The sequence below is a fragment of the Antechinus flavipes genome, chromosome 1, assembly GCF_016432865.1.
Source record: "Antechinus flavipes isolate AdamAnt ecotype Samford, QLD, Australia chromosome 1, AdamAnt_v2, whole genome shotgun sequence".
NCBI classification, from domain to species: domain Eukaryota; kingdom Metazoa; phylum Chordata; class Mammalia; order Dasyuromorphia; family Dasyuridae; genus Antechinus; species Antechinus flavipes.
The window spans coordinates 458,447,079-458,591,257 of record NC_067398.1 but is presented as its reverse complement, the minus strand read 5'-3'; positions in this window follow the sequence as shown (position 1 = coordinate 458,591,257).

Here is a 144,179-nt window from a genome sequence, read left to right as displayed (position 1 = left end):
GATAAATATCTCCAGCTTCTTCCAGCAGTGTCAAATAGCACTTTCCTTTTTTTTTTTTTTTTTTTTTTTTTTTTTTTAAGTTATAGCCTTTTATTTACAAGTTATATGCATGGGTAATTTTACAGCATTGACAATTGCCAAACCTTTTGTTCCAACTTTTCCCCTCCTTCCATCCACCTCCTTCCCCAGATGGCAGGTTGACCAATACATGTTATATATGTTAAAGTATAAATTAAATACAATATAAGTATACATGTCCAAACAGTTATTTTAAATAGCACTTTCTTATATCTCCTCAATATCACTGTTACTTTCAGCTGGACACACTGTCTCTCTGTTTTCTAATATATGTACCTAGAATTGAATGCTCAAAAAATATGGTCTGACTAGGTAAAAGTCCAATGACACAATAATTTCTTCATTTTCTGAAATCTAAGTTTGATTGAGATTTTCTTAGATGTCACATCATACCTCATTATCATATTGAGCATGAAAATCCTTAAAGCCACTTTCATGCAAATTTTTAAATTGTCATGTTTCCCTAAGTATGCACTTTAGGGGTTGAGTTATTTGAACTGTAGGGCAGAACTGCACATTTAGATCTTTTTTAGATCTATTCTTAGTGTCTATTCTTCCAACTTTCTCGATGATTTGTGTTTTTTCTGACTTTTTTTTTAGCATCTCAGATCTTTCATTCAATATATAAGGAATTGCTTCTGTCCATAAATTGAATGAACAGTCAGTTATGTCCTCATCCAATGACAAAATTGCAGAATTGACCAGGGCCAGAATTATTGGAAAATATGATAAAGTATTTAATTAAGAATAATGAAGTGAAGTTAAAAAATAAATGTGTAAAAGAAAGTCACTTTTAGGATTTTAATTGTTTAAGAGTTCTAGGGAAAACCTATTTTAGGCTAGAAAAAAAATTTGAAAAGTTTTCCATTGGAAATAATTGAAATTCAATCACTTGGAATACTTAAAAGTGGACTGGACAAAGTAATTAAAAGTTTCTACAACAATCTGTCCTACATTCTCTTGGGGGACTGACTAGATAACAATAGGTCTTTCCATCCTAATTTATTCTCTTCAATGACATATTTACTTTCTGGAAGCTAGCAAGATTTTCTTCCGTTCTTAAGAGTGGGGAACAAAGTATAAATATCAAACTGGGTCATCATACTGAAGTCTATTATTTAAATTATTTCACCTATCAATGGTGCTGTGCAAATTTTGATTAACTGTGAAATGAAACAATGCATCTGCCATTGCATTCTCAAATAACTTATTTATATGTCAAAAACTTAATACATTGTTGCACAGGTCATTTTCCTTAGCAAAGAAGCACTTGAATATACTTTTTTTTTCTAAAATAAGTTATTATTCATTAATATGATATATGACAATCAAAAATAGTTAATATGATCCAAGCCTGAAATAATAGATATGTAATGATCAGGATGAAATAGGAGATAATCCCACTCTTCCTTATAATGATATTGAGGATATTGTACCCAGTTATGTTATAAAGGATGTTGCCATCCTTTGGAGTATTTTCAGAAAAAAAGATAATGGTAGGGAGCATTTTCAGAAAAAAAAATTAATAAGTAGTTCTGGTAAGTAATAAATTAGGTAAGTGAAGAGTCTCAAAACAATTCTTCAAAAAGAATCTATAGAAGAATTTAGAGATTTTTATCTAAACAAGGGAAGAAATTAGGTGGCCATCATAACTGGTTTCAATGTATTTGAAAGAATGTTAAGTGGAAATGAGATTAAACTTCTTATATTTAGCCCCAGAGGCAGAACTAGGAGGAAGATCTTTTAGCAGTAGGTAAATGTCTAATTATTAGGAATGTTGTAAAGGTGGTGTTTGCCTGAGTATGCATTGGACTAATTGCCCTCTTAAGTGCTTCTCCAACTCTGATACTCAAGGATTAGTATACTGAACTAAATGGGTTACACATCCTGTTTTAATAGTTTTCAATCACAATATTGTCATTCCTCATATTAAGCATTTCTTTCAATTTCATTTCTGTTGTAAAAGTAACAAGTGTAGGTGGTGAGTTCACCATCCTTTTTTGTATGGTTGCTTGTTAAAGTTATACATAGCTGAAGTTGTACATAGCTTTTGCAAAGTGGGTTATTAAATGTTTATCTCTATGATTCTGTTACAATAATTAAAAAGATTGTTGTTGTTTAGTCATGTCTTACTTTTTATGAACCTATGTCCTTAGGGGTTTCTTGGAAAAGATATTGGAGAGGTTTGCCATTTCCTTCTCTACTTACATGGCTTGCCAAGGGTCATATGGCTATTAAGTGTCTGAGATTATATTTGAATTAAAATCCTAAGGCATACTGCTAAACACTAAACAGGAACTCATAGGGTTTTAAGATATAATTCCTGCCTTTAATGAGTTTACAAAATAAATACAAATGTGACATATATATATATATATATATACACACACACATACAGAGAGAGAGAGAGAGCGTTGTAAAATAAGATACCAGTTAATAAGTATAATGAGGTGTGACAATCACATAAAATTATATGGGAATATAGAGGAAGGAGTGACTACATGAGGTTTAATAGAAGAAGAAGTATTTAAAACTGAATGTTGACTTTTTTTTAAATAACTTTTTATTGATAGAACACATGCCAGAGTAATTTTTTACAGCATTATCCCTTGCATTCACTTCTGTTCCGATTTTTCCCCTCCCTCCTTCCACCCCCTCCCCCAGATGGCAAGAGTCCTTTACATGTTGAATAGGTTACAGTATATCTTAGATACAATATATGTTTGCAGAACCGAACAGTTTTCTTGTTGCACAGGGAGAATTGAATTCAGAAGGTAGAAATAACCCGGGAAGAAAAACAAAAATGCAAGCAGCTTATATTCATTTCCCAACATTCTTTCTTTGGGTGTAGCTGCTTCTGTCCATCTTTGATCAATTAAAGCTCTCTTTATCGAAGAGGTCCACTTCCATCAGAATACATCCTCAAACAGTATCGTTGTTGAGGTATGTAATGATCCTGGTTCTGCTCACTTCACTTAGCATCAGTTCATGTAAGTCTCGCCAGTCTTCTCTGTATTCATCCTGCTGGTCATTCCTTACAGAACAATAATATTCCATAACTGAATCTTGACTTTTGAAGGCCATTGATAAAAGAAATAAAAAGCATATTCCAGGAAAATGATCAGTGAAAGAAAGGAAAGAAAATATAAGATCAAGAACTATATCTGGAAGGGACCTCAATAATCATATAGTCTGCCTTCACCACATTTTACATGAGGAAACTGAGGGTCAATAAAGTTAAGTGACTTGTCCAAAGTAGTACATAGTAAAGATTAGGTTGTCTAACTTCCCTACTTCTATAGAGGACACCAGCATTTTAACAGTTATCCAGATGTACTGACTAGATGTAACATCAATTCTTTGTTCTCATTTACCACTACCTCTTTCCAATGTGTTACTAAGTCTCGTTGATCCTATTTCTGCAACATCTCATGAATCTGTCTCCTTTCTTCTATTTACAACACAACCACTTTAGTTCAGAATTTGACTAATTTTACTTGAATTGCTGACATGTCCTTTTATTTGGTCTTCCTATCTTTAATCTCTCACATCATCATGATATTCATCCTCTACACAGCTACCAAACTTATATTTTTAAAGTGTCATATTTTCCATACCATTTTCTCATTCCATCACTTGCAGAAAAAAACACATGCTCCTTTAATTGAAATGTAAAACCTTTTACAATCTTACTCCATGACTTATTCTTTCCATCTGATTATATATTATTCCAAGTATATTATGAGGTTCAAATAAGATGATGAAGGTAAAACTTTGAAAACCTCTGATAATTATATAAATAGCAGTTGTCATTTTTATTATCTTTTAGTCACCAGTCCTCCTAATAATGACCTCATTCCCAATGTCTTCTACTATAATTCCATTGAATTAAAACAATGCTTACTTGATTAATATAGAGATATGTTGGTAAATGGTTAACAACTAGGTTTGGGAAGTGGAATGAACATGAGAATGTGCACACATACTTTTAGTTTAATTTAAATTATTAACCCTTTCTTAAGTCCATACAATCAACAAATCAATAATCAAGATCTAATTTATAGTATAGTGACTTCCTCACACTGACAATTTAACAATTGGCTCTCATAAACTGGTTCAAACTGGCCCCAGCACATTCCAGCATTACTCTTACTCTATTCACCATATGCTCCAATCAAACAGGAATACTTTTTAGGAATTCCCTTTCTAGATTATTTCTAGAATTCTTTGAACAGACTCTTTCCAGTGCCTAAAATGTTCTCCATCCTTCCTGCTTTCTCTTGGAATTTCAAAGTCCTTTTAGGATTTAGACCAAGTATCAGTTCTTTCAAGAGGCCTTTCCTTTTCTTCCTTATTTTTTAGTGTTCCTCTACCAAAAAAAAAAAAATAAGTATTTGTTTCTCTATTTGCTTATTTATCAACATAATGCATATGTTCCCTTAGAATAATTTAATATACTTAAGAACAGGTACCTTGTTACTTTGGTAAATATTTGCTGAAACACTGATTGCTTGCTCTCAGAGAACTGATGTTTTGGTGTTCAGTAAAGATCCTTTAGGATAGGATGATATTGCAGTCATCCCAGTGAGAAATAAAGCAAGGAAAAAAAAAACTAATGAAAAGTTATGGATGAACTGGAGAAATAATGTAAAGAGAAAATTGATAGAATTTGATAACAGATGTGGAAAGAGAGAAAGTATTCAAAGATGGTTCAAAATTTTGCAATTTGCTTAGAGAATGGTAGCAACATTTAACAAAAACAGAAGGCTAATATCTTGTTTTTGTTGTTTGTGCAAGTGAGGACTAGGTTAGAAATGATGATAAGCTTAATATGTCTGTGAAGTAAAAGTGGGATATTAAATGTTTATAAGACAGTGAATATATAGAAGCTTAAGAAAAATGAATAGCTAGAGTGTGAAACTGGGAGTCATACAGAGAAAATAATTGAAATAATTGAATTAGAATGACAAATGAGAGACTCAAAGCAGAGTAAAAGTTCAAAGAACAGAACATTATGGAATACTAGTATTTAACATTCTGGGTAAGAAGAACCAGCTTCCTTCTTGGTTATATGATTGTTAATTTTCTACTCCCACCATAATATCTACTAATATTCTACTTTGATGTGTTATTTTGAAATTGTGATGATATTGGGTTGTCAAGGGATATCTAAACAAATTATTGTGAATTTTAGCAACAAGATAGAGGTAAATAAGATTCAAGGATGGACTGGAAGTCTGTTTTTGGAAATCCATTTTAATAGAGTTCAAAAAGAGTCATCTGCAGGGAATCACCATGCAGTTAATTGTTTTGCATATTTACTTAGATATGGGATAATAAACCTTGAAATACTGGAGTACCTTAAGCAGAAAGAACAATTCTTAAAGTTTATCTTCATGAATTTCATGGGACCTGACATTTATACATTATTTTTGTTAATATTTAATGATTGAGTTTTAATATATTTGATTATTTTTAAAATCTTGAGTATTACATTTTATATATTTAAGACCATCAGCAGTGAGAAGAGGTCAAATTTCAACACATTGCCCATGTGATCTATGATACAAAAAATAATAAGAACCTCTGTGTTACATGATTGCATATAATTTCTATTAAAGGAGACAAAATTACTGAATATTTTTTCTCCACTGGAATTTTCCATTAATTGTCTAAAAATTTCCCTTCAGAAATAAACATCCATTATTCATATGAGAAAAAGTATATAAGCTTCCTGAGGTCAAATTTATATCCTACATAATGATGGGAATTCTCCACTGCAAGAATATTATTGCATAAGATGAGAACCTCATCCCTTTTCTCCATTTGCCGTTTTTCTCCCACTTGGTTTATAGTAATTAAAATATATTTTGCATACAATTATAACTAGTAACAGACATGATGAGGGTTTTATGCCTTACCCACCATGTCATCTGCCTCCCTGGGAGCATAGTAATGCAGAGGAAACAAAAATAACAAACAAAGAGAAAGTATGTAAAGGAATTTTTTTCTAGTTATTATTCGAGTTGCCCTCTGAAACTTTTAAAACAAGTTCTTAAATAACTGCATCTTATGAAGTCCAATTTAACACTGCTCTTAATTCATAGTTTTAGTCAACTATCAAAAAGCAGTTAATCAGCAAACTTTAGCTTATTTAGGTTGATAATTTTTTCAGTTACGATTACAGTCATTTTGTTTTATTGCTTGTATTTGACTGAAAAATAAAAAAAAAAGTTTTACAAAGATTTGTTTACTTGCATTCAAATGAAAACTCTAAGCTTTAGTTTCTTCCTCTTCCTCTTCATCATCCTCAACATCATCATCATCTATATAGTCTCTTCAATGAGATCAATATTTGTCTGAAATACTAGATTCTTATACAGTCCTGTCATTAAATAGCCAGGTGACCTTAGTCAAATCATTTACCATTTGTAGCTTTGATTTTTCATTTACAAATCAAAGGATAAAACTAAAAGGCCACTAATATCCCTTGTGCTTCCAAGAAGATATAATTCCATAAAAACACAAACTACTACTCCTAAAGGAAAAGTTCGTGCATCTAAAGGAGATTAATTTTCTTTACAATTCTAACCATGCCAATGTGTTTAAAAATACCCATGGGAGGGAAATAATACTACAGCACTTTTCATCTGATACTTGAAAAATTTAGTCTAGAGACTGCTTCAGTGTTCATGGGGGAAAAAAGTTAAAGCTTGATAAGATTCCCTAGAAACTTTGACAATCCAAATCTTTATCAGCCCCATAGTGTTCAGTTCTTGAAGATTACTGTACTTAAAAGTATAATTATCTGTTTGCAATAAACTAATTTCCCTTATCTCCACACTACACCTTCATTTATCATGAAACTACCTTATTATTCACAGTGGTTTTTAAATCAATCATGCTGATGTAGGAACAATCAATCAGTAATTAAAAGGGCAAACCAAACTGATTTGTAAACCACACATAACAGAAGGCAAACACTGTATTGTAATTTGAATCACATATTTTGATGGTAGAATTAATGTGATAGTATTTTGTGTGCCTGATCAAGGATTAAGAATATGTATTATATAATTCACTTTTTGAAGATTTAAGAATTGTATTATCTCCACTTAGAGGCTTTTGAGTTTTCACGAGCTGAATATTTGTGCTGCTTCATTAAATTTGGACGTAATGTGAGATTTTCAAACTCTTTCCCGTGTCCAATATACAAGCATATACATATATTCCCTACTTCCTATGATGAAGTTAGTATACTTCTTAAAACTTCAATGCCAGTCAATAATCAGGCTTTAAAACTGTCCACATGAAGTGCCTGATTTAGCACATTCCCCTTTCTAAATGACCAATAAAAAACTTCAATTGTATGGGAAAGAACAGTTTTTCTGGCTGTATTCAATATTTCCTCAACTACTTGAGATGTTTTCTTGAATATTCAAGGATATGGTAAATGCCAAACTAAATTTGTGTATTAAGGACTTCTGTTAACAGTAGGAAAAATTGTGCAACAGAGAACAGTGCAGAGAATTTCTTGTGTCCATGTCCAACTTTGTCACAGCCTTATAAATCTTATAAGGGAGTTGGAGATTCTAACTCATGTTTTCATAGATATAGGAAACTCCCAGATGAAGAAATTCCTTCTGCCAATTCAATTTGACTATGTTCTCTATAATTTGGAATTTTAGAGTTAAACAGAAAGGTAGAGGGAGAGAGAGAGAGAGAGAGAGAGAGAGAGAGAGAGAGAGAGGAGAGAGAGAGAGGGAAGAAGGGTAGGAGGAAGAGGGGGAGAGAGACAGAGAGAGACAGAAAGAGGGAGAGAGACAGAGAAAGACAGAGAAAGAGACAGAGAGAGACAGAAAGACATAGAGACAGAGAAAGTTGTTTTTTAGGATCCCACAGCAAATATAACTCAAAGACAAGCTTGAACCCAAGTCTGCATGACTCCAAAGGCAATTCTCTATTCCCCCCACCATTCTGCCTGTCATAGTCAAACAAAAACAAAAGCTGACATTTATGTGGTGTTCTACTGTATATTAGTTCATCTGAAACTCACCGATAGAAATTTAGTGACTTACCCATGATCACAAAACTGGCAAAGATCTGAACTGGGATGCAAACCTAGATCATCCTGATCTTAGTTAGGTCCAATCTTCTGTTCACTATGCCATATAACTTCTCTTTTGAGGTATTATTTTAAGAAGAACCTGGAAACAAATAAAAAAATTGGAGTTGTTGTTGCTGTTTTGTCCTTAATTGTTCTGGAAGAGGAACATGACATCATGGAGACTTTCCTCTCCAGAGCCATCTGGGTCCAGTGGCAAGATATAGATCAGGATGAGTGAACATTGTTCAAGATACAATGGGAGAGCTCAGTCTTTTAAAGTTAAGATTTTCAATAGATCTCAATTTGACTGAGGCTGCACCCATTCAGTGATTAAGATTGGATAGCAGTCGAGACAAAGAATCTCCTCTTTCACTTCAAAAAAAAAAAAAAAAAAACTAAATGAATGAATGAATGAATGAATCTGAGAGAGGAAGACCCTCAGGTTTCTGGCCCAAGCAGAAATGACTCCTATTTACATTCAGTCTGAGTCAATCATAACCAAACTATGACCAAATGGGGTTTGGCCTAGGATTTATTGGTGACCAATCAATGAGAATTAGAATCCAATTTCTATTTTATTGTTGAGGACATATAGGCATTTAGAAATTAAGTTATATGCCTGAGGTCACACAAATCATAGTGGACTATATTAAGAAAGGAAAGGATCTTCCTTCCCCCTTTCCTTCCTTCCTTCCTATCTTCTTACCTATTTTCCTTCCTTCCTCCTTTCCTTCCTACTTATCTGCCTTTCTACTTACCTACCTTTTTACTTATCTTCTTTCCTTCCTCCCTCCCTTCCTTCCTTTCTTCCTTCCCTCTCTTCTTCCCTAAAAGTCAAAGGAAAATTTCCAAGTAGCTAAAAACTTTTGATTTCCTTGAGAAGACCAAAGTTGAATGCTGAATTCTTAACATGTCAATTCTTTCCTTTTTTGTCCATTAAATTACTCTTTTGTCTATATTACACTGGGAATCATCTTGTCTATTTGCCATCCCAGAGGAAAAGCAGGTATTATTTTAAATTTAAATTTACCAGAGAGGCAGGAAATTTCCAGGATTGATAACCTCCAGAATTGCAGTTTTTTCACTCTATTTACAACAGAGGTACAATCTTCAACTTCAACAATGGAAATGTGCTTAGATAGATGACTATAAGAGGACTCCAGAGAGCAAGTCTAAGGGATGAGAGATACTAGACTAAAGAACAAACAAATGAGAATCAGTTTATGAATTCTATCATAGATTTAACAATGCCTCAATGTGAGGTTCTTGGATAAACCACAAGTTGGGTTGCTTCAGTTTATTTTTATATGATGCTGTGTAATTGATCAGTTCAATAAAATTATTAATGCATATGGAGGATTCCTTTTTAAGAGGAATTTTCCCCCTTCAAGTTCTAACTAAATTGTACAATTAGCTTTTCCCAAATCATCTTGTTTTCTCCTAATTCTTCTCCTGTCACTGTCCACCACATCAGAAACAATTCTTTTTATACTTCATCTATTGAAATTCTTCTTTTATCTGAAGGTCATAACTACTTCACTTTATCCTTACCTTTATCCCCCTAATAAAAGCTGACTTCATCACACTTCATCAAACATTATAGTGGATAAAATTCTGGAAAGGTAAAAGAAAGCATGGATTGTAATCCCATTTCCAATGAATACTATGACCTTAGACAAATTAATTTAATATTTTTGAGCTTACATTTTCTCGTGTCCAAGATAAAGGGCTGTGCAAACAAGAAACATTTTAAGAAAAAGACTACATGAAATTGTACTAAAGGATAGGTAGCAACTCAATACACAAAGAGATGAGAGGAGAGGATTTCAGGAATAAGGAAATATCTGAGCAAAAAGCACAGAAACAGGAAATTATAACTGGAAGTCAAAATACTCTATATTGGTAATATGAGACAAGCTGAAAAGATTAAGTTGCATCAGGGTGGGAAAGTCTGTGAAGTGAAGTGATTTAAAAGTCAACCAACAGTACCACTGAAGTTTTTAAAATAGGAAAATGGAAAGATCAAATGTAATTAGTTTGCCATCCATAAGAAGGATGAATTAGAAGAAAAGGGGGAAATTACTATAAGGCTATCAAAATGATCAAAGTAGAGGCATAAAAGAGAAAGACTATGTTATGCTATATTGCTATTATGCTTAATTTTCAAAAATGCTAACAATTACTATTAACTGTTCAATTCAATGGTCTTTCTTTTCATTCTCTACAAATTTGGTCACTGTTGAACATGGTATCTTCCTGGACATTCTTTGTTCCTTTTTCTTCTATAACAGATTTTTCTTTGTTCTCATCCTCTCTATCCAATCATTCCTCCTCAGTCTCCTTTGCTCAATGGATGAATAAAAGTAATGAATATTGAAAAGCTTAAATGTTTTTGTTTTTGTTCTTGTTGTTTTTGAGCATAGGGCTTTCTATGTTTCCAGATACTATGCTAAGGCCGAGAAATACATTTTAAAAATGAGATAGTTCCTACCCTCAATAAGTTTACATTCTAATAATTTAAAAAATAGCATAACAATTATATAGGTTTGCAAAGTTTTTTCTTTAAATTGTTTATTTTGACCATCATAATAACCCTGTGATTTAGGTACTATTATTATTGCCATTTAAAGTTGAAAGATACAATGACTGATCCAGGTTCACTATTAAAGATACAGAAGCAGGTTTCAAACTCACTTCTTCCTAATTTCAAGTCCAATACTCTATCTACTACTTGATTTGTGTAGAAGAAAGGGAAAGAAGAAAATCTAGAGAAGCAGTGTCAAATAAGAAGAGATTTGTGTGATCTTTCTCTTACTCTCTTAAGATGGATATCTCCCAAATAGTAATCCTTCTTCTCTTACTCTATCTTCACTACAGCTAATGCACATCTGTCTTTTTTTCTTCACAGCTTTTCCTTCACATCTCACCATCTAGCACATGGATTACATATATTTCACTGCTTTCTGTTTGTCAATCCATTCTCCACATAGATATTCAATTCATATTCATGGAACAAAATCTGACCAAATAAACATCAATTCAAAATTATCAATTGCTTTGAGGTTAAAATTAAAAATCCTCAATCTGGCTCTTATGACCCTAAGTAATATAAGTTCTATATAGAGTTTTTGTGTTGTTTTATATTACTTCCTCTCTGCACTTTCTAATCAGCATCCTATGAAGTATGTTCATACCTATCAAGTCATCTCCAGCCTCTGGGCCTTTGCATGAGTTTCCACACATTTAAAACATACTACATATTTGCCTGTACCTGCTGAAGTCCCTAGCTTTATTGCAAGCAAGAGTCAAGCATGACTTCCACCTAGAGATAAGGACTGTTTGTTTTCGGTCTTTCTTTTGGGTCTCCAGTATCAAACATAGTGCTTCACACATAGTATGCATTGCTATTATTTGTTCAATTGAATTAATGTTGAACTATTTTAATCAATGCTTGTGGGCCTGACTGAAAAAATAAAAGAGAGACAAGAAAAGCAGTTTGTTCTATATTATGCAAATGCAGTTTTTGTCCAATGATTAGTATGGGTAACACGATCTGGATAGCCTATTGGCATTTGTGACTTTGCCTTGTAGACTCACATTCAAGCCTAAAGCATTTGCTCAAAATGAGTAAGTCCGTTCTTTATAGATGCACACCAGCCTGCTGAGCAGATTGCTGTTGTTCCCTAGACATCCATGGTTATTTATGCCATGGGACTTGGAGCTCTGATCTGCCAGTCCTAAGAACATTTCTTTTGCCCTTCCTATTCACAATCATTCCCCTTTAGCTCCCAACACAACAGGTGCTTAAATATCCTGCTGTTACCTTCTCCTTAAATATGTCAGGTCCAGCGGAGTTTCCTTCTGACGAACATGACACTGAAGGTAGCAGATTGCTTATTGTTGCACTGCTTTATCATTGGTAACCTTGTCCTGCCACTTTATGTTCAGTCGGGCTCACAGGTGGCATGATTGAAGCTATTCCAGAGAATGGATGCTATAGGCTCTCTATTTATGGTGGTACACAGAGATAGAGAATATTATTTTATTTTTAAAGTCTTTCCGATTTGTTTGGAACTTGAAATACACTCTGCCTGCCAACTTACCAAAGGGCATGTTATAGTATTTTGATTGCGTTTATTACTTTGTCAACCAGCACATGATTGATTGATTACTCTTTTAAAGGTGCTCTTCACCTCATGAGTTTCCTAAATGTCTGAAGAGATATTTTGACTAGATCCCGTCTTCTTTTCAAGTATAACTATATAAAATAAAGTCATGGGATCTTAACAATTTTTAGCTGGAAAGAATCTCAGAGATGTTTTAGTCCTACCTCCAAACGGTAAAGTAATCGACATAATATTGTTATTGAGTTAATTTAATCATTACCAACTCTTTGTGGCCCCATTTAGGGTTTTCTTGGCAAAGACAGTGGAGTGATTTGACATTTCCTTCTCTATCTCATTTTACAGATAAGGAAACTGAGAAAAATAGGGTTGACTTGCCCAGGGTAACAAAGCTAGTAAGCCTCTTTGAACTCAAGAAGCCCAACACTAAGCACTAGAGTGTCCCTTAGTTGTAGAGAGCTGAAACTCTGTATTCTGATTTAAACAAGGTGTTAATTCAGTGGAATTGATAAAACAATGGTTATCTAGTTTAGCATGGTGATTAATAATTCTCTAGAAGTGTTGGGCTTCTTGAGTTCAAAGAGGCTTACTAGCTTTGTTACCCTGGGCAAGTCAACCCTATTTTTCTCAGTTTCCTTATCTGTAAAATGAGATAGAGAAGGAAATGTCAAATCACTCCACTGTCTTTGCCAAGAAAACCCTAACTGGGGCCACAAAGAGTTGGTAATGATCAATTTTATAAGATTGATTTAATCTTATAACAAATAATGTTCCCTAGTGATATAATGATTGGTTTATACTCAGCATACTCTAAATGATGTAATTATAATAAAGCATATAAACTGGGACAAACTCAGCCAGGGTCAGACTCCGAGAAGACAGAGGACTGGAGGTAGGAGCTCAAGTTCTCGGAGTCAAGGAAAGACATTTATCCCATCTCCCACCTTTGTGGTGGCTGGAGGCTAGAGCACAAGCTCTTGGACTAAGACAGATTTCAAGACTGAGACCATCATGATGGTCCATCTATCTCCCCCACAGAACCCATGACACATTCTAGAGGACCTCCAGAAAGGTAGCTGAGCCCCAGGCAAGGAGACAAGACTTTGAAGAGATAATAAAGAATTTGGATCTTAATACCTGGCTATTTTCATGATGATTACTCTGCTGAAATGAAGGCTGGTCCAGAGACCTCCAGAAAACCAACCATAACATTACACTTAGTTACCCCAATGTTTCCAACAGGAATACTTAAATGCTCAGGGCTTAAATAGAAGGAGGAAGTGTCATGTTAGATTTTCAGTCCTAATATCTTGGTTCAATTTCCAGCAGTTTGCCATGTACTTCTTTTGACTATGGTGACACAAAGAAGAAAATAAAAGAATTCCCACCCACAAGAAGCTTCCATTCTATCATGCAAAACAAAATCTATAAGCATGAACAAAATAAATGCAATTTATTTATTTTGGGGGAGCAGGAAGTGGGGACAGCACTAGCTACGAGGATGATCAAGAAAGACCTCAATCTATAAATATGTTATAGAATACATTAAGAATGCTTATGAATTTCTTTGAATAACTACATTTTTAAAGTAGTTGGGACATCTCAACTCTACTAATGAAATATAATATCTTTCATGAAGTCTATGAATTCAATATAGAGCTCCTATTGTCATTCTCTCTTTGTTTCCATTATTGCATGACTTTTCTAGTCTTATTTTAAGTGTAATATAGGGAAAAGAAAACTAGCTTTAGAGTGAGGAGACTTTGGATCAAATCGTATATTCTCCTAATACTTAGCCAAGTGTCTTCATACTAGAGGATTCAGTTTCATCATATTTAAAATGAGGAAGTTGAAGTACTTTATTTCTAAGATCTCTTCTAGTATTATTATTCAGTGATAATCCCCTAGAAAGATATCTCTTTTTCAGCACTACTGCCCTAATCATTGTCCCTCAAATACGATTAGCACTTTTCTTTCCCTGTGCCTTTATTCACACTCTCAACTAGCAATGGTGTACATCTAACAAGGTCTATTCCCAAAATCTCAAGGCCAGCTAATCAATTCCTGATGAGTTTATAATGAAAATGAAAGTGGATGGAGAACATTGCCCTCATATATCTGCCAAATGATCAGTTATGATATAGGATAGCAGTAAAATTTAGCACTGTATAAAATAGGAAGAATAAAGAAGACAATGAGAAATAAAAATCAAGAAATTAACTAGCAATAAAGGCCACGATTTAGGTTTCTAGAGATAAAAGAAAGCTGTGACAGAAATAGGAACATGGCTAGAAGTTGCAGAAAAATAGATCTGATATTAATATAAAAAGAAAAAAAGTCACAATAATTAGAGCCATCCAAAAGTGGAATAGAATGCTACATAAGTAATGTGCCCTTCTAGTGAACATTAGAGATCTTCAAAAAGAGACTGAATGACCACTTGTAATATATTATATCTCAGAGTTCTATTCAAGTATGTACTTTATCATTTTCGAGGAAACTTCTGACTATAAGATTCTCTGAGTATTTGGCACATGCTTCTGAAGATGTGTTTCCTATCCCAATTCTGTGATTCAGAACTGGAATGGAAGGAATAGGAAAATGTGTATGTTGTTAGGAAATGTGCTTCTAGCCCTCTTTGTAGTGGCCAGAAACTGGAAACTGAGTGGATGCCCATCAATTGGAGAATGGCTGAATAAATTGTGGTATATGAATATTATGGAATATTATTGTTTGGTAAGAAATGACCAACAGGATGATTTCAGAAAGGTCTGGAGAGACTTACATGAACTGATGCTGAGTGAAGTGCAGGGCCAGGAGATCATTATATACTTCAACAACAATACTATATGATGACCAATTCTGATGGACCTGGCCATCCTCAGCAATGACATGAACCAACAGTTCCGATGGAACAGTAATGAACTGAACCAGTTATGCCTAGTGAAAGAACTCTGGGAGGTGACTAAGAACCATTACATTGAATTCCCAATCCCTATATTTTTGCATACCTGCATTTTTGAGTTCCTTCACAGGCTAATCGTACAACATTTCAAAGTCTGATTCTTTATGTACAGCAAAATAACGGTTTGGTCATGCATACTTATTGTGTATCTAATTTATATTTTAATATATTTAACATCTACTCGTCATCCTGCCATCTGGGTGAGAGGGTGGGGGGAAGAAGGGGAAAAATTGGATCAAGAGGTTTGGCAATTGTCAATGCTGTAAAGTTACCCATACATATAACCTGTAAATAAAAGGCTATTAAAATAAAAATAAAATAAAATAAAAGGAAATGTGCTCCTTAATAATGCATTTTTTCAAGTTTGCCCATCCCAATTCTGAACTCTGGACTGGGAATATTAAGGTACCTTACTAAGAAAATAGACTTAATAAATATCCAATTATATAGTTTGCACAAAGACACACATTGCTGAAGGTTTACCCTAAATATTATCTTAACAACTTTTTGTTTATTATAATCTACCAAATCAACAGTGTTACTGCTGAAAAAATTATCTATGTCCATTATGAATAAAATTAACTTTAACAAAACAAGAAATGCATAGGGAGTTAGAATAGGGATTGGTTTTCCTCCAAAGAATGCTTCTACTCCAGATGCCATCCCAAGTGATACATCACTTAGAAATAACAGCTGCTCAGGGTATAGAATATTTGACATCTGTTTGTAATATATTAGATATTATTAATACTTTTAAAATAATTTTAAAATAATAAGTTAGCATAATTATTTGTGCCATTCTTATGGTATGCATGTATGTATATTTGCATTTATATGTGTGTGCAACATGTTTCACAATATATTTTTAAAAAATTCTCCCCATGTGAAATTTTATCTATCTTATTTCTTGTTTAAATTATAAATCTTTCTGAATGCAAATATTTCACTTAAGACAAATATGTTTTGAAATTTAAACTGAACAAATGAAAATTATTTCACAATATAGAAAATAAAAAAGAAACACCAAACATTAGGATATAAATTATAAGTATTAGATTCTTGCTATTGATAAGATAATTAGAAATCTCAGGGAAGGAGCAAGTGCCTTGCACTCTAAGCTTTGTGGGTATGTCTCCATAAGTGTTTCAGAGGAAGAAGAGAGGAATAGTGATGGTTGGTAAATACATGATGAGGAGTACTGAGGTAGATATATATTGGTTTGACATTAACAATATGGAAGGCTACTGTTCCAAAGCATATGTCTAAGTTGTGACAGAGACTTTTAAGAACATCAAACCTAATGGTTACAATTTACTTCAGTTAATTGAAATAGGAACAAATGATACTGGCAAAAGAAAATCCAAAGTCTTGCTAAGGATTACTAAAATCTAGACTAAAAACTAAAGATCTTAAGGGAACAAGATGACTCATAAAAAGAGCAAATATAGGAGCAATAAGAAACAGCAGGTAAAAAGATGAGATATATTTGGGATTTTAATACAGAATATAAGATCTGATAATATGGATAATAAAATCTGATAAGAGATAAGTGTCTCTGAAATCTATGGCAAAAAAAAGTAGTAATATTTGACCATGCATCAAAGAAATAATAAAAAGACCCCTTATTGCATAAATACTGATGGCAGCTTTTTTTGTAGTGGTCAAATATAGTTAAGTAAGGGATTGGCTATCAAATGAGGAGTAGCTGAAAAATTATGGAAAATGAATATAATTAAACACTTTTAGTGCATAAGAAATGATGGGAAGATTTTGGGGAAATCTAGAAACATTTATTGAAATTGATGTTGAATGAAGTAAGCAGAAACAGGAGAATATTATAACAACATTGTGAATACAAATAACTTTAAAAGACTTGAGGATTCTGGTCAATATAATGAACAATCATGATTCCAGATGATCAGAGATGAAACATGCTACACATTATGGAGAAGTGATGGATTCATGATACAAAATGAGACATATATTTTTGGATGTGATGAGGGAATTTGTCTTGCTCAATTACATACATTTGCTAAAAGTTATTCTTTTTGGAGAGTAGGAGAAAAAATAATGTATTATTGAAAAAGTAATATCACAAAATTAACAAACAGATCTACACAAAATACTTAATTGGAAAAAGAAAGGAAAAAGAAACCCAACTTCACATATCTACATTCCAAAGAGAAAGTTACAACATAGATGAAAAAAGAGCAATAGAGCCACAGCAATTTTATGGGAGAGAAATTTTAAAAACTAAAATAAAACCTATGTTCTCAGACATTTAAATAAATGAAAAAGGATGGAAAACAACTGAAGAAAATTGGAAATTTTAATGAAAAAAATACAAAATTTAGCTCATTGGGATCTTTTATGGATGAGACAGAGCAATATTCTACAGTTAAAAGATTTATTCACTCTGTGTGGGTGTATCTACCAGAAGGATTCATTTCTCATGAGGTTCCAGGCTTTAAAGGGGGACTGACTAAAGTTCCTGAGATTTCAATTCACATGAGACCATGTGCACTCAAGGCAGGATATTTGTACCAAGAAAATAATAGATACTTCAAACCAACAAAGAAGCTGTCTACAGAAATACTTATGATTATACTTGTTAGGAAAAGAAAGGGAAGGGGAAAAAGAAGAGGAGAGGGGCAGAAGGGAGAGGAAGAGGAAGAAGGAGAGTAAGAGGAGAAAGAGGATCTCCCACTGCAACAAAGTCTGAAACAAATGCTAGACACAGTGAGAAAAGGCAACTAAGATGCTGTGATTGAATCTCCCTCTTACCTTCGTAGAAAAACGTGTATTTTTCCCATAACAGAACATGAGTTTTGTAGTAGACTATTTCTTAAGCCATACATTTAGGGATAACATTTTAATTACGTGTGTGTGCGTGTGTGTGTGTGTGTCTGTGTGTGTGTGTGTGTGTGTGTGTGTGTGTGTGTATGTGAGCGAGGGATACTTTTCCCTAATCATTTTCTAATTGATATAGTCCAAATTAAACATTTTATTTTTTTAAAGTTCTTATTTAATATGCAGACTTGATACATGCTGAGTTTAAATAATCTTAAATTTTTTAAAATATGGATCTGAGATAGATATAAGTATTAAACTATTCAATATCACATTGACAATCAATCAATAAAACACACACTGAATCCAGCAGTGTCCATGAGTCCAGAGTTGAATAGAATACTGATAATATGAAGAAAATTAGGGACCAAATTTGAGATACATATTTGAGTGCATTACGTAATAGTAGTAATAGTAGAGATATTAGCAATAGTGATGGTAATAGTAGTAGTAGTACTGAGTAGTAGTAGTAATAGTAGTAGTAGTAGTAGTAGTAATCATAATAGTAGTAGTAGTCGTTGTCACCAACAAGAGTAATAGGACAAGACTTTCCAGAGAAAATACAAGAATGATCTCATGCATGATATAGTAGGATCTATTGTTATTGAGTCATATCCAGCTATTTGTGATCTTGTGTGGCTTTTTTTTTACAAATATATTCGAATAGTTTGCCATTTTTGGTTAAATGATTTGTTCCACATTTCAACTCAGGTCTTCCTGGTGCAGGCCCAATATTTCATTCACTGAATCATCTATCTACGTCTACCTGGCTCCTGAAATGGGAAGGATAGCAATCTTGTGAGAGAGTAAATTTCTTTTCCTAGAATTTATGAAAGAGAAGGAAAAGAAACCTGGCCAGAGTCCTAGGATACATGTCCTAGTTTTGGTTAAAGTACATTTCAGAGCATTCAAAGGATGGCTAGAATATCATAGCCTAAAATTCTAGAGAGGTATCAGCTCTGTAGATGTAAGAAACTCACAAGAACAAATTCAAAAGAAATGAAGGAAATTAGTTCTAATGGAGGAGGGAATTGTCTAAATAGACCTATGTGGATAGCTAGGTGACTAACTGCCATAACTTTTAATAAGACAGGTTTAAAAATAAATAAATAAATCACAGAGAGAGATGATAAAGGATTGTTTTAAAGTACTGCATAGTTCTATAAGAACGTCAGGATAGTCATAATGAAAAATGCTTTCAAATCCAGAGAAAGAACTGATGATCAGTGAGTACAAATTGAAGTTTAATTTTATCACTTTATTTTTGTTTATTTGTGATATTGTTAATATGAAAATATGTTTTGCATTATTTCCCATATATAATTTATATTATATTGCTTATCTTCTGACTGGAGGGAGTAGGAGGAAGGGAGAGAGAATTTGAAACTCAAAATTTTTAATAAAAGAATGTTAAAAATACATATTTAAAAAATACTGTCAGAAGCACTAAAGGTCAAGCTAGTAAGGGCAACAATTATTTTTGCCTTATGATGTTTAAAGCAATATTGATCAAAGGAAAAGTGAAAAAGTTAAAAATACTACTTTCAATGGATCACTGACAATATGCAATGGAGAAAAGACCTCCCAAAAAACCCAACTCTTAACTATTATTTATCGCTCTACCTTTTCTATATCCAAGACAATAATTACATATCAATAGAGATTTGAAATTCAAGGTATATAGGAAGGAAAGGAAGAGGTAAACTAGCTAATCTCTAGGAGCTCAAGTCACTAAGTTCAAACATATATATCCAACTTTTTGAAAGGCCAGATGAAAGCATTTTGACAAAGAGAATAGCTGTATCTAAGGCCAATTCCCATTCATGATATCTCAAAATAAAATTTTAAAAAAGAAAAAAAAAAAGGAAACAATTTTCTGCAAAGTAATTTGTACCCAATAAAACAACATAAAGCTTATTACTTCTAATGAAACTACATGATATTCTTACCATTTTAAGTCCCTTACCCCAGTATTCTTCAAAAAATCAGTCAGAATTTCCTCCCTGTGTACCTTTGCACTGATGGGCAAAGGGCCAGATACTAATAAGGGAACCAGGATTCGGTCCAGCTCTGACAGACTACAACAGTAGTTGTCCTTGGTTGAGGGAGGAGACTGACATCAAGATTATATGGAACAGGAAGAAAAGGACTTCAAGCAAGAAAGAAAAATGAGATTTTGATCATAAGACTAGTTGCTCCTCAGCACTCTGAATAAACTAGAAAGATTTCAAACAAAGTAAGTACAATTGAAGGGGAACAAATAAAGACATCGGGCAATACGACAATATGACAAGTCTTGGGTAAGTCCAACTTTTCCCAATCTTGTCAAAGAAATTTACCAAATAAAGCAAAAGACTGTATATCACAGGAAAGACTGAAAAGAGTTAAAATATTCTTTAGAAGAAAGAAACTGCAACAAAAGCAGTCTTTTTTGTTCAAAAACAAAAGAAAAATCATCAATAACAAAAAGGTGCCAATATAATGAATAAATATATTACTAAAAGAACTCCTGAATGAAAGGGGAAGCTTATAGTTATAACTATAAAAACCCTGAAACATCACTGAACATATGTTAAAATCTCTAGAATAATGCAAAAGAGCAATAAAATAGCTAAAGAAATTTTAAATAAATGAGGTAAAAATTAAAATGAAAATTACAATTCTCAAAGAAGATTATCAGAATACAAGTGAATTTTAAACGAATTATTGAGAATATTTCCAAATAATAAATTTACTGAAAAAAATATAGATCTTGAACTCAGAATTGCAGTTGAAAAAGAAAAATCACATGCAGAAGATAACAATAGTGGAAGAAATCATAATGTATTTATAAGCTGAAGTTATCTTGAAAATAGACTGACCACACAGAGTTTTCTGAATGAAGCAGAGGAGGAAGAATGATAAAATCTACCCAAAAGTAGCAAAGATAAAATGTAAAGTATAGATCAGAAGAATACAGAAAAAGCCAGGATCAAGTTTCAAATTTAGAATAGGAAATAGGAAATATTGAAGAACTTTTACTTTCTAAGGAAAATGATTTTAAATCACTTAAGACCACTCAGTTACAAAAAATTTAAAGAAGAGATAAAATGTTAGGAAAGATAAGAGTAAAACTTAATATTGTCCAATGAGATATACAGGGGGAAAAACATTGTTTAAAGCAAAACTTCTTAAACTGTGGATCACAAACCCACATGGGCTTATATAAGTGAAATTATGATTTAGTATCAGTAAATATTTGATTTGTACATCTATTCTATATACCTCTACCTGGTTTTCTATAAAAATTTATTTTTGTTATTGTTGTTATTGCTATTGTTTTCTTAAAGCCTTTTATTTTCAAAATACATGGATAGATAATTTTTCAACATTGACCCTTGCATAGCCTTGTGATTCAATTTTTCCGCTTCTTTCCCCCACCTCCTCCCCTAGATGGCAAGCAATCCAGTATATGTTATACTGTAGAGGGCTGAAACTCTGAAAAGGTGTACTTGAATCAGACAGTAGAGCACTGAGGGCTAATTATCTATTTGATATGAGATAATGGTTCTATATACATATATTTAGATGAGATGGTGATATCATGGCTCTTCTCACCATTGGTGCTTGCTGATGTGTGGTGGTGAGGTGATCATAGACAAGGATTGAAGGGCCGAGGGAGAGAATCAGAGTTGCTCTGCCAAAGGATGAGGAGGAGAGATTTCAGGCTCCAGGTTCCAGAGTCCAGGATTCAACTTTGGCAAGACACATGGGAGCTTGCCTGCCTCCTTCACATATCCCCCTGAAGACCAAAGACTTTGATTGATCCTGACTCTGACTGATCCTGAGGCCCTCCAGAGAGCTAGTCCAAATATTATATTATACTCTACATGTAAACATATTTATACAATTATCTTGCTGGATAAGAAAAACTAGATCAAAAAGGAAAGAAAATGAGCAAGAAAACAAAATGCAAGCAAACCAGTAAGAGTGAGAATGTTATGTTGTGATATAAAAATTTCTTATGCAAAAATGAGTCATGAGTAGAAAATAAGCCTTGGTTTAAAGATACCATAGATACTGTGAAAAAATACTGGCAAAAATGGGTTAAGAATATCTCTATTTACAGATGGAAAAAAAAAGATTACTTAGAAAACTACAGAAAATTAATAAATAAAATAATTGAAATGACTAATAGAAACAGTAAAGTAGAAGTGTTTAATAATAAATCCAGGAGAAAAATCAATATTTTTATATTGTACTAACAAAAGCTAGTAGAAAAATATAAAAAGAGAAATTCTATTTAAAAAAACTAGGAAAAAGGCATAAATTTTCTGGGAGTTAACCTATGAATAAATGCACAGGACTTATTTAAATATAATTAAAAGATTCTCCAGAAATATAGGGAGAAAAATAACTGCATGCATAGTCAATATTCATTTCTGACTTTCCCAAAGTGATAAAAATTATATTACTGAAATTAATTGATGGATGTAGTTATATGTATCAGAATATAAAGGAGTTATTTCATAGAACTAGACAAAACAATAACAAAATGTCAAGAACTTCAAGAAAAATAATGAAAAAGTAGAAATGGAGAAAGGCTACATAGCATTATCTTATCTTAAATTATATAAAGCATCATCTGTCAGAATTATTGTTATAAATTTTAAAAATTGTTCAGTAAAAGTAACTAGAATAAACATATTTAGAAAAAATGAATATGATAAACATATAGTAATATGATAGATTTATTTAAGTCTAAGGACATAAACTACTGTAGCAAGAAATATTTGGCAAGAACTGTTGAGAAAACTGAATGGCAGATTGTCACAAAATAACTTTAAACCAATATCTGACAGTATATGCCATAATAGCCTAAAAATCCATATGTGATCCAAACATAAAAGAGTATATAGGTTATTTTTCACTAAAAACAAAAGAAAATGGCAAATTGCTTGCTGTAGTCATGTTTTTAGAAATAGCAAAGGGAGAAGAAAACTGAATGTCACATCTCACCCACACATATATTGTGAAAGGATCAAAATAAATAGTCTTATACAGGCAACTTTCTTATACTTCTCTTTCCTGGATGAACAAACCCTTTTTTTTTTTTATATTAAGATTTAGGAGCTTTCTTGAAAGACTGAAACCTACTTAAAACAAACTTAGGATACTAAAATCTCCATTATAATGAAAGGATTTTATTGTATCTACACAATCTTTCCTCATATAATGAATGTTTTCTATATTAAATCTCAATTCATAATGTTATATTAAAAGAGTTTACTTTTTAATATCCTTTTGTTTAAAAATATGTATAAAAGTAATAGAAGTCTTAGAAAAAAAAGGAAAAGAATCCATCAAAATAATTTTCAGATGTAAATTTTAAAATATATGGACAATTTCCAAATAATATTTTATGTCCAGTTTCCTGTTAGCACATATTTACATCAATACTTACTCTGGATTCTAGTAGGCCATGAGATGTTTTGGGTTTATTTAGTTTTATTTTTTTAAGTTGTTGATAACCTATGCATTTTTTTCTCTGAGTAAAAATAGTATGTATCCTACTTTTAGGAAACAATAGTCTCTTCTTTCCAACCCTCAAACTTGTTCTTTCCTCACCCCATTCCTGGCCTGGAGTCAGTAAAAATTCTAGATGAGTATCTGACAGAGAAAGAAGGGAAGGATATCAATTTATATGTGTTGACTTATCCATAAGTCCACTTGATTTCATGTTGGAACATAAATATACCATCTATATTTACCAGGAAGCTATCATATTTTGAAGCAGCTTTGATTTGGCAAGATGGCATCAGTGTAATCTGTAACCTCCAATTCTATTTCATTCTAATCCATGCCCCTTCTCCACTTAATACAGTCTCACATATCTCTCCCCAGACAGGTCTTGTTTCTGCTTCCTATACATGAGTTATTCATAATCTGGGATCTATGAATAGTGAATAGTTTCAGGGAGTCCACCAATTTGGTAACTATATATATGTATGTATGTATTTCACTAACTTCCTTCACTAATCTCCAAGGAGATTTGATATCTCCTTCAATTATAATTTGGAAAACAGCAGCTTTATTCTGAGATGTCTATATATTTCAACTAACTGCCAAAGTGGTTCATAACACAAAAATAGTTTAAGAATCTCTACAGTAAATACAGTCTCATATAGATGAACATTTAGGTCACTGACCAGATCCCATAAGTGAGTGAGCTACTTCTTATTCTCTTTATAAATTTGCTGATGCTCTTTTTTTTATACTTTATTACTAAATATTATTCCTCCAACATTTATCCACACACTGTAAATTCTCCCTTGTAGTAAAAAAAAATAGGAATTGCTATAGTTCTGCATATATCACATTCTACACTAAAATTTTCCCTATTACCCCTTTCTTTCACAGGGGAGGAGTGTATGTTTCTTTTTCCTTTCTTCAGTACCTAGAGGATCAGTCATTACAATTTTTCTAAGTTTGCTTGTTTTTTGGTGTTGTTTTCTATTACATTTTTGAAGTTACTATGCATACTTTTCTCTTCTGAAGCAAGCCCCTTCTTAAAGACAATTAATAATTTAGATTATCAGTTCTTATGTCTAACATTAAAAGTTAGTGGAGCATGATGCTAATGAAACCTAGTTTAGTAATTAAGGAAAAATAATCTTGATCTCTTGAAAGTTAATACAACTTCACAGAGAGAGAGAGTTTATATTTTTTTAATATAACTGTAGGTTTTGGACTCCTAACTACAATCCTTTATTTTGCATTTCATATTTCAAAAGGCACTTCACTTTTTGTCCATTCCTCAGATATTGGAAAATTCAATTGAGACCATAGATTTGACACTGAAGCAGCATTAAGTTAGAAATATCTCTAATTGCTATCTTTTATGCTTCTTACTGAAGTCAATTCCACTTAACTATATTGAACTCTTTTAAAGACACCAGATTCTACAGAGGTAACATGTTCCAAAGCTGGGAGAAATAGAGGTATATTTTACCATAAAGGGGAAAATCTATTTCATTGGAAAACTTTATAAAATATTCCAATCCTTTACGAATATTAGTCTCATTGGGCAGCTAGATGGTGCAGTGGATTGAATGGGCCCTGTAAGTCAGGAATGTGAGAAAAAAACTTCTTGGACTTAGAAAGGAGTGTAGTTATAAGTCTATTTTATTCACATTCTTGCAAGAAGTGGATGTGTATCCGTGTGAAGTACAAGGCAGACACACACAACAAAAACTAAGAGAGCCTTTTTTATCCTATTTCCAAATGCAAGGCCCTCCCTTGGTTCCCCATTAACTAGGTGTAAGGTTTCCATGCTTCTCAATTCATCCTCTTCATGCTACAACTTATCATGTTCCCCCTTTCACCATACACACTGCATGACCATTAAAATGAGCCTTAGCTCCTCCTGGAAAAAAGTTAATATTTATGAGTTAATTATGCATGATCACTTCAAGCAAAGTTTAAATTTTACCCTACTTAATTATCTGCCAATTTTGAAAAGGGCATTACCAGTTACATTCTGTTTTATCCAGTTCTTCTGTGAATTGCTATTCTGAATACTCTCTTAAATCTCTCAGGAGGACCTGAGTTCAAATCCACTCCAGACACAACTATTTGTGAGACCCTGAGCAAGTCACTTAACCCCAATTGCTTCAACTAAGCAAAATAAATCTCATCAACTTTCCACTGTGGTAATTGATTGTCAAAGAGGGAAAAATCTTAAAAAAGCAAAAATAACAGTTTACATTCCTAACAATATGATGGCTAAGTTGTAGGGAGGTGCTTTGGGGAGCTTTAGCCAAATTCAGTAAATTTTCAGTATTATGCTCAACTACTTGCAGTTTGTTAAATTCTGTTGGCTGAACCACAGGGAAGGAGAAATGCTTATGTGCAGCTTTGAAATATTTATGTCCTCACTGAAGGCCTCAGGATTATCTGATATAAAGAAAATATTGGAATTTAAAACTACTAAGATAACAGTAGACACACAATTTTATTTATACACTGGAATTGTCATCCAGCCCCAACTACCTAGCTAGGTCATGGGCTCTTGTCTACGGTGACAAGAATCCTAAATCTCTAGTCGGTGAGATTCCGCATGGGAATCCCAGCTCTGAAAATTGACTCTACATAAGATTGGTTAAAGTCATTTGAGGTCTCTGTGTTTTAGTTGCCTTGTTTATAAAATGAGAGGATTAGACTAGATAATCTCTAAAGTCTCTTCAGGAGCTTATACAGACAGTGATTAAGGAGTATTGTTTATTTATTTTTATAGCTTTTCGACTCCAAAGCACTTACCATCATTTTAATGACTAGATGGGAAATATTTAGTGCATATTTGTTGACTGATTAATGTCATATTTGATTGTCAACTTTTGTAAACTCATATAAAATGCCATCTAATCATATATTCATAACAATAACATTAGAAGGAATTTTTCATATATACAGGATATTCCAAAAGTCTTATTTCAATTTCAATATCTAATAGCTTGAAACCACACTAAGACTTTTTAGGATTGTAAATACAGATAGATATACACATACATATACATATACGTGCATATGTTTATGTAATTTGGCATGATGTAAACACAAAAATATATCTATCTGTACGTATATCTATATAGCTACCCATAGATCTGTTTACAAATAATTATCAATACAGGCTCTGGAAAAGTATATTTAATAGAATGGCAAAGTGTAAAGAAAGTAAGCATCAGAGTAAAGAAGATCTAAATTCAAGGTCTAATCTATCATATATATTGACTACAAATCCAGGCAATTGTATTAAGGCCTTGGTAGAGGCCCCCAAGCAACATGAAAGATTTAAAAATTTCAAAGAATGCAGCAACTTTGATGGTAAAGAGACTTGCTCAGTGCGAGTTCTCTATATGAATAAAATAAGAAATTTCATCTTCTCTTTAATGACCTTATTTATATATGTTCACACATTTATATATCTTTACACACACACACACACATATATAATGTATATACATATGCCTATACACACCCATGTGTGTGTATATACATGTATATGTATATAGAGAGACAAATGATTCTAGATTGAATTTTACATATATAGTTATACTAGGACTCAGGATGATATAATAACAAGAAAATTTTCTTTTAAAGTCATTGGAGGACTTAGCTTTACATTCCTTAAAAGTCCTTGATTGCTTGATTGATTTTAGAGTTTGGAGACACCTTAGCAACAATCTAATCCAACACATACCAAAAAGGAACCCCCTTACAACAAACCAATGAAGACCACCAATAACAAGAAATCTTCTACCCTCCCAGGGAACCCATTCTATTTTTTAAATAATTCCAATTGTTAAAAGGTATCTAGGTGGCACAGTAGATAGAATACCAGACTTGGAATCAGGGAGACAATTTCATGAGTTCAAATACAATCTTAGACACTTCATACTGTGTTACTCTGCACAAGTCATTTAATCCTATTTGCCTTGATTTCTTCATTTATAAAATGAGCTAGAGAATGAAATATAAAATGATTACAGAATCTTTGCCAAATGGGGTCACAGAGAGTTGGACATGACTAAAAATTAACTCAGCGATAAATTGTTAGGAAGTTGCTTCTCTCCATTCACTGCTCATGGTTTTTCTGTTGTCAATTAGGGCAAATAGTTTGACTTCCTTGTATCTAAATTCCCCCACTATAAAACAAGAGAGTCAGCTTCTATGATCCCCAAGGTTCTTTGCAAGTTAAAAATTCTTAATTCTGGAAATATTAGTCTTGGATGTTTTCAAATGATGAAAGTGAAGATAGAGTCTGAAAATAAATTTCATTGACTGACATGCTACTTTCTTACCATTACATTACTCTTAAAAGCAATTATTTGTTTGTAATAGCTAGAATAAATCAGATGTTGATAGCAGGAAGTGAGCGATGATTGTGTGATATAGCAGTTAAGTTATCACCATGTTTTGCAAAATGTCCAAGAGAGCTTTAATTAAAGTACTGAACCTCAGAATAGCAAATAGAAAACACCAATTAAGGCATTTTAGAGATATAGCTTAAAAGTTCTTTATTCATGTTGGCCAATCTTTGAATAACTTCAGCACACTATCATCCTATTCCTAAACCTCATCCTAACCATCCAAACTTTGTATCTTGACTTCAAGGCACTTCTCTAAGAGATTTTAAAGAACTAAGACCTCTGCAGATTCGGTAGCATTAATGTCAATAGTCTCTTTAAGTTATAGGTACAATAAAACAGGCAGGGGGAAAAAAAATCTATCTGCTGAGTTTCTGCCCCTGCTCATTAATGGAAATATGTTTGCTGGTTAATTTGTCAATATTGTACTCAAATGAAAAGTATAGTGGCAGGTATAGTCAAAGCTCAAAAAAGCTACATGAAAAAGACTCAATAAAAAAAGAGAGAGATGACCTTGCTAAAAAAAAAAATAGTTCTTTCAAATTTTCTGTAATAGACTTCACTTTCCCATGAAATTAAATTTATACTATATCTGCTAGACACTGAGACTCCAGCCAAGCTTTGCTATTCTCTGACAAGTATTTTCATGGGAAGACCATTTCAAGACAAATAACTGGTTATATGAACTGTTTATAGAAAGCCTTTATTTAAAAAGAAAATAGATAGGTTCTGCAGTTTGCAGAAATTATTAGTATACAGGCATACATTCAAATTTTGTTTTCCTTTGAGAATATCCCCTAAAAAGACAGATGTAACATTAGACAATGGGAAGCTTTTGGGTCTGAGACAACAACTCCATGTTCATTATTCTGAATCATAATCTGGCATTTATCAGGTGGTGGATTGCAAATGGAAATGCAAAATCCAATTTCAATAGTAGATGATCCCCTCATAATAAAAAATCCACCCTCTATCATTTCAGTCCTGGAATCTTATCAGATGGTTGGCATTGCTGAAGGGGATCCAAGTAGTGATCTACAATGAGAAAGTGTTCCAATCTCATGCCAATAGTAATGACATCATATTATTATATAAAAGCACCTGTTTTGGTTTTGTGTGTGTGTGTGTGTGTGTGTGTGTGTGTGTGTGTATGCAAATGAATTGGAATGTTGAAAGATTGTCCCTGAGGAAGCATGCACTATCTTTCCCAAACCATGTAAGTATCTCCCATGCCAGTTTGTTGAAGGGCAATTTTTGCAGTTGAAAGGGACACTGAGACAACATTTTATGGGGGAAAGAATTTTCATAAGACCTGGACTTCCAACCAAGTTTTAAAGCTGACTACATATGTAGCCTTGAGCAAATTATTAAACCCCATCAGCCTCAGTTTCTACATCTCTAAAATAGCAGAGTTGTACTAGATAACTAAGTCCCCTCACATCATTATATACAATCCTTCATAAAAATGTGAAATGATGGTATTTTAGAGTTGGAAGAAACTTCAGACGTCATCTGCCTCAACTTCTTTCACAACTTATAAATTTTTGTTCACTATAATCTCAAAATGATCATCTAAAGACTTCTTGAAGACTCCCAGGGACATTTGCTATCCCAGAAATATCCTGTTTCATCTTTGGATATTTCTGATTATTAGAAATTACTTCCTTATATTAAACTTACATTGGTTCACTGTACAACATAACCTTCAATCTTAGTTTTCCCTCAAAGACCAAGAAGAGAATATAAAACATCTTTATATAATAATGATAGTTAACATTTCTATGGCATTTTAAGATTTGCACAGAAATTTATAAATTATTTCTTTTTATCCTCACAACAACTTTGAGAGGCAGTGCTATGATTATCCCCAATTTATAAAGAAGGAAACTAAGGCTGATAGAGGTTAACTTACTCAGAGTTACATTACTAAGAAGTGTTTGAATCTGTATTTGAACTCAGCTTTTCCTGATTCCTGAAGTACCTAGATGTAAGCATATTTTTTTTAAAATTTGATTTTATTCATGCATTCTTCACTCAATTACATCTTTCTCTTTATATATCTTTCATTTGTTTTACTCATTGATATTGATGATGATTATGTCAATGGAGCTATATTCTTGTGAGTTTCCTATACATTTTGAACTGATGAATCTCAGACCAAGGGATCTTACCTTCATTTCTAAACCCTCATTCCTAAAATTCAGGATACTGGTCAGATTATAACTACCTTTCAAAAATCGACTTTACTAAGCAAAAATGGTAAATTGTAAATGAATCTGAAATAAATAATACTCAACAACCAGGCAATAAATGTGTAATAACATTTTAAAGAAAGAAAAATGAATAGTAATTGCCAGGTTAAGATGGTAACTTGCAAAATCCTTGAGGAAACCCATTTTCTACAAATATCAATAAAAAGAAGGCATCAAAAAGAACAATGATCAAGAATATCAAAGAGAAATGTAAGGTCCTTCATTTCATCCAGGACTATACAAAAAGAGAATCAGATGCTTGTTGGGGCTTCAACAAGAACGAAGCCATGGAATAAAGACATCAGTTCAAACCACAACAGAAACCACCTGAATATCAAAGCTTGGGAAACTGGCATACTATAAAGTAGTAATTCTTATATTTACTGAGCAATGGAAGGTTGGACTACAAATTTAAAGTAAAGATATCAGATCTGAGCTTCAATTCTCACTCTGAGACTTACTACCTTTGTGACCTTGAATCAGCCATTTAAGACTTCTAATTCTTAGTTTCCTTATCTGCAGAATAAATGGTTTGGGATTAAGTAACCTCAAAGACCCTTTTGCCCTCTATCTTTATGATTACATGAACTCTAAAGTCCTATTCCACTCTAAATTTTTGGATTTTTATCAAATTCTGAGAATAGGTGCATGTATATCATACTTTTGCTTAATAGAAATATGTTTTTTTTTAAACTAGATACTCTTACACTCAGCATAGCCCTCATACAATGATACATTCTGAAGTTCATAAACCCGTAGAATATAAAACAAAACTTACTTCTCGATTCTTTTAATAGAAAAAAATAGATGTATGCCCAAGTAGAAGAAATATATAATTGCTACATAATAAATTATTGCTATAAAATCAGTTGCCCTCTATACAAAATCTCATTGGTTGAACATAGAAACACTTGAATATTCTTTTTTATGAACAAAACTGAACAGATATGAATATAACATTAGCAAGTTTTACTCCCTTAGGATATATCCTACAAAGGTAATTTTTATCCATCATTCCTCACATTCCTACTATTTTAGAAGTGTTCAAGCATCTTGGAAATCAGATACAGTGTAGTATAGTAAGAAGTAGACTTGAACTATATGTTTCTTATTCTAGTAAGAGTTTTGTCCAAAAAAGTTTTCTCCAGACAGGCAAAATCAAATCTAACAAGGTAGAAAAAGAGATACATCATTGGAGAGATACAAACAAAATGTAATACTAGAATACAAGAGTTAGAGATTACTTTTGAGTGAAAGTTCAAGGAAGGCTTTAGAGAAGATACATTTTGAGATCTTCCATTTCTAGAATTGCATTATTTTAAACTGGATCTATTATTTTCACAGATATAGGGAACTCCTAACAAGGAATTCTCTCTACCAATATAGATCAACATCTTTTATGAAACTTAAGAGTTAATCTTAAGTACTGAGGTTTGACAAGGGTACCAAAAGACACAGAAGAATTCTATTCCACACAGACACGAAGATGCAGAGAAGCAAAAGGCTGTTAGGTTTGGGGGGGTGACCATAAAAATCAGGAAGAAGTAGATTGAAAAAATAAAGTGAAGGCTCTAGGATAAAAAAAAAATGTCATTATAAAACAAGATAAATGCGTAGAGGGAAAATAGTAAATCTCAAGGAGTATTAAAAAGGTAGTCAGAGCTATCTCTGTATGCAAAAAGGGGGGCATTAGAAGTAAGCAAAATCACAGTTCAGCTTTGTAGACCAAGATCATGCATTAAGTTAAATAAGGTAGGCCTAGTAGAAAAGTTCAAAGTCCTGAGTTTAAGAGGGTAAGGACAAAAAGTTTTGAGTATCTCGAAACACTGGAATATGATTACACAATATAATTTTGACCTCTTGCAGTGCCATTTTTCTGAGGAGATTTTACTGTGCACTAGACATTTTGCTAGTGTCTCTTTCCATCTAGTTTCAAAGGATAAAAATGAGTCATTCATCCAAGGGAAAAGAAAAATCACCCTGACAAATCATTTTCTAAAATCGTACAGCAAAAGTTCTTTTTTGTCCACATAAATTTGTTCATTTATTAATATGACCTATTTCTCCTATTATCCATCACTGTTATCTAAGACTCCTTTATCACGATTCTAAAAATCCTTTTCAAAAATGCATTCAAAGGACCCTCCCCAGCCTTCTTTCCTCTAAATAAAGGGGAATATATTAATTTGTCTCTGTCTCTAGGTTCATCCCAATCCCAAGCAAGCAAATGGGGTTCTGGAAGGAAGTATACGGATATCAGGAAATGCATCATACTTCCTTTTAACTCCCATTAATATTTTGTACCTTTGTTCCTCCTTTAATTTCACACAAGTTTCTTGAAGAGTTTCAGCAGTAGTAAAGTTCAATCATGTTGAAAGTCTATGGACTCATACTTCCCCTGCTTATAGGCATCGAACATAATATCCATTCCAATGAATAGGATAGAATCTTGCTAAAACTTTACCTTTAAATAGCAAATAGAAATAGTTCCCATCCTGGATCTTGAACAGATCCTTTATTTAAAATAACTATAGAGGAGTAATGAAGTGTTACTATTCATCCTATTTCACTTAAGAGTAAGACATTTAATGAATGGAGTATTCATTTAAGTCTGTTACAAAACCGGAGAGTTTGAAGGGACTCTAGAGATCTAGTTCAATCTATACATAATAGAGTCCCTTTTATGATGCACCCAACAATTAGTCATTGAACCTTTCCTTGATACCTCCAAGCAGAGCTGGAATCTTCTCTTCTACAGGCTAACCATGCCCAGTCCTTGAACAGATTCTCATATGACAGGAATTTAAGAAGCTTCACCATTCTGATTACCCTCTTCTGGTGCTCTCCAGCTTATCATTATCTTTATAATTATTCATCTTGCCCAACATTGAATACAATGTTCCAGCTGTATTCTGAACAGACAAGGGAGAAGATAGGGACAGCACACCATCCCTTCAAAAAGGTAATGTGCTGACTCAGGCAAAGGTGCTTCTTGAATTCTGGTTCGTTCTGCTTTGCCTATTCCTGGAACTGACTTCTGTCTGAGCCAGGCAGCTGCCTCTTGTGGGATCTTTTGTTTACTCCATTCTCATCTACTATACTTGCATTCTAAATAACTTTGCTTTAGCACTAAGAGCAGTTTCTGCTTTTTTCCCCTCAGGCAGAATGTCTAGGTCTACCTGATTATCCCCTGAAGAACTATACTTTTAATATCCAACACATTGTTTTTACTTACATATTAGTCTGAACTGCCTTGGGCAATAATTGCCTGCAAGAATCTGGCCTTGCCTAGAAATAACACAGCTGCAGTGGACTTGATTGAAGGTGGGGGTATGGCCCTACACCTGCCTCCCCACACAATGTAGAACAAGATACCCACGATGACATCCTTGCCTGTGAGACTGCATCACTTCATGCCATATAAATTAAATAAGTGTTATCTTATTTGGATCATGGGGAACAAAGAGATGTTCAGTTCAGAAAGCTAACAAAAGCAAGAAATCCACACACTATAATATTTACCTATCAGTTCAGACATATCATAACTTAGGCTATGGAAGATTATACTACACCTATGTCCTTATCGCAATTTCAAGGATGGGATGTGTAGATATTCTTAAGAGGTCAATCTTAAGAGATACCAAATCAATAATAAGTTCAAAAACTGTCCTAATAATTATTATCTTCTAGCATTAAAAACCTAAGAATGGGGGGGAGGGGGTCAATGTAAGATGCTTTCTACTAGCGTAGTATTTTCAACACAACTCTTGGGATCATAGAATCAGAAGCTTTTGAAAAAGACAGGAGTATAGAAATTTAGTCCAATCTTTCATTAGATGGTTGAGGACACTAAGGCCTTCATCAAAGTGATTTGCCCAAGGCCATAAAGAAAAAGCAAGTAGGAAAGCCAGGATTCAGACTAGTGGCTTCTGACTTTAAATTCAGTACTCTTTCTGGCATACCAAACAACCTCTTCTTAAGCAATGAAGAAATGTGAGGTTGATGCTAACTAGATATGTACCAAGAATTTTAAAATCTTATTCAAATAATTAGAAAAGCTATCAGACAAAAACAACAAAAAATTTGAATGATGTACATAAGAATTATTTAAAAATATGTAAGTTCATATTAAAAAAGGATTTTGGACAATGCCAGACATAGATTTACAAGGGTCTCTGCTAGCCTCAGGGGCAGGACTGTTGCTTTGGCTTTATTTGTATCCCAGTGCTGGTTCTTAATTCTAAGGAGAGAAGGGAGCACTAAGCAAAGTAGAGTTTAAGAGTGGGAGAAAGGAATCAGGGAATCCTGAATCGTGAAAATGATTTGAGGTGGAGTTTGAAGGATGGATAACATTCTCAATTCAGTTACATATGCCCAGTAGACAATATCAAATGTATAAGGAGAAACTTTGTGGAGATTATCAAGGTGCTGTCATATATTTATGCTATATCCAAATACAGGGCTTGTAGTCTTATACATTCTAGGCTATTTTTTGGGGAGAAAAGTCTTCATAAAACTTTTCCTTAGTCAAGTTTATCAATAGCTTATGATTGAGATAACACCATAGAAGATATTAAAATCTTTTTAACATCCTGAGGCTCATTCAAAACTAAGTATATTCAGTCTGAAATTGTAAACTTATTCTATACATATTTCTATTGATCGATTCTTTCTCGGGATACAGATAAAATTTTCCTTCATATGTTCTTTATAGTTAATTTAAGTGTTTATAATAGTCAAAATGACTTATTTACTTACAGTCATTCTTAAAACAATATTGCTATTATTGTATACAATGTACTCTTGGTTCTTTAGTTCTTCATTATTTCGAGCAAATCTCTCGATTTTTATTCTAAATTTACTGAGCTCATCTTTTCTTGTAGTACAGTAGTACCTATCACAATTTTATACCATTCAACCCTTCTTCAAGTGATAAGCATCCCCTGTCAGTTAATTAAAATTATATTAATTTAATTAATAATGTGACTCTATCCTCAAGTTATATATATATATATTTTTTTATTTTGTTGGCATCAATCCATTATGTCCAGTGATTTAGATAAAAAGATAAAAACAAATATGTTAGAGCAAAATCCAAAACATCAAGGAGACCTTAAAATACACAATTCCCTCTGTTCTTTAGTTCTATGACTGAGTATAACTACCTCAGATAGAACGTAGTTCTACTTTCTATACCTTTCTCTCCTTTTTAAATGGTTAAGCAGAATTGAAATCTGATGTTTGTCATAAAATAATAGAGTTAAGGCAGGGGACAAAAGGGGGGTATAATGGTTACAATAGAAGCAGGAAATTTTTGTGTGAATCCATAAATATAAACCAGTAGCTTTTGTGTACCCTAATAGAATATAGAGGTTATCAGGTAGAACATGCCTGAACATTTTTGTTAGGAGTGAACATTCTCCAATGTTAATCCAAAGGGCTCTTATCTTGTCTTGAGAAGATAACTATAATTTCTCTAACTATAGCATCTTTTCTTTTCTTTTCTTTTCTTTTTTTTGGTGGAGGGAGAGAAGCAGAAAGGTAGAGAGATTAGAGAAAATTTGTTGGCCATGTGGAGAATATTTGAGCTAAAGGAAACATAGAGCTTAATTGTTTTATATCTTAATTTCAAGCATAAGGAAACTGAGACCTAGATAGCTAAAAAGTTTGTCCAAGATCATCCTTAGAAAATAGTAAATACTATTCCTCCATGTTACTGAATGAATATTGGTAGAATGACTATAAGATATGTTATATAAAATGTAGCTTATTTTAAAAAACACTTTTTGGGCTAGGTTATATGAGTTATATATATAGAAAGGTTAATTATTTTGTGGATTTATTTTATATTCTTTTACTTTCCTGAGGGTAGTCATTGTTTCAACAAACTGCCATATCATCTGCAAATAGGAAAAATTCCATTCTTCCTTTACCTTATGTGTACTCCAATGCTAATATAAATCTACTCCTTTATTTATATTTACTTTAAAGACTTTAATGTTTTTAATTTTCTTTATTACAAGGGCTAGCATTTATAAAACTATATAAAATCTTGTAGTTGAAAATGGACAACTTTCATTTTTGTCTTATCTTATTGGAAAGGTCACCAGTAGTTTGCTTTTTCTATTTATAGATACTGCTAAACACATCATTAAATCATCTTCAAAAAGTGATAATTTTGTTTCTTACTTGTCTGTAGCTATTCACTCAAATTCTTTTTCTTATCTTGTTGTTATACTCATTTCTAATACTATGTTAAAAGGAAGAAATGACAATATACATCTTTATTTTACCTCAAACTTATAGGAAAGAATTCTAGTTTATCTCCATTAATCTCTCTATTCATCCATAAGAATTACCTTTAGGACTTCCGGTTAAGATGGTGGAGAGGAGGCTCACTGCTGCATAAGCTCCACGCTTTCTCTCACTATCCACTTCATTACAAGCCTCTGAATTAATGCTTGACTGAAAAAAACCCACATATAGTTACCAAGAGAAGCCATCCTTGAGATCCGCCAAAAAAGGTCTGTCTTTACTGGAGGTCTGGGACGGTTTTAGATCGGGTGCAGGCTGAGGGCAGCGGCAGTGAGAGCACGGGAGCAGACTGGAGAGGGGGTGGGGAGTGATCGCAGCCGTCTCTGCAGGGAGAGCTTCGCTACAGGTTTGGATACTTTGCTCCGGCAGCAAGTCAGCAGCCCAGAAGAGAAGCTAAAAACACCGGGGTTGAAGAATACAACCCCAAACACCTGGAGTCTCTCGGGACCTGGCCGCCCCCCCTTTTCCCCCCCACAGTGACTCAGCACGCTCTGGGATCTCAGAGCGCACGCGCAACACAGTCCTGCTAGTGCCTCACTGCTGCCTCCTGCAGTCTGTAGAGGAAGCTCGATAACATACCCAGCCCCTCCCCCAAAGAAAGACTCCAGTTTATTCTGTTTTTCTTTGGTAGTTTGTCTCTGATTATTAGACAGAATGAGCAAGAAGCTGAAGAGGACTTTAACCCTTGACAGCTTCTATACAGATAGAGAGCAGACTCTAAATCCTGAGGAGACTAAAAACAGACAGTCCCCAGGTGAATCCCCAAAGGAGGAGATCATCTGTTCCTCAGCACAGATGAACCTCATAGAAGTAATTAAAAAGGCTCTCACAAGGGAGCTAGAAGAAAAATGGGGAAAGCAGAGTGAGGCTTGGCAAAAGGAAAGGGAAGCTTGGCAAAAGAGCCTGGAGAAAGTTAAAGAGAGAGTGGATAAAGAAGTAAAATACTTGAAAAATAGGATTAGTGAACTGGAAACAGAAAACAGCTCTCTAAAAAACAAAATTGGTGAAATGGAAAAAAATTCCACAGAACAAAAGAACTCAATTGGACAATTAGAAAAAGATTTTTAAAAAGTGAGTGAAGAAAACACTTCACTGAAAATCAGAATTGAACAAGTGGAATTGAATGACTCGAGGAGACAAGAAGAATCAGTCAAGCAAATCCAAAAAAATCAAACAATGGAGAAAAATGTGAAATACCTTCTGGGGAAGACAACAGACCTGGAAAACAGATCCAAGAGAGACAATCTGAGAATCATTGGACTTCCAGAAAAACATGATGAAAAAAGAGCCTGGACACTATTTTCCAGGAAATTATCAAAGAGAACTGCCCAGAAGTCATAGGAACAGAGGAAAAAATAAACATTGAAAGGATTCATCGATCACCCACTGAAAGGGATCCTAAAATCAAAACAACAAGGAATATAGTGGCCAAATGCCAGAACCCTCAGATGAAGGAAAAAATATTGCAAGCGGCTAGAAAAACCCAATTCAAGTATCAAGGAGCCACAATAAGGATCACCCAGGATCTGGCAGCATCCACATTAAAAGATCGAAGGGCCTGGAATATGATATTCCGAAAGGCTAAGGAACTTGGTATGCAACCAAAAATAACTTACCCAGCGAGAATGAGCATCTTTTTCCAGGGAAGAAGATGGACATTCAACGAAGTAAGCGAATTTCATCTATTTCTGATGAAAAAACCAGAACTTAACAAAAAGTTTGATCTACAAATATAGAACTCAAGAGAAATCTAAAAAGATGAAGATTAATCTTGGGAACTATATTTTGACTATATAGATGTATAAAGAATACATGTATACCTTGTTCTAGAAATTGATGTGGAAAGGACATTGTATCAGAAAAAGGGTAAAGTGGGGGTAGTACATCTCATGAAGAGGCATAGGAAACCTATTATATCTGAGAGAAAGAATGGAGGGGGCTGAATATAGTGGGTATCTTACTGCCTTCAGAATTGGCTTTAAGTGAAAAATCTTAAGACATACTCAATCTATGGTGAAACTTCTCCCACCTCATTGAAAAGTGAGAAGGGAAAAGTGAAAAGGGAAGGAATAAGCTAAGCGGAAGGGAATACGGGAACTGGGAGGGAAAGGGGTAAGATAGGGGGAGGAACTCTAAGGCGGGGGGAGGGATACTAAAAAGGGAGGGCTGTGAGAAGCAAGTGGTGCTCACAAGTTTAATACTGGGAAGGGGGTGGGAAAGGGGAAAGAAGGGAGAAAAGCACAAACCGGGGTTAACAAGATGGCAAGTAATACAGAATTGGTCATTCTAACCATAAACGTGAACGGGGTAAACTCCCCCATAAAGAGGAAGTGGTTAGCAGAATGGATTAAAAGCCAGAATCCTACAATATGTTGTTTACAGGAAACACACCTGAAGTGGGGAGATACATGCAGGTTAAAGGTAAAAGGTTGGAGCAAAATCTACTATGCTTCAGGTGAAGTCAAAAAAGCAGGGGTAGCCATCCTGATCTCAGATCAAGCTAAAGCAAAAATTGAACTAATTAAAAGAGATAAGGAAGGGCACTATATCTTGCTAAAGGGTAGCATGGATAATGAAGCACTATCTATATTAAACATATATGCATCAAGTGGGGTAGCATCTAAATTCTTAAAAGAGAAACTAAGAGAGCTGCAAGAAGAAATAGACAGTAAAACTATAATAGTGGGAGATCTTAACCTTGCACTCTCAGAATTAGATAAATCAAACCACAAAATAAATAAGAAAGAAGTCAAAGAGGTAAATAGAATACTAGAAAAGTTAGATATGATAGATCTCTGGAGAAAATGTAATGGAGACAGAAAGGAATACACTTTCTTTTCAGCAGTTCATGGAACCTATACAAAAAATGACCATATATTAGGACATAAAAACCTCAAACTCAAATGCAGTAAGGCAGAAATAGTAAATGCATCCTTTTCAGACCACGATGCAATGAAAATTACATTCAACAAAAAAGCAGGGGGAAGTAGACCAAAAAATAATTGGAAACTAAATAATCTCATACTAAAGAATGATTGGGTGAAACAGCAAATCATAGACATAATTAATAACTTCACCCAAGAAAACGATAATAATGAGACATCATACCAAAATGTATGGGATGCAGCCAAAGCGGTAATAAGGGGAAATTTCATATCTCTAGAGGCCTATTTGTATAAAATAGAGAAAGAGAAGGTCAATGAATTGGGTTTGCAACTAAAAATGCTAGAAAAGGAACAAATTAAAAACCCCCAGTCAAACACTAAACTTGAAATTCTAAAAATAAAAGGAGAGATCAATAAAATTGAAAGTAAAAATACTATTGAATTAATTAATAAAACTAAGAGTTGGTTCTATGAAAAAACCAACAAAATAGACAAACCCTTAGTAAATCTGATTAAAAAAAGGAAAGAGGAAAATCAAATTGTTAGTCTTAAAAATGAAAAGGGAGAGCTCGCCACTAACGAAGAGGAAATTAGAGCAATAATTAGGAGTTACTTTGCCCAACTTTATGCCAATAAATTCGACAACTTAAATGAAATAGAAAAATACCTCCAAAAATATAGCTTGCCCAAACTAACAGAGGAAGAAGTAAATATCCTAAACAGTCCCATCTCAGAAAAAGAAATAGAACAAACTATCAATCAACTCCCTAAGAAAAAATCCCCAGGACCAGATGGATTTACATGTGAATTCTACCAAACATTTAAAGAACAATTAATTCCAATGTTATATAAACTATTTGAAAAAATAGGGATTGAAGGAGTCCTACCAAACTCCTTTTATGACACAGACATGGTACTGATACCTAAATCAGGTAGGCTGAAAACAGAGAAAGAAAATTATAGACCAATCTCCCTAATGAATATTGATGCTAAAATCTTAAATAAAATATTAGCAAAAAGATTACAGAAAATCGTCACCAGGATAATACACTATGACCAAGTAGGATTTATACCAGGAATGCAGGGCTGGTTTAATATTAGGAAAACTATTAGCATAATTGACTATATCAATAACCAAACAAACAAAAACCATATGATCATCTCAATAGATGCAGAAAAAGCATTTGATAAAATCCAACATCCATTCCTAATAAAAACACTTGAGAGCATAGGAATAAATGGACTTTTCCTTAAAATAGTCAGGAGCATATATTTAAAACCATCAGTAAGCATCATATGCAATGGGGAAAAACTGGAACCTTTCCCAGTAAGATCTGGAGTGAAGCAAGGTTGTCCACTATCACCATTATTATTTAATATCGTATTAGAAACACTAGCCTCGGCAATAAGAGTCGAGAAAGATATTAAAGGAATTAGAGTAGGCAATGAGGAAACCAAACTATCACTCTTTGCAGATGATATGATGGTATACCTAGAGAACCCCAGAGATTCTACTAAAAAGCTATTGGAAATAATTCATAATTTTAGCAAAGTAGCTGGCTACAAAATAAATCCCCATAAATCCTCAGCATTTTTATACATCACCAACAAAACCCAACAGCAAGAGATACAAAGAGAAATTCCATTCAGAATAACTGTTGATACCATAAAATATTTGGGAATCTATCTACCAAAGGAAAGTCAGGAATTATATGAGCAAAATTATAAAAAAGTCTCCACACAAATAAAGTCAGACTTAAATAATTGGAAAAATATTAAGTGCTCTTGGATCGGCCGAGCGAACATAATAAAGATGACAATACTCCCTAAACTAATCTATTTATTTAGTGCTATACTAATCAGACTTCCAAGAAAATATTTTATTGATCTAGAAAAATAACAACAAAATTCATATGGAACAATAAAAAGTCGAGAATCTCAAGGGAATTAATGGAAAAAAAAATCAAATGAAGGTGGCCTAGCTGCACCTGATCTAAAATTACATTATAAAGCAGCAGTCACCAAAACCATTTGGTATTGGCTAAGAAATAGATTAGTGGATCAGTGGAAAAGGCTAGGTTCACAAGACAGAATAGTCAACTATAGCAATCTAGTGTTTGACAAACCCAAAGCCCCTAACTTCTGGGAAAAGAATTCATTATTTGATAAAAACTGCTGGGATAATTGGAAATTAGTATGGCAGAAATTAGGCATGGACCCACACTTAACACCATATACCAAGATAAGATCAAAATGGGTCTATGATCTAGGCATAAAGAACGAGATTATAAATAAATTAGAGGAACATAGAATAGTTTATCTCTCAGACTTGTGGAGGAGAAAGAAATTTGTGACCAAAGATGAACTAGAGACCATTACCGATCACAAAATAGAAAATTTTGATTACATCAAATTAAAAAGCCTTTGTACAAATAAAACTAATGCAAACAAGATTAGAAGGGAAGCAACAAACTGGGAAAACATCTTCACAGTTAAAGGTTCTGATAAAGACCTCATTTCCAAAATATATAGAGAACTGACTCAAATTTATAAGAAATCAAGCCATTCTCCAATTGATAAATGGTCAAAGGATATGAACAGACAATTTTCAGAGGATGAAATTGAAACTATTACCACTCATATGAAAGAGTGTTCCAAATCATTATTGATCAGAGAAATGCAAATTAAGACAACTCTGAGATACCACTACACACCTGTCAGATTGGCTAAGATGACAGGAAAAAATAATGATGAATGTTGGAGGGGATGCGGGAAAACTGGGACACTAATGCATTGTTGGTGGAGTTGTGAACGAATCCAACCATTCTGGAGAGCAATCTGGAATTATGCCCAAAAAATTATCAAATTGTGCATACCCTTTGATCCAGCAGTGTTTCTATTGGGCTTATATCCCAAAGAAATACTAAAGAAGGGAAAGGGACCTCTATGTGCCAAAATGTTTGTAGCAGCCCTGTTTGTAGTGGCTAGAAACTGGAAAATGAATGGATGCCCATCAATTGGAGAATGGCTGGGTAAATTGTGGTATATGAATGTTATGGAATATTATTGTTCTGTAAGAAATGACCAGCAGGATGAATACAGAGAGGCTGGCGAGACTTACATGAACTGATGCTAAGTGAAATGAGCAGAACCAGGAGATCATTATACACTTCCACAACGATATTGTATGAGGACATATTTTGATGGAAGTGGATTTCTTTGACAAAGAGACCTGAGTTTCAATTGATAAATGACGGACAAAAGCAGCTACACCCAAAGAAAGAACACTGGGAAAAGAATGTAAACTATCTGCATTTTTGTTTTTCTTCCCGGGTTATTTATACCTTCTGAATCCAATTCTCCCTATGCAACAAGAGAACTGTTCGGTTCTGCAAACATATATTGTATCTAGGATATACTGCAACATATCCAACATATAAAGGACTGCTTGCCATCTAGGGGAGGGGGCGGAGGGAGGGAGGGAGGGAAAAAAAATCGGAACAGAAACGAGTGTCAATATAAAGTAATTATTAAATAAAAATTAAATTAAAAAAAGAATTACCTTTAGTTTTAGATAAATACTATTTATCTTTTTTTTTCACAAAAGGTCAATTGATTTCCATATTTTGTAGTGTTTAAACAGAAATGGAGATTGTGTTTTGTCAAAAAAAACTTTTCTATATTTTTGATATAATCATACTTATTTTATTTTGTTCTTTGATATAATTAAAAGTTTTAGTTTTTATAGAAAAGGATAATTGAAAGAAAAAGAATGCTAACATTTATCTAATTCTTTTTTACTATATGAACAGAAACCCAGACTGTTCAGACAACAATATTATATATAGCCTAATTATAGTATACATAACATGTATAAATGCATGGCCTACCACTATCTTCCTAGTGGCAATTTTAAGAAGGAAATAATTATTACTACCAAAAAGCATGGGCCATGAATAATATTTGTATCTCTCCCTGTGCTACTGTACATAATGGGCACTTAAAATATGATTGTTAAATGTGTAAATGATTGTTAAATGTGTAGTAAACTCCTTGAGGGGAGGTACTAAATTCTTTTTGTCTATTTATCCCCACCACTTAGCACATTGTCTGAAACTAAGGATATAATACATACTTATTTGTTGAGAGATTAATTATGAGATGTTTCTATGATTTACCTAATAGGATATATTACAAAGACAACCTCACACAATGTTACCTTGTATACTTTAATAATCATGCACTATTCTTCAGTTGAAACTGGGAAAGAAGTACTAACAGAGATATTAAAATAGAAGGAATTCATATTTTCAGTCCTCAGATAGAGAACAATCAAGTTAAACATCAAGAGAAAACACCCTGAATATTCCATGTTGATAAAATTATGCTTCTGTAGATGCATGAGGTTGAGAAACAACAGAGGAATCCTGTGATCTTATCCATACAAAACTTGCAAAGGTAAATGAGAGGAAATAGAAAAATACTTCAGTTTTTGAGGATGTAAGGTGCTACAGCAAAATCTCTTTTTGTTATTATTGTTTTCAGTTGTTTCAATTATTATTAACTCTTCATAACCCCATTGATGTTTTCTTGATAAAGATATTAGACATGGTTTGCCATGTCCTTCACCAGATCATTTTACAAATAAGGAAATTAAGGCAAAACTTCATCATTTCAGATCAATCACAGAATCTGAAGTAGAAGAAATCTCAGAAGTCCTTAATTCAACTTGCATATGAACAAAAATCATAAATTCATCATGTTGGAATTCATCCATACTTTGCCTACAGGTATACAGTGAGAGTGTTTCCAAGAACCTTGCTCTGCACATTTACAAATACTGAATAATATTTCTATAGTATGAAATTACATTTCCACAATCAAGACTGTAAATTAATATTTTTCTATTCACTTCTACAAATATTCTATTTCAAATTAATATTTTTCTCTTCAGTTCAAGTATTTTATATAGATCACTAATGATTGATGATATAAGTGAAAGTAGATAATTTTAAAGCTGATTTTTGTTGTTGTTTTTGGAACTAAGGAAACACATGATGTTTATAGTATTTTGACATATTCGTTCCATAATATATAAGAAGATGCATATGAAAATTCACATTGTCATACTAAGATAATCAGAAGAAATTTGGAGATGTCTATTTATTAGAAATCTGGATAATAAATATTAGACCTTATACTGAATAATAAAACATCAAAAAAAGAGATTTTTTACTTCTATTTCTTATTTTAATACTATGTGATAATTTATATTTTTAGTATATTTCTTATAAACAATATATATTTGGATTTTGTTTACTAATCTATTTTGGTAATCTCTTCTGTTTTATGAGTAAGTTCATTTCATTCACATTCTAGTTGTTTCCCCTTCTTATATTTTTGCTCCTCTATACTCCATTCTCCCTTGTCTATTTCAAGTTATCACTTTTTCTTTTTTTTCTTTTTTAACCATCACTTCACAAACTCCTATCCAAGCTTTAGTTTTGTTTAGCCTATTACTAATCCCTTTCTGAATCTAATGTCTCTTATATTTCGCTTTCCCCAATTCTCATTTCTATCTTTATCTTTATTGAATTGAATGCGCTTCTATATCAAACTCTTTTTATGACTTTTTTGTTCTGCTCTCTTTTGATTAATTTAGATGAAAATGAGTTCAGGTGATATTAATTTCTCCCAGAATTCTAAAGTATCAATTAAAAATTGAATGAAACAATAACTTCAACAAGCTTGATGTATATAAAGTAAATCCACACAAATCATCAGACTTGCTATAGGTAGAAAGAAAATAAGATAGAAATTACATTTAATTGAATTACTAAATGAACAAAATGCTTGGGATTCTGATTTTAAAATAAACACAAGAATTATATAAATACAATTACAAATGTCTACAGAAATGAAAGCAAAGCTAAATAATTGAGGAAATATTAATTGCTTATGGGTGAGATTAGCCAATATAATAAATTGTAATGCTACCTAAGTTAATTTGCATATTCAGTTCCATACCAATCATATTACCAAAGGAAAACTTTTTAGAACTAGAAAAAAATAATAATAAAATTCACATGGAAGAAAAAAAGTAAAGAATTTAAGAGAAATAATGACAATAAATAACAATGCCAGATCTCAAACTGAACTATAAAATATGAATCATCAAGACAATTCTGTTCTAGTTTAAGAGACTATACAACACAGTGAAGTAATTATATCTCATACCCTAGTATACAATAGACACAAATACCCCAACAACAGGATTAGGACTCATTCTTTAACAAAAACTTCCTGGAAAATTGGACAGCAGCATAAAAGAAATTAGATTTAGACCAACATAGCATACTTTATGCAAAGGCTTTAAATGAGTAGAAGATCTAAATATAAAAGCCCACATCAAAAACAGATCAAAAATATGGAAAAATTAACTATCATATATATGAATAGGAAGAAAATTTATGACCAAATAAGGAGTATAGAAGATGAAAAGACAAAATGAATATTTTTATCATATAAAATTTAAAAAGATTTTACACAAACAAATCAAATATAATTAAGACTAAAAGGAAAATAATAAAGGAAAAATCTTTGTGCTACCAAGTTTTTCTAAAGTTCTCATTTTCAAAATATAATGAATCATTTTAAGTTTATATTAATAAGACCAATTTGCTAATGGATAAATAAATTAAATATAGGACTACAAAGTGTTAAGAGAAGATATCCACATTCATGTGAAAAAAAAAAGTTCTAAGACACTAATAATTTAAAAATGCAAACTAAAACAACTGTAAGGTTCCACATACCTCACCAAACCCATTGACCACATAACACCATTGACCAAAAAGAAAAAAGATAAATGTTGAAGGGCCTATGTGAAAACAAGAATATTAATGTGGATTGATAAAAGAATACACTCATTTTATGAAAACACCCATTCTGGAAAGCAATTTGCTATTTTATTTTTTTTATTAAAGCTTTTTATTTTCAAAACATATGCAAGGATAATTTTTCAAAATTGACAGTTATAAAACTTTCTGTTCCAAATTTTCCCCTCCTTCTCTCCACCCTCTCCCTTAGATGGCAAATAATCCAATCTATGTTAAACATGTTAAAATATATTTTAAATCCAATATATGGATACATAGTTATACAATAATCTAGCTGAATAAGAAAAATCCAATCAAAAAGGAAAAGAAAATGATGAAGAAAATGAAATGCAAGCAAACAAAAACAAAATGAATGAAAATGTTATGTTGTGAATCACATTCAGTTCCCACAGTCCTCTCTCTGGGTGTAGATGGCTCTCTTCATCACAAAATCATTGGAACAGCCCTCAATCATCTCATTGCTGGAAAGGTCACATCCATCAGAATTAATCATTGTATAGTCTTCTTGAGGTCATGTATAATGATCTCCTGGTTCTGCTCATTTCACTCAGCATCAGTTCATATAAGTCTCTTCAGGCCTTTCTGAAATCATCCTGTTGGTCGTTTCTTACAGAACAATAATATTCCATAACATTCATATACCACAACTTATTCAGCCATTCTCCAATTGATGGGCAAACACTCAGTTTCCAGTTCTTTGCCACTACAAAAAGGATTGCCACAAACATTTTTGCAAATGCGGAACCCTTTCCCTCCTTTAAGATCTCTTTGGGATATGAGCCCAGTAGAAACACTGTTAGATCAAAGGATATGGACAGTTTGATAAATTTTCAAGCATAGTTCCAAGCAATTTGCTATTTTATACAAAACAGTGTATCAGTGTATGCCTTTGGCCTTCCTATACCACTGAAAAGTCTGTACTCAAAGGTGATTAAAGAAATATGAAAAATTATATATGTACAAATTAAAACAAACAAAACAAAACAAAACAAAAAGTGAGTAGTATAACAGAAAGTCAGATTTTTCAGCTTTCAAATATAACTTGACTTAGGTTTCCTTACATTTTCATGGATCTGTGCATATTTTTTATGCCTGGATTATTTTACATCTCCCCCTCTTCAGTTCTTAAGTGCCTACAAGCAGAAAGAAGTATTAAACTTGTATAGGCCACTACTCAAAAAAAAATTCTCAATTGAAACCCAAATCTTATTAAAATATAGTTGGGAAATGTTTAATAAAAATATAACACAATATAAATAATATTAATGTCATTTTCTATATATTTGAAATATTAATAGTTCAATTATCAATATTAAATAAATAAAATAAGTCAATATGAGGCCCATGGACCTGTTTCTATTTGAGTTTGCTTTAAAGCACAATCAAACAATATTTTCTTCATGAAGTTTTCCCTGATTCTTGCCATCAGTAACATCATTCTCTCTTGGACTTCACATAGAATTTCATTTTTCATTCAACAATATATTAATTTAATGTTGGATATTATAATTTGCCTGAATTTGTGTTTTATTCATTTTCTTTAGTAAAAGTAAAATCTAGGAGAATAGGAATGTATACAAACTTTTTTTTTCTTCCTCTACAGCACTGTGCTCTATGGTCAGCAGGTATTTAATGAATGCCTATTGAGGGGAATTAGCTGGGATTCAGAAACAGGCCTTCCAAATCCCAAATAAGTGTATTTTCATTACAATATGCTGATTTAATAGTAGGAAATGTATTAGAAGCATTTCCTCATGACTCATTTGTTCTTTTAACATTTTCCTAACCTGGCATCTTTTCATCCTACAATATTCTCCCAACAATGAAGATTCTTCTGGGATACCTATTTTTGATATGTTCAGGACAGTCATATGTCATTCCTCCATGCTCTCCACGTCTTCCAACATTTTCACTTTCTAATGGTTTTACCCTCATGATTCAGCAGCCTTTTCATACTGTAATTTCCCTCAATATTTGAGGCCTTTTCATCCTGCAATAATCCATCACTCATGCCACTCCTACCAATACATTTCAGCTCCCTTTTTTTGTATTTTCCCCTATTAGAATGTAAGTTCCTCGAAAGTAGGAACTATATTTTTGCTTATATTTGTATGCCCAGTGTTTAACACAGTAGCTAGAATATAATAAACTTTTAAAAATAATATTTCATTTCCCCCTAATTATACATAAAAAGTTTAACATTAATTTTTAATTTCTGTTAATTTTCAGTATTAAAATCTACCCTATCCCTCCCTACCTCCTATTCCCTTTGATTTTAAATAATTTGATAAAAGATTATACATATGCAGTCATGTAAAACTTTTCCATGTTAGGCATTTTTGTAGAAGAAAAGAAACAAAGAAGGAAGGAAGGAAAGAAGGAAGGAGGGAAGGAAGGAAGGAAGGAAGAAAAGAAGGAAGGAAGGGAAGGAAGGAAGGAAGGAAGGAAGGAAGGAAGGAAGAAAGGAAGGAAGGAAGGAAGGAAGGAAGAAAGGAAAGAAGGAAGGAAGGGAAGAAAGGAAGAAAAGAAGGAAGGAAGGAAGGAAGGAAGGAAGGAAGAAGAAGGAAGGAAGAAAGGAAGAAAAGAAGGAAGGAAGGAAGGAAGGAAGGAAGGAAGAAAAGAAGGAAGGAAGGAAGGAAGGAAGGAAGGAAGAAAAGAACGAAGGGAAGGAAGGAAGGAAGGAAGGAAGAAAAGAAGGAAGGAAGGAAGGAAGGAAGGAAGGAAGAAAAGAAGGAAGGAAGGAAGGAAGGAAGGAAGGAAGAAAAAAAGGAAGGAGGGAAGGAAGGAAGGAAGGAAGAAAAGAAGGAAGGAGGGAAAGAAGAAAAGAAGGAAGGAGGAAGGAAGAAAAGAAGGAGGGAAGGAAGAAAAGAAGAAAGGAAGAAGAAAAGAAGGAAGGAAGGAAGAAAGAAGGAAGGAAGGAAGGAAAGAAGGAAGGAAGAAAGGAAGGAAGGAAGAAAGAAGGAAGGAAGAAAAAGGAAGGAAGGAAGGAAGGAAGGAAGGAAGGAAGGAAGGAAGGAAGGAAGGAAGGAAGGAAGGAAGGAAGGAAGGAAAAGAAGGAAGGAGAGAAGGAGGGAAGGAGGGAAGAAAGAAATATCCAGCCACCATCAATTCTTTTATTGGAGGCAGATAACATTTTTTATCATGAGTCTTTTGAGACTGAGTCTTGGATTAAATAGTATTGCTAAGAATAGCTAAATTATTCACAGTAGTTCATTGTACAACATTGTCACAGTATACACTGTTCTCTTGATTCTATTCACTTCACTCTGTTAGTTTTTGTCTTTTTAGATTTTTTCTGAAATCATCCTGCTACTCATTTCTTGTAACACTATAATATTGAATGACAGGTTCATGATAATGCAATTGCCACTTGCAGGGAAATGCCATACCACCATTATGAGAGCCTATGCTCCCACCATGACAAACCCTGATAAGATTAAAAAAAAAAATTCATTACAATCATATACAATCTGGTTCTTATTCAGTCATCTCTTAACTGATGGACAATACCTTCAATTTTAAATTCTTAGTTACCACAAATAAAGAGATGCTGTAAATATTTTTTATACATATAAGTTCTCATAATAAACTTTTAACAAATGCTGGCTAACTGCTTGTCCTCTAAAACAATCTTGTTCATTTCACTATAACATCTAAAGAACCCAACAGAGTTGCAATGTGATATTAACAAGGATGCCTAAAATATCCATCAAAAATGTTAACAGATTGTTCATATATAGATACATGTATTTATTTCAAGGTTCTTATAAATTCAGAGTCTTTGTTTCTTTGTCAAAGAATACTTTGACAGAATATTTTAGAAGGCTATTTTTAATACTTGCAAAATATTTCTAGGTTTCTCTTTGAAAACAGGGATGAACATTTACTAAGCATGAAGGATTAAAACATCAGAATTCTTAGAACCAAATAGTTTAAAGATAAATATATGAATAATAAGAAAGCAAAATAAGATTTTTTTAGCTTTGGTAATCTATGATTTTATGGACTGTTGTTCAAGAGAAAATTAGTTCAGATAAATCCAAATCACACTACATTTAGTAAAAGCACATAAACTGAAAGTAGTCAATTGTATAATATCAAGAAACTAACTTAATTTCTCTGGATCTCAGTCTCTTTATCTAAAAACTAAGGGATTATATTAGGTAACTACTAAAGATACTTCAAAGTCAAAACTGTGAGTCTTTCCTATTTATATGTATACTGAAATGCTTTTCAATTATTCTTTGAAAGGTGTAAATGAATGAAGAAAAAAGGTTCAGGAAAAGAAGAAAATAATTCTCTCTTTCCTCAAGTCATCTTCCTGGTTGGCTGGCATATATTTGAAGGTATGTGACCTTGACATTGGCACTCATTCATTCTCTCATTCAATTTTTGCTACTTTTTGCTAACCTGAATTAGATTTTAAAAAGCTCTGATCAGCCACAAATAAAAAAAGTTAGTGGACTTGTAGAGAACTTCCACAAATTTTGAGTTTATTTAGTCATTTATAACATACCTGCTACCGTGTTTCCCCGATAATAAGACACTGTCTTATTATTTTTTTTGGACAGAAAAACACCAGAGGGCTTGTTTTCAGGGGAGGACTTATTTTAATGAACATTGACAGCAATTTTAATAAACAGGTAAATGTGAACAAAAAAAAGTACCTTTATTCAGTAATGATCATGTCATCTTCTTCAACAGCATCGTCATAAGTGTCCATACCCTGAATTCTGTCCTGGATGTCTTGCGCCTCTATTTCCTTCAGAAGAAGTGGACCCAATATGTCATGTCCAGCAATATAGCTCTCTTTAAATGAACATATCTTGTCCAGGTAACCTGCTCGTAGTGCCTTGGCGACATAGCTGTCAGTCATTTTATCCCATGACTTCTTCACCCAAGTCACGACTTCTTGCAGACAGGGCTTCACAAAGTTTCCACGCTGATTTCTTTCCATTCTATTTTCAGTGTAGTCATTGACTTCCATGCACAAATGATCCTTGAATGGCTTGTTTATTGCAATATCAAGGGTGTGGAGATAGGCTGTCATTCCTGCAGGAATCATTACTTGATCTATTCTTCTCTCTGCAAGGAAGTTCTTCATTTCTTTAGCGTGGTGAGTGCTGGCTGAGTTCTTCTTCTTTCCTCCATCATGCCCTCTGAATTCTTCTTTTATCCTCCATCATGCCCCCTCACTCCTGCTTACATATCGGGTTTTTATGTTGTCCTGCCTCAGCTCTCCTCCACGGCACTGCTTTCAATGGCACCAGCAAGCAAATTACTGAGGAAGAACAGGATGCTTTGATCCAGCAGTGTTTCTACTGGGCTTATACCCCAAAGAGATACTAAAGAAGGGAAAGGGACCTGTATGTGACAAAATGTTTGTGACAGCCCTGTTTGTAGTGGCTAGAAGCTGGAAAATGAATGGATGTCCATCAATTGGAGAATGGTTGAGTAAATTGTGGTATATGAATGTTATGAAATATTATTGTTCTGTAAGGAATGACCAGTGGGATGAATACAGAGAGGACTGGTGAGACTTACATGAACTGATGCTAAGTGAAATGAGCAGAACCAGGAGATCATTATATACCTCAACAATGATACTGTTTGAGGATGTATTCTGATGGAAGTGGATCTCTTCGATAAAGAGATCTAATTCAGTTTCAATTGATCAAGGATGGACAGAAGCAGCTACACCCAAAGAAAGAACACTGGGAAATGAATATAAACTGCTCGCATTTTTGTTTTTCTTCCCGGGTTATTTATACCTTCTGAATCCAATTCTCCCTGTGCAACAAGAGAACTGTTTGGTTCTGCACATATATATTGTATCTAGGATATACTGTAACCTATTCAACATGTAAAGGACTGCTTGCCATCTGGGGGAGGGGGTGGAGGGAGGGAGGGGGAAAAATCGGAACAGAAGTGAGTGCAAGGGATATGGGATAATGCTGTAAAAAAAAAATTATCCTGGTATGGGTTCTATCAATAAAAAGTTATTAAAAAAAAAAAAAAAAAAAAAAAAAGGAAGAACAGGATGACGCGCTTACTGCTGCAGCTCTGATTGGATGCAGCTCGGAGTGTGTGTTTCTTGGGGCGGGAGGGGGGGAGGGGAGAGAGAGAGGGGAAGGTGGGGCGGTGCTTACAGAGGGTACCATAATGTAGCGTGTAGCGCAGGGGATCACCTTCACTACAGTAGCAATCTCAATAGGGCTTATTTTCGGGGGAGAGCTTATTTTAGAGGAATCTTACACAGTAAGGGGAGGGCTTATTTTCAGGATGGGTCTTATTATCGGGGAAACACGGTATGTGTGAGACATTGTGCTAAGCACTAGGTATAGAAAAAAGGCAAAATACTGAACTTGCTCATAGTTTAGCTCACAGAAGCTCACAGTTTAATAAGAGAGACAAGATTCAAACACATCATATAAACAAGGTATATACATATAAGATATATTAAAAATAAGCACAGAAATAAATTGGAGATAATTATTAAAGGGAATTTGGAAAGGCTTCCTATAGAAGGTGGCATTTTAAGCCAGACTTGGCCAGATAAAAACCAAAGAAGTCAGAAAGCAGAAAGGACGAAAATAATTCCAGACATCCAATTTGAAAAGTCATGGAGTGGAGATGAACAGCATAAAGTGATAAGGAATCAATTTTGCTGAGTGGAGGATGGGGTGACATGGTCATATCTGTGTTTTATGAAAAGCAATATGACCAATGAGTGAAAAATGGTCTAGAGTCAGGAGAGATTTGAGAACTTGAGACAGGCAGACTAACAAACAGGCTAGCAACAATCCTGATATGAGGTGAGGAGAGCTTGTGATAGGTAGTGGCAAGGTAGAAGCCTTAAGAATGACATCTAGTTTGCTAGCAGATTTAGAAAGACATGGGTAGTCTTGACAGTAATAGGAAAGTTTAAAAGTAAGGTTTGGGGGGCCCAATTTTGGACATAATGAGTTTAAGAAGTTTGCTGGATATATAGTTTGAAATGTTCAATAAAGATTGGAAGATGTAAGACTGGAGATCAGCAAAGTGATTAGGGTTAACGTAGATCTGATAATCATCAATGATAATTGAATCTATGAAAGCTAATAAGATTACCAAGAGAATTAAAACAGAGGAAGAAAAGAAGACCACTCTGGAGAGATTCCTGTGGTACACCCTAATGTCAGCAGAGATTGCTTTGATGAAGTGGTAAAGGAGACTGAGAAATGGTTAGTTAGGTAAGGCACTGTTTCTGGTTATTTTTCTGAGACATTATTCTGACTCCTGATTGCTTCCCTTTGGATACCTTATAAGGAGCTGAAATGCATCTGGATATCAACCAGTTAATCTTATGCCATGCTAAATTCTACCAAGTGCTATGACACCAAAGAAATAGAATCCTAAACACTCACATTTCTAGTTAAATGCCACACATAAAACCAAATTAAAAGAGGTGGGTGGGGAGACAGTATAAATGAATTCCTGCAAATACTGAAACAAAATGCAGTCATTTTATTCTATGTACTTTTGGGGGTCTTTTGTAAGGAAAAATAAAGGGAGTGGTTTTCAGAGTAGTTTTTTAAGCAAAAAGATTTAGTAATGTTGAAGGCCTATATATACATATATACACACATACATTCTTGACTATTTAATCATAATACAACATGGTCAGTGACAAGTAATCTGAAAAGGTTTTGCATTCTCAGAAATTGTGGGGGGAAATGATATGAAAAGACAGAAGTATCTTTTAAGATACCTTTAAGCTTTTAAGACATTCACATAAATTCTCTAGGTCTATGCATAAACTTTGCCTGAAGTTTCAGTTTCACATCCTCTCACCTCCATCTCTTAGCTTCCTTTAGCCTCCTGAACAAGGCCTTCTCAATTCGCCTCTCCTATTTTTTTAAGATCCTTATCCCTCCCATATTGCCCAGAATTGAATTTGGAATTCCAAAATTCTCAATATAGTTTTAAACTTTTAATAGCTTCAGCTTTAATAATATAAAACTGTGCTGAGACTTTGGGGATACCTCTAATTTTTCATTCACTTACTGAAGTGTAACTACGCTTCCATTGGAACCCAGTGTGATTTAAGTACTACTACAATATTGAAGGGAATCATGACTCCCACTTGGCATAGGCAATACTGGGTGAATTTCACAATATAATTTTACTTCTCAGTAGAATATGAACTCTTTGAGGGCAAGTTCTGGTTTTTGGTTGTTTTTCTTTTGATCTCCAAGATCTACCAGAGTGTGTGACAGAGAACAAGTACTTAATGAGTGCTTCCTGAAAGGATGGATGGATGGACAAATGAATGAAGAAAAGAAAATTTATCTAGATTATGTTTTTCATTACTTAAAGTTACTGACTGATCTTTATCCAATCTGCTTTTATTTGGAATATAGGTACATAGGTCAATAATTACACATTCCCTTGAGCAAATAACGTCTAATTCAACTTCTTCCTCACCCATTTCAGTCTAGATTACTTGCATATGTGAAATGATAGGACTGTTCAGAAATTTAGACTTAAATCTACATAACATAGTACTGATACTTCAAGTTTCTTTCCAAATAAAACTTCATTTAATCTAATATGTTTCATTTAGAGCATTTTAATTTTTTTTTTCAATTGCCTCCATTTGACCCCTTGTTTTTTAAAGTCTTACTTGGGTGTACAAACTTGTAGCCAATTCACCTCTGAAGGACAAAACAAGATTTTAAGGACTTAAAAATATTTTTAAATGCAGAAACATTTAAGTCTGCATGTCTCAGGAAATGTACCTTCAAGTTTGCCTTATTTTTTAATTGTTCTTGTTCTACAATTGAGTGTTCTTCTTAAGTATTGTGCTGCTTGCCAAAGAACTGCAGGTAAACAGGAAAAAATAGCTAGATGCCACTTGAGGAAAAAAAAAAAAACAAAGAAAGAAATTAACTTAAAGAGAAATAAGAAACCCAGAAAAGGCCAGAAAATAACAATAACAAAAAATTCATAATTATCGAGTAATTAGAGTTGTAGAGATTGTATGAGTCAATGCTAAACCCAAGCAACTGCTTTTGACTTTAGTAAATAAATTCATGGCAGTATCCCACTCTAGCAGACCTGAAATGTGGGCTAAGTAATTAACCTTCAGGTTGTCAGAACTGATACTCTGTCATCATCACAATGTCACCACTGGTGTAAACCCCAAAGGAAAACATAATTCTTGTTGCTGTCACTCTCATTTGTGGACCCAAATCTCACAAAGTTTTTTAAGCTTCATTTTAAATGCAGAATCCTGTCTAAAATAGAATTTATTTATTTTTTTATTTTTTAAATAGAATAAGTGAGCTAAAATGTCTTCTGCATAATAATGTTTAAGGGATGGGGGTAGTCCAGATTTAGGTATCATATGATTGCATGTAGTATCTAATCCAAACTATTTACTGATTAGTTGAGACATTTCCCACATTTTCTTGGCACATTGACATCTATTTGAAATTTTTTATTTAATGCACTATAGAATTCTAATGAATCCCCAAACAGACGGGAAGCTTTAGAACATTTTAACTAAATTCTTTTGGGCAGTTTTTCTACAACATGCACTTCTCAACCAATAGAAGGGAAAAATGAGAAGTTTCCAAAATCTGATTCCTACCCTAGCTATATGGTAGTCAAATAAATGAAATCATTTTTATAACAACTTGCAAGACATAAATCATGATTTGGAAGGTGATTGGCAACGCTGCAAGAGAAATAAAATGTTGATTCAACTGATGAGCAAAATCTATTTGTATACCAGCTATATTCTTCTGTGGGTTCTATTCACTCTCTCTGAGCACTAATTTTCTCTGTTGTCCTCATTCCCTGCTTTCGGTGGGATGTAGGCATAAACAGACCTCCTGTGGGCTATATGAAGTGTTGTTAGGCAAAGCAGTGTCATGACTTTGCCTTACACTATTAATTTTTCCTAATGATTGGGCTTGAGTAAACAAGTGCTGGAAAAGTCTACCTCTTAAGGAAATGTAGCTAACCTTCTGAATCATTGATACATTACTAGACTACTTATTAGACTTTCTGACTAAATACTAGTGTTCCTATAGCTTGTCAGAAAGAGTATATGAAAGCATAGCTTATTCAGTTTTCATTAAAACATTTTAAGTCCAGCATTAGCTCTTATTTTAGGGTTACATTCACACTTCAAGGCTCTTCAGACAGGACGATCCTGCAGAATGTACGCAGACCAAATAGAAAGTGAAGGCTTAGTAATGAATGCAATATAGAATTTTTTTTTTAAGATTTGAGATAACGGGTAACATTTTTTTTATTATTTCTTCTCAGGAAGATAACAAGAGCCATATATTCCGATTCTAAAAATGATTTGCAGAGAAGAAAAGACTTGTTTTATCTTGCCCCCGTAATAGATTTTTTTTTCTTTTGCTGAATTCTCTGCGTGAATAACGAGAGTGGCAGCCATTTTCTCCCAGCTCAACATCAAAACCCCTTTCATCTGCTGTCTAAATGCAAACAAAGCAAACCTTCCACCAGGCCTTTCTTTCCAGATAAATTAAAACTCTCATGTCCTAGGGCCTAAATCAAGCCTACAGGCCTTCCCTAGATAAATCCTCTCTCAACCTGAAATCTTCTTGCCACACGTGCTCCTTGTAAGATAATTTTGCAGTAGCTAATCAATAATGCAACAGTAAATTGCATTTAAATAAACATTAGCGGCCCCTCTTAATGAATAAAACCTCATCTGCAATTTGTCAAAGTCAGAAGTACTGGACTCTTTTGATATTCATTAGAATATTGGAAATTGGAGCTTTGACAGGCTTTATGTACATTGCAATTACAATTTTATGTCTGTGCATGTGCCTGCACATATGCGTATATGTCTCTGTCCACCACTGAAAGTCTTATTTTTTTTTTTTTTTTTTTTTTACTTTCCTGAATGAATCTAGTGGCACAAGCAGAAGGGTTCTGAATTTGAAGTCATGTTCCAACTACCACGATGGTTAAAAATATATAGGCAGATAATCCTGCTTTCCATTGCAAATTAAAAGGCAACGTAGTTGTACTATACATTATAAATTTTCTCCCATGTATCTAATTTAAATTCCCTAGGTAGATGGGGGAGAAATAGTAGCTATTTTATACAATTTATGTTGATGAAGGAATGGGTTTTATTTTGTATTTTATAGGTCATCATTTCTATATTGAGGTTTAATAGAACAAACATTCCTCTTATTTAGAAATTCTGAAGTAATTGTAATAGTTTATGAAAAGAATCTTGTCTTTTATGAAAAAATACTCCAAATTATAAAACCATCAGTTTAAAAATTTATATCATAATATAGATTGCAATTGTTATATGAAGTCTAACTAGTGGTATTTCCTAAGATCCAGATCAATGGCTTTAAACAAATATTCTATTTAGGGAGGCTGAGGATCCTTATTATTTACTATGATTTAAATCTGATTAAGCACCAAGCTAAATAATGTGCCACAGATAACTCTCTGAAATGAACAAAATTCTGTAATACCATGTTGACAAAGGAAGCTAGGAGTCTTTTCCTATTTGTCTAGACTTTTGTAGTAATAATTTTAAAAATTTAAGTATAAATTCTTTCTACAGAGCTATGAAGTTATTACACTAAGTTGAAAGATGTCTAGAAGTGGAATGCAAAACAAAAGAACAATAGTTTGAAATCATGCAAAGAAATGGCAAGTCCTTCATGTTTCATCCCCTAGGAGAATTTGTTTACTGCTTTCAATGTGACAGAAGTTTAAAGTATATGAATATAGGGACAAATAGAATAGTGATACTGTGTTTGTTGTTTTAGTAATAATCTGAGGAGAAAGGTGCTTATGACAAATAATGAGATATTGCAATTCTATGTAAGAGGCATTGGGAACAACTTACTAGACCAAAAGTCAGAGAGTCTGGGTACTAATATCTGCTTTGATGTTGGGCAAGACAAAATGGTAGCTTCAGTCCTGCTGACTACCTTACAGGCTTATTCTGTGATTCAAATGACATTACAGAATCTCAGAAATAGAAGGCACCATTGTGAAGCCATCTTGCTTTCTATGACCAGATATGAGTCAATCAACACTCAAAAAGCATTTATTAAGCCTCTATTTTATGTTAGGTTCTATGATATATGCTGAAGATGCAGTGAGGGGGAAAAAAATAAAGAACAGTAACCAAAATGTGCCCTTAAGGAATTGACATTCTGAAGGAAGAGAAAATTTGTATGTGAATAGGTAAAAATAAAATGCATTTAGAATGGAAGAAAGGTAATCTTATACTGCACCTAGCCCTTGCTTGAAGATCTCTTTTAAAAGGGAATATATATCCTAAGAAAAATTGTTTGCCTTCCAAGAGGAAAATTTTGTGTTGTTGTTAATTAATGCAATGTTACCCATTTTTAATTTCCATCCTTGTTCCTTATTCTACCTTCTGGAACCAAGTAGAATATATCTCTTTTATATAACAGCTTTTAAAGTTTACTAAGACACTATCATGCCCCATGATATCTTTTCATCCCCAACTTATGTTGTCCCCATTTCCTTCAAACAGCATGCTCTTGAAGCCTTTCATTATCACTCTGGCTGGACATACTCTAGTTTATTCAGCCATTATTAAAAATGGCTCCTGCAATGAACATGATCCTACAGATATGATCTGCTCAATGCAGAAGACAACAAGGCTATCCTCTATTCCTATATACTATACTCCTCAGCATATGGCCTGAGATTGTGTAAATTTCTTTGTTGTTCTCTCATATTTTTTTTCTTAATATAAAATTTGCAATCTACTAAAACCCTAAGATATTTTTTGGAAGAACTATTTTGTAGGCAAAACTCCTTCAATCTTAAACTAGTGAGGTCTTTGCTTCTTTATGTCATAGATTTCTCATCTCACCAAACCTCAAGCAGAAGTCCTTTCTCTTCATTCATATTCTCCTCTTCCAATGTAGCTTTTAAAAATCCAACTCTTTCCCATCTTCTGCTTATCTTTCATGAGCAGCTGCAGTTTATTCTGAACTTCATTTCTCTTCATACTCTTCTTATAGGACGAAGTTATGTTTTTGTATTCAGCTTCTATCGTGTGCCTTTTCTTTCATTTTGTTCTGTATATCTCTATCTCTATTTATCTTTACACACATCTCTCTCTCTCGCTCTCTCTCTCTCTCTCTCTCTCTCTCTCTCACACACACACACACACACACACACATATACAAACATACTAAAAATTTATATTGATTGGTGACTTCCCAGTGGATTTGCATTAATATATTTAGAGACGTATACTTTCTTTTTCATCAGAAATTCTCTCTTTTTCTCTCTATTTTTCATAATTTCATCCTTAGGAGTTTTTTCTTCCTAGGCTACTCTCTCCTATAGAATATTAACTCATGAGATTCTAGCCACAATTTCACTGAACACTTTGAAATCTTCTCTCCTCAAATCTAAAGAGCATACTAAATTATTTCTGGCTTACCTCTCTTTCCCTACCAAAAATTCCAAGATAAAATGGTCCCTTCTCTCTAGGATTTCTATCATTTGTACTCTAGCAGTCATTTTTTGTCTTCTTGTTAAGAACCAAATAATGTATCTGAAAATACTTGGAAAACTTATAAATTAAAAGATGTTATTACTTTTTCCAAGCAATATTTCCTATACAGGAATTTTTTTCATAAGGAAAACTATATACAAATAACATTCAGTGAATTAACAAAAAACATCAAAAAGTAAAGGCTTTATTTCAATAAACTTGGTATGGAAAATGCCATCCACATGAAGAGAAAGAATTATGAGTAATGAATGTATATGAAAGCCCAGTATTTGCAAGGGTTTGTTGTTGTTGTTGTTGTTTATCATTTGTTTACTTGTGTTTTTTCCTTGTTCATGATGTTTTCCTTTTGATCTGATTTTTCTTGAACAATATGACAAATATAGAAATGTTTAAAAGAATTGCACATATTTAACCTATATCATATTGCTTGCTGTCCTGGGGGAAAGTAAAGGAGCAAGAAAAAATTGTAACAAAAAGTTTTACCAAAAAATGAATGTTGAAAACTCTCTTTACATATATTTTAAAAAATAAAAATATTATTGGTTAAAAAAAGAAAAAAGAAAAAAAACCACAGGATTTTTAAAATATCAGATTATTAATGAGTGCCTCCTGCTTGGTAATATGCTACTGCCTTAGTTTATATTTCTAAATATTATAAAGTATCCTATTATTTAAAATATATAAGATGCATTCAAAGGATTACATGCAAGAACTTTGGGAAAAGAGGTTTGTTTCATTTTCCTAACTAGTTAATACAGTGTCCTGAAAGAAATAAATTCCTATTCATTGTTTATTATTAAAATACATTTATATTTATCAATGGAAAAACCAAGCAGATTAATAGAGACACAAAGAAGCCATCCACTTTAAAAACCTATTTTAAGTGTTCACATGTCTAATGAAACCTGTGCAGTGGAAAAATGATCTATGCCAAGGCCAAATTGACAGCCTTAACTGTTGAGATCTCCAGAAGTGAAATGGGTTGACTTAAAATAATGGGTTCCTCTTCAGTGCCTGTAAGCAATGGTTGAATGACCATTTCCTAAGTATTCTCTCAAGATGATTCTCGCTAAAGTGAGGTTGGACTTGGAATCCTCTGAGGTCTCTTTTAGTTCTGAAATTTTGTCTTTCTCTAGCAATTCAAAATTATTTTCTTTGAAAGATAAAAAGCATTTACTAAGCCCTTACTTTGTGCCAGGCACAATAATAAGCTCTTTACAAACATCTTATTCAAGCTGTACAAAAACTCTAGGATATAGGTGCAATTATCATCCCCATTCTACTTTTGAGGAAATTATGACTGAGGAAGAATAAATAATATGCTCAGGGTCACACAGCTAATAAGTTATTAAGATCATATTTGAACTCATGTCTTCTATACTCAAAGTCCTGTACTCAATGCACTATGCCTCCTAGCTTACCTTAAAAAATGAGATGTTTAGTGTCTTATTTAACCTTTTCTAAGTGATTTCAACTCACTCTCCCTGTTTGGAAAACTAAACAAGATAGTAAATACAAAGTGATTTGTAAACCTTAAACTACTATATAATGCTAGCTTCTATGTTGTTATTTTTTGTTATTGTAGAAGTAGTAGAGAAAAGATAGCAAGGTATGTGGATAATGTCAGATTTTCAGACAAAAAGATCTTAGTTCAAATGCCACCTCTTACCTTTATTAGCTATGTGACCTTGAGCAAATCAGATGTGTCATAGATTGTGAGAAGTACTAATCAGGGAGATTACCTATTCTGGGAGTTACCTATGCTGACAAAAGTACAGATTCTACAAAATTCGTACTGAAAAGAATAATAATTTACAAAGAGCATGCCTCCATCTAAAACTTTAAAAGTTTGAAACTAGGTCATAGTAATTAAAGTTCAGAATCTACAAACCTCTTTCCAAATTATTCTAGAGGCATTTAAGGACAATTTTGTTATAGTGTTATTATTTGAATTTTGGCAGTGTTTAAGCGAATACATGTCAAGACTTTCTCAGGCTTGTGAAATTACATGGGAAGAAATTAAACTGGACCAAATCATTTCTGTGGCTAACATCTCTTTATCAATCTGACTCATATAATAAAACAGGAACTAACTGAGTTTGAAGCATTTGTACTCAATTCTGATCTCTGGAGTTACACATGAAACTTTGGGTCATGAAACAGCTATGCTTATGTACACAAATCGGGGAGTTAACCTTTCATTCCCCAATTTGTCCATGTAAATATAATCATTATTTGCATGGCCTCCAGCAAGTGTGATTTTGTTGGCAAGGTTAAGGTCCTTTTTAAAATTTGTCTTCATGTATCAACATTCTTTTTCGGAAGTATGATTCCTTTCAGGATGGGATATATAAATTAAGAGGGCAGTGATTTAATGTTTCATGATCTTTCTATTTAGAACAGGATGGATCATTCCTGATTTTTAAAAACTAAGCAATTTTTAGATTAACCCACACAGTTCCTGGGGGTATGGCATTAGGATTACCTGATGTGCTTATTTTCTGAGACAGCAATAGTTGAGTACCAAAGGAGCAATAGTTTCCCAGGTCATTTAACTAGAACACAATTCAGCACCTACTTCAAGCTACACTACAGACTCTGAAAAAGTATTAATTGATAATGATGATGTGGGTACTTGGACTTGGAAATCTCTACACTGAGAAGCATTAGAAATGCACGTATACTGCACAAATGAATGCAGGATATATAATGAGAGGAGAAGGGCAATATTTTTGTTAGTATAGGCGATAACCCACAGACATGCACTATTCCTTTTACAAACAGACTTGTCATGAAAATTTTCATTTCCAGATCTTAAAAAAGCAATGATATAAATTTTTAAATTACCTTTGCAATTTTTGTTATTGTTGCTTTTGAATTATTTTCAGTTGTGTAACATTTGGGGTTTTCTTAGCCACTGCAGTGGTTTGCCATTTCCTTCTCCAGCTTATATTATAGATGAGGAACTAAAGCAGAGTTACTGTCATACAGTTACTGTCTGAGGCCAGATTTGAACTCGGAAAGATAAGTCTTGTTGATTCCAAACTAGCACTCTGGCCAGTATGCCACCTAACTACCTATGCTCATAATTAGTGGATTTTTAATTATCTTAAAACTTTGACTTAAATAAGGTTATTAAAAAGTGGTAGGTTTAATAATGAAAGTAACTTTCATTGGTTTCATGAGGTCATTATTAAATTCACCCTACAGAAAGTAAAAGCCAACTAACCAATTATATGAGAGTTAGATAGCTCAGAGCATAGAGCTCTGCATCTGGAAACAAGAAGACCTGTGTTCAAATCTGGACTCAGATTTATTAGCTGAGTGAATTTAGGTAAATCATTAACGAATTTCTGACTCATTTTGTTCAATTGTAAAGTGGGGAGAATCCTAACTGCCTCTAAGGCAGTTATATCATAAGAGAACATATATGTAAAACATTCAGTATGGTCACCAGAATATAGGAGATACTTAATAAATTCTTGTAAAAATATGTTATATTTCAAAAGATCTGCAGTATCTCATTCTCTATGGCAAATCAAAATTTCTCTGTGACTTTTTATCTTTGAGATAACCTGTGAATTTCTTGAAATTATCCATCCATCACCAACAGACTCTTATTAAGTATCAATCATTGTCCAGCATTCTGTCTATTATCCCAAACTGGCATTTGAACTGAATCATGAAAGAATTCAGGGATTATAAGAGGCTGAGGTATTAAAGGTCATTGCCAGCAAAGAAGGCAGAAAGAATATCTTAAAGAAGGGGAAAAAAGGGGAAAATCATTGAAACATCTGAGCCATCCATGTTATTCCTCATTCTTGATACATGCACTGCCTACCATTTTCAGTCATACATACCTTTGAAATAGTATTTTATGCCAACCTGTTTGAAATTTATCACTGGTAATAATTTCAGCTTCTGTAAAGCTACAACATGTTTTTCCATTCCCTTATCTGGTTATATGAAATTTGGATTCTTCTAAGATAATGATATTCCATTATTTTCCATCATAGAGTATCCTTCATCCCTTCTTGCATTAAAAGTCTTAAAAATCGGATCAGGGAAAACAAAACAATTTTTAAAGTTCTCTTTAAATAAACAAATGTTAAATTCATGCACTAATCTGAGATACTGCATCATCAACATTCCATTTACATAGATAGCCCTTTAAGGTTTGCAAAGCCCTATTGAGAAGTTAATTCATTTGAATCAAGTGAAGTAGATAGCCATCCATTTTATTGATGAAGAAACCAGGGTTGAGAGTGCTCAACTGATTTGCCCAAAATCAAATAGCTAATAAATGTCTGAAGCAGGATTCAACCTCAGGACTTCCTGACTCCAAAGTTAGTGCTAAAGATAACTATGTCCTATGATCTGCTAAGAACCAACAATACTAAAGACATTAAACAAAAATAAATGCTGAGCTAAGGTATCTGTGATCAGTGTCACAGAAGAGGTCTTGAACACAGTTCAAATAGGAAAAAGTATTCCTTGTGGATGTTGCCATGTAGATGACACTGAATGAATTTCACTGAGTAAAGGATTGGGCTCAAAGACCTCAATGAAATTTATTTATTCAAAAATATTATCCTAGTCATCCACTCATAAGGGAAAATATGGATAAAAAACAGTTTCCACTTTTATTTTCCCCAAATGAAAGTAAATCTGAATTTACTTTTAAGTAACTTCAAAAGGTAAACTATCTGAACAAGAGGGAAAAATCAGGATTAGAGTGTTGCAGATACACAAGTGTTTATGACCAGTGTCCCAGATTTATTGATTTATTTATTCAAAAGAGGTCACCTTAATCATTTACATGTGAAAGAAAAAGTAGATTAAAAACACTTTCAATAAGAGTTTTTAAAATGAAAAATCTGAAACCTTCAGGTTTGTTTTTTTTTTTTTTTAAACAGAGCAGCTAACGCAGATATAGAGTTTTCAAACTATAAGGCCTTAGAGTTTATCTAATTCAAGTGCCTCTTGTTATGAACAAGTAAACTGATAAATCTGATTCAGACACTAAATTGTAGACTTTGTTTATCCAATACATAGTGACTTATACTTGGAGTTTAATAAAATGTTTGTCTAGTTGGAATAAAATGGATTACATTGCCTTACAAATTACTTGGCAAGATAATTTATTTCTTTGGGTCAGTTTCTCCATTTTTAAAATTAGAAGGCAGGATTATTTAATCTCGAAAGTCTCTTCCTGATAATCCAAACTGAAAAATTGCTTGTAAACAATGTTGGGGGATTAACTAGAAGAGAGAAGTTTGGGTATGGAAATACTTCCAAATCCTGAGTATGAAATATTTAGATGTTTCTGGGCCTGAAGTCAGGAAGATTCATTTTCATGAGTCCAAACTTGGCCTCAGACACTTAATTAGGAGGTGAGCCTGGGCAAGTTATTTAACACTGTTTGCCTCAGTTTTCTTATCTGTAAAACAAGGTAGAGAAGGAAATGGCAAACCACTTTGATATCTTCATCAAGAAAATCTCAACTGGGTCACAAAGAGTCAGATGTGACTGAAACAAATTTAAAAAACAACAAAACTGAGGTCAGAAAAAAGAAATCAGTAATCTAAAGGTATACAGTTAGGGAAGAAGCAAAATAAGACTCTGATCTCATGACTCCTGGCTCAATATTATTTCAGTTATAGGTGATGGATTTCTGTATACAAGAAATTCCATAAATATTAGTAAAAACCATGAGTATAAGATGCAAGATTCTAAAGCAGGAAGCATTAATTCCTACAACTCTTAACTCCTATATTTGAGCAACCTTACCAAAAACAAAACAAAACAAAACAAAACAAAACAAAACAAAACAAAACAAAAAAACAAGTAAAATGAAATATTTTAAAGGGAATACTTTTTTTTTTAATAAAAGGTCATGTAATTAGTTTCTTGTTTTAAATAAATTAGTTGGCTATTCTATTTTAAATTCAGATAATAGTATTGTTTATATTCCTAAAACAATTTTGAAAAGAAAAAAATACTAAAACAGGCATGTCTTCATCTCACTACAAAATCAGGTGATTTTAGAATCATATAATCTCAGAAACAGAAGAGACATCAAAGGTCTTCTAGATCAGCCTTCATACTCTCAAAAACATTCCTAATAAGTGGTCATTGACCTTTCCTTAAAGATTCTAAGACTTCAATGGCAATATATTCCATTCTGGAATAGCTCTAATTGAGAGGAAGATTTTCATCACATCAATCCTGAATCTGCTTCGCTGCAACTTTTATCCATTATTCTAAGCTGTCCTCTGTCACAAAGTCGAAAAAAATCTAATGCATATTTCAGATGACAACCCTACTTGAAGACAGCTACATGTATTTGCTGAGACGAGTCTTTACCTATCTACATATAATTTCCTCTTGTTCCCTAACCATCCAATCTACTCACTTTTAGATCCTTTGCATTTTGTCAATGACCTTCATAAAATGCGGCACCCACAATAAACTTAACATTGTTTTTTGGGGGCTAACTGCAAATTTTAGTTTCTTTAATGTCAACTGGGCTTCAACAAAAGCAGAACAACCAATTTACTTCTATGTAATTGATTTTCTATTACCATCTCAGTGATAGTTATTCCTAAGCTATTTTCCCCTCCTAAAGCTTCCTCACTAACTCTTTCTCTACCTCACCACAACAGATCTTGTCTTATACATTACTGAGAAAAATAAGAGATATTCTGCCATTGCTCATTATTTCCCCCACCCCATTCTACATCTTAAAACATCCTTCATATAATTATTCTTTTACTCCTTAACTCCAGTGTGATGAAAAGATGGTCATTCTCCTTGCCAAGACCATCTTCTCTCTCTTTGTATTCAAGAGCTTATTCATCTGCTTTACTTTAGCTTTTTGCCAGTCACTTTGCCACTTAGAAAAGTAACCATACTCGAGTACTTAACCATTTTGTCCTCTCCCAAACTCTGGACCTGGGGGCCTCCAGTGCTGATTGGTGATTGTCTCAGTAGATCAATACTTATTGGTCCAGCTTCAAGACACACTTCAACTCCCTGTCAGCATCACCTATGGCCTTGACACACATATGTACCTTATATCTTCTCTAAGACCCTTCTCAGATCTAGAGCTATAATAAAATCAGCTTTGCCAGTGCTCTAGAAAAAGGCATGCCATCCATGTAATTTTGCAAACTCTCCTTGACTACCAGTACTGTTTATATCTTAATATCCTAATTCCAACATAAGCTCCTTTAGGGCCTGGGCTCTTTTCATTTTTTGTCTTTGCATCCCCAATATTTAACATAGTGCTTTATACAGAATAAGTTTTTAATATATGCTTTTCCATTCAATCACTCATTCATTCATTTGGCCTGGAATATTGCCCCCAAATCACTGTCTTCTTTTTTCTGTAATCTTTAATCTTTCCCTATGCAAAACTTGAAATAAGAGTCCTCTACCCTACTACACTTTAATAAGACCAATATGTCTCTTAGTAACTCTAATTATTAGGAAAATATTAAACTTTCAGATAGGTCTAGAGTCAGTCATCCAGAACCACATTTATCAAGCTGACCCTTTAGTTTAGTAGAATGTGATCAAACAGTTTTTTTTAAAGCTCAAATGTCATAAGGTTAATAAATTATTTATTTTAAACAAAAACAACAACAACAACAACAACAACAACAAAATAATAACTTAAACCACCCCTAGGAATGCAATTCTTAAAGGCACTTGCTATAGTTCAGGATATTTGGGTTAACAGTAAGGTTGTCACTGGCACAATCAAAAGACACTTTGATTTGATTGAATCAAGCTTAAAAATCTAAATTATTTATATCATCTAAATATTGAAATTTAAATGTGATTTGGGGATCTTGAAAGATCCCCAGCCACAGTATAGTTAAGGCCCACTTCAAGGGCTTCAATTTAAAATAACTAAGTACCCTTTGCAGACACCACAAATTCAGAAAAACTAAAGTTTAGATTTTGTCAAAACATTTATGATGTCTTTGGGACTTGTCTCCTGGGAAAGTATTAGGTGTATATACTCCAATCTACAATCTACCAAACACAGATAAGATGTTCTCCTTGTGGCAACAACTGGGTTAGCATAAGAATTACACAAGCCTGTTAGTTTCTGCAGTCATTTTCAGAAAGGTAAATTACAGAATCTGAGCTGATTAAGGTTGCTCTGGGTCCACTGAAACCCTAGATGCTCCCCTCCTTTACCTTCATCCTGTTCCATGATACCATTGCGCACATACAACTCAAGAGAACAAAGAGTAAAATGGCAGTATACACATTTGTATGCCTCTTGTTGTATAAGTGCACAGACTAGTCCAGAAAGTGATCACATCATTTTATATGCTGATGAAATTATTTCTTAATTTTGATTCTGGTTGATTTGGGACTTTATTGAAGCCCAAATTTGGTCTCTGTTCTTCACTCTCAATGTCCACAGCAAAGATCACCTCTGCACAAGGATTCCTTTACACATGACTCTAATTATATCTCTGAGATTAAATATAATTTCTGGAACACAGGAAAAGACTGAAAACAAGAAACTGTGAGTTCCAGGGCAAGAGGTACTGTATCTGGAAAGGCTAAAATTCACCATTAGTAGCACATATCACCTTTAGGTTCAAGTGTTAAAGTTTCTCTAAAAGTTATCATCTTTGGGACTATTTCATCTGTGCTAACTCCATGGGCTGCACAATTAGCAAGAGAAGAGAGATAGTAAGCTACAGAATAAGCTGCCTCTCCTTGGCTCAGGAAGGCAGCTGCTTAGTTTTATCTATGAACATGATCATGCTGTTGAGGAACAAGTCAGCAGTCCGGGTAGGCAGGAAAAATGTAGCAAGGAAGACTTAGTATGTTTGGTCATTTTCTCTCTTTGTAGTATTTATTTGTCTTTGATGGTTACTTACGTTTTTCACACTTTTAGAGCCTCCTTATTGCCTGGGCTTCTTCAATTGAAGAATATGACTTAACTTCATTTTTTTATACAAATTGCATTCTCACTGAGCCATTTCAGAGATGGTAGTCCCCCCTTTACTTGTGTCCTGAAATGTTTATATTTCTGTGTGTTGGAGTTTCTTTTGAGAATGATCAAAAAGTAGATTGTAAAGTCATTATACAGGGCATGTTCAACTACAATCCTGCCTTTTCAGCAGGTCTCCTACTTCCTTTGGAGCAACCTGGTACTTTTTCCATGTTTAATGTTCTTTGGCTAAATTCATTAATCAGTCAATTTTCTCTGTTGACTTGACACATTTGTTATAAAGACAATGAATATGGCTCCCAATGAACACAAGATATTATTTTCTTCACCATTTGGCCCTGCTTTCCAGCATTACATAATCCAGTACTACAGCTTTTTGAATCATATCTTCAAATACTCTTTCTTTCACTAATAACAGATTTCTTTTCTTCGAACTTAGTTTTGGGTTTGGTTTTGTTTTTTTTGGGGGGAGGGGTGGAGGAAGCATTTTTGCAACTTCTTGGACCAATAGCAGCTTCAATATTTTTACGATCTATATCATCAAATGATTCTGTTGGTGAATGAGGAAATAATTCCTCTGCATTTCTCTTCTCATGTTTGAGGGCCCCTAATTTTCTGGTGAAGCTTGCATTTTTTTTTCATTTGGTTTCCATTCCATTGCCCTTCCTTTTACCAAATTTTTATAAGGGACAAATTTTGTGATCCATGGGTCTTCAAAAAATGTTTGGTCTGTTTTGCTTGCCAGCTTTGGTAAGTTCTACATCACAATGTTCTTACTTTTTAAAAAACACCTTTTTCCATTTTGGTGGTGGACTTTGGGTTGTTTTCTAGGATTCCCTTAAGATAGGAAAGGTCTCTTCTGGATTTGATGTTTTTTGTTTCAAAAGTTCCTACCGAGCCTTCCAGTGAGAAAATACTTGAAGTCTCTAGCTTCCCTGTCTCCATTACTCTCTGGTTTCTTGGAAGTTTCATTATATCTGGTGGTGTTTTTTTCTTTTAGAATTTTTCCTTCCTTTCTTCTCCTGTACCTCCTATTCCTCCTACCCCATGGGGTTTCTTGACAAGTCTAGGTCACAGCCCAGGCATGGTAGTTTGGGCTAGTGGGGCCTTCATTTTCATCTCATTTTCATAGTCCACCATCCAAGAGCCCTCAGGCCCCAAAGGCTCAGAGTCCCATTCCTGCCCTTCTCATTGTAGAGAGCATTTAATCCCCTTAGAACATGAAGTTCAGGTCCCAGCACCTCTCAAAAACCCTCTCAGCTTCCGTAGCCTAATCAATGGCAACTTCCAGGGCGATCTGCCGGCGCTATACAAAGCGCCTTTGTATAGTTCTCTTTTGGCAAGTGCTTGTTGCAAGTACCCCACAAAAAATTCTCCCAGAAAATCCAAATATAGTAATTATCTCTTGATTAGCAAGTCAAATAGCTTTTCCTCAATCACTGTTTTTTTTTTTATTTTTGCATAGTATTTGATGACATTTCATTCCCTATCCGTATATAGTTTTTTTTTTTAAGTTTTTAATGTTTTTATTTTCCTTCTATCAGTATTTTATTCTATTTGGCCACTTCCTCTCCATTATTTCCTTTCTATAAATGAACACTATTATCCTGTATATTAATTACCCCTCCATATTTGATAAACATGTTATTTATGACATAATATGTCATTAAGACATATTGGATATATCTGGATTATTGCACAGAAAATCCCTCAGAATTAAGAGATTAATAACTACTTTGAGAGTCTGATCATTTCAGCAATTCTCATTATTATAATTCATTGAGTGGTTATAGCCCTCTTCAGGGTAGATCCCTAAGAAGTCATGGAGTTATTGAAAATATCTCATGAATCATACACACATCAACTGTCACTACTTTTCTCATCAGCACATACTATAAATAAAACTACTGATATATAGGGATCTGTGATTTTTTTAACCTTAAAAAGGAACCACAAAAGTTAAGAAATGATCATTTGGCCCAAATCTATTCATCTTGCCCACTAGGTACTCTGATTAAAAAATAAATCCCATAAGATTGGTAGGATCTGTTCTTGATGAAGTTATGCTGACTGTGAATGATAAACATTTCTTTTTCTAGAGGCTCATAAACCATCTCTGCAGTAATTACAATTAAATTCCATATTTTGCAGATTATACCCTATTTCCATTTTCCCCCCAATGAAGACAGTATCTCCTTCAGTACTATGGCACCTCTCCAATCATCCATTATCACTGTCAGAAGCTCAGAAATTAACTATTCTGTTACCTTGGGATATGATATTCCAGACTTGGTGAAAAATAAATTGAGAGAAATTTGGTACTCTATTGTTTCTTCCAACTATCTTCAGTTTCAAATCCTTGTTAAATATATTTCATTCTGTCCTTCCCAGTATAATGATTATTGTCCTTGGTAGAAAAAATAGAAATGAAAAAATAATAGTAACAGTAACAAAAGGAAAAACAACAATAAATGGCATCTCTAAACAGCATAAGATTATAAAGTGTTTTAAATATGTTTTCCCATGAGGTTTTTACAACAACCTTGTGAGGTAGATGCTATAAATTTCTTTATTTTATGCATGAGGAAATAGTCTGAAAGAGTTTAAGTGATTTGCTTAGAGTCACAAGCCCTTGTATCTGAAGAAAGGTTCAAACTTAGATTTTCTTAAGTTCAACTCCATTATCCATTGTATCATAGCTGCCTAAAGTTGAATGATTCATTCTTTTTTTCTGTACTTACTGTCCCTACCACCTACACTATGAGCAATGGTCCCCTCTCATCTTTGATCTTTGTCTTATATGCTAAATTTACTGCATAATCTTTGCATGCCTATATAAATACTAGTTACAGTATTAGCACTATATAAATACTAGTCATTATTGTTATTTTAATTATTAACATTATTGTTATACTTGGTGTTTTAGATCTCTGGCTTTATTCTTAGTGTCATCAGTTACCGTTCTTGCTTACATTTTCAATAAATCTCTTTATCAAATATAAATTGGTCTAAGAATTCCCTAGGTGCATGAATCTATAGACAGCTTTTTTTCTGCCTTAATAAAGTAATCTTCTGTGTTTTTTTTTTTTCCATTCCAGAAATTAGCTCTTCCTTATTGGTCAGAATCAGGTTCTGATTTACAATATCCACTGATAATATAATTTGTGAAATAAATTATCTTTAATACTTATCAGTATTTTTCAGTTGCACTGGTTTTGGCATAATAGTTGAAGCTTCCCATATTAAATAATAACAGCTAATATCTAGAATTTAATAATTTTTAAGGTAGGTTTTATCAACCAATAGTTTAAACTCATCATTCTGTTTCCAACTCTTACACTCTATCCATGTGCCACTTACCTGCCTTTATAATGAAATGCCAGATTTGTGGTGTTTTCTTAACTCTTCATCTATGTCCTCTTCTTAAATATGACAAATAACATTTTCCTATGATATGACTTCTATTTTCCTACCCTTGCTCCATACCCAAATATTTTCCACTATATTTCTTTCACACTTATTCCTATATCATTTCACATGTATATTCTTATTGAACATTGTAACTCTATCACCCTTTTTTATTCTTTTTTCTCCTGTTGAAGAAGATAAAGTCCTTAAGTCCTATACTAGCAAGCCTCATTATGAACTTACCTGCATTTAGATCACTTATGTATCTTATTTATTATCTATTCTTGAAACATTTGTTTAGAAACACTCATGACCCTGGTTTTAAAGCTATCTCTCTCCTTAGCTCTTTCAGTAATTCAAGGGAATCTGTGATTTTACCTATGTGGGTACTCACATTTTCTATGGATCTTTAACCATATAACATGCTGTAGGTCTCCCTTACTGTTTTTTGCACTCCAAGAGAACCAATGCATACATTCAGGTTGTCTGTCCATAATTTCTTGATCTCATCACATTGATGGGGTACAGCTTTTAGGGGAGATGTGACAGTAAACCTAAGGCCACATGGCCTCGGAATGCTATAGATAATGCTGGTTGCCGGATAACAATCTGTTAGTAAGTGATAAGAAGGGTTCAGAGATAAATGGTGAGGTACATACTAGACTACTCTTCAGTTTTCACTTCTAACCCCTAATATTCAATATTGATGTGTGTAATATAATTAGCATATCAGTGACATGAAACACGTGTTTTGTTTTGTTTTTCCTCCTATAAATTTATTTTCTTGAACCTAGTTCTTTGCTAATCCATTTTGGAACTTAGCCCACTGTTACCAGCATAACAAATCTTTGCTCCTTAACTTGGAGACAAACTGAGTTTGTGAATACTTTTGCCATAACAGCGACACCAAATAGTGTACCCTAATATTATTGGGGTGTCATTTGCCCTCAACAACATGACTAGCCCACCTTATTTTCCCACATTTGCCCCATTATCCCTAATGTTACCTCCTGTGTGTTAGTCATCATTGACAATATGGCACAATGCATTTGAATTCACCATGAATCTCTCCTTTGATCTTTGGGTCATTTACAATTTGGATTCCTTAGAAATTATTGGATTTCAAGATTCAGAATTATATAAGATCAATGAGAAAATATATCACTGCCAGTTCTCCATGTCTGCAACACATTCCTTCCTCATCTTTGCCTCCTGACTTCCTTTCAAGTCCCAGATAAAATCTTACTTCCTATAAAAATCTGTAAGATAACCTCTATTGTTTTTTTTTTTTCCATTTTATCCTTTATGTAGCTGTTTGCATGTTATCACCATTAAATTGTAAGCTCTATGAGGGCAGGAATCTTTTGTCTCTTTTTATATTCACAGTACTTACTGTAATGCCTGATATATAGTAAATATTTCATACATGGTTATTGAATTGAACTGAAGGAATTCTATCTGCAAATTCAGGGAGGACAATAAGCCACACTCATGCACAATTGCTAATATTTATTGTCACTTTGCCATGGAAATTAATATAGTAGTAACTAAGCCAATCACTTAACAGTTGATTATTGGAGAAGTTTTTGTATATGTGGTCCTCCAAAATTTACTTTGCTAAATATTCTTAATTATTGGAACTGTGGAAAGAGCATTGGTTTTTGATTGACGGTATTTGTTTTAAAAAACCTTTCTCTAATATTTATTGTATATGTGACCTTGAAAAATTAGATGACATCTGAGGTCCTTTTCAGCTCTAGATCTATGCTCTACTTTTGGATCAGTATTTACATTTTCTATTTCCTATAAATATTCACCAATTTAAATATCTTTAAATAAACTTGCCAGATAAACCTTTCTCAGGTTTACTGTTCTAGCAAGTAAAAAATTTGTGTAGAATGTCAAGATGCATATGATGAATGTATGATATTTCTTGAGAACAGGGACATAATAGATTTAACATTTATATTTTGGCTGCTGGCTAATCCAATCTATTGGACTAAAGAATAGCTACACCAATAAGGCATCAGTAGAAATATTCTCATTTGATGATGGAAAAAGATAAAATGCTTTCAAACATGAGATCTCTATATTACTCATAAATTATGAATAGTGATGAAAAATCTTGAGATTCATATAATTATCTAAAAGTTCAGAGTTACCATCTGACACAACTACCAGGGCCTTGTAATTCAACAGTAAAAAAAAAAAAAAAGACTATGTATCTTTCATTTTATTGTAATCTTCAAGTCATCTATACACATGGAGATCTCTTTGAAAAGACAGGACAATTATTTTCTTTTAACTCTCTTTACCCCAAATGTTAGCTCTTTTCAGAGGAAGCAAACACTTTGTTACTAGGCTTGGGAGTTTTCAGAAGGGGGTAAAGCAGCCGCTTTGGGGGATTCTCTTTGGGACCATCTGAGAACAGCTGGAGAGGCTCTCTTCATGAAATTGAGAGGGGCAGCTGGCAGGCTCTCTTTGGCTTTGTTGAATTTTTTTTTCTTTCTTTCTTTTTTTTTTTGAAGGGTGACGGTCCCCACCCCCACCTCCCTCCTCTCATCAAATCCTCTCTAATCCCCTTTTGTAATTCCCAGCCTCTTTGGTGGGACAGGAACTTGTCCACCCCATCCTGAGTACCAGCAGGAGACAGAAATTCTTTCTACCTTCTTAAAAATTAAAGCTCCATGCACCCAAATAAGCAAGAGTTACCCCAGTGGTTCTATCATTGATTGCCTAAACAAGTCTGAGATAAGTAGTGTACCATCTAGTCTATCTGCCCTTAGTAACACCTTCAAAATAGCTAAACCAAATATAGGACCTAGGAAAGGATGGTCAAAAGTCTGTAGATTAATAAAAAAGAGATGAAAAGGTGTTTTAGCCTTCAACAAAAATCCCAAAATAATTCATTAATAGGATAATAGGAGAGGGATATATAATTTGGGGAAGAGAAATGATCATATTTTAAAACATACACCTCTTTCTCCATTATAAATAGACCATTATAGAAAGTTATTGGATACAATGTATTATCAATTTATGAACTTAGCTTTATTTAAAATTCTCCTGAGGTGAGTAAGGGTCATATTTCAACACATTTTCTGGTCAAATATTTTGTTAGGAAATTGGTTCATATTAAATATATACTTATAATAATATATATCATACATTAGGGTTAAGGCTTTTCATTTATTTATGCAAGGAATTTCAGCTTGGATGAAACATCCAATTCCAAGTTAAGTCTTGCATAGAAATTATAAGAATGAAAAAAATGTACTATTGCACATTACCTGCTTTAAACATTGTAAGGGTGAGCTAGGAGGAGAGCTTGCTATATTTTTGATTTAGTACAAAATTAACTGCAGTACAAAGGAATTGGAATAGAAGAATAGGATGCATTGAGATTAAAAGACAGTTCATATCCTAAGCAATTAAGAATTATCCCTTCTTCTTTTCTACATTTTTAATATTTAAAAATATACCTTATATAGAGAATTACCATAGAATTTTATATTTTCCCCAGAAAACACTAAAGTCTGAAAGAACTTTTTCTCAAAGCAGTTGAAAATAGTTAACTATAGTAATAAATAAAATACTTCCAGAAAATGTATATATTACTTCAAACATAGAACTACAATTTATGATTTCTCTCTCCCAAACTTTACCCTAAAGAGCCAGGCTAGAATCTCTCTCTAAGAGTATAGCTTCATACCTAAGAGAGATATAGATTTATAATTTACATTACAATATCTCATACATGACTTTTGACCTACTAGGATAATATTAAAATTAGGCTGTTAGAACAAAAATGGGCTTCCTAATTTATTCATTTCTTTTTAAAAAATCCAGCAGGAGTTAGCTCTAGAAAAAGATTTCAAAATAGGAACTTAAATTTTTTATTTAATTATTTTTTAGTATTTCTGTGAAAGAATTTATCTGTGTCCTGAAGTTATCAGAAATTCAAACGTTTCCACTAACCAATTGGAATTCAGCATTCTGATTAACTGAAAGATTGCAGATACTGATAATCTCCTATAAGGTATTTTTAAAAACACTTTAATACAATAGATAAATATATTGATTGTTAAAGAATAGTTAACCTACATATTCTATCATATCCTTGGAAAACAGCTTGGGAGGAGAGATGCACAAAGCTAACTTTTCCTCTAAGCTACATAATGACAGCCATGCTTAGCTATAAAGCTAGTAAATGATTAACAAACTTAACAGAGTTGCTGTTGAACAAATTTCTAAATAAGGATATTTTTTTTTTCCTTGCTGGGTTAGTGAAGTCCCTAAATACCAATCAATGCAGCCACTCATTTGTCCATTTCCAACAGTTTGTATAGGATGTCAGAAAATACTAGAGATTCAAAAAAATCAGCACATTTGCATATAAATTACTGAAAAAATTTATATACATACAATGACTTGGAGCATAGACATTTGTAGTCATACCCAGTAAAATAATGGGGATTATAGATCTTCCCAGCAAGTAAAAATGTTCCATGATGCTTGATTCTTTAATTAACATATAACGTCCTTGCTTTCACATAGAATAAAGTGTTTTGAAAACCTTAAAGCTCTATATGTGTTAAATAATATTATAGAAAAGTCTTGCTAAATTAACCTAAGGGTTTCCACATGTTCTCTTCCCACTTCACAAATTGTTTCATTTCTTTTCTCCTTTCCACCTCATGGTATCTTAGAAGCAGTATAAACCTTATTTGGGGAATTGAAATTTAGAAAGAGCTTCCTTTAAAAGAGGAGGGCTGTCTTTTCTTGACTGCAGGAGCAATAAACAACAATACTGATGGTGCTGTAAAAGAGCCTACCTGCTTATGCCAGAAAGCTCTCAGTGAACAACAAGGGGATGGACGAATGACTCAATTCATTAGTGTCAGCTATTGCGGTGATGTCACAGACAAGTAAAAGAATCACTATGAGCCATGCACCAGTTTTAGGGTTTATGACGTCAGCAGAGGCCCTGGAGTAATTTATAGCATTTTGTTTACTCTGGAGCCATTTGATATGTATTAATACATGCAGCAGCAGCTGTCTCTTTTACTAAAAGAGTGTGCTCATGTGAGCTGTCTCGCCCAAACTGAGAACACAAGAACACTCTAATAGCAAAAGAGGCAGCTGCTGCTGCATGAATTAATACATTAAAAGTTACTCTCTCATTTGTTATTCCTTTTAAATTTTCACTTTATTATGTTTAAAACAAAAATACTCGAATTTTTAAAAATAAAACTTCTACAAGGAGCTTGCAAATTAATACATATAACAAGCCAACAGAGACAGATTTTTTTTAAAGGGCAAGTATGTTGAAGACAAATAAAAACACTTCAAGTATTCATTATTTTCAGAGCAGAAGCATCTGGTGATTTTGAATTGCTCTCAGTAGTGGAAATGGGAGAAGAGGGGTTTCCCACTTCTAGTTTTGACATGACTGAGTCATTGTCTTGAGTATTAAGTTATGTTGACCCAAAGTAGAAAATCTCTCTGGAAACAAAATTAAAATTAGTATCATTCTGAAAGATGATATCCAACTGTATTTGTGCTACTTGTAATGTCAGTTCTACTATTACTAACAATAGTAGCCAAAGTTATAGTTTAGCTAAACCAGATATAATTCTTTATTCATGGATGAATAGAAACCACCTCTTACCTCCCCATTAAGGAATATAGATTCTAATCCTGGTAACTGAAACTTGGGCTTTTATTTAGGATACCACCAGACAAAATCTCAACTCTTCTCTAGTCAAGGGCATAGAAAATCTTCAATAACAAAATTAACTGAAACATTTCAATATTTTGATCTCCAAACATTCAATATACTCAAGACTATTGGAATAGGAATCTATTTCTTCTTTAATAAGAATTTTTCCTTTTTTCAGTCAGTCAATTGAAGAAGACTATCTGAAAACCTCATACTATTTTCCTTGATTCTTTTCAATTTCATCCTATAATTTCCTGTTCTGCTCTGAGCTAAGGTTACATTTACATTTTGTAAATATTGTACTGTGTAAATCTTGTACTTCTAATTTTATGCATTATTTTATCATTGTAAAATATCTGCAAATTAGTTTTCTGTTTATCTAGGAATCTAAAGTATTTAATATCTTTTTTTTTTAGTAATGCTACCTACTAGCTCACAATATGGCTCATTGTTTAATCCAGAAAGGATTTAAAAAGTGTGAGGTTCGAAACAGAATGCACTATTGCTATTTGCATTGACCTAATTAGTTCATTTACATGTTGACCTTTAAAACCAGTAAGGTTTCTAAACTAAAGCTGTGGTTTCAGTCATCCCAGAAGAGATGTGAGAGGAAGAGAAGAAGAAGAGGGTAGAACAGAGATGGTGGGGGAAATGGTGGTGGACAGATTGAAGAAAAAAAGCAAAAACTGGATTTTATATCACAAAGAGAATGATAGATAACCACTGAGCAAAGATAATGTCTTAAAGCAGAGATTCAGCTGCCTGGTGAAATCTATAGGCCTCTTCTTTGAATAATATTTTTAATTGCATAAAAGATATAAGATTACAAAGAAAATCAATTATTTTGAAAAGCATTTTTCAAAACATTATTTTGAATACAAAAATTTGTAGACCCCGGGTTAAAAACATCTTTGTTACAGGATCACAGATTTTGGAATGGTAAGGGATCTTAGATATCATACTATCCCAATTCCTTCTTTTTACAGAAAAGGAAAATTAGACCAAGATCACATGCATAGTTAAATACTTGAGCCAATTTTTGAACTTTTAACTTCTGACTCAAAATTCAGTGTCCTTTTCCTGGAGATTACATTATATGAATTTTTCTGATTGTCCACTTAGACAATTGATTCTTTCTAGATGCTTATCATTAATGCCTTAAAAAGAGTGCCAATTAAAAAGAACTGAGCTATGAAAAGAAATTTACATCTATGACTCATTTCCTGAATTGTTTATGATTCTTTAAACTGTAATACAAGGGCATTATATATTAAAAAATAGTGGTTCATTCCTGACTCTTTCTCATTTTCTCATATCTGATTAAATTGGTTGGCAAGTGATGATGATTTTGCCTTTATAGCATTTCTCATAATCAACTCCTTGCCTCTAAAAATTTCATCACCCTGGTGCAAGGTGGTATTAGATATATGTTGGTCATCATTTCATGTCTGGATTCTCAAAATAGTCCATTGGTTGATCTTCCTATTTCAAATCTCTTCTCCCTCTAGTAAACTAGAATTGTCAAATCAATCCTTGCAAAGTTCAAGTTGCACCATATTATTCCCCTATTCAATAAACTCCAATGGCTCCCTATGAGTTATACTGGATCAAATATAAAATACTCTGTTTGACTTAAAATCACTTTGTAACCTAGTATCTTTCCTACTTTTTTAGCCTTTTTATAACTTACTCCCTTCCACATATTTTATAATCCAATAACACTGGCTTCCATATTGTTTCTGACACAGGACACTCCATCTCCTAAATACAAGTATTTTCACTGGCTGCCCCTCTTTCCTAGAGTTTTCTCCCTCTTCATAACTACCTACTGATATTTCTGGCTTCCTTTAACTTTCAGCTAAAGTCTTACCTTTTACAAGAAAACTTTCTCAGTTTTCCTTAATCTTTGTGTCTTCCTTATATTGCATTTGTACATAGTTATTCGCATCTTGTCTCTCCTATTAGATAATATGTTCATCTTGGGTAGGGATTGTATTTTGTATCCATAGCTCTTAGCACAGGGCCTTGTATATCGTAAGACTTAATAAATGTATACTGGTAGACTCCTTCATACTCTTAGTATTTGGAAAGCATCATGATAGATCTTATATCAGTGAAAGTATTTATCACTGCCATTGTTTAAAATTCAAATTTCCCACATAAAAGTCAAGTAAAGGCACCATTTTGAAAATACCACTAATATTTAAAAATCGTGAAGAAAATATTATAGTTGATTTGACAGAGGGGCAATAACATCACAACTTAATATACTTATAACCTATAGCAGCAGCTGACACTCATATAGAGCTTTTTATGCCTATAAGGGACATATATATAGCATGTGAGAATATAGTAGTATTATTATTAATCACCATTTTTAGATGAGGAAACTGAGGTTTGGATTATTTGATCTAAAAATAAAGAAATTAAGTTATAAGTAACCATTGTAACACTTCAAATCAGTAAGTAAAACATAATTCATATTTTTGAAAATACATAGAAGAGTTTTGCAAAAGTCTAAGGTCAATGGAAATATACTGAGAGGAAGCTGATAATGGAGTTTTAATACTAGAACATATAGGGAATAGAAATGGGCAGAATTTAATTAAATCAATTCAGAGGTAGAAGGGGCCTTAGAGAGCATGCAGTTTTCTATGTGTTACTTCTCATTTTACACAAGAGGAACTGACCAGAGAATTGAAATGCTTTACACAAGACCAATGCGGTCTTGTGTAAAGTAAGGATTTGAATCCTAGGATTCATTTTAAAGGCAATTAGATGGTATAGGAATCAGGAAGACTCATTTTCCTGAATTTAAATCCAGGCTTTATATTTACTAGCTGTATGACCCTGGACAAGTCATTTTGTTTCAGTTTGTTTCAGTTCCTCAACCATATAATGTGCTTGAGAAGGAGATGGCAAACCAATCCTGGAGTTTGCCAAGAAAATCACAAAAGGGACTATAAAGAATCAGACACAAATGAAAAACAACTGAATGACAATAATCTTCTCTAATTCTAGTAATCTTTCTATAAATCACTCCTCTCCCCTCCCCATACACACATATTCACACACCACACGGCCAGTTCAACTGAAAACAATTCAAAGAATAAATATTTACTAAGGTCATTCAGACTGGTTAGAAAAGAAAAAAGAAAAACAATTACAATCAGTACATTTAGTCAACAGAAAGTAGAAATGCTAAACTATTAATGATTTAATATTGATGAATGATATAAATGATAGTTTAAAAGTACTAGCAGTTCTTTATTCACTGAAAGGATACAAAGGCTAGTGAGCTGAAAATTAAGTGCTAGCACCTCAATAAAATGAACATATTTTTGAATATATGCTCTTGTATCTCCATATTGAAGTTGTGGATTTACATAATAAAAATGTAGGCATGGTAAACCCTGATCAAGAAGCACATGTCCATAGAATGAGGGATATATAGCATTGACTTAGGTTAGGATTTGCCAAAGGATCAAATATTCCCTGATCCTGAAGCAACAACTACTTTTATGATGTCATAACCATCATCTCTAGAGTCAAAACATTCATTAGAGATTATCTGTTCCAATCTTCTTATTTTACAGATGAGGATTCTGAGTCTCAAAGAATGATACACCTTCTACAGGTTATCATGAGTAATAAGAAAGAGTTCTAGGATTCAAATCCAAGTTTTTCTACAAGTTTAGGTTCCTCTCCTAATATTCTCTTGCCTTCCACTATACCATATGGATTTTGATGATAGAATAAGTATCCATATGAAGGCTAACACTTAATAATCCTTACTTGAGTCTTATATGATACAGGTCCTGTTATTGGAAGATAGCATAAAGAGAGCTCTTGGCCAGGAATCAGAAAAATTGGTCTTTAGATCCCACTCTTGACATTTACTCAGACCTTCATGATAATAACTTAGAGGGTAGTCATGTGTCTTATTATTTGCAACACCAATGAAACAATAGACCCTTATAAAAATAAGCAAAGAAAAAATGGATATATTTAGGCATATATATTATATATACACATATATGCAAGAATGTATTATAATGCTTCAAAATTATAGCATAATTTATATATTTGATCATGTTTTATCTTTATAATAACCCCATGAAATAATATATTAGTATTTACATTTTATAGATCTAGAAATGAAAGTTGCAAGAGATCAAATGTTTTGAGATCCTAGTCTCCTAGGATTTAAAACTTAAAGGAACTATCAGCATTTTTTTATTCTTACTTTACAGATGAGGAAACTGAGCCACAAAAAGTTGTGATTTGCCAATATGAAGCAGCACAAGTACTCTGCACCAACTAGCTCATATAATTTCAACACTTTCTTTTTCCTGGCTTATTTTTCTCTAATATAAATGTTTAGACAACTCACATGCTCCTACCATTCGTTTTCAGCACAATGATAATGTGGGGAAGCTGAGAGGAAAGTAGGGAAAAAATGTTATTAATGAGAACTAGAAAATGTAGAGAAAAGGATGTAAAACTAATAAGAGCTTTTGGTCAGAGCATGGTGCTAATGAGATCAGGGTGTTATTTCTGTTCTCTATGTGGGTCACTTTCCTTTGCTCTATTCTCTCTTCATACACTTCACCCTTGAGCCCTGTCAGCAAATGGCAAATGTGTGTCATTGGTCACAAGGGGTTCAAGCACGATAGTGTAGATGGTTCAGCAGAATCCATCCCACTGCCAAAAAAACAACCTAGAGCACATGCTTTGCTTATAGTGGGTCAATAACAGCATCTTTTATATATGAAAGGAGAATTTTTTTTAAATCAGTCAGTATTTGAAGAATTATTAAGATTTTTTTCCTCCAAGTTTTCCTAGGAACTGGGGAGTGTACAAAAACAATAAATCATTTGTGTTACTTTAAAATATTCATGATCAGGAGTACAGTTGTACATATCTACCTAATATTAAGAAAATTTCTAACGAAGACTTACAAATACTCAATGTAATTCAAATATTCCAAAAGCAATCCCTGCAGTCTTCAAACCTACATAGGCTTTGGGTTACTTCCAACAGCTCAAGCTCAAATTTATCTGGGCTCACAGATGATTGAAAGCTAGTCCATAATAAGATATCAAAGCCAGTTCAGGAGTAAACCCCAAACCTAGGGTTCATTATCTTTCCCTCAGAGAGAGACAAGACAAAAAAAAAAAAAAATATATATATATATATATATATATAATATATATATATATATATATAATATATATATATATATATATATATATATATATATATATAACTTCAATTGCATTATAGCAAAGCTAGACAATGAGATGGGGAAAATGCTTAAGGGGAATAGAGAGACACACTCAAGGCCAACCCACAAACTAAAGTGTATATGAAGGATGCTCTTATTCTATTGACTTGAGTCATTGTTTCTTTGAGCTCAGACAGTTAATTCTTGATGAGCCTGCTTTTTTTCTCTTCTTTAGCTTTCTGTTTTAATTTATTGATACAAAGATCTATAGAATATGACAGATGAAAGAGAGATATCTTTGATAATGTATAGAGAACTGCCATCAGAGCCAGGAAGATTTGAGTTCAAATCCCATCTCTAATACCTACTGGCTATGTCATAACTTGAGATTACTCTCTAGCATTATGAGTTCCAGAGAAGGGAGTGATGTGTTGATAGAAGGAGTTTTCTCACCAAGAATTTTTCAATTCCAGTGAAATTACAGGTCACGTATCTGTTTTTGAAGTTGGAAGAAATCTCAGTGGAGAAAAATCATTGTTGTCCTTTTGTTTTTATGCAAGAGAAAAGAAAGGAAGCTTCAAACCTATGTGGAGAAATTAAAAGGAATAATGATACATTAAAATATCCCAAAATTGGATGGATTCTGGGAAGATGGAGGAATAAGTTGGCAAATTTCAAGCTCTCCAGATTTCTCCCACAAATAAAACAAATTTTACCTCAGGGCAAAAACATAGACTGAAAAAAATCAAGAAGACTTGGGGCAGAACTGGAGACCTCCTGGTACAACCTGAGAAGATCTGAAGAAAAACCCCAGATCAGTGATTAATCCATGTGAAGTACAAACACTTCCAGGCTAGTTCCCTAGAAACATCCTGTGAGATCCCCTGGGGCTAGCTGGGTGTGGCTGGAACCTCAGCAGTAATCACAATTTTTTTTTTCCTCCTGCACTATTTGTGGAGTTGGAGTCTGAGTCTGGGAAGATAGAGGGAACCTCATCTGAGGAGGAACACCAGGTCCAGCCCTGCTGCAGAGACATGATCCTGGGAAAGAAGAAACCAGTGCACCTGTGAGTATAGAAACAGTGGGGTAGAGATGCTACTGGGTGCAGACATTTGCAGGAGTGTGGAGCTCTTGGTTTGGGGTTCCAGGTCACAAGGGAGAGCTCAAGTGAAACTAGAGGTTCAATCCCCCCACCCCATGATTAAAGGTGCTTATATTAATACCTCTTATTAAAAAAATAAATCCTCAAGGAAAAAAGAACACTACCATAGAAAGAAAATTAAAATTGAGCAAGGGGAAGCCAGCGAAGCCATGAGAGACCAACAAATAGCAAAACAGATTATAAAAAATGAAAAAATAGAACAGAATATGAAATATAAGGAAAAGAACATATCTGGAGAACAGATCAAGAAGAAAAAATATAAGAATAATCAGAATGTCTGAAAGTTGTGACCAAAAAAAAAAAAAAAAAAAAAGAATCTTGACACAATAATGCAAGAAATAATCCAAGAAAATTTTCCTGCAGTGAGAGAACATGAGACAAAAGTAGAAATAGAAAAAAATCCCCTGATCACCATCTCAATAAGAGCTTTTATGGAAAACACATAGGAAATTTTGAAAACCCCAGAGCAAAAAGAAAATTTTTCAAGAAACAAGAACAAAAACAATTCAAATACACTGGAGCTACAATTAGAATTTTACAGGACCCATCAGCAGTCATAATAAAAGATCGCAAGTCCTGCAATCATATCTACAAACAATCAAAAAACTAGTCCTATGACCAAAATATCATATCCAGAAAAATTATCTATAATATTGAATGAAAACAAATGGACCTTTAACAAACTTGCAGATTTTCAAGGCTTTCTATCAAACAAACCCAAATTTAATAAAATATTTAACATATAAGAGTCAATATGTAAGATCATTTTCAAGGAACTCAACAAGGACAAATTGTTTATTGTGTTTTTTACATAAGAAATGCATATTATATGGTTAAGATTGACATCAACAATAAAGTAGTTCAAAAGAAAGATTGGAGCAGAGTTAAGGTAAAAATAGTAATCATGTTATACAAATGAGGTGCAGAAGAAGAATAGACACAAAGGCATTAGAGGAGAGAAGTGGGCTCATAGTTCTGAAAACCTACTCACATTGGGAATGGATTAAATAGGCAACTCTACATATATGCCATGAAAGCTATAGCACCCTTTAAAATCTATAAAGAAATAAGAAGGGAGAGATAGGTAGACGGGGATGCAAAGGATGAGAGAAAAAGACAAAGGAGTAATCCATGGTTGGGGGAAATTAAGTAATAGCCAGGCAAATTAAGAAGCAGAGTTAAAGCAGAGTCAGTATGAATAGGAAAAATATGTGTGTGTATATGTCTGCATATATGTATGTGTATATATACACCTAAATACCAATATATAAATATATCTTTTCTTAACTATAACCTGCTTGGGAGGGGAAATGAAAGGGAGAAAAAAAGAATAAAGTAAAAAGTGTTCACAGCAGAGAACAAAGAACAATTTACAACAAAATAAAGATGGACATTCATGAATATAATTTCTTCTACTTTCTTGAACTGATGATTTGTTGTGACATATTTTGAATTCTCCCTGATGTTCAGCTAGCCACAAGACAGTGTTCTCTTTTGTTTTGTTTTATTTTGTTTTGTGTTCCTTTTCTGTTTTTTTCTGTTTTCTTATTTTATTTTTTAGATAAAATATTTTTTTAAATCAAAAAAATAATTAACATTTACACTTAACTTAGAGAAAAGTAATAATTATCTAGGAAGATTAGGAAGGCGAATTTCATGTACATATACTTAAAGACAACTTTACCAGGCAAGGTCCTATCATATGATCACCATTTTAAGTTGGAGAATCTTTGGAAGCCATGTAATCCAAACCCTTCATTTTACAGATGATGAAACTAAGGCTTCATCAAATTTAAGTGATTTACCAAAGATTGCAAAAGTAATGCTTGGGAGAACCAAAATGTGAATGCTGATCATCTGAAGTCTCATCTAGTACTAAGTCATCATCCTGCTTTGCTAAAGACTATAAAACTATTAAAGGTTTTTTTAGTCAACTTTGACTATTTTAACAATGTAAAAGAGATTATTCTTAAAGAAACCAGAATCCAAATACTCTGAAGATTGCTGTTTCTACTGCTTGTTATATAGTGACTCTACAACTCATTAGATATCAGCAGAGCTTGAATTTTATTTTTTTTCCCAGAAGGATAATGAACATCCTCTAAGCTGTTCATATAATTCCTTGAATTACTTTTATAGATTGATGGTACAGGTTTACAAAATGGCTAGCTTTGCTTGCACATCCTATATGTGGTCATGGAATAAATAAAAGTTAGCATGCCTTTTCAATAGAAACTATGAACTTGGCTACCTTATGAATTACTATTCTTTTTTTTTTAAATGCCATGGTAAAAAGAAAAAAAAAAAAACATCAAAGTTAAAGATACAAGACCAGGACTCATAACTTTTCATATGTTTTGAACCATGACCAAATATTTACGTTCTTTGAATATCATTTTTTTCATCTAGAAATCGGAGATAAAAATACTCTCACTATCTACATCATAGCATTTTTGTAAAGAAAACTTCTCTAGCTTATATAACACTGACAAGTCTGGGCCAAGGTAAAATAGCAGTAGTGGTGGTAGTGGTGATGGTAGCTAATAAATTTTAAAATGCAGCCAAAATTTTTCAACATGTTGGAAAGAACATCATCACAGATTTTAGGAAATTAAGCATGAACTGATATAAATTAAGCATAGTATTTACAATTTAAAAATTTTAGATTGCAACATATCAATATACTATGGGAGTATTAAGCTTCACAAAATGAAACAAAAATAAAGCAAACATTTCATTACTTCTACCTACCCATTTCTCTCATCCTGATATCAACAGTATGTTTCAGTTACCTTAATCTATATCGCTGTGATGCAACCTTCTGGTGTCTGAAAACATGACTATTTTGATTTGTTTAGATACTTTGCTTTCCCCTCCCATCTTGGGAAGGATCTGCTCCTGTTTATGTAGAGTTAGTAAGCCATGGACATACTGATCACATATATTAAGAATGCTGGAGGTGGTGCCCTGGAAAAGATTGAAATACTTTTTAAAAAGGGGGGGGTGGAAGAATGACAAAAAGAAATAATAACTCTTACTCCAGACATATACCTCTAATTACAGGAGATAGGGGAAGAACAAAAGGTAAAATAGTCCATCTGAGGAACATTAGCTGGCAGTGGGATTCTAGATAAGTATTTAAATGTTTATTTGTGAAGAGGAGAAAATAAAAAGAAAAGGAATAAATTGAATTATAAAGGCGCAAAAGTTCATGGTAAATAACTGAAAACAATTGCTAAACATTCAAAATTATTTTTGTATTTCTCTTCACTGATGAAAATGCCTTAGTGACCTCTCTCGTTCAATTTCAGATTCATGTGTAATGTTGCTGTGGCGACCCGACTTGTAAAGAAGTTGTATAATCTGACAGGGTATATTCACTAAGAGATGATCATAAAAGCTTGAAGTCCCTTCTGATTACCAAACCATTGCCTCCATATGAGACATTTTATGATCTATTCCTTTAAAAGGACAGTGCATTTTAAGCATGCCCTGGTAAAGTTATACCACATTAAACTGACACTTTATGCTTGACACTGTATCTATTAAGGGCAGAAGCTTGTTTAGAAAAATATTAGAACCACCCAGAACTTTCAAATAAAACTTGAATAAAGCTTTTTAAAATAGTCTTTTTGAAATGAGAAGCATTTAGCTCGGTTCCACATAGACATTTTTATGTCTCTTACACCCTTTTCATCTATGAGTTGGAATCCTACCTAACTTCATAGCACCAAGTTGGAGGTGATGTCTATTACTTTCTCAGGCTCAATTCTCAATCCATATTTCAAAAGCAGAATGAAGGGATGATGGTAATTTAATTAAGAAAGGAAACTAAGATGCATAGTACAACAACAATTCTAAGAAGAAGAAAGAGGGAAAAGAGGAACAAATCTTTATTAAGCTCCTAGTATGTGAGGTATTGTGCTAAGCACTATAAAAATTTCTTATTTGATAGTTGTAAAAATCCTGTGAGATAGGTATTTTTCTTATTCTACAGATGAAAAAACTGAGGCAAAGACAGAATTTGAATTTAAGTTTTCTTTTACTCTAAACCTACTATTCTATTCACTGAACCCCTTATAACAACAAAATGTTTTCCTTACAACTTACTAACGAGGTTGGCAGTTCTGGTTGAACAAAGACTGACAATGATCAAGGTGAACCCTCACCAGAATTGAACCCCAATCACAATCCGATGCTAAAAATTTGCCAAGTAGAATATTAAATGAAATGATCTCATACTTGTTCTAATCTCTGGGACTTTCAGGTTCAGAAACATATAGAATGTAACACCTTTGGACCTTAATTGTAGAACTACATCTTTAACCTGTACCCTTCCATCTGGTTTAGGTTCAGAATATAGAAACACAATTTAATGAAGAAAGTACACACACACACACACACACACACACACACACACCACCCATTCCTAACAAATGTTAAGTGTGGTCAGTACTCAAAATTCCTTCAAGATTCTGCCTATTCTGTAATCTTCAACTCCTATGACTACCACTTTAACAAATGTATACTCATTCCTTTTTCTATATACCACTCAATTAATTGTTCTTTTCATTATGTTCTGTGTAACTCCTATTATGAGAGTTCCACTCAGTTTATTTCTTGAGGATTCTTCACCTTAACTGAAATCTGTCCCATAAATCCATATGGCATCCATAGATCTATAGATCTGCCCATAAAATTTCACTATCTTCCAAAACTTTTTCCAATGGATTTCAATAATTCTGACCAAAAATAAAGTAACATATTTATCTTCTTAATATTACTTCTATATTATTATTTCATCTCATTTCTACTATTTAAAAACACATACTATTCGGCAGAAATTAGGCAAGGACCCTCACTTAACACCACATACCAAGATAAGATCAAAATGGGTCCATGACCTAGGCATAAAGAACGAGATTATAAATAAATTAGAGTTACATAGGATAGTTTATCTCTCAAACTTGTGGAGGAGAAAGAAATTTGTGACCAAAGATGAACTAGAGACCATTACCGATCACAAAATAGAAAATTTTGATTATATCAAATTAAAAAGCCTTTGTACAAACAGAATGAATGCAAACAAGATTAGTAGGGAAGCAACAAACTGGGAAAACATCTTTACAATTAAAGGTTCTGATAAAGGCCTCATTTCCAAAATATATAGAGAACTGACTCAAATTTATAAAAAATCAAGCCATTCTCCAGTTGATAAATGGTCAAAGGATATGAACAGACAATTTTCAGATGAAGAAATTGAAACTATTACCACTCACATGAAAGAGTGTTCCAAATCACTATTGATCAGAGAAATGCAAATTAAGACAACTCTGAGATATCACTACACACCTGTCAGATTGGCTAAGATGACAGGAAAAAATAATGATGAATGTTGGAGGGGATACGGGAAAACGGGGACACTGATGCATTGTTGGTGGAGTTGTGTTTCTATTGGGCTTATACCCCAAACAGATACTAAAAAAGGGAAAGGGACCTGAATGTGCTAAAATGTTTGTAGCAGCCTTGTTTGTAGTGGCTAGAAACTGGAAAATGAATGGATGCCCATCAATTGGAGAATGGCTGGGTAAATTGTGGTATATGAATGTTATGGAATATTATTGCTCTGTAAGGAATGACCAGCAGGATGAATACAGAGAGGCTTGGAGAGACTTACATGAACTGATGCTAAGTGAAATGAGCAGAACCAGGAGATCATTATACACTTCAACAACAATATTGTATGAGGATGTAATCTGATGGAAGTGGATTTCTATGACAAAGAGACTTAACTGAGTTTCAATGGATAAATGATGGACAGAAACAGCTACACCCAAAGAAGGAACACTGGGAAATGAATGTGAACTATTTGCATTTTTGATTTTCTTCCCGAGTTATTTTTACCTTCTGAATCCAATTCTCCCTGTGCAACAGGAGAACTGTTCGGTTCTGCAAATATGTATTGTATCTAGGATATACTGCAACATATTTAACATATATAGGACTGCTTGCCATCTTGGGGGGGGGTGGAGGGAGGGAGGGGAAAAAACGAAACATAAGCGAGTGCAAGGGATAATGTTGTAAAAAAATTATCCTGGCATGGATTCTGTCAATACAAAGTTATTATTAAATAAAATAAAATTTAAATTAAAAAAAAACACATACTATTCAACTATGCCACATTCTTTCCATCCATATAAAATTTACCATACTCCATGATATTGTCCCATTTACTTCCATTTGAATAATATTGCCTACAATTTCTTCACTCTATTCATTTCTTAGGAGAATACCTAGCACATAGTAGACTCTTAGTGCTAGTTAGCAGACTATCATTCTTCCCCAAAACCTCTCAAAAATAATAGCTTTCATTACCACTTTTTTAGTAACCTACATTTCTAAGACTTCATTATTTCTTGGAACTATTGTATCTTGACAATTTAATCTTCTCCACTATGTCTATAATTATCAATATGTTTTATCTTAAGGGTCCTTAAAGAGTTGTTTGTCCTGATTCAGACTTTCCCCCTCATCCTTCACTTGCTTGCCATCTCTCAAATTCTCCACTTTTATGTTTTAATTTGCCTCTGATCAGCAAATTTCAACTTGGCCTTTACTGACAGATTCCTTTAACTCTTTGACTTTTGGCTTTGCCTGATTTGTTAATCAATATACTTTTGTTTTCTACATTTTCAGTTTTTCCTCATGCCTCTTCCTAAACTGTTGACCATTTCTTGAAAATATCTTAATGGGATTCATCAACATTCTCAACGTGGACTTTACTGCTGTTTCCTATGATTTTATCAATGAATTTTCTGGTGACTCTTCTGAATCTTAGTGAGCTCCTCAAATATTGAATTCCACCCCTTATCCCTCTGTTTTTAGCAAGTGAGCTCACATATTAATGATAAGAAGAAAATCAAAATATAGGTTACCTCAATTCACCAAAGACAAAGTTTTCCTCATAATTTCTATCTTCATTTACTCTATTCTCCTACTCATGTCTCAGGAAAAGAAATGCTCATTTTCCTTTTCCAATGTTCCTCTAAGTTCTTTTTGAGCACAACATTTTCATCTCCCCTCCCCACCTCCACCCCCACAGCCTTATTTTATCAATTGTCCTCTCTATTGCATATTCAGTATGTAATATTTTCACTGCCTCCTTTTTTCCTGCCTAAATTCATGATTTCTTCTATATTAAAGAATAACAATACCAGCAAGTACTCCTGAAACACGAATAACTTTGATCCAACTTCATTGATTCTCCCTTTCTTCTCCCTCTCACCCCCAAAATCCTTAAAAGAGAAATCACTACTTGCTACCTCCACTTTCTCACTTTACGCTATCTTTCTTAACTTTGGCTTCTGTTTCCAGTTCTCTGAATTGAATGCCACAAAAAAGGTCAACAATGACTTCTTATTTGCCAAATGTATTCTTTTTCTCAGCTTTTTATTGCCTCTGAATTCTGTATTACATTCTACTTTGTAGATGCCTTTTGCTTTTCTAAAATTTTCTCTTATCTTGGTTTCTATGATATATGTTCACTAATATCTTTTTCTCTCTCAGTTTTCTTTTTCTGTTTCTTTTGCCTTCACTTTCACAGTAGGGACATCCCCTGAGGTGATGCACTTTCAATGTCATCTTCTTTGGTTATATCATTATCTTCTGCAATTTCAATTGTGGGGAAAAGGAAAAAGAGAGTAGCATTGTTGTATACTTCTGGTTTCATTAGCAGAATTAATTCTCTGTATGAAAATCCCCTACAGCAAGAAAGACCAGCATATTACATTCAATTAGTTGCCCAAGAAACTGAGGAGTTTAATGATTTGCCTAGAATCCCACAAGTAGTATCAGTCAGAGGTAAAACCTTAATTTAGGTCTTCCAAATATCTATTACCCTGTACTGCCTCTTCTGGTACCTTTAAAGCATCACTTTCATGTGGATGACTCACAAATTTAGATATGTAGTATAATCTTTCTGCTGAGCTATAGTACCACATTTCAAATTGCAGGTTAAGTGTTTTCAACTAAATATACTACTGTTATATTATACTCAACAAATTTAAAGCCAAACTCAGCATCTTATTCCTAAACCTGTTCTGTTTTCTGTCAATGTTTCTTCCAGGTGTGAAAGTGCAGTCATCTTTGATAATAATTTCCTTCTTCCCCATATGCAATTAGTTACAAAGTTCTGTCAATTTTCCTTTGAAAATTCTTCAGTATGTTTTTCTTCTGGACTACTATATTTTTCTAAGTAATTACTCTATCTTTACTTTATTTCTATGGATATGCTACAATGGCCTAAAATTGAATACAGAATATCAAAGGACAAGAAAGATAAGAAGCTTTCAAAAATGAAATCTTGATGATACAAACACACAAGATTCTGATCTCTTAGATTTCAACAGAAGAGAATATAGTATGAACATAAAAAGAGTGCCATAGTCCTATAATAGCACCAGAAATGTTTTAGCAAATAATAAGGTTGATAGGAGGGGTTGCATTAAGTTATATTTGGGATAAGAGGAAGATCAGAAAATGGAACAGATCTACAGCTATGACTGGATGGAATAATCACAATAAATAACAAAGAGAAGTCAAATATATTTAATCGTAATTGTGTCTCAATTTTCTCTATATAACATCACAGTAGAAAGAATGTTACAATAAAATGTTGACAGGAAATTGAAATCCAGGATATCTGAGGAAATGGTAAGTGAGTATATAGGTATCCTTAATGAGTTCAGATCATCTAGTTCAGAAAAACTATATCCCCCAGAGTCCTAAAATAACTGACAGATATGATTAATGAATCATTTGTCAGTGATCTTTTATAGGTTTTAGAGAATGGGAGAGGCAATTCAGGGGTACATGAGAACAAATTTTATATTTTTAAAAGGGAATAGGCAATCTATAAAGTGAGTTTAACTTGAATTCCCATACAAATTCTACAATGCATTATTAAAGGAATAATTTTTGATCATTTAGAAAGGAAAAGAATGATGTTAAAAGCAATCGCAGTTCATCAAGAACAAGTTATCCTGAACTATCCTACTTTTTTTTCTTTTCTGACAAAGTTACTAGAATGGCAAATCAAAGAAATATCATGTCTGGTATTCTGATTATGAGCAAAGCATTCTATTAAGTTTTTCATGTTATTTGTGTGTATAAATTGGCTTTTTCTTTAGTTTCCATTCATAACAGTTATATGTCAAAAAGTACTTCTACCAGGTTTGTCCTTTTTTTTTTTTCTTTCCTTCCCCCTAACCACTGGATTCAATTGGAATGCCTGGACAATGGGAAAACCTAATAAGACTTGTATGAGAAGAGAGTCAAAAAGTCCATTTCTTTCAGTGAGATGAAGACCCATGAGGCACTATCATCTGACCTACTTGAAGGACTCCTGGACACTGCCTCACAAATGTACCATAGTATTTGTCATATTTTTTTAAAATCACTTATTAACTGATAATACAGCATATGAATTAAGAAGTAATTGAATGACTGGAATGCAAATAATTATTAATAGATTCAGGGGTGGGGTGGGTGAAGAGTAGAATTCCCCAAGAACCTTTGCTATTATTAGTGATTTGGAGAAAAGTAAATCATGAGTGTTATGGGCCAGAACTCTGAAACAAGGATACTTACAAGATGTTAAGTCAGTAGAATTGATGAGACAATGGTTATCTAGTTTAGCATGGTGATTAATAGTTCTCTAAGTTCAGTATGATTGATTTAATCTTACAACAAATATTAGTTTCCTAGTGATGTAATGATTGGTTTATAGTCAGTGTAGAGCATATAAGCTGGGAGCCTCAGCCAGATTCAGAGAGCTATAGAAGACAAGTGGACTGGAGGCAGGAGCTCAACTCTCAAAGCCAAGGAGAGAGAGATTCATTTCCATGGCCTGTCCTCCTGCATTTTCCCCACTGAAACCAAGTCCTCTCTTAAGGCCTGGAGAAAGCTAGCTGAGCACCAGGAGAAGACAATAAAGACTTCTGGACTTTAACACCTGGCTATTCTTATGGTGATTACTCCATTGAAATGAAGGCTGCTCCAAAGACCTTCAAGAAAACCAAACTAAGAATATTACACATGAGGGGCTCACTAAATTTTCAGATGACCTATCTCTAAAGACTAGAACCTTGGGTCAGATTTAATAAGAAGAAAAAGAATAATATAAAATATTACATTTTGGTCCAAAGAATTATACACAAATACAGGCTGATAGAGCTAGCTAAAGAGTCAATTATAAATTTTTTTAATGTGGTAAAATAGAAGGTTTGAACATTGTGAAGCACATTTCACAAAAAGAGGAAACTGAGGCTCTATGAGGTGAAGAAACTTGCCAAGAATCACAAAGCTAGAAATATCTAAGGCAAGAATTTTAGCCATGTCATTCAATTTTACTTTTAGCTTGCTTTTAACTAGAGCAGACACTAAATGAGAATATGTTATGTCAAGATCATAAAAGGAACTGAGGATTTTTAACTTGAAAAAGAAAAGACTACATGGAGGGAGATATAATATCTATTTTCAAATATTTGAAGGTTTTTCACTCAGAAAAGAGATTATGTTTTTCCAGCTTGGCTCCAAAGGATAGAACTAAGTATAACAGGTAAAAGACAAAGAAAGGAAAATTTAAGCTCTATTTAAAGAAAAGAAAACTTCCTAAGAATTAGAACTATCAATTGTGGATTCTCTTTCTTAAAATTATCTTTTATAATCTATGTTGTGAAGATATTGTATCATATCACTCACTGGGAATTGGGAGGTCAAAAGCTGTTTTATTTTTATCTTTTTATCCCCACCAGTGAGCACAGTACCCTGAAAACTTATGAAACTCTTTAAAGCTCCTAAATATAAAATGGTGGGTTTTTTTATGTTGAATTGAATTAGTCTAAAAGAGACATAAAATGCCTTTATCAGTAGTATATCAGTAGAGGTCTTAAATAAGAGAATGGATTCACTAATTAGGGAGGAAGGGTATTTTAGGATAGATTCCTATGCAAGTATGTGTCAGACAAATTGATCTCTGTTGTTCTAATTTTATTATCATTTTGATTTTTGTTTCAATCCACAAATTACCTTTATTGAACATTAAATGGGAGAATGAAATGTTGCCATAGAAAGAATAGATATTGACTATTGGTCAAGATGGCTGCCTGAATTGGAGGCACACATACCTATAGACTCCAGAAAATACCTGAATTTTGCACTAAACCCAAAAATGATCAAGAAATATAATGTGAAATTATAGTGTTTTCTTCTGCCCCATAATTGAAAAAAAAAAATAAATCAGTCAAAAGCCAGTATATAATGGAAAGAAAAAAAAAAAAAAAGATTATCAGCCTCATTTCAGACAAACATGCCCAGAGGTCCAGCATAGTATTTAAACCAGAAAACATCAAGGGTACTGAGAGGTTTTCTCTTTGCCACTAGAGACCCTTTCAAATCCAAGATTGAAATCTTAAAAGTTGGAAGATAAAGTGAAGTGGAGCTAATCTCGGGATATGACAATCAGCTCAGAAATCCAGATCATGCACCATGGTATGGTGCTTGTTGGGCTTGGAGTCAAAAAGAACTGAGTTCAAATGTATCCCAGGACACTTAATAACTGTGATTCTGGGCAAGTCATCTGATCTCTGTTTGCCTCAGTTTCCTCATCAACAAAATTAAGATAATAGCACCTATCACTCAGGATTGTGAGAATCAAATGAGATCATATCTACAAAGTGCTTATCACTGTGTCTGAAACATAATAATACTATATAAATGTAAAGATGATGATGCAGGGCACGACCAAGCAATTAACAATTTTAGTAACAAAAGAACAGTAGAAAGGAGTATCTGGCCCAGGAACAAAGCCTAAATTCAGAACTAAAGTTGATGAGATGAATAAATCAAAGAAATTATCAACCATCATAAAACATGTTGTTGATTTAAAGGTTTCCCAAGAAGAAAAAGTAATTCCATAATGATTTCAAACAGCAACTTGGAGGAAAAATTGGATCTACATAAGGACTACATAGATAACTAAAAGAAAACAAAACAAAACAGGCAAGTAAAAATAATTATATAAAAGTATAGAGGAAAGAATATGAAAGTGAGTAAAAAGAAAAAAGTATTAAACTTTAACCAAATAACAAATTCTCTGAAAGCTGGAATAGAGATCAAACAGAAATCAATGACTCCATGAAACACCAAGAAATATTGAAACAAAATAAAAATACTGAAAAATATAAAATGTAAGATAAGCAATATAAAATAAAAATCATCTTGGAAACAGGAAATATAATTAAAGATTTATTAGACTTTCTAAAAACTTTGATTTTAATAAAAGGCCTGAATAATATATTTCAAGAAATAATAGATAAAAATTCCCTGCATCTATTAGAATCAGAGGGAAAATGGAAAACAAAATTCACCAAGCAACAACTTTAAGGTACTTTTCAAGACAAAGTCTTAAGAATGCTGGACAAAATTCAAAGCTCAAGTGCAAACAGTCTCAAAGAAGCACTTTAAGTACCACAGAATTATATTTGGGATTATGCAAGATCTATTAGCTTCTACATTAAATGAGAGGAGATCTTGGAAAAAATCCACAAAAGACATAGATTTATGATAAAAAAAAATATCTCTCCTTGCAAAGTTGAATATTCTCTTAAAATTTTATTAAATGTATTTTTATGTGTTAGAGGACTTCCAAGGATGATGAAAAGATGAGAGCTGGGTTTGTTGTTGTTGTTCTTTAATAATTTTTAACCCTTCATGACTCCTTTTGGGGCTTTATTGGCAAAGATTCTGGAGTGATCTACCATTTCCCTTTCCAACTTATTTTATAGATGAGAAAACTGAGAAAAGGAGAGTTAAATTACCTGTTCAGAGTCACATAGCTAGTAAGTATATGAGGTAAGATTTGAACTCAGTTCTTTTTTTTTTTTTGAGTTGAACTCAGTTCTTTTTTAATTCAGACTTGGTATCCTATTTATTAGGGTTCTTATCTGCCCAGAACTGTGTAGGAATCTTCAGATACAAACAAAAGAGTCCAGAAAAAAATTTAAAATTATTATTTGAGCAATTGGAAGGAACTCATGATGACATAATACTAGCATTCTAAAAGAGAGAAAAGGAACAAGTGACCCCCTCAGAAGTGTAACTTCTTTAAGAGTACTAAGAAGTTAAATAGAAAAAATGTGAGACACAAGGTTGCATCTTCCCAGTTTTAAATTGGGAAAAATAAGAACAGAGATGATGAATATGCTGCAGGAAAAAAAAAGAAGAAAATAGAATTTGCTATTTCTTAAAAAAAACAAATATGGAAGAAGGGTTTGGTATATAGGCATTATATAAACCATATTTTATTTGGAAAGGACAAAGGAAATTTGATAACATAAATACCAGCAGTTTTGGTTTAAAAAAAATAAACTCACCAGAGAAACAAATAGAATTAGGAAAGGAAATTAATAGGGAGAATGAAACTAGAAATGGAGTAGCTACATATAAAACAAATGTATTTATCCTAAAAGAGAAATTTAAAAGGAGAGAACTAGAATCCAATAGGACCAGAATACTGAATTAGAATCTTAAAGCTAAGATTTTGGATGAGGGGATCCCAGTTTTGCTTTGTTTTGTTTTGTTTTCATTTGCGAGAACTTCGGAGATAATAATGTATTCAAAAGAGTGCTGAAATTAAAGTGCACAGTGCAGAAGGAACAACAATAACAAGCAAAAAAAAAAAAAAAAAAAAAAAGGAAAAAAAAACTCCGAAAGCTAATATGTTGTTCCTCAATCTCTTACATTTAGCAAACAAATTGTTAACAACTCAGATTAAATATGTTCAAAATAAAGACTTAGATTCTAAAGATGATTAGCTATGGAATATTTTGATAAAATCTTTTCTATTGATCTCTAAGATCTGGAACATGGTAAACTCTTATAGAGCAGAGACTATACCTGATTTATCTTTGCATGTTATGGAGATCCATACCCAATGTTTTGCTTACATAACATAGACTTACTAATTTTAAGCAAATAAATGAATTAATATATGTTTATTATTTCTGAACAACCAGGAATGCTTTTTGTGTGATTGCACATTGTGGCTTGTTAATGAATTACTTCCTAGTCCCAGAGCAAAGCATTATTATATAGAAGAACTCAGTGTTTGGATTCAAAAGATAGGGTCTAATTTCAGTTCCTGGTACTTAAAAACTTAATAACTGTGCAACTTTAGCCAAATCTTTTTAATCACTTATTCTCAATTTCCTAATTTAAAAATGTGTTCATTAATGCTTGTGCAACCTAATTCATAGGTTTGTGTAAGATAATTATTAAGTCTTAGAATGTCTTAGAAAACAGAATTATTAACATAGACAAATATGTCTTATTTCCTAAGATTTTAAGAAAATTCAGTAAATAACTGTAACATTTTGAATCTAGACTCAATGACCTACATCACTTTCCAAACCCCAAATTATACTATTTTCTTTTTAGTGCATCAATGCTTGATATGTCATTTCACACAGTACAATTTCATATATACCATGAATGACCTTTAATGCATCAATGACTATATCAAATGCTATGCTTAGATCTTTTTAATGATTGAATAATTTTAAGATCATTGTAGAAATATGAAATAATACAATGAAGTCAGGACCTGAAATAAATTTCTTACAGTAAAGTGTCAAAAAAGACTTTTTTTTTTGTATTACAACACTGTCAAGGTTTCTGAAGGTAACTGCCAGGAATTCTAGCTTTTCTGCCTTCTAACTCATCAGTGTATCACTCCTTGGCATGGTTCTGCTCTGAAGAAGAATCTGAAAGGGTTTATGGTTCAAGAAAAAAAGAAACAAAGAAACCCTGAATTATCCTATTCTACCCTGTTCAAATCTGCTTCCTTCATACTTTTCCTTAAATCATTTTTATCATATTCTCCCTCTGCCTCTGCCATTCAACATGCTATATTCTGTGACCCCTGAACACTTCTACTTACTTTTGAGAGCAGTATGGTCTGTTCTTGTGTCCCCACAATACCTTTAATAAGATAGAACATTTGTTCAGGCTGGTAAGAACCTGAATTCACTATTTTAGTGACATCAAAAACAAAAGACTTCTGGGCCTAATGGGAATTTAGTGTCTAAAGTAGCTATACAGTGGCATGAAGTCAGCCAGAAAATTCACAAAAGAGTATATTATTGCATCTTGATCTCAATATGGAAAGCTCCTAGCATGGTGAGTGGGCTTCCCTATAGTGAACTTGAGGAATGATGTGGACACAAAGTCACATCAAATTAGATGGCATAGATGGCTTATGGTCTACTTCATTAAAGGGTACACTCTTAGCTTTCTAATTGTTCTTCCTCAATGCTTTTATCATTATAGTTTATTCTACATATTGCTGCCAAAGTAATTTTCCTTATCATAGATATGATTATGTGATTTTCCCCATTCAAACAACTCTGGTGATTTCCTGTTGCCTCTTGGATAATCTATGAATACTTTTGTTAACCTTTTAAAGCCCTGTAAAACCACCCTTTATCTTTTTTTCCCAGTATTATTGGATATTATATACTATTCTACATTCCCCAATTCAATTAAAGTGGCCCCTATCCCTAGATGATCCCTTAGATGATACTCACTCTCTTGTTTCTATGCAACTGCACTTGCCATCTTCCATGTCTGGAATGCATTTCCTTCTTATGTTTGTCTCATAGAGTCCCTCTTTTCCTTCAAGAAGTAGCTCTGGCACCGTCTTATACATGAAACTTTCCCTAATTTCCCAACTGCTTTTGTCCTCTCTCCTGAATGATTCTGCATGTAATTACTTTGTATATTTTCTTTAATTCATTTTATATTTATACTGGATTCTGTATGTGCCTGTATCCCTCAATAAAATGTAAGCTTATTGCAAGTAAGGGAGACTTGTTTATATCCCCAAGGCTTAGAATAGAACCTAGAACCTAAGCTTTTAATAATAATTAATAATAATTGTTGATTGATTAACTGAGGTCATAGTTTTACTGGAGAATGTGAGAATAGATAAATAATACTTTGAAAATACAATGTTATCCAGTTTGTAAGATGATGTTGCACAAATTCCTTAACCTCTCTAGGACTTTGTTTCTCATCTGCAATGCTAAAGTATCTTCCAGTTATAAAATTAGGTCCTATTATCTTAAATTTGGAGGAAACTATAAGAGGCATTAGGGTGCAGTGGGCAGAGCATAGTCCTCAGAGTCAGGAAAACCTGAGTTCCTTTCTTCTTTCCTATATATGTGGCTATATAACACTTGTCAGTTGCTTCATTGCTTGGTACCTCTCTCATCCCCTAAAGAAAAATAAAAACATGTATTTGTCAATGGCTATAAACCTAATTTGATAGAGAACATTTCCCCAATAATAGGATTTCAATATCATTGAAGTCACAGTTCCATACCAAAAAAAAAAGAGAGAGAGAGAGAGAGATTTATTAAATACAGGATCACAGGGTTCATAGGTCTAGAACTGGACTAATCTCTTTATTTTACAGATGAAAAACTAAGGGACATGGAAGTTAAATAAGTTTGACAAAATCTTCCAGAGAGTACCCGTTTACATTGTCTTCTATGTTAGTAAAGAGTGCACAACACTATCTTACTTTATACACCAAATAGGCAAAAATAAAGTCATAAAACTTTTTTTCCCCTCTCATATCTTAATCATCACCAAAATGTAGCAGTTCCATACTTTTTGATTCTCAGTCCAGGGCTCTAGGTAGTCTGTTATATTTCAGAATTATTTACTAGTAAAATATATTTTATCAAGAGTTGAACGAATTTCAAAACAGATTTTTTCACACTGCCTTGACTTTGTACTTAATCTGTTTTCTGAAAAGTCTAACCCAACCCATTAAAAACAAAATGAATCTTTATTTTATGGACCTTTATGCTAAGGCTTTCAGAGGGAGTTGTTTTGATTGCCAAAAAGATACTTCTACTCTAAAAACTAGACTAAAACCATGAACTCATTTCATCTTGACTACCAAGGATTACTTGAATGACAATGACTTGTAGTCAACACTCACTAGGCTCAAATTTCGACTGATGACCTTAAAGTAAAAGGCTTTACACGTCCTAGTGCCCTTAGCAGTCCCTCTAGTCACTCATTCCACTAAGTCAAGCATCCAGAAGTTCCTATTGGAACACATAACAAAGCAACAGATGGTCATTCGATTTCCAGAAGCCCTCCTTATGTTGAAGTGCCCTCACTCCCACCCCTTTGTCTTTTTAGGCTGACAGTTTAAAACATTTATAAAAATTCTGTAGGGCTTTGTTGACATCTTAAGTTGCATTTTTGCTCTGCCATCAAATTTGTTTCAAAGACAGAAGAAATGAATCCTTGCTAGGGAAGCTCTGTAGTGTAATGCAGTCCCTGGAGAGTAAGCACAGTACTTGGAGACAGATGCACAGTGAACTAACCAGCTCATAACTGCAGGGGTTGCCCTACCTCCTGTATAAATGTAAAGCCTTGTAAAAAAAGCGAAAATAAACGTAACATAGAAAAGTAATGTAACATGTTCACCATTTTGGGCTGAAAGACTTCAGAAGTATGCTGCTAGATTTCCCCTTGGGATTTCTGTACTTTGTAGTTTGTTTCTCTGTATGTCCTACATCATTACCTCCTTTCTTTCCAACACCTGAACTCTCCACGTTTCCTTAATAGTAGCTAGGCTCTCAAGAATAACCCCCCAAATCCTTCATTGCAAAGAAGGTCATTATGTAATAGATAGAAACCTTAAGAGGAAAAAATCCCACATCAACTGGTGGTATAATCCCCAAGGGAAAACAGACTTTAGTTGAACAATCGGAAACCTGGCTTGCTTTATGGTGTTTACACTGCTGCTTGCTAATGGATCACCATAAAGGAAGCAAAAGAGCTCTTAGACCATTGAGTATGCTATCATGGGAGTCTTCTGAGTGTGCCTTTTTTATTTGCTGCAGTCAGGTTAATGAGCTCACCAGCCCACTTGATGTTGAGGACTTTGTAACAAAGCAATCTCTCATTAAATGCTGCCTGGCACCGCTCTCTTGAAGCAAAGGGACATTCAGATTATTGAATGCCTTTGTACTCCTCATTCCTACCAGGCTATGGAGTCCAGCAGTGGCATCAGTCCCACACACTTCCTGGCAGACATCCAGTCATCCGCCTGCCCTCTTCAAACTGCATGGGCATTTGCCAATCTAAGCAGCACTGGTAGGCAAACAAGCATGGCACACGACTCCTCTGGCTGATGGCCAAATGTGCAGCTGAACAATCTAATTTGTTTCTACTGTACAGGGAAACATTCTTCCCCATTCTTTCCCATTCAGTTGAATTTACATGTAAAAGTTTTGTTATGGTACAAAGGAATGTGCATTTATCTACATCCTCTTTCTGCTTTTACACCTTTTTAGTCTCAACAGTGCAGGTCACGATTTTGTCTGTGGCTTTATTTTAAGTACCTACTGGCTGACAGTTTCTTCAATGAAATGACCCCAGAGTGTTATCAGCTAGCTAGCAGGTGTGTCTCTATTCAGAATCTTGCAGGCAGCAGTGCATCCTGGGTAAAAAAGCAATCTAAGCAAAATCCAGCTTTTTCCTATGAGATTTAAGAGTTCACTGTCATAAAAAATCTTGCAAAGATTTTTTTTTAAGTTGGCTTTCTGTTGGGTATTTATTTTGCCCTAAGATATTGACCCTTTTCATATCTACATCATTTAGTTTTTTTAAACAATTTTCAGGAAATATTTTTGTTCAGTTAAATGCTGGCAATTTTTTTGTTGTTGTTTCAAGCTACTGAATGTTTACATGTAATGATCAAAAGATTAAAAGTGTGCACAGAACAGATGTACATATGCTAAGTCCTGTGTTGGTCTTAAGATAGTTCAGCACAAATATTATACAGGGTGTTTTTGAGATTAATCAGGGAAAAATCAGGGAAAAAATTTTGTTCAACTAAAATTAGATAGTCTTACTTTGTTCACCTTTTCAATGTATTCATGAATAATTTTTTTCACACTATTTCAGGACAGTTTTCCTTAAGAAGAAAACACACTATATTTAGGTGATTTGCATACACACACAATAGCTTGCCTATTTTTTTTTCTTGGAACACTGTCCAATCAAGTGTAATCTTAGATTTAAATGGTCCACTACATTGTTAGTTTAAGATTTTGAATAACGCATAGAATGTGCATTCAAAACTAATGGCTACAAAAGATTGAAATTTAAAGCCAAGCGATGAAAGCACTAAAATATAATTGTGTAGCTTGAAATACTCACTGAATAGAAATTAGATGGAAAGGACCATGCTCATCTGAAAAATAATGATATTTCCACATGTCTTTCTTATCTTAGTATTTGCAAAGAAAGCATGATGCAATAATTGAACAAGTTCCTCCATTCCCCTCAGTCTTATTTTCCTCCTGAACAAAATGAAGGTGTAACTGGGCTCTAGTACTTATATTCTACGTAAGTGACTATATGATATGTGATTCTATGTACATAACTCTATGATAGTTTTGAAGGTTGGGTAGAAGGTCAGGAGGCATCATTTCATTAATAGAGGATTTGCCAGCATGGAATCTTTCTCCACTGTCACATATTAGAAACTCTTCTGACTAAATAATTTTACCAAAGACTTACTTGTCTGACTTAACAAATATTAACTTAAAATCTATTTCTTCATATGTTCCCATTTATGATTTAAGAAAAAAATGAAAGATTTTTTTAAATTATGTAAAATTAAGTTACATGATCCATAGATTATAAATACAATTTATTTTAGATTTTGTTTATATGTCAGTTTAATTTTCAAAATAGTTATTTCAATCATTTCCACATTTTGTAGTATTTTTCCCATGAAAAGTTTTGTTATATGGGAGATAAATCAGATATCCATATGAACTCTTAATTTTTAATTATATCTTGTCTTTAAAGATTGTGTTGATTTTAGAGGACAACCCTTTCGTTTCTACTCACCATTGTGCTCCAAAAGCTAATTCTTTTTAAAAAATGGAATCATTATCAGTCAATTTTTGCTCATAAGTCATTATGTATATTTAATCACAATGTTAAATTAAAATAGAAGAGAAAATATAATAATTTTTAAAGTCACTTATATGTATTGTTTTAAGGAAGAAATGGTTTGGGGATAGAATTCCTAATTATATCCTTGAACACATTTCCCCCTTATTTGGGGAAATCCACACAAATTATCCTCTCTTGTATTTGGTAGAGAAGTACCAAAACAGAAATATGGTCTAAGGTCAATAGATGTACTGAGAGCAGTTCTGCCCTCACATCCCTAAGAAAAGTGCTGCTTTCCTTCTAAGAATATCTTAAACTGATGAACAATTAGACTGCTCCCAAAATCCATATGAGTATATAACAGCAAAACATTAGGTTAATTCCATCGAGCTGGATGTTTGGAATCAATATAGACAAAACATCCAGTTGATTGACTAGTTTTTTTTTTTTTTTTTTTTTTTTTACTATCTCAAATGAGTTGTCCATATAGTTTGTCATGCTAAAGTCAAAGACTATGTATGTCACAATAAGTATTCATTAATCAGTTTGGTGAATTAAAAAATGGCTATTGCGGACCTCATCATTCTCTAATATTTATTGATAATAGATCAAATCTTGTTTAAAATTGAAATTTTGTCAGTTACCTAGCAATCAGATACATGTAGCTTTTAACCAAATGAAAACAATTTTTTTATAGTGATTTAGGGGTATATGTTAATTCTTGAATGTAATTATATAGCACATCTTTGTAACATAGTAGCTGGATTTTTCTTTTGAGGATCAAGAAAATTTTATGGTGTTAGGCAACATGTTACACGGAAGTGAAATATGACATTAAGTAAAGGAAAAATAATATTTCTATGCAATTCAGAATCTGACATTTTTATTTGAACTCATTACTATTTAGTTAGCTCTAAAATATTATGGCAATGTTGCAGTTTGATAATAATGACTGATCTTTTTTTTAATAAATTTGCTCATTGTCTCTTCACTTAAGTTTTATAAATGACAAAGCGGGTGATACAAGGAAACATACACAAATTTATTTAGATATGTGTATACAGAATAGTTATATAGTATATATCTATATCTATATATCTCTATATAATATATATGTACATATATATCTATATATGTACATATATATGGGATAATAGTATGTAGAATGTGTAGGCTTTTAGAGAACAATCTATATGATGTATGTAAAATTAGGTGGATTTTGGATGCTGACTGATAGCCATCATACCCGTAACTTAAGTGGGCCACTTTTTAAAAGGATTTTGCTATAATACATGTATGTGACCTTGTATGCACATATTTGTTTTGTATTCCATATCACAATATCTTGCAATTAAAATCAATTTACATTTACAAACCAAAGATGTGAAGTGTCATTTTTAGAGGTTAAGAAAAGGATTCCAACCTATCCTAAATGGTTGTGATGAGAAGATTGGTTGGCAAAATTCTCTGCAAGCAGTCTTCAATTTTTTATCTAGCTATTTATAGAAAACTGCAGAAACAGCTGAGCTGACTGAAGTGATGTCACATTTGCTGATGGAATGGTTTGTTCCAGAGCACGCTCAGAGGCTGCATGAGTCTGCTTAAGGTTTGGTACGCAACCCTAAGCAGTGAGAAGGTGTAAACATGGGCATTTTTCAGCCCCACCGATCAATATTGCATTGATGACTCTCTGCTGACCTTTAACCCCATGAGGAATACCAATAGCACCACACTGCATCTTCCAGTCTGCAGAGGCTGCCTAGCGTAAGCTACCAATTTTACAATCGATCAAAAGTCATCTTTGTGAATAAAGCTTGAAATTTCGAGCAACAGCAAGCAATTTTTGAAAGGTCAGGGCTGGGTTTTTATTTGCTCGACCCACGCTTTCAACTGGTAGCACAGTTCTTTTGTAACCACTAAAAGTAGTAAGAAAATTTCAGATTTTTTCCCCCCATGTATTTTTAGTAAGCCTTTGGGCATTTTCACTGTCCCTAAAAGAACATGGTTGCATGGCAACCTTCGCAGTTGCTATGGAGACTCCATGTGTAAGCAGCTGCTGCAATCAGCATTAACTCCAGGCTTGCAGGTTTGTCATTCCAATACATAGGGAGGGGGAAACAAATAGGACAGCGCATTGCCGTAAAGGGGAAGTCACCTAGATAATGTCACTCACAAACATATGTTCCACAATTATTCTTTCCACTGTTTTATTGCTGCAATTATAGCTAAACTAAGATTACAAAATTATATGGTTTTAATTTGCCTCTATTGACTATGTTTCACTTTCATTAAAATTAAGTCTAAACCCATTTACGTAGAAAACTGTTGGCTTTCTGGGAGGTGGGGGTGGAAATCCTTTGCTTTTCCATTTAACACCAACAACAGAAGAAAGGGGGGGGGATGTGCCAGTAGGATCTGTTATTATGAGGTAAATGACTTAGCCAAAATATAAATTAACCTACCATGCAAAACATGGCCCCCATCCTAAAGTTCCATCTGTATTTCTAATATTTTCAGTTGTATCCATTCAGACCACAAGGCTGTATCAGATGATGCAAGTCTTTAAAATGCAAGTAGAAATGTCAGATAAGCTATCTTAAGCTTCTCTCCTTAGTTCAACCCATCTAGCTTTAATACTGGAGCCTGTGAGTACCATAACACCAACATTAAGTAGGAGATTTTCAAGAACAGAGATTCAGAATTGAGAAAAAAAAATCTGCATTGATATTTCTTCTAAACTCATTCTGAATACAACCTTAGTGGGTCTGTCCACTGCAAAAGTCTTTGAATCCTCAAGGACTCTCAAATGTATATTCCCTAGGAGGCCTAGTCTGAAATATTCAGACACAAGAGGGTTAACTGAAAGTATTCCTGCCACAGCATTCTAAATTGTCTTGAAACTGTGGGCTTAACATCACCAAAAAAAAAAAAAAAAAAAAATGTGTTTATTAGTTCATTACTCCTGTTCCAATATTTCTATTTCATATTTAGTGATGTGGTACTTGGATGTGGAAAGCTAAGAATTCTCACTGAAAATCGGGACTTTACCTAAGGGCAAAGTAGCCACTTGCTTTTTAATGCTTGTGACGCAGCACTCCCTAGCAGACAAGGAGGCAAAGACTGGTAGGGTATTATTTTAGATTCTAGAAAGTATCATAGGATTTTTATTCTATATGTTATATGTAAATGTTCTCCATGCTTCCTCCTATAGGATTGCCTTTTATCCTTTTAGAATTGAAATGGTTTGTATAATCAATGATCCACAAAAAGAGGTCACTGGCAATATAACATTTCTTCACGGATCTACTGGTGAGACTATGGTTTTATTAAAGGAATACGAGTCTCTCTTGGAAACATATGGGAAATAGCAGATACATTTCTAATAGCTATTTCAGATATTTTGTGGTCAATTTTTTAGGTGCAAATAATATACAAAAACGCTGTTCGTTTTTTTAAAAGCATCTAATGCAATTTCAATGATTTTGTCAGAAAGAACATATCACTTTAGTTTTTTTTTTTAATAATTCATCGCCTAGAAGCTCCTAGACATATGCCAGAAGATACATGTGCAAGATGTTAGAATAGAAAATATATAGAATAATCTGCATAATAGGATATAGGTTATAATAAGAAGGCATAATTGCATATTCTAAAAACTCATACTGAAGCATATTTTAAGTGGAATTATAAAAACACCTGAAACATTAATGTGCTCCTGATTAAAATGTACAAGTACAAAACAATTCAGAAATCTGTAAGCCATTTTTACCATATTTAGGGAGAGCTCTAATTATACTGTTCAAAAGACTTTTCTAAAACAACCAAATAATAAATTACACAATGTGAAGAATGATCTTTTTAAGGCTTGTATTTTTTTTTGTCCCTTAGAATATAAAAGGAGCTGTTTTTTGTTGTTTTTTTTTTTAATTGTGAATTGCTACAAAAATGTACTCCCAGAAACTCTATTCACCACCATTAGAGCAGAAACTTATTTCCAAGGCCAAGATACAGTCCATACAAACCCTTGTAAATAGGGGCTTGTAATGAAAACACTGATAGACCCTTAACTATAGCAATATGGGCAGGTGTTGCTGTAATACACAAATCCAGATAACATTAAGTGACCTATTTTTAAAGCCTGTCCAAGAAAAATGACATCAAGAAATTGAATTCTTTGCCCTTTACTTTAATAGTTTCTTGTCATGCAGACTTCAAATCAGAAAGGGTGATCACCACAAAACAAATTCCTAACCAGTTAACACACAACAAGGGTGTCTTTTGCAATTCTGTAGACTGATATCTATGGCCTAATCATTATTGGTAGTTCCTGTAAAAATAGAAGGCAAAGAATTCTGAGTCCCATAAACTTAGATTTACCAGTAAGCATTTTGAGCAGATATTTTAAATGATTTTAAAACAGCAAATCACAAAGGTCTCTTGTAAGTACCAATCATTTCTTAACATACCAATACATTTTGAAAATTAATTTTGTAAATATCGCATTGTCCTTTATAAATAGTATTTCTTTTAACAGCAGACTTTTAGTATGTCAAAAGCTAGATTAAAATTAAAATAGAAAATTACTTAACCTTTGGGTGTTTCAGAATGATGTATACATATATATGCAAGTTTATATATATATATACATATATATATATATATATATATGTATATATATATATGTATGTATGTATGTATTCATATATGTCTCCTTTTGATAGTGATAGACACTTAATAAGGGAATAAGCTATCTAATTTAAAATAGGTGAATTGAAAAAAAAATCTGTCTTTATAGACAAAAAAATCTAAAATAATTATTTGGTTAATATGAATCCCCCCCAAAAGTGCCTAAGAAAGATGACATATAATTGGCCTGTATAATCCAGTATAGTTTTACATTGAATACATTATGCAAATTCTAACTCAGACCTTAATTTCACTTCAACTGTCTAAACCAAGCCTCAAAGCCTGATTTTTTTTTTTTTTTGATAAAGGAATATACCTTAACCTATTTTCCCAATACTTTTTTTTAAATAACTAATTTGGACCACTTGCTAAGGAAGCATAGCCATTTGCTATTGTCACAGAAAGTATGAAATCTTACAATCCAGTTAAAATAATTTGATTTATTACAGTGTGAACCTGAATTGCACAGCCATTATACCTGTGGAACTTATAATGAGAAATTTGGGGTATCTAAAGACTGCATGATTGCATTCCCCTCCCCCAGTCCACCCACCTACTGACAGCTGATGGACTGCCCAGATGGAAAATAAAGGCTGTGCTTTCTGGAATTTCTAAGAAGCAATTTCATCTCATCTTTGTTCTCTATGGCTCATACAATGTATTCTTCCCAAGAAACATTAGAGAAACTTATTTATTAAATAATTACTTTATTTTTTAAAAAAACAAAAATAAGAGTTTAGCAAGTAAAGAAATATTTCTCTGGTGCCAGCATATAAAATATAGTGACCAAAATACAATGTTATTTTTATCATTAGAACTTTCAAACTATCACATGAATTATATACCTAAAGTAATAAAATTCCTTGCCAAACTTTAAATATTAGGTTTACTTTATGATTTTGAAATTTTAGTTTGCTTATTGAGGGTGAAGGTAAGGAATGGTATCAATTGTCAAAAAAAAAAAAAAAGGCCAAACAAAATATCACAAATAAGCTCCAGAATATACTCATCAATGTTTTTAGCCTATTTATTGATATAGATGGATTTGCCTAAACAAGAATAGTTCCAAATTGTTAAAAGTAGCGCACAAAGAAATAATCCCCAATATTTTTCAAATCTGTCTTTTCATTATCTTAGGCCCTACTTTCTTCATTGATAAATGGGAGATGGTATATCCAAAAACTAAGGACATATTTTGATGTTATGCAATATACCCTAAAGGGTAAAATGTTTAACTTAAATCTGAATGAACTGCATTCTACTCAATTCTATCTTTTCTCCACTTTCATATAATATATTATCTTAAACAAGAAAAAGACACATAATGGTTTTCATAGTTCCCCTTAACATAAAAGGCCTTAACTGTGTCAAAATTATTTATAAACATTTTACAAAGAACTATTAGAATATCATTGACTTAATTATTATCAATATTATCTATGCTACAATACAATTTAAAGAAGTATGTAGGATACATTAATTGAAGGTATTTGAGGAAGGTTACTCCATAGTAATATATATAGATAGAGTTTCAAAATTAAACAGCAAGTCATAAGCGTTTAGGGCATTGTTTGTATACATGCAAAATCTTCAAAACAGTAAAGGTCTGCATAGACAAGGGTTAGAGAACTGGGGTTAAAAATAAAATACATAACCAGATATTTTTATTTTATTCCCCAGAATGCCAGTATGCTAGGAAATAGGAAATCTCAATCAATCTCTCTTTCTCTCTCTCTCTCTCTCTCTCTCTCTCTCTCTCTCTCTCTCTCTCTCTCTCTCTCTCTCTCATTCTCTCGCTCTCTCATTCTCTCTTTCTCATTCTCTCTCTCTCTCATTCTTTATCTCTCTCTCTCTCTCTCTCTCATTCTCTCTCTCTCTCATTTTCTCTCTCTCTTTCTCTCTCTCTCTCTCTCTCTCTCTTCTCTCTCTCTCTCTCACACACACACAAACACTCACACACACACACACACACACACAGACAAACACACACACACACACACACACACACACACACACACACACACACCCTTATCTACATGAATACATCTAATATATAGAAAAATGGAAAATAAAAATATTTTTTCCCAAAGTATTGAGTTTGGTTCCTTGTGTTCTTCATGTGATCTCTGTCATAGGGGAGAATAATCTACCTGAGAGCAAAGTGAATAATTTCAGAATCCTATGGCAAATTAAAAGCAATCATGGTAGAATGTTGTCATTTAAGAAGGACTTTTAAAAATTCAGTTCTCTTATTTAAAGGGAGACACACTCAATTCTCTTTCTCCTTATCTACGTTCATATCAGTTAAGCAATCTTATATTTGACTTCTTATTGATTTCAATGCCTTTCTTCCAAAGGATATCACAAAATGGCTTCCAAAAGAAAAATAATGATTATTTAAATATTATAAGAAAACTATTTATATTTTGCTTGACAGACTTGTAGTCTACTTAGAAAAAAAAAAACTTTTTTTATTCAGTGCAATCATATTTAAGGAATTTATGCTTTTAGGAATAATTGTTAAAAACAGTGGCAGCCTTTTTTCCTTTTTTTTCCCCAATGAATTGTCTATGAGTTTTTCATTGAAATTTTATGTTGTCAAATCCAAAAGACAAATATCCAGTGAAATTAAAATGCAGATTTTTACATGGGAAAAATATCCCTATGATTTCATTTCTTGTTTACTGAATTTTCACTATTTAGGTAAAATCACCCAAGATCCTTACATGTCCCAACATATACTTACCACTTTGGGTACATTTGATGTATATTTTAAAAGTGATTTTTTTTCCAATTAACAATCTTTAATATTGACTTATTTGGCTAAATAGTGAACACTTTAATAATTTAAATTATTTCTACATAATAAATATCAACCATAAGACTATATAAATATAATAATAATTTTTAAAATAATAAATAAAAAGGTAGTAGATATATAGCATACTGTATATCTAACTAATAATGCTAAATTTATTTTGGCAAGATTAATTGAACAAATATTTATCCACTGTTAAAATATTATTTTGATTCAGTTTCTTGCCAGTAGCATAGCAATTCTGATTAAATGTTACTCTAGTACATTTATTATCTATACACAACTGTATCCATGGTCATGAAAACATGGGCTATATTTGTATTTTAAATGATTTAATATGCTTTTCCCCACGCTTATATCACATTTTCTAGAGACTATCTCCTATCCCCTTTCTCTTGGGACACATCTTTGGATCAGGACAACATTGAGGCCTTAAGTTTTAAACATACAAATGCTAAAATAAATATCTGGGGAAAAGGTATTTTATCAAATATTTCACTGTACCATCTTCCTCAACTACCTGAATTCTTCAGGACTGATGAAAAAAAAAAAAAAAAGTTTACATGATATCATCTACTGTAACCATAAAGATCTACCAAAATCCCATGACCCATTCTAATAGCATGGTTTCCTATTACTCCCTATTTGGTCCTATTGTATTTTACAGATGAAATCCTCTCTATTTCTAATGACTATAATGCCCCCTCTCATTCATGGACAATTTCCTTATTCTATAGCTTGGTGGAAATTAAGTCAGCTGAACAGAGGTGTGATACTGACCCAAACCCATCAAAATTTTCATGGAAAAAGCCTAATCAGATTCAAGGCAGCTTTTGTGGGCTTTCATTGCAAATGCCTTTTAACAAAAAGTGATAAGGAAAAGAAATGATAGTCACACAGCAAGGGTAAGAACAGGGACTACAGGTTTGAAAGGCCCACCAGGAGAGAAAATTCAACCCACTTATAATAAATCAGCTGTTATATTTTTTCCTATGTTTGGTACCCTGAAAAAAAATGATATGAATCCATTTTCAGTTCTGATTCTTTTTAATCCTACAGATAAAAACTATCCTACTGTTTCCACTGCTTTTTCTTTCAAGAGGTAAAACAGTTCCCTTAAAGGTGAGGTTTCAGTGGGATTCTCTTAACACAATTTGACTACCTGCAAAATAGCATACGTATATATGTATTTATAAGTGTATATACGCACATATATATGCATATATGGATTTTGTTTATATGTGGAAATATATAGTGTATGTATGTACATAGTTTGTGAAATATTCACCAATTGTCAAATTATTTATGAGCATAAATTTAGGAGATAAGATAAAACATTCATAGTGTCAAGTTCTATTTAATAAATGTTATCTTGAGGGAAAAAAAAACAACCTTCCACCTTCTACCCCCAGAATAGTACCAGTGAAAAGAACCCCACTGTTAAAGCAGGTGTTCTACATATGACACTTCCAAAGCCATGCGGGTTTCACAAGGACTATCAGCAGACTGCATCCTTTTGGCAATCTCCTTACTTGCCTAATTTCAAATTCCTATTTCTTAAAAGCATGGTATAGATTATTCATACTAAGGGGGAGTGGGGGGGAGGCAACTGATAGAGAGGTTTTTGACAGACTAATCAAATTGATTCATAATAATATCTCTATTTAGGAAGATAAGAAAATTATGATAAAAGATTTTTAAAACAATGTTCATATATTCAATACCATATTTTAAAGTGTATTAATTGCAGCAGCATTATAAAGAAATGGAAATTATGCCATTAATCTAATATTTTATAATTGCCAAAGTTTGACTATATTTTGTAGCTTATGTTTTCTTTCAAACATGCTTAGAGTTTGTATGCATATATATGTATAGGATAAGAATATATATTCATTGAAAAGTAAACCATAAAAAAGTCATAAGAATTATTAAGTTTATGTTTTTCTTGGGCTTGTTTTATTTATTCTGTTATAAAAGAATAAAACTATAAAAAGATGATTTTGACTAAAACATTATTTTAAAAGAAAGCTAATAAAATATATTATTTGAGTAGCTAGATTTGATATTACTAAATGGTAACAATATTCCTTCTTTAATTCCTTTTATCATCAAAACATATAATCATATAAAGGCATCTCTCATTTTCTATGTCTCATAAACATACATATAGAGTTGCCACTTTCAAATCTATATGTACTACCTTAGATATATCCATATGCACTTTTTGCATAATTTGAATGCCTCTGAATAAGTGAAAAAGCATGTATTAAACATTTACTAAGTACTAAACACTAGTATATTAATGCAAAAAAAAAGAATCTTTTTTCTCTTTAATTTACAATTCTCATTTAAAAAGAGAATTTAGAATAGCATATTCTTCTTCTAACCCTAAAATACAATTTACCTTTCATTATTAACCCTAAAACTGCCTATATAATTCAGTTCATTTTAAATAGTGAAATGACTGTGTCACTGTTCTTGAGCAGTCCAAATTATAATTATTAATGGAAATGTTTGACTTTATTCTACTAATGTACCTTATCAGTTGGCTGCAGATGGGGTTTTTAATTGAAAAAAATACTGATTATTAATTATTGCATCATGTATTACTTATATGTTTAATCTTTGCTGACTATGTATCATTCTGTCCAGATTTTAAAAATCAGTTTAAAAGAATATACATTATTACATTAAACCTGAGAAAAAGTTAAAATATTTTAAATTATTTCTCCTCTCCAAAAACCCAATTTTTACTTAATATTTCACTAGCATTTGTATTACAATTTTGATTATTAAGATTAAAAAAAGAAAAAAATTAGATGTCTAGGAATATAAATGAGACTTAAACTGAAAATGTTTTAGATTTAAAAGGACTATAGGCAAGCTGTACTATATAACTTGCTGCCCATGCACATTAGGTATCTTTCTCCCCTGGTGTGTCAGCAAAGCCACACACATTCTTTCTTGCTACAAATCTGTAAATCTGAAAAGGGTCCGAGAACATGAATAGAAAATCTCTTTATAGAATAAAAAGCATGGGGTGTTATTAAGGAGAACTGTAAGCCCTATTCTATTCATAGTAATTACAGGATCAGATCAGGTTAATGTGGGGACCTAGGTCAATAAAGTACTGTAGGTTCACCCTCTTTAATCCTTTTCAATCCTATAGTCTGCATTTCTGACAGCTCTGTTGGATTCACTATAGGTAACACAGACACCAGAGGAATTTTAGCCAAGCTAAAATTTATATTCGGTCAACCTTACTCTTTGGAACATGAACAAAAAGATTTTAAAAATAAGATTTTTTTTTCTTTCAATGTTGATATTTAGTTAAGACAATTTCCAATCTTTTCAGTTAAAATTTTTTTTTCCTTAAATAGTATATTTGTCTGCTGTACAAACTTGAAAAATATATAAATAAAAAACCAAATTACCTTTATTTTGATTTAATAAAATCACTTTCACAAATCTCACATTATACTTAAAGTTTCTGTGAAGAATGGTTAACAAAAAATAAATATTTCTATTGAATTTTGTTTTTTCTCATTAAAATGTATTTTTTTCAGTTACTTTCTTGTTTTTTATTATTAAAAACAAATTTCTTGCTAAATGCCTAAGGAATTTATTACAAATTAATTATAATATAAAATAAATGTATTTCCCTGAAGCTCAGTGACATTTTCAGGATAAGTAAAAGGGGAAAAAAAATAACAAAGCCCCAGACTTGGTGAGGTTTAAAAACTTCATGTCCCCCTCCTCCATTCCTCTATACTGAAACAGTGAAAGGTCTTGACATTTTGAAAGAGGTAGAGATCTAAGTTGAAGGAATTGACCAGATCTTGTGAATAAAACATTTTGCAGCTTTTACTTGACTGTTAGTTTCACTGTTTTTTTTTTAAACTAACTTTTATTTTTTGTTTAATGCATTCTTTAATTTGGTTTTCTTCCCCCAAGAGCAAATAATGAATGAAATACAGAATATATATGATATAAACTGAACCTGGTCAGAGTTTCCATAAAAAAAGTCACTATCAGAGACATTTGCCATTGGATTGCCAGGGAGAGAAGTGAAAATAGAGAAGATGTGTTTGTCTTATAAGTTAGCCCCTTAATTTACCACATTGTTGTCTGATCCTCTAGGGGAGCAGAGAGTTTCTGCACTGGTCAAAATATCAGAGCAAAGGAAATGGAATTCCTATAATTACGCTGAGTAGTCCATTAAGATACTGATGATTCAATAGAATAAGTAGTCTGTTATGGCTCCATGTCATTCAGTATTTTCATTCCTCAGTTACTTTGAATGTATGTGTGTGTGTGTGTGTGTGTGTGTGTGTGTGTGTATCCTTCAAAGACAATCTGTACACTTTGGTATATCGATAAATAAATGTGTGTGATTTTCTTACATTTCAAGTTAAGACTGCAAACCTCTTGAGGTCAAGGACTGTGCGTTCTTTCCTTTTAAACACCACAATATCTCATGTTATACCAGGTTTGTGTCTTGGATATAATGGAAGCCAATGGCAATAGATTTTGCCTTTCCTCAAGAAGTTTCAGTTCAAAACTTAAGTAGGTGACTATTTTAATTCTTCTTAAATATTTATCACTCAGTATGAGTATTTTATAGTCATGAGCTGAAAATTTATTTCACATCACGCTATAAAAATTCAACTTTTTACCCAATATGCCAACTTCTTCAACTGTTAAAGTTGAGTTTAAAGAACAGATAGAGCAAGGAATTATTCAATTCATGTAAGATCATAGAAGATGAAAATGTTGTTAGGAGACAGAGGTCATTCCAAGAAAGTAAAAAAAAAAAAAAAAAAAAAAAAAAGATGGAATGAAAAAAATACACCAAATATGTTAGTAGTTGAATGATGTGAACTCTGGTAAACGCCAGCATGCAATATGGCAAAAACGAATCAATCAGTTCAGCTTAGTTCAGCCTCTGCAACTGGCCATCTGGCACAAAATCAACCAAATGTATCCCTGCATATTCATCTTCATTTTCACAAATACTCAGGAGAATGTCATTCTAGGGCAAAATAAAATTAAATCACCATAATTTTTAAGACATCTTTTCCTTTCATACTCTCTGGAGAACTGTGTGTTTATATGAGAATACTTACTGCTATAGGATTGTTGTGTAATTTCTATTTGGACGTGCTTTGCTTTCTGGATGTTAAAAATAAAGCACCTGTTTATTCCATTTCTTTTTCCTTGGGATTATTTTTCCAAAGTGAAGATATATAGATTAAATAGATAGATTTGTACATATATATATATATATATGAATATATGTATGTATCTGTCAGTAAAGGGACAAGTGTTACTCTAATAATCAAAGTCATTTTAATAATATTGAATATGTTTCACAAGCATGGCATGGAAATTAATATGGAATTATTTACTCTTCAAGACAACCAAAGCAACATAAGATTAATTCTCATCTTTTTATATCATATTTAAGTGACATGTCAGAAATGAAATTTTTATTTGACACAGAGGAAAGAGAGTGGCTAGAGTCAGAGAACCTAGATTTATTTCCCATCTCTGATATTTACTATCTATGTCACCTCGGGCAAATCACTTAAGTTTTCTGGATAACTTTCTCCTCATTTGTAAATAAATAAATAGATAGATAGATAGATAGATAGATAGATAGATAGATAGATAGATAGATAGATAAGGAATTGCATTACATTGGCTAAAATTAAAAAAAAAAAAAAAAGGAAAATGACCAAATTGAAAGGGCTTCAGGAAAACAGGAAAACTGGAACTGTTGATGAAACTGTGAATTAGAACTATGCTTCCAAAGTCACTGAACTATGCAAATTCTTTGAGCTAGAAATGTTGTTTTTAGGTATCTATCCCAAAGAGATTAAAGAAAAGGCTAAAGGTCCTATATTTAGAAAAATAATTATAAAAATTTTTGTACTAATAAAATACTGGAAACTAAAGAGATTCATCTACTGAGTAATGCCTAAGAAAATTATAATATATAAATATGATGGAATATTATTGAGCAATAAGAAGTTATGAAATGAGAAGTTTTAGAGAAATTTAGAAAGAGGTGTATGAAGTGATATAGTAAAAAGAGCAGATTCAGAATAATTTATAAAGCAGAATTATAAACAAAAACTTTGAAAGATTTTAGAACTCTCAAGAACTCTCATGAAGTGACAAATAATTCCAGACATTATAAAAATCAAGTAAATTTTTGGACAGGGTAGATACTATGTATGTTTATAATGAAGGTTTTATTTTTCTGATCATTGTTGTTTATTCTTTTCAATTAGGTGTAAAGAAAATCAATATTTGTTCATTCAAAAAAATGAATTTAATGTAAAATGATTTAGTATGTTGGGACTAGGAGGGAAAGAAGCAGATTAGATGGTACTCTGAAGTCTCTTCCAGTCTTAATTCTATTATCATACAATCCTGCAAAATCAGTTGAAGGACTTTGCCCCATGCAACGGCATTATTCTATTTTTCTTTATTTAGGTGCCTGTTTTAGTTTCTCTCTTAGTTTGTAAGCTCCCTGAGGGCAGAAAGTGTGTCATAATCACTTTTTTACTCCCATATTACCTCTATATTAACACATAATATGTGTTTAATATGTTTGTTGAATTTAAATTTGTTCTTGACTTTTTCAAAACAGGAGAAAAGATCAGGGTGAAAGTAACAAATATTTTTGTAGTATTGAAATTATGCTAATTATTCATCAATATCATTTTTATATTCACTGAAAAGTCACTTTTGAGAATTAAGTTGCAATTCTACACTTGCACTAAGTACAGTATAATTGATTATATAGAGACAAGCTATTCCTACCTTTTGTTTTGGTAGTAGAGTCATTCTACTATATATGAAGAATAACAAAGAAGCTTGTGCTCTTTTGAAATATGGAGGTAGCAATGTTAAACAAAAATAATAAATGGAAAAAACTCAACTGTAATCTTTGTGTAAAAATTTCAGACTATATGCAAACATACTATCAATCTATAAGCATTTATTAAACTCCCGGAGGCATGTCAACAAGTCAAGCCAACAAGCATTTATTAACCCCTTACCATATGTCAGGCACTATGCTGCATGTTGGAATAACAACAACAATAATAATAGCCAACATTTTTATAGTGCTTATTCTGTGCCAGGCACTGTGTAAATGACTGAAATGATAATAAGGATAAGAATAATAATAGTAATAATAGCTAATTTTATATATCTCATTCTATCTGCCAGGCACTATGGTGAGCACTAGAATAAATATAAAGGATAAAAATGCTCCTTTTATCCTCAAGAATCTGACATTCTAATATATCTATACTACAACCTAAACTGTACATTTAAAAGAAACTAGCATCATTTGACTTTTGCAAAATTATTTAGCACTATATATTTACACAGTAAAAAATACTGGTGCCAAGTTTCTTTCCCCCAAAAAATGATGATGGTTATAAAAATATTTTAAGCATTTTAGTAATGTAAATTTTAAAATTATTAAATAGCATTTAATTATTTCAGAGACAGAAACTATCACCTTCTTTCTAAACAATGTACACTATTTAAAGGTATTTTCTTTTAACAGCCAGCCATTAATCTATATCATTTAAGTACATTTTGGGATAAAATCCATTTTCTTTGCTTCCACTGAAAACTGAATCTATATCTACTAGATGCCTTGAAATAGCTCTTTTCAAAATACACCCAACTAGTTACTTAGTATTTCACTAATGTTATTGGGTAAAAGTGTTTTTGTTTGTTTTTAAAAGATGTTATTTATGAAGCATTTTGTCATAAAAGATAGAATGGATAAGGTTGACCCAGATTCAAATCTCATTGCTAACATAGTGACTGCGTGTCTATTAGGCAAATATTTCAATCTCTCAGTGTCCCAAATAGCTAAGATTATAACTGGCAAAATAATTGTATATGTGCATTGGAAAAGGAATTTTGTCACCTGAGCATTCCCTACATAGATGATACTAAATCACCAATATAAAGCAACAGAAAGAGGGATATAGCTTTAAAAACAAATTGGTTCACTGTTCAAATAAATTTTCCTCCTCACATTACTTTTACACAGCTAAAACTCAGGTGCAAAAGGGCATCTCACTAGGTAAAATACACCATCAACATGAATGAGCAAATTCTTGGAGCCAAAATTAGCATTAAAGCTCTTGGACCCATTGCCCTCATACCACTCAAGTCAGACAAATTGAGAGTCAAGCTCTTTCCTCTGTTATGTTATTGATCTCGGAATATTGCCAAGCAGATATGAACATAAAATGAAATGAAGTCAGCTGTAAAAGATTTTGTATTTATTTCTCAACTTTGTGAATCATTAAGCAGACATTAACAGGGTCCTTTTTTAAGAGCTAGAAATATTGGTCCATAAATTAGCAACTTTAGATTTCAGAAAGTTAAAAGAACTGAACAGAACTTGATGATTATAATTGATACATAACATTCCTATACTCTAGTAATACATTTTCAAAATGTTTTCACTTATGGAAAAGCACCAAGGCAACAGTTCAAAATCTAAGATCTATCAAGGGAGTACAGATAAATGGTTAATAGCAAGCTCTCTGGAAATTTGTATTACTAAATTTTTTTCTACTTTCTTAAGTCTAGATGATCAACAAAATAATAGACAGGCCTGACTTGTCGTGCATTTCTATTTCCGAGATGTAAATGCTCATAATAAGAAAATGTAGCAATTGGTTCTTGCTAAGTGGTTCGAGCTATCATCAGTATACCCCTTGTTCTAATTCTGCCATCACAATTTGCTTACTTTTTCACTTTGAGAAAGTCATATACATTGTGCTGAATTTAGGAGCTGAAAGGGAAAGTAGAAATCATCTAGTTGAGTTCTCTGACATTACATATTTTACAAATGTCAACTGCTTCATCTGTAACATGAGAGAGAATACCTGCCTGACTACCTTATATGAATTTATCTTACACTAAAACAATATAACTTGTGTGAAGGTAGTTTGTAAAGAATGAAGTGTTTTAAAGTGCAAAGTATGTGATTCTCAAATCAACCCTATAAAGCAAGATAGATTCATAACCCCATTTTGCAGATGAGAAAACTGAACTACAAATGAACTAAATGGCTTGTCCTAACACATTCAGTTCATGATGGACTCAAGAATAGAGCCCAAGTCTCTTCTATTTTTATTCAACAATGACCTACTTTTACCTAAAAAACAATCATCATCATCATCATCATCATCATCCTACAGGACAAATTTCTAAAGGGCAAAACTATGAATTTAACTAAGTTTGTTTTTAAAAAATTAATATAAGGGTCAGCTAGGTGGCTCAGTACATAGAATACTACCCCTGAAATCAGGAGGACCTGAGTTCAAATTTGACCTCAGACACGTAATACTTCCTAGCTATGTGACCCCGAGCACGACACTTAGCCCCAATTACTTCAGAAAAAAAAAAGTCACTATTAAAACATAATTCTTAGAGTGCTGATGTTTCCAATACATACATAAATATATGTGTATATATATGTATATATATATATGTATGTGTGTAATACATATATATATATAGAGAGAGAGAGAGAGAGAGAGATACATCATACTTCCTTAGATTTCTATTCAATTTAGAACATATTTATTAAAGTTATAAAATACATTTTTGTTTTTAAGCTGGGCCTGAGATTTCAGGTAGTTAAGAATCTCCTGAAGGTGAAAAAAGTACTCACTGGGGAATAGCATTGGAGAGTTGTGTGAGTCAGAGGTGGCAAACATATGGCTTACAGACCTCAGACAGCCCACAATACTCATGATTATGGTCCAAACCACATTAAAATATAATTGGGAAATATCTAACAAAATAAATTTTAAAAACAAAATAAAACAAAAATATATTACATTTAAAAATTAAATAAATATGAGTCCCTCAGGGATCTTTATGTATGGATTAGAGGTCCCTTTCTGATCTTTCTGATCTGAGTGAGGCCACTAATCTGGACTCCAAAAAACTTAAGTGATTAATTTGCCTGGGTCTTCTTCTTTAAAGATCAGTTCCTTGTACATTACTTTACACTGTTTTTCATACTATGTACATAATTTTCAAAATAAAGCATAAGATAAGGCAAAGGATCTGAACAGACAATTTTCAGATAAAGAAATTAAAACTATATATGAAAAAATGCTCTAAATCACTGTTGATAGGAAAAATGCAAATTCTCACAACTCTGAAGTACCAATACACACTTCTCAAATTGGCTAAGATGACAGGAAAAGATAATGACGAATGTTGGAGGGGATGTGGGAAAACTGAAACACTGATACATTGTTGGTGGAGTTGTGGAATGATCTGACCATTCTGAAGAATAATTTGGAACTATGCCCAAAGGGCTAATAAACTGTACACACCCTTTGATCCAGTTGTGTTTCTATGGAGCTTATATCCCAAAGAAATCATAAAAAAGGGGAGAAGACCAACATGTGCAAAAATGTTTGTAGCAGCCCTTTTTGTAGTGGCAAAGGACTGGAAACTGAGTGGATGCCCATCAGTTGGGGAATGGCTGAATAAGTTATGGCATATGAATATTAAGTAATATTGTTGTTCTATAAGAAACAATTCAGCAAGATGATTTCAGAAAGGCTTGGACAGAGACTTACATGAACTGATGCTAAGTGAAGTGAGCAGAACCATGAGATCATTGTACATGGCAACTGCAAGATTATTTAATGGCCAATTCTGATGGAAGAGGCACTTCTCAACAATTAGATGATTCAGACCAGTTCCAAGGGTTCTGTGATGGAGAATACCATCTGCACTCAGAGTGAAGACTGTGGGGACTGAATATGGATCACAACATAGTAATTTCACTTTTTTATTGTTGTTTGCTTGCATTTTGTTTTCTTTCTCATTTTTTTTCCTTTTTGATCTGATTCATCTTATGCAACAATAATTGTGGAAATATGTATAAAATAATTGCACATGTTTAATATATATTGGATTATTTACTGTCTAGGGGAGGGGGTAGGGGAAAGGAGGAAAAGGAAAATTTAGAACACAGGATTTTTCAGGAGGTGAATGTTGAAAAGTATCTATGCATATATTTTGAAAATAACCTTTTTTAAAAAAGCATAGGACAAGAAATCAATATTCAATACTCTGTTCTGTTTGTACAAGATTATAGAATAAATTTAGCAGCAAGCAATCTGTCAGCTTATATAGAGTATTTGATGGATAACAGCACCACAACATATAATGTTAGACCAGAAAGAACTTTAAAGTTCATCTTTCTTCAATCTTTTGATTTTCCAGATGGAGAAACTGAGTCTTAAAGAAGGGAAATTATGTGTAACATTTCTATTTCATTTTCAAGTCAGAAATCTCAAAATATGGGGACAGCTAGATAGTGTAGTGGATAGAGCACCAGCCCTGAAGTTAGGAGGACCTGAGTTCAAATCTGATCTCAGATACTTAATACTTCCTACCTGTGTGACAGTGGCCAAGTCACTTAATCCCAATTGCCTCAGAAAAGAAAAAAAGAGAGAGAGAGAGAGAGAAAAGAAAGAAATCTCAAAGTACTCTTTAGAAAATGATTTGCAGGTAAGAAATTAAATAGATAAAGAAATGTTTTGAAAATTAACTTGAGGTCACAGTGCAAGAAATGGCAATCCCTGCCACAGGAACAATTAGCATATCTGATGCCATTACTGGAAGATCACAAGCTCTCATTTTTCCTTTCCTATGATATTATAAATCAGCCATAGTTCACTCACCTGGGCTTAATCTGAAATAGTTCTATAAAACCTTAGCAACATAATAGGGGAAATGAGGATTAATTTTTCCCTATAACATTATTGTTAGATTACATTTAGCCATCTGGTACTTTTGAATTACAGTAGATCTTCTGGATGCTGGTGGGAAGCAGCAGTATCAAACTTGCTTAGAATATCCAGTACAAAAATCTCAGGGTGCTTCAACATTACAAATGATAGAGTGAAGAACAATTCAAAGTAAAGCATCTTCATTTTTAAAATATATCTTTGAAAACATGAGATTATGGAATAAACCAAGGAAAATGACTAAATGTGCCATTCTCAAGCTATAATTTTTGATGCTTTTAAAGTTGACCTATAGCAATGTGACTATAAACTATCAAGAAGATGGAAAATGTCAGTGTAGTAAATACCCCGATGCTATATTTAAAAGCCATGGTTTTTAAGGTGTGTGTGTGTGTGTGTGTGTGTGTGTGTGTGTGTGTGTGTTGATATAAGACAGACAGAGACAGAGACAGAGACTGAACCCCAGGGTAAAGCCCTGGGGCCTTTTTTCAGAAATAATGTTTGTTATCAAAACTCATAATTGAAGGAAATGCTAAATTTCAGTTACATGTTTGGAAAATATTGTTTTGTTTTGTTTTGTTTTGTTTTTTCCCATCCAAGTTCATGAAATCTATCCATAGACCATCCTTGGGAGTAGGGCAGAAATCTGTGTCCTCTCAGGTAAAGAGCTCTGGTTTTAGAGTCAATGTGAAAGTATACAAGACTGGAAAGGCATTCAGCTAGGTCTAGGTTCAAACCCAGGTCTTAAACTTAATTAGCAGTGCCTTAGCACGTTATGTCTATGAACCTGTTTCCTCTAATATAAAATTGGAAAAGGAATATTCATTGTACCTCCTTTACATGGATATTATGAGGAAAGTGTTTTGGAAACCTTCAAGTGATATGTGAGATGCGGCTGCTTTGGCTGTTGCTATGCTCATTATCCAGTAGAGTACGTTAGCAACAGAGTTAAAATTCTAATAAGCCAGATTCTCCATGATGTTTAAGTAATTTGTTGTGGGTAAGTTAGCTGCTTTGTGTAGCATTTAACTCTTCAGAGTAACATTTAGTGCTTTATATTGCTAACATACCCTTAAACAAGTGAATATAACTCTAAGAACCTAACCTACTACCAATGTTAAAGTTGGAAAATATTGAGTTCCTTGTACCATAGACTTACTCTTTATAATTATTGGAGACCTGCATTGAAAATATTCAAAATTCAAATTAAACATGGATATATTAAACACTGCCTATGTGCAAAGCATCATGGGATGGTAGCTAGAGAGTTTGCCAGAGTCAGAAAGGCCTAGATTCAAATCTTGCCTTTCATTTATATTGACTATATGATACTTCGTCAACTCTTCAAGACCATAAGTTGTAGCTCATGTGCTGCTCTATGTTGGTAGAAGGAATTTCCTCATGAGACATTCCCTAATCACTGAAATCATAGTTCCATTTCAAAAGAAAACATATCACACACTGTAGACACAAAGACCAAAATGGCAATTGGTTTCTGCCCTTGAGGAGTGTACATCCTATCCTTAAGGGCATGTTCTTAGAACATGAATTCAAGAAAATATTTTCACATATCACAGAGTAAATATGGATAGATATAAATTTTGTAATTCTGTATCAGTAAAAGTCCTATTCCAATATCTCACACTCTGCTGGCAGTTTGCCAGGACTGGCAGTTCCTACTAAGTTGGAGAAGCTTTGAGTCCAAAGCACACTCATCCAAAGACCCAATTTAAGAGGGATTTGTTGGAAGAAGGTTGGCTTTCAGCTGAGGACTGGTTTTATTTATTTGTCACAACAACTCATGAAACTGAATATAAAACAATCAGGAAATTTCAAAAGATCAATAATTTTGCTATGAGAAATGACCTTTGAGGAAACCAACTCGGTTTGTTGTGCATTGTTTCAATTGCACCAGATTCTTCATGATCTTGTGTGGTTTTTTCCTTGGCAAAGATATTGGAGTGGTTTACTATTTCCTTTTCCAGCTCATTTTACAGATGAGTAAACTGGGGCAAATAGAGTGAAGTGACTTGCCCAGATCACATAGCTGGGAAGTGTCTTAGGCTAGATTTGAACTCAGGTTTTCCTGATTCCCAACCTCACTTCAAGTCACACTCTTTATCCATCATGTCACAAATTTTCTCTAATTATTATTACCTTTTCATTACTATTACCTTATTCATTATAATGGGGCTGTAAGGCGATTCTTGTTGGTGTTAAGTAGTTATGTCTTACTCTTTGTAAATGCATAGATTATATTGTACATGGGATATTTTTGGCAAGGATACTAAAGTGATTTGCCATTTCCTTTTCCAGTGGATTAAGGAAAACCAGAAGTTAAATGACCTGCCCAGAGACATACAACTAGTAATTGTCTGAGACTGGTTTGGAACTCAAATCTTCCTGATTTCAGCCTGCAGCTCTTAGTTGTCTTTTAAGGTGATCCTGTGTCAGTATAATTTTAAAGCATGTATTAAATGTAAAACAGGGGCAGTATGCTGAATAGAATCAGCATGGAAGGATAGAATAAGATCTATATTTGATATCAGAAGACCTAGGTTGAAACCTTCTCTCTCCTATTTTAACTAGATGTATGATAACAGAGCAAGTCATGAAATATTGCTCAGGCTCTTTTTCATCATCTGTAAAAAATGAAAGGGTTGGACTAGATGATCTTTAAGATTTCAGCTCTAGAGCCTAGTTTTACAGGTTCTAATTTTTAATACCCTAATAATTTATGAACCCAATTCTCTGACCTCAGATTCAAAAAATAGGTTTTTTACTTAAGCAGAGAAGAAAAATTTTCATGTTTTTCTCTGAAGCAAAACATCCCACTTTTTTTTAATTTTCCCTAGATTCCCTAATCTCTTCCTACTTTCTGTAGCCTTCTACTTCTCTGCATAAATATAGCTATTTAGCACCCCCTTTCCAGTCTTCAGAAAGAATGCTCTAAAATATTTTTCCATTAGTTAGTTTTGTGGTGAAACCATTTCTGAAGTAATGTCGTCTTTGAAAAGACCATAACAACAAAAAATAATTGTTAACATTGATATTGTACTTCATAATTAGAAAATCTTTACATATTTTCATTTGATACATAGCTGTGGATTTTTCTCATTTGTTTCCTCATTTGGCTTGTGTCTCTTTAGTAAAATCTGTGCTCAAATAATCACTTTGAATACAAAGCATCTTATTACACTGTATGGAGAATCTGGAGTAAAAAGAACAATACTGAGGTTCCCATGCATCCCAAAGATTTAGTATTCTCAGATTCTAACTAGTCCTATATCAAGAAAAGTAAAATTCCTACTCTAATAGAATGAGAACTGCAAGGAAGGGTCTAGACCCATGCATCCTGAACTGTAATCAGTCATCTTGACTTTTGTCTCACTACTAATAGAATAATTGTCTAAAAACTTCCCCTCAAAATAAGAAGAAAAATATAATTTACTAATTAAAGAAGTGGTTCTTAACATTTTTGTATCATGGACTCAGTCCTTTGGCTTTCTGGTGAAGTCTATAGACCCTTTTCAAAAATCATATTTTCAAATATACAAAGTAAAAATACTTTGAATTGCAAGGAAAACTGAAAATTAATGAAAATAAGCTTATGGTCCACTAGAAATCTATTGATTAGAACTTTGTGGGTCTATGGAACTCAGTTTCAAGAACCTTGAACTAGAGAAGTTATGCCAATAACCACACCCATAATACTTATGCACAAGGATAATTATTGGTAGATGAGCAATGGGAGGTCAAGGGAGATGAAGCAGGAACCTAGTACAATTTTAAAATGAATATTAAGTGAATGATCATGCTCTTAGAGTAGTATGGCACTTATATCATTACTTCATTTTGTTAACACTATACCATATCTGTCTTGTTTTATTCATCGTAGTTCAAAAAGTCCTCATCATTTCTCTCCTAGACTTTTGTAATTATGTTCCCTCCAAATCTCTCCCCACATCACCTCATTCTTCAAACAGTTGCTATAGACATTTTTCTTAGGTTATTTTCTCCGGCTGTGGGATAGAAGTAGATAGAACACAAAACTTGGAGTCAGAAAAATCCAAGTTCATACTTCCTGGGTATATGACCCTTGGCAAGTCACTTAATTGCCCTATTTCCTATAGGGCAATTCCCTATCTGGAAAGTTGAAATAATAATACCACCTACCTACATGGTTAGAGTAAGTCTCAAATGAAATAATACACACAAAGTGTTTTTAAAACCATAACACTCTATGAACATTAGCTATTATTATTAAATAATTGTGACTCCTTAAAAGTTTATCTTTGTGGCATTAAAAATTTTCCCACAACTGTTTTCTAATGTTTTTTCCAGTTATATTATATATCACTTCCCTTTAGTCAAAATGGTCTCCTTATTGTTCATTATATACCTTTCATTTCTTATTGTATCTTTGCACTGTTTGTCTCCCGTGACCGAGAAGCTTTTCTTCCTTACCTTTACCTGAAATCATCTCAAGCATCCTTCATGATGCTTGTCCTAAATTCTACTTGAAGCCTTTTTTAATCTTTGCAGATGCTAGCTGTCACAGTGGATAGAGGACTGGACCTGAAGTCAGGAGATTTGAATTAAAATCCAGCCTTAGATAGTTGTGTGACCCTGGGCTAGTGATTTAACCTCCAACTCAATTTCCTAATCTACAAAATGGGAATAATAATAATACCTATCTCTGAGGATTGTTGGGAAGATCAAAAAAGATAATGATTGTAAAATGCTTACCATAGTGATTGAAACATAGTAAGCACTATGTTAACCAAAATGATGAGACCATGGAATTAATGATTAATGAATAAATTTCTACATGAAGGGCAGTCCCTAATGGACTTCTCTAGGAATCTATTCTGGACTTTGTTCTATTCAATATGTTGTACAATCTAGTCTTCCCTCTCTTTCATTCATGATCTGTGGTGCCACAAGATCTCAATTGTCTTTTCTTTTTATGCCGTCTGTCATGGAGACAATGCCCTTCTCCCTGTATATTTTCTGTGCCTAGAAACATGGCTTCTCGCTGAAAGGAAATTTCTTCCAATGATACAGACGCCAGGAAACTTGAGGAACTCTGAATAAAATGACTATATGCAGATGAGCTGAAACTTCTGTACCACGTACCAAATAAATCATCATGGTAATGTGTCAGTGGGAGGAGCTACATTCCTTCTCCTCGGTTACTTTAGTAAATGTGACATGGTTACTAAATCTGACATAGTTCCCACACTGGATGACTGAGGTAGAATCTAAAAGAGAGAAAGAGAAGAGAATACAGAAAAAGAGGAGAGAGAGAGAGAGAGAGAGAGAGAGAGAGAGAGAGAGAGAGAGAGAGAGAGAAGACACAGAGAGAGAAAGAGAGAGAGAAGACAGAGAGAGAGAAGAGAGAGCAAAAACAGAGAGAAGACAGACAAACACAGACACACAGAGAAAAGACAAGAGAGAGTGTAAGAAGACAGAGAAAGACAGAGAGGAGAGAGAGAGAGACAGGAGATAGAGAGGGCAGAGGCGGGGAGAGAAAGGGGGAAAGAGAGAGAGAGAGAGAGAGAGAGAGAGGGGAACCCCAACTGTTCCTTTCCTGCTACCCTATTTCCTGCTTATTTCCTCCTCCAAATTCATAATCTTTCCTCAAATTTGGAAGTTTGTAGTTTATACTGCAGGGGCAGAGGTGGAACTAAGCAGGGAAATGAGTTGTGTCTACCCTGGTATCAGTATAACTGATGAAAAGTTGGCTTGGAACTACCCTATTTCCATCTTCTGATGACATCTTATCCAGAAATAGCCTCTGGTATTCTTTTTTATTTTTTTACCCATTTGGGTCATTTCCTGGGATATCACAGAGCCTCATGCCTCAAGGTTCAAGGTCTCAGAGGTATCAGAAGAGAGAGGGAGGGAGGAAAAAGAAAGAGAGGAAAGAGACAGAGAGAGAAAGAAACAGTGACAGAGAGATAAAGACAGAGACAGACAGACAGAGACAGGCAGAGACAGAGACAGAGAGAAGTTTGATAAACTGGAGCACTGGGATAAATCTAATAAAATATAATATAATAGATATAAATATAAAATCCTACACTTAGTTAAAAAAAATAAACTTCGCAAGTACAGACTGGAGGAGGCATGACTAGACAACAATTCATATAAAAAAAATCTGGGGGATTTAGTGAATAAGCTTTATATGAGTCAACAGTGAGATACAGCAACCAAAATAACTAAGGCAAACATGGACTGCATTGAGTGACCTAGAGGGATTGTGAAAAGACAGCCACACAAATGCATTTTGAGTAGAAGGATAAATACAATTTAACTATTTTGGAAAAAAATTGAGATTATGAAAATAAGGTGAATGAAATGTATATATTCTTCAAATCACAGAATTGCATATTTCATAGAGGTCATTAACAAAAAGAAAAGCTACATGTATGGCAAAACATTTGTAGCAGCACTTGTAAGAAAAGATCTAGAAACAAAGTAGATGGCAAGCAATTGGGGAAGAGGTAACCAAATTGTAGCTCTTGAAAGTAATGGGATAATACCATGTTATAAGAATTGATATACATGATGAATATAGAAAAGCATGGAAAAAATTATATGAACTGATAAAAAGGGAAGTAAGCAAAGTCAGGATAAAAAAAACAATATCTACAGTAATGACTAGAGAAACAATAACTAGAGAATAAAATAGTAATTACCACAAAACAGGAGAAACTTTGGAAAATTAGAAAGAATAAGCTTGACTCCATAGAAGAAATGAGAAGGCTTGTTCTTACCTGCTTCTCACCTCTGTAGGAGTCCATGTATATGGTATTTTGCATATAATGTTATACTTTTGAATGTGCAACCTGATTTTGCTGAACGTTTTTCTCTTCTTTTTTTTTTCCTTTTTCAAATTAATTTGTTATAAAGGATGGCTCTTTGGAAAAGAGAAAGGGAGAGAAATCTAAGAGATATAAAAACAAAAGCTATCAAAAATCTATTCATATAATACTGACAATGGCTAAAATGGGGGGAAAGGTTGTAATCCTGCCAATAATCTGCCTTGCTAGATAATTTTGCAGTCAGAACTTATTAAGGCCATGGACAAACTGAAGTATATCCAGAGGAGGGAAGCCAGCATAGTGACAGGACTGGATCCCATATAATGATCACTTGAAGGAAAGGGTGATATTTGCTTGGATAAGAGAATATTTGATGTAGTATGAAGGAAGCATGACCTTTGTCTTCAAATATCTGTATGACTGTCATGTTGAGGAACTAGATTTGTCATGTTTGGCACTATAGGGCAGCAATAAGTGGAAAGGATAGAAGTTGCAAAGAGATACATTTTTTCTATAACAGAGGCTATTAACCTTTTTTGTGTTTGTTGTGAAATTTTGGAGCACACTAGTGAAGTCTATTGACCACTTCTCAGAAAAAAATATTTTAAGTGATTGAAGTAAAGTCTATTTTTTCTTAGAAATTAATAAACATAGAGACATAATTTCCCTCTATTCAAGTACACAGACCTATAGGGTCTCTGTAGACAGTCTGTAGAAAAAAATCCAGCTCTAAAATGATAGTAATGTCTGGTAAAACAATGGTTGCCTTCAAAGATTCTGGAATCTATCATTCTTCTTAGTTTGGAAAAAGGAGAAAGGAACTTGGAAATGGGTCTTCAGACTGGAGGCTAAGGTTTTTCCCTTCTGGAAGGAGTTTTGAGAAACTGCTTGATATTGACGCCAAGAATATCATACTCTTAAGATGAGTCTCTCATCTTTCAGCTGCATCAATTATAAACACCTTGAGGACAGTTACTGTACTTTTTTATTTATGACTCCACTCTTTACCAGATAAGAGGACCTAATAAATGTTTATTGAATTGAATTCAATATTCCTTTATTGCTCCATTCACCATCCCGGTGACATTAGGAAAAGACTAAACACCAGCGATCTATTGCAGGGAAATTTGAGTTTTTGTAAGCAAATTCAAGTTCTATCAGATCATATTATGGACTCAAGATCATGAAAGGACTTCAGAGTCCATCTAATCAACCTCTCTATCTTTCAGAAGAGGAAACTGAGCCCTAGAAAGATTAAATAGCTTACCCAAGATCAGAAAGGTAAGAAATGCAGAACCATTAGAACTCAGATCTTCTGACTATCAATAGATATTTATTTTGCCACTTTACATAATTTCACTTTCTCTTGGGATTAATAAAACATTCTCCATGAGATCTTCCAGACAAAGTTTAATGAGGAGATTAGGTTCAAGAGACTAGGTACCGATTTCTACCAGCTTTATGAGACCTGAGAGATAGAATGATTAAAGGACTAAGTGACCGAATATATTCAGATGCCTTCATCATGGCTCAAGAGAGGAAACAATCAAGTCAGCCCACTACAATTCTCTCTTCATTAAGTGGTCTGTCCTTAGTATGGCTCTATGTCATATTGCTCAGTAATATTCTAAGAAAACCAATTGGAAAAATGCCAAGAGAAGATAAGCAGGAAAGAACATGAATGACAGGGTCCAGAAGAAATGCTGCTGGACACCTTAGTTCATTGGATCATATTTATTACTAATTTCCTTCAGAGAGCTATACTATCTTGATGCTGCAAGACATGGCAAATCTGAAGCTGGATTTGTAATCAAATCCAAAGGGATTCTGAAACAGAAGAGGATCCAGAAAATCCCCATTTGTTTTCATTAATATGGACCTGAAGGATATGATGCTTAGTTTCAAATGGCAATGCAAGAATAATCACAAACAGTGTAATATGTTCATTTTTATTCAATATGGACCTGCTCTTGCAAATAAAGTTGGTACAGTAGATAGTGAACTAGATTATGAGTCAGATGATCTAGGTTCAAATGATCCCCTTTGTCACTTACTACTTTTCTATGAGTCCAGCAGCTTGCTATCTACACTGCAAGTTAGGAACCCCAACTGTTCCTTTCCTGCTACCCTATTTCCTGCTTATTTCCTCCTCCAAATTCATAATCTTCCCTCAAATTTGGAAGTTTGTAGTTTATACTGCAGGGGCAGAGGTGGAACTAAGCAGGGAAATGAGTTGTGTCTACCCTGGTATCAGTATAACTGATGAAAAGTTGGCTTGGAACTACCCTATTTCCATCTTCTGATAACATCTTATCCAGAAATAGCCTCTGGTATTCTTTTTTATTTTTTTACCCATTTGGGTCATTTCCTGGGATCTCACAGAGCCTCATGCCTCAAGGTTCAAGGTCTCAGAGGTATCCATTACTCCCCTTTCCCCGGGTTTTAGAATTACTAGTTATGGTTCTAGTCACTAAAAACCTTCTTTCATTAATGACATCATAAAGAAAGTATAAGGAATTAAAACCTATCAAACTGACATCTTATGTAAGGTACATAATCTGGAATGGATCTGGTAAAAGACCAAATGGAAGTACCATGCTTCTACCCAAGTAAAGCCATTATAAATACCAAATTCCAGAAAATGCACATGCTTAACAAGTTGAACACTATATTTGTTACACAAAACAGGATGAGCCTGCAGTGGACATCTTATATAAACCATATTGATTTCATTATCTAATTTCTTATAAATTATTCCAAATATTTTTTTCTTCCCACTCTCCATAGATATGATAAATGATCTAGACTTCTACTTGCTGAGACCCCCTTTAGTCACAGAAGAAATATTCACTAAAGCTAATTCCTCTGTCTCTACCCTTGGTTCTTTCCAGCAATCATTACCTCTTTCTAATTCATCTTAAATGTCTGCCTCACTACTAGCTCCTTTATCTCCTGTGTAAAAATATGTTCAGGTTGACACAATTCTATAAAAGTCTTCCTTTAACTCTTCTAATCTCCCAACTACCATCTGATCTTTCTCTTCCCCTCTATCATTCTGAATAATAATAGTTAGCACTATAAGGTTTACAAAGTACTTTACAAATATTGCCTCATTTTGTCCTTTTACAACAACTCAAGGAATTATCATCTTTATTATTATTATTCACTATTATAATCTTCATCTTAGAGAGGAAATCCAGCTCCAATGGTCTATTCAATGCAACACTTAGTTGCCTCTTCTTGAAGTAGTTACTTATAAAGGATATCCCCCCTCCTTTCCTGTCTTCTCTCAAATAAGAAATAGAACGAGTGTTAATATAACATTTTAAGGTTTCAAAAATTTCTTATATAATAGGAGAGTTAGTCAAGAGAGACCCATTGTTCAGATCACAGGGAGGAAATTTTGGATACTGTCAACCCAGAAGGTTGGGGTAGGAAAGTTGGTGATCTTGCCTTTAGAAGTGCATGGTGAGGTATAATATAAAGGCTATGCCTCCAATTCAGAATCTGTGCAGGTATTCTACAACTGTTTCCTGAACACTTACTGTGCAATGGGGGGGGGGGGGGAGGGGAGGAAGGGAGGGAAGGGAAATAGTATTTGATTTGGCTGTTAGATGGAATTGAAAATGAAAAAAAAAAAAAAAGTTACCCGAAGAAATTCAATCTCTCTTTCCTAGTGGCAAGCAAGACAAGAATTGCTACATGTTTGTTGGCAAAGCAACAGCTAATCTTTCCACCCCTGTAGTGAACACATAGCTATAAACACATGGTTCTTCCATTTTTTATATGCTTATTCTTTCCAGCTCTTAGGGGATAAGTATCAAGATAGAATGGACAAGGCTGCAAATTTATGATTTCCAAAAGGTCAAAAGACCCAGAAGAATTATAGTTGCTGAACTAAAGTAAAGGGTCAGCTCTGAAGAGCAACCTGTTTGACCCATACTGACCTAAAAACCAAAGGATGAGGAAGGGGATAAATTGTTCATAGGCTATACTGCCACTGGAAGAGAAATTGATAATTGGAGAAATGTTTATAGCAGCCCTTTTGAGTTTGAGCCAACACTGAAATGATAGAGGGGCAAGTATGACTTTAGTTTTGTGGGGGGGAGGGTTGCTGTATTTTTTTAACTATTCCTGTAATATAAATACTAATTGGTGTTAATTATACATCAGTGAAGAAACTCAAGTCAATAGCATTAGAAAAGAAAAATTCTAGTAACCTTTAGGATTACTTCCTAAAACTGGGAATGGGGGAGTGTTTGGAGAGGAGGAGAGATGAATCCACCCATATTCTGGGGACTTATGCTTAGTTTGGTTAGGTGCTTGATTCTTAGTTAAGGATAGTATGCCAAAAATTTCACTAAACTTGTATTGTCTCATTTGATGATCACCTCAATTCTGTGAAATATTAATTGAAAATGAAGACATAGATTAGCTTCTGATCATCAAATTCTGTGGCCTTTATTGGTTCCCTTTCTTCTTCATTTATTTACATATTTTGACATGGATGATCAATCTGTCCCCCTAGCTTGCTCTTCTCACTCATCTTGAGATATAAGGTTCTCCTGAATATTCTCTAATATCTCAATTTGTCTCTCTCCTTCACTGCTTTTCTCTTTCTGATTCTTAATGTTGTCATTCCCAGGATCATATCTTTAATTCTCTTGTTTTTCTTTTTATATACTTTTCTCTTGGAAATATCATTCACTTCTATAAATCTAGTTATTATATCTCATCAAATGAGTCCCTTCTCTCCCAATCCTAAAATCTGTCTCCAATTCTGGAATTTTTCCTGAGCTCCAGACACAATTCCAACTGTATTTAAGTCATCTTTTCCTGGATGTTGCCCTGATCCCTCACATCAGGAAATCTGATTCTCTAGTTGGATTTCACTAATTTCATCTATAGCAACACATTTTATCTTTCTTTCTCTCTTTCTTTTATCTCACATATCCAATGTTACCAAGACTTGTTCATTCTACTTCCATGTAGATAGTCTCACTTTTACCATCTTAAGACAGGACCTCTTACCACCAACCTGAGCTATCACAATAACCTTCTAATACACAAGATCACTATTGTTCTCTCTTTCTTCCAATCTATCATACAACCTTCAGCCAGAGGATTAATATCTCTTACAAAACAATTTGGTTTCAGTCTTCTGTTCAAAAAAATCTTTAAAAAATCACTGTTGCCTATCCAAATTAGTATTAACTACTTTGTCTGACATTCAAAACCTTCCACAATTTGATGTCAGCCTATGTTTTGTTGTTATTGTTGTTCTTTTTTGGTTGTTTTATTTTGTTTTTAATCTCAAACTGTTAAAAAAAATTTAAAAAGCTTAGCACAATGCCTGGTCTTAATAAGTGTTTATTGACTGACAGATTTCTCTGATAAAACTCATTTCCTGGTGGGGGAAAAAACACTCTAGACACTCATGTATTTGTGAATTTCTTCATTTTTTTCCCTCTATGCCTAGAATGTACCCCATCCATCACTGTGACTTAAATTTCACCCTTCCTTTAAAACCTAATATAATAGCCATGTCTTCTAGGAAACCTCCTAATATCAGTAAAAATCTTTTTCTTTATATATATCATAGCATTTTCTTAAGTTATTCTTTAAACTTTCTTCTCAGTTATCATATAATATTGTGTATTAATATATTTTATGTCTTAAATCTCAAAAATTGTAATCTCTTTGAGGCCAAGGGCAAGGTATAATCTTTTTACAATCACATCATTCTCAGAACTTAGCACAGTGCCCTGAACGTAGTAGGTGTACTTCTTTTATTTTGTATTGCATTCTATTCTGTTCGTTTCTATTCTTTTCCATCCCATTTCTGCAATGATTTATTAATTTTGCCTCCAATGCATGACATTTCCCTTTACCTCATCTTCCGTCACTAAAAGAATTCACTCCTTATATTTTTCTCACCTGTGTCTACCCCTCCGTTCACCTGACCAAACATTTATTCAACCCAAATATAAGTAGTCAGCCTCTTAATAATTATTATTTTATGCTAATCTCCAGTTTAATTTTCATTTTTTAAAATTAAACCCTACTGGAGTGACACTGTACCTTTACACTCAAGTAGGAAAGATTGCTAGAATATTTCTCAATTAATCTCAATCAAAATCAGATTACACTGAGCACCTAGTTATCTACATAGCATTTAACTTCTGTTAAAAAAAAATGAGGCCTTCACAATTTTAACTATTGACCATGGAAGTCATTGTATATAGAGTGCTTACTTACCAAACCAAGAGTGTACTGATAAATGTTTAATGAACTCTCCAGAAAGTTCAATTTTTATTATTAAGTTTTTTTATCCATCTCCTTCTTAAGTCTAGATAATCAGCTCTTGAATTGTAGCATTTGAAAGGTATAAGTGCTCACACTAAAAATTTAACAATCAGCTCTTCTAAACCAATATGAATTGGTTCTGACAAAGCCTTGTACATACTGAGCTGAGGGTAGGGAAATGAGAGAGGTGGAATAGCCAAGAATCATGAAAAGTGTTCACAGAGCTTTTCATACAGTTTTACACTTTCAAGAAATGAATTTCACAAGTGCAAGATGAAAGAGGTATAGTTAAAAAGTTGTTTTTAAAAGTTCTGAAATCAATAGCATTATATAGCAATCACAAAATCAACATACAAACAATATTTAGCTATATTAAGAAAGGGATTTCCACGAAGAAATAGTGTCTCCGTACTTTGCCCTGATAAGAAAAGTCCTGCACTATTGTGTTCATTTCTGTATCCTACATTTTTGAAAGAATGATGATAAACTAGAGAGTATCCAAAGAAGAGTGTACAAGATCAGTCAGAGGAATTAATTATATTTAGCCTGAAATAGAGAACTTAGTGGGGAGGAACATACCAGTTTTATAGTAGATTTACTATATAGCAAAGAGTTTAAATTTATTGCCCTTAGCCTGAAAGGGGAAAATTTTGAATAACAGACAGAAATTTTAGAGAAGAAAATGGAAGCGTAAAGTAAAGAAAGACTTCCTAAAAATTAGATATAGCAAAAAAAAAAAAAAAAATAGAATGAGTCATCTTAGAGATTATGGCATTCTTCCTCATTAGAAGTCTTTGAAAAGAGACTAGATGACCTCTTTGTAGGTATGTTATAGAAAGATTCTTTTTTCGTTTTTGGGTCAAATTCTATAGCTGATTAATTCTCCTTTCACTCTGAAATTCTGATTCTCTGTCTCTAAAGAGCATATCAGATGATTTGTATTAGAACAAAAATATTCAGGTAATAAGAAACTAAAACTTTTGCTATAACCTTGAATTCTCAAGTGACAACATAAAAACTGTTTTCATGAAGTTAAGTTTACTATGTAATTTACTAAACAAAGTGTAGTTGACATCTCAGCCCAACTACTCAGCATTTTAACATTTTCTGTTGGCTTATTATACAAAAACTTTTGAAGGCTGTGACTGATTTGAGGGGTGCCACAAAAAAGTAACAAGCTACAATTTATGGTTGGTGTGTGAGCCAGTTTGTCATCTTAAAACAAAATGCCATTTTTCAAATGAGCACATGTTCTTATATTTTAATGGATTTCCAAGAAATTTGGAAATGTGGGTAGAGGATATAAAGTTATATCAGAACCCTGAGTGAGCGCCATAATTCATAAAACTAATATAAGTTGACCTTTTCCATTTATAAACCTATTTAATGTTTTCTAATCATTATTTAGTATTATAATATTCATGCGATGCAGAATTCTGAGTATGCTATGAAAAAGAAAAAGTAACGTTAAAGATTATAGATTCTGTAAATAATTTTTAAAAATATATTCTTACATCTTTTCAAACAATACATGAAAATTTTAATGTAATAACATTACCATTTCTGTCTTCCATTCCTAGTTCCTTTTAATAGAGTCTTCTTTTGAATAAAAGTGTGCCTCTTAGTGGTGAGTTACCATGATGATTAAGCAGGTATTAGGTATGATGAATATAATACTTAACTTTGAAGATCTGAGTTCAAATCCTGTCTCAGACATGTATTAGCTATATGGCCCTAACATAGTCAAGTGCTATATAAATCCTATTATCATCTTTATTATTATAATCTTCATCTCATAACTATGAGGATTACATGGCCTGGGAACAAGCTAACAGGCAACTAATTCTCATCACTGAACTCTGTTTCTCATCATGGTGAATTGATCTGCTTAAAAAATATCTCCAGATCCCCCAGGTCTACACAGACACTAGGGGAATGGGTATTGACAAAGAATTCCACTCTTCCAGAGGCACAGTTGATCAACTTTTTTGAAGCAGAGTCCAGTATATGGGGATGGAAGTTACACACACATACAACACTAGGAAGAAAAACAACAGTCACCAAATAGAGATGGGATCAAAGTTCCTGGGAAATAAAGGTCCATGAAGAATTTTTTTCACCTTGCAAGTATCTAGTATTGTAATCATATAGACCAGTCCCAAGATAATTCTCTAGGTTTGATAACTTTATTGGAGTTTTACTGCACAGTAATTACTTATGGCTGGTGTGTATGTATGTTTGTGTGCATATGTGTGTGTGTGTCTGTGTGTGTTCATGGGTGGAGAGAGTATATCAAAAAGAAGTAGTTATTTTTAAATATATATATTCTTCTAGCAGGGCAAATAGGTGGTACAATGGAGTGCTGGGTCTGGAGTCAAGAAATCTGATTTCAAATCTGTTCTTAAAAACTTATTAGCTGTATGACTATGGGCAAATCATGTAACCTGTTTGCCTCATTTCCTCATCTGTAAAATGAACTGGAGAAGGAAATGGCAAATTATTCTACTATCTCTGCCAACAACACTTCAAATGGAGAGAGAATTAGTCAGATATGACTGAAAACAACTAACAGCAACAATCACAACAAGATTTCCAGATTCTGGAATTTCAGGCCCTGGGTAGTAATTTACTTTTTCTTGACCATTATTGATTTTAACCCCTGTCCACTTTTGACTAATTCTTCATGCATAATGTGCATATCTTTTCCTAATTCCATTCAATTTATATGTCTTGAGCAGCAGAACGTCCCCTAAATTGTTCTGCTTCAAACTTCATCATTTAAAGAAAAAGGTAATCTCATCATTTCTTCATACTCACCTTAACCCCAAAAAAATAGAAAACTAGTTCTAGGTCTTCTGAATGTTCCAGTGATAGATTCATAGTGCTTGACATAACATTTGATAAAGACACTCCAGATTCCTCAGTTATATCCTTAGGACCCTGGAGGGAAGATGCAACCTTGCTCTGGAGAAACAGATTCAAAAGTATCAACATAATCTGGGGTAAGTATTCCCAAAGATTTACATGGGCTACACTTACGACTTCATATTATTTCATGTGAAAAAATGGCATACTATTTTAGGACAAGTATTCTTTCAACTTTGATTTTATAGTCTTGTCATCTAATACATGGCCTGGCTCATGATAGGTGCTTAATAAGTATTTTTGATTGATCAATTGATCATATTCTCAAAATCATATCCTTGATCAATGATCATATCACAATAATATCTTTCATATCCAAGCAGGAATTTATAATAAAAGAGAGTTTTTCTTTACAGAGATATTATCTCACTTTTTTCATGTTGTTTCTATGACATTTGAGTGAAGTTAATATGATGAGAGCCATGTAAAATAAGCCTTTGAGGAGCAAAGCTTTTCACAGAGTACCTTGAAATTTCTGTCAGTGATGACGGTCCCTAATACACTTATTCTAATATTGATGTCCTGGATTATCACAGGCACATAAAATGTGCCTGTCTCCCCATAAAAATGACTCATAATGAAAACAGGGACACTAATATACTATTGGTGGAATTGTGAACTTATTCAACCATTCTGGAAAGCAATTGGAATTATGCCCAAAGGACTATCAAAATATGTATACCCTTTGATTCAGTAGTATTTCTATTGGGTTTATATCCCAAAGAAATCTTAAAGGAAGGAAAGGGATCCACATGTGCAAAAATGTTTGGGGCAACTCTTTTTGTAGTGTCAAGAAACTGGAAAGTGAATGGATGCCCATCAATTGGAGAATGGATGAATAAGTTATGGTATATGAATGTTCATGGAATATTATTTTTCTGTTAAAAATGATCAATAGGATGATTTCAGAGAGGTCTGGAGAGACTTGCATGAACTGATGCTAAGAGAAATGAGCAGAACCAGGAGATCATTGTACGACAAGAAGACTATACAATGATCAATTCTGATGGACATGGATCTCTTCAACAATGAGATGATTCAGACCAGTCCAGGGATCTTGTGATGAAGAGAGCCATCTACACCCAGAGAAATGACTGTGGGAACTGAGTTTGGTTCACAACATAGCATTTTCATTCTTTTTGTTGTTGTTTGCTTCATTTTATTTTCTTTCTCTTTTTTCATGTCTCATTTGATTTTTCTTATGCAGCAAAATAATTGTGTAAACATGCATGCATATACTGAACTTTTTTTAAATGACTCACAATTAGAAAAAAATAGGAAAAAATAGGAAAAGCATTTGGTGGACCTTCAACCAACTACAAATTTCCTTTTTGTCACTTATTAGAATTAGTTATTCTGTGTGTTCCCCCAATTGTACCAGTCATAGCCATACCTCTCTCTAACTAGATAACTGTCCTGATACCCCATGAGAACACTAATAGAAAGATTTTAGGTAAAACCAAGAGGAGCTAGTATATTACGTTCTTCATCATCATCACTGCCTGCTTCATTCTCCTCTCAATATACTCATCATTAAATATGACATTAAATAAACCATATTACACAGACATGGCTCCTATCCTGGAGCAATTAAAGATGAGAACAATATTAACACTTCAGTTATCATAATGGTGATATTTTTATAGAACATATAGTAAAATTCTTTATATACTTTATAGCATATAGGAAGCTCAGTCTAGTTTCTGGAGTAAGGAAGATTAGTTCAAATCTGGCATGTACTAGCTGTGCAGCCCTGGCTAACTTATTTAATTTTTTTTTCTGCTTCAGTTTCTTCAACTTTAAAAGAGGAAAGTGACAGACCTTGCCTACCAGTTGTGAGAATCAACTGAGATAATATTTGCAAAGTGCTTAGTATAATGTCTAGCACATTGTAGCATTAGTAGTGGCAATAATAACAACAATAAATAGCTAAGATTTATAAAATACTATATAAATAATTAATAAATGCTTGTTTCCTTCTTTATATCATTGTGGTCTCCTACTTTCCCCCTGATAGAGATACTACAAGTCTTCTTACTCTGATTTTACAGATGAGAAAACTGAAGTTGAGAGGGATTTAGTTATTTGCCTATAGTCCTACAGCTAGAGAATGTCACCGAAAGAATGATTATGGGATAAAGTCAAGATTCAAAGAGGAGGACATTTCATAGTTCAAATGAAAAAGTTGAAAAAAAGTGATTTGAAGGAATAATTCTGACTGACCCAAACCCCAAATCAAAAGAATAAAGGATATGTGTGCACGTGTGTGTACGTGTGTGTGTGTGTGTGTGTGTGTGTGTGAATCATTTTGAGCTTTAAAAAAGCAGCAATAAATACCCAGAGTTAGGTAAATGAATTGATTTCTGCAATAAACAGAAATTTCCATTTGACTTCCAAACAATAAAGTTATAAAATTGTTGGAATGCCTTTGGAATAACAAATCCCATTCTTATTAAAAGTGTTCTCCAGTTTTAATTCTATGCATCATAACTTGCCTCTCCAAATCAGGATTTTAGTTCTATTCTAAATCAAACCTGATGTAAAGAAACAAATGGGAGACTGAAAAAAAAATATGTGGTCACCTCTTTCTAAAACTACACAGAGCATCAAACTCTTGGTTGACACAAAACAGAATTAAGGGTCTGAATAATGCAGTTGACTATGTTAACTACTTAATGATATTAAAATCTGTTATTTATGAATAAAGTTTTATCAATGAAAAATTAATATTTTGTGTTATTTCTTATATTCATACATGCCTGGTAAGCTTTATAATTTATTTCTGTCTTATATTGAATAGTGGTGCAACCACTATTAAAAAAGTTTAATGAAGGCTCAGGGATATGAAAAGTAAAAAAACAAAAACAAAAACAAAAGTTAAGAATTCCTGCAGTCCACCCCAGGTCCATTATAACCTCCATGTATTCTGATGGAAGTGGATTTCTTCGACAAAGAGATCAAACTCAGTTTCAATTGATCAAGGATGGACAGAAGCAGCTATACCCAAAGAAAGAACACTAGGAAATAAATGTAAACTGCTTGCATTTTTATTTTTCGTCCCAGGTTATTTATACCTTCTGAATCTAATTCTCCCTGGGCAACAAGAGAACTGTTCGGTTCTGCACATATATTTTGTATCTAGGATATACTGTAACCTATTTAACATGTATAGGACTGCTTGCCATCTGGGGGAGGGGGTGGAAGGAAGGAGGGGAAAAATTGGAACAGAAGTGAGTGTAAGGGATTATGTTGTAAAAAATTACCCTGGCATGGGTTCTATCAATAAAAAGTTATTTTTAAAAAAATAAATAATAAATAATAATAAAATAACCATGGCCTCTAATATGATGAGTTGGTGGTCTTCTCAAACATTGATCACTATTAATAGTGATTCAGGGTCAGTCTGTTGTAAATAAAGAGGCCATTGGAGGTAGAGATAGCAACTAGGTGGCACGATGGATAGCAGCTTACCCAAGTCCAAATCTGGCCTCAGATACTTACTAGCTGTGTGATCAAGTCAGTTAACTTCTGTCTGTCTGCCTTATTTTCCTCATCTGCCAATGAGGATATTCATACCCCTACTTCCCAGTTATCTATCTACAAATAGATAACATTTGTAAATAATCTTTGAAATAGAAAAAATAATATATGTAAAACTTAACATAGTTTATAATTGCCAATCATCATTATCATTATTATTAATCAGTTAAGTTTATCTCTAGCTCTATCACCTAACTGGCTGTGTGATTGAGCAAATCATTTAAACTCTTGAGTCTTGGTTTCTTAATTCTTAAAAGGCATTCCCAAATTGAGAAGGTCACCAATTCATTTGAGTATTTGAATGAAATGGAGATAATGAAAACTTCTATGACCTAACTCATAATATTACTATCAATATTTACTATGTAAATCCTTGATAAATATGAGTTATAAGCTCAGAATCATAACCAGTAAAGATATGCATATTAGTAGCTGACTTTTACAACTGTACAAGTGCCAAGATTTTATAAGTTCCCTTTAGGAAGTACCATTAGGCTAGGAGGTCTTTGAGAAAGGATCATCTTTTGCCTGTCTTCTTTGTATCATTCAGCACAGCAGCTGGTACATTCTTGACCAACAGTGGAAAACTGAGGAGAACTCTTCTTTGCTCACTATTATGCCACTCATTCCTAGTTCATTGGCTAATTTCCAAAACATAGTCAATTATTCTCAATGTACCTTTCATAGGATTTTTGGATCAATTCACAGAATAAAGAACTTCAGAATCTGAGAGATGCAACCAACCCCAGAG